This window comes from Sorghum bicolor, chromosome 6, assembly GCF_000003195.3.
Source record: "Sorghum bicolor cultivar BTx623 chromosome 6, Sorghum_bicolor_NCBIv3, whole genome shotgun sequence".
NCBI lineage: Eukaryota > Viridiplantae > Streptophyta > Magnoliopsida > Poales > Poaceae > Sorghum > Sorghum bicolor.
This window is the reverse complement of record NC_012875.2, coordinates 55,656,535-55,780,161: the sequence shown is the minus strand read 5'-3', so window position 1 is coordinate 55,780,161 and position 123,627 is coordinate 55,656,535. Positions and strand designations below refer to the sequence as shown.

At 41.5% G+C, this 123,627-nt stretch overlaps 11 protein-coding genes, 2 long non-coding RNA genes and 1 pseudogene across 23 annotated transcripts; 11 read left to right on the top strand and 3 right to left on the bottom strand.

The window, feature by feature from the left end:
- LOC8072309 (probable cation transporter HKT7) lies at positions 2,162-6,639 on the top strand. The gene is made up of 3 exons (XM_002448447.2): positions 2,162-3,499; positions 5,746-5,967; positions 6,146-6,639. Exons 1-3 carry the CDS (start codon positions 2,172-2,174, stop codon positions 6,342-6,344), a joined length of 1,749 nt encoding a protein of 582 aa, XP_002448492.2. The 5' UTR covers positions 2,162-2,171; the 3' UTR covers positions 6,345-6,639.
- On the top strand, positions 17,656-18,801 carry LOC110436111. Its single transcript, XR_002453783.1, has 2 exons — positions 17,656-18,113; positions 18,486-18,801. It is a non-coding gene; the product is annotated as an uncharacterized LOC110436111 (long non-coding RNA).
- Positions 18,258-25,018, bottom strand: LOC110436109. Of its 2 annotated transcripts, XR_002453782.1 has the most exons (4): positions 24,596-25,018; positions 23,158-23,203; positions 20,649-20,752; positions 18,258-18,737 (listed from the first exon to the last, which is right to left on the bottom strand). It is a non-coding gene; the product is annotated as an uncharacterized LOC110436109 (long non-coding RNA). The 2 variants fall into 2 exon arrangements; XR_002453781.1 differs by lacking the exon at positions 18,258-18,737 and having other exon boundaries at positions 18,823-20,752; positions 24,596-25,014.
- On the top strand, positions 26,806-30,214 carry LOC8072308. Of its 6 annotated transcripts, XM_021462744.1 has the most exons (13): positions 26,806-27,014; positions 27,294-27,400; positions 27,578-27,646; positions 27,720-27,833; positions 27,933-28,001; positions 28,109-28,165; positions 28,238-28,291; positions 28,538-28,702; positions 28,812-28,958; positions 29,056-29,142; positions 29,231-29,292; positions 29,372-29,511; positions 29,724-30,214. In XM_021462744.1, the coding sequence occupies exons 1-12, from the start codon at positions 26,879-26,881 to the stop codon at positions 29,484-29,486; spliced, it is 1,182 nt and encodes a 393-aa protein (XP_021318419.1). In that variant the 5' UTR covers positions 26,806-26,878; the 3' UTR covers positions 29,487-29,511; positions 29,724-30,214. The 6 variants fall into 6 exon arrangements, 5 of the variants coding, with proteins under 5 accessions (XP_021318419.1, XP_021318417.1, XP_021318418.1 ...); XM_021462742.1 differs by having other exon boundaries at positions 28,109-28,291; positions 28,824-28,958; XM_021462743.1 differs by having other exon boundaries at positions 28,109-28,291; positions 29,386-29,511.
- LOC8072307 lies at positions 33,125-37,278 on the top strand. Its single transcript, XM_002448445.2, has 11 exons — positions 33,125-33,429; positions 33,639-34,103; positions 34,880-34,978; positions 35,290-35,390; positions 35,475-35,546; positions 35,677-35,767; positions 35,851-35,931; positions 36,312-36,374; positions 36,478-36,600; positions 36,697-36,735; positions 36,831-37,278. Exons 2-11 carry the CDS (start codon positions 33,738-33,740, stop codon positions 36,957-36,959), a joined length of 1,164 nt encoding a protein of 387 aa, XP_002448490.1. The 5' UTR covers positions 33,125-33,429; positions 33,639-33,737; the 3' UTR covers positions 36,960-37,278.
- Positions 38,016-39,647, top strand: LOC8072306 (probable plastid-lipid-associated protein 8, chloroplastic). The gene is made up of 4 exons (XM_002448444.2): positions 38,016-38,247; positions 38,469-38,592; positions 38,869-39,045; positions 39,155-39,647. The coding sequence occupies exons 1-4, from the start codon at positions 38,068-38,070 to the stop codon at positions 39,340-39,342; spliced, it is 669 nt and encodes a 222-aa protein (XP_002448489.1). The 5' UTR covers positions 38,016-38,067; the 3' UTR covers positions 39,343-39,647.
- On the top strand, positions 39,776-42,281 carry LOC8063937 (putative RNA methyltransferase At5g10620). 4 transcript variants are annotated; one of them, XR_002454166.1, is made up of 8 exons: positions 39,776-40,037; positions 40,249-40,280; positions 40,481-40,623; positions 40,904-40,970; positions 41,098-41,175; positions 41,342-41,487; positions 41,637-41,750; positions 41,849-42,210. XR_002454166.1 is itself a non-coding variant. In XM_021463054.1 (7 exons), the coding sequence occupies exons 1-7, from the start codon at positions 39,944-39,946 to the stop codon at positions 41,674-41,676; spliced, it is 600 nt and encodes a 199-aa protein (XP_021318729.1). In that variant the 5' UTR covers positions 39,776-39,943; the 3' UTR covers positions 41,677-42,281. The 4 variants fall into 4 exon arrangements, 2 of the variants coding, with proteins under 2 accessions (XP_021318729.1, XP_021318730.1); XR_002454164.1 differs by having other exon boundaries at positions 41,826-42,210; XM_021463054.1 differs by having other exon boundaries at positions 41,637-42,281.
- LOC8072305 lies at positions 42,389-45,534 on the bottom strand. Its single transcript, XM_002447016.2, has 5 exons — positions 45,345-45,534; positions 44,858-45,057; positions 43,593-43,808; positions 43,330-43,472; positions 42,389-42,906 (listed from the first exon to the last, which is right to left on the bottom strand). Exons 2-5 carry the CDS (start codon positions 45,055-45,057, stop codon positions 42,719-42,721), a joined length of 747 nt encoding a protein of 248 aa, XP_002447061.1. The 5' UTR covers positions 45,345-45,534; the 3' UTR covers positions 42,389-42,718.
- Positions 45,530-49,070, top strand: LOC8072304. 2 transcript variants are annotated; one of them, XM_002448442.2, is made up of 3 exons: positions 45,530-46,101; positions 48,304-48,392; positions 48,687-49,070. In XM_002448442.2, exons 1-2 carry the CDS (start codon positions 45,660-45,662, stop codon positions 48,369-48,371), a joined length of 510 nt encoding a protein of 169 aa, XP_002448487.1. In that variant the 5' UTR covers positions 45,530-45,659; the 3' UTR covers positions 48,372-48,392; positions 48,687-49,070. The 2 variants fall into 2 exon arrangements, with proteins under 2 accessions (XP_002448487.1, XP_021318731.1); XM_021463056.1 differs by lacking the exon at positions 48,304-48,392 and having other exon boundaries at positions 45,612-46,101.
- LOC8072303 (uncharacterized membrane protein At1g16860) lies at positions 62,831-67,470 on the top strand. Its single transcript, XM_002448441.2, has 5 exons — positions 62,831-63,175; positions 64,921-65,940; positions 66,371-66,526; positions 66,636-66,847; positions 66,961-67,470. Exons 2-5 carry the CDS (start codon positions 65,056-65,058, stop codon positions 67,151-67,153), a joined length of 1,446 nt encoding a protein of 481 aa, XP_002448486.1. The 5' UTR covers positions 62,831-63,175; positions 64,921-65,055; the 3' UTR covers positions 67,154-67,470.
- Positions 70,007-80,854, top strand: LOC8072302 (putative DNA ligase 4). Its single transcript, XM_021463236.1, has 28 exons — positions 70,007-70,164; positions 70,251-70,625; positions 71,113-71,204; positions 71,273-71,358; positions 71,459-71,595; positions 72,104-72,178; positions 72,301-72,392; positions 72,548-72,619; positions 73,096-73,175; positions 73,258-73,295; positions 73,390-73,396; positions 73,626-73,781; positions 74,019-74,094; positions 74,203-74,327; positions 74,412-74,446; positions 74,643-74,701; positions 76,389-76,472; positions 76,619-76,711; positions 76,799-76,847; positions 76,994-77,081; positions 77,225-77,431; positions 77,533-77,658; positions 77,750-77,849; positions 77,928-78,033; positions 78,965-79,095; positions 79,178-79,336; positions 79,429-79,584; positions 79,678-80,854. The coding sequence occupies exons 2-28, from the start codon at positions 70,287-70,289 to the stop codon at positions 80,564-80,566; spliced, it is 3,657 nt and encodes a 1,218-aa protein (XP_021318911.1). The 5' UTR covers positions 70,007-70,164; positions 70,251-70,286; the 3' UTR covers positions 80,567-80,854.
- On the top strand, positions 83,068-88,860 carry LOC8072301 (mannosyl-oligosaccharide 1,2-alpha-mannosidase MNS1). The gene is made up of 14 exons (XM_002448439.2): positions 83,068-83,374; positions 84,257-84,304; positions 84,420-84,596; positions 84,706-84,818; positions 85,241-85,306; positions 85,493-85,664; positions 85,982-86,071; positions 86,862-86,986; positions 87,158-87,223; positions 87,324-87,432; positions 87,544-87,642; positions 87,802-87,882; positions 87,976-88,146; positions 88,232-88,860. The coding sequence occupies exons 1-14, from the start codon at positions 83,216-83,218 to the stop codon at positions 88,448-88,450; spliced, it is 1,695 nt and encodes a 564-aa protein (XP_002448484.1). The 5' UTR covers positions 83,068-83,215; the 3' UTR covers positions 88,451-88,860.
- LOC8072300 lies at positions 93,657-94,595 on the top strand. The gene is made up of 2 exons (XM_021463891.1): positions 93,657-93,774; positions 93,845-94,595. Exon 2 carries the CDS (start codon positions 93,862-93,864, stop codon positions 94,084-94,086), a length of 225 nt encoding a protein of 74 aa, XP_021319566.1. The 5' UTR covers positions 93,657-93,774; positions 93,845-93,861; the 3' UTR covers positions 94,087-94,595.
- Positions 117,857-119,942, bottom strand: LOC8072299 (annotated as a pseudogene).

The following is a 123,627-nucleotide window of genomic DNA, read 5'->3' as shown; positions in this document are numbered from 1 at the left end:
AGCGCTATATATCTTGTGTGATCATGATTTTGTTGCTAGAAATATATCTCTAAAATATAACTGTAAAGACCGTTTTGGGTCAAGTCACGACGACTTACATTTTGAAATGGGGAGTATACTATGACCACACGCTGGTTCGATTATTGCCAGCATAGTCTCCGAGGAGGTGATAAAAAAATATTTCGCACAATTCACATGCATGCATGGAGGCCGAACTATGAAACTTCTTGTTGAATGCCACGTGTCTGATAGGTCGAAGTGTAGCGCACGGCGATGAAATTAAAAACCAGTGGTAAAAATGAATGTGGATCTTATATAGTGAATACAGTTTGACCAGAACTACGCTTTCAGCCAGAGCTGTTTGTTGTAGTACCAGATTAATGGACGCCCTCACCTCATAGACAGAAGATATATACGTCCACATCATCTACTTACTCAACACTGTTACTGTGTATATTATTCAACGGAGTAGCAATTGGGCCTAGCTAATTTCATGATACTTCTTCAACACTGTTACTGTGTAAGAGTGACTGCCTTTTATATCCCGCAGTGACAAAAAACGATGGATGGAACGTGATCTATGGGTATACACATTACACAGTATGTCCTTTGCTTTGACCTTTTTTTTCACGAACATGCCTTCACAAGTATTTCATTAAGACAAAATATTTTGCTTTGATCCAAGATAGAGGCTGTATTTTGGTTCAGGTTCTACGGTCAAAAGCACAACGTTAACTAAATAGGTAAAACGAGAAGTAACTAATTTTGTGTAATATAATTTTTTAGCACCTTGGATTCCGCTTTTGACTGTTTTTCTAAATAAATAGAAATAAAGTGATGTTTTATTACTGCTTAAAAGGAATACTGAAATATGAATACTGAACGATACTGAATTTTGCTCAGTATAACAGTTCAGTGTAAACTAGTATTCTACACCTAGGGTGTAAAATAGTATTCTACACTATATATATATATATATATATATATATATATATATATATATATATATATATAGAGAGAGAGAGAGAGAGAGAGAGAGAGAGGATAAGCTTTATGATTATTTTTAAAAATAGTTTATAATTTGTAATAGCACAACATAACTCAAAACTACATTTTTTGCAGCTTATATCTCACATTAGTTTTTTCACAGCTCACAACTGAACCAAACAAATCCATAATAAGCCTAGTACAACATCAACATGGTTTTTAATATGGCACTTGACTATATCAATACCTATACAGAAATATATAACTCCAAACATGAAGACTTATATTACTAGAGTTTCATTTTTACTGTTTGGTGCAGCATGCATATTCTCATCTCACTCGTGGCTTCTAGAAGTCTTTTTTTTTCAAAAAAGGAGGGGGTGGGATAGTACAAGTGGGATGGTATTTTTCACTACCTATTCTAGTTCATCTCTCAGTTCTGAATTTGTTTATAGCAGGAAGACAAGTTAAAGCATTTTGCCAAATGACTTTCCATCCATACTTTTTCTTAGCAAAATAAGGAAAAATTCTCTCCAACAATTTGACATCTCAATTTTTCATTTTTTTACTTGACATATCCCTCTGTCTAGTGTGCAAATATGTGCGCGGGCTTCGTGCTTGACATCGGTCTTTCTCCTCATGCTTAGTGGGGCTCTTTGTTCGTTTAGCGGAGCTCTTCGTTTGGTTAGCGGATTTTTTGGGGTTTTTGGAAACGAATTTTGCCAAATTGTTGGAGATGAGATCTTTTTTTCCTCTCTATATTATTTTGGGAGTTGGCAAACAACAAGATTTGCAAAACGAATTTTGCCAAACGGTTGGAAATGCTCTTACCATCTTCTTCGTCCCCAAAATAAATACACTTCCAGAGCTCTTGGAGACTACCAGTGTTCCCATCAAAAGCTATTTGAGTCTCTAATGATTGCCCTTTAGAAATAGAGAAAGTACAAAAAAAAAACCCTACTAGGACTATGTGGACTATACCTAGAAGAAATGCACTTAATTTGGGAGGGAGTGAGTAGCCACATTGGTTGTCTTCATGGGCATTATAAAGAAACTGGAATAATGAGTTTATTTGCCACGTGTTGAAACTAGAAGCGAAGGTTCCGTTAATGTCCTCCTCATTACTTGTATATATACAGGTCCAGGTGTGTGTCGAAAGCACCCAAGGCACGCACAGAACGCGCATGCACATGCACATAGCTCGGCGAGTCCCACATAACAGCGCCGGCGCCACCACTACAATGGCCGGAGCGCATAAGTTCGCCGGGTTCCTGCAGCACCTGCGCCGGTGCTCGGCGGCGGTGCTCGACAGCGCAATGTCCCTCGTGTGCTCGGTCTCCAAGGCCTACGCGCACCACCAGGTGATGGAGCGCGTGGCGCGGTCGCGGCGCACGCTCCGGTGCAGCGCGGGCCAGGCGTGGCGCCGCGCCGCCGATGTCGCCGCGCGCCTCAACTCGCTCCTCGTCCACGTCGTCTACTTCGTCGCCATCTCCTGCGTCGGGTGGGGGCTCCTCGACGCGCTCAAGGTGCGGGCGCCCTCCGGCAGGAGACCCCGCGGCATCGACACGTTCTTCACCGCCGTGTCGGCCGCGACGGTGTCCAGCATGTCCGCCGTCGAGATGGAGGTGTTCTCCCACGGCCAGCTCCTGGTCCTCACGGCTCTCATGTTCGGCGGCGGCGAGGTGTTCCTGTCGCTCGTGGGCCTCGCCTCCAAATGGTCCAAGATGAGGAAGCAGATCATGAACAGATCACGGCGCGTCGAGAGCCACGACGACGACGATATCGAGCTCGAGACCACCACGGCCGCCGAGGCCGATTCCAGGTCGATAACTACTGCGGTCACCGAAGAGAACGACGACGACATCCCGGTAGACGCGAAGGTTCTGCGGCGCAATGCGGTGCGCTCGCTGTTCTTCATCGTCCTGGGCATTCTGCTGGTGGTGCACGTGGTGGGCGCCGTCGCCGTGGCGGCGTACGTCTACGCCGCGCCGGGCGCGAGGCAGACGCTGCGGCGCAAGGCCCTGAACGTGTGGACCTTCTCGGTGTTCACGACGGTGTCCACGTTCTCCAGCTGCGGGTTCATGCCGACGAACGAGAACATGATGGTGTTCAGCCGGGACGTGCCGCTGCAGCTGCTGCTCGTGCCGCAGGCGCTGGTGGGCAACACGCTGTTCCCGCCGCTGCTGGCCGCGTGCGTGTGGGCGGCGGCCGCGGCCACGCGGCGGGAGGAGATGGTGGAGATCGCCAGGAAGGGCAGGGAGGCGACGGGATACTACCACCTGCTACCCGCGCGGCGGTGCTGGATGCTCGCAGGGACGGTGGGCGGGCTCATCGCCGTGCAGGTGGCGCTGGTGTGCGGGATGGAGTGGGGCGGCGCGCTGCGGGGGATGAGCGCGGGGGAGAAGCTGTCCAACGCGCTGTTCCTCGCCGTGAACTCTCGGCACACCGGCGAGTCCACCCTCGACCTCTCCACGCTGGCGACGGCCATCCTCGTGCTCTTCGTCCTCATGATGTGAGTGTCTCCCTGACCGCCCCTCGATCGCCCACCTCTCTCTCTCTCTCCGTCGGCTTCTCGGCTCCGTGTGCATCGCAGTTCACGTTATGGATTTGGGATCGAGGCAGCGGTACACTATCATTGCCGATGCCTACCAGAATGGACCGTGGCTGTGTTTGGTTCACGGAGCCAACGACCTGTTTAGTTGGCTGAACATGATTTCAATTGGCCCGGCCTATGCATTGACCACGTCAAATTAAAGTCAAGCCAGGTGAAAACAAGGAAGGTGGGTGTTTTCCTTTACTCCCTCCGTTCTGTAACATAATGTGTCCGCCCTCACCTTACCTTCTAGTGTTTCTCTTCATCAATGTCAGACGTCCTAGCATCGTTGCCTTCTGCTCCTACCGCCCCCGACATTCGCATGGAATTCGCTAGAGGACCACAACCTTCTCGTCCCTATTCATCAGAGGACCACCGCCTCCCATGGCGTGTCGCGCGCCACGACCGTTGTCATCCTCCTTTTCCGCATGCACCACAGTGGCCACCATCCTTCTCCCCCTCCGCACACGCCATCCTCCTCCTCCTCGCGCGCCACGGCTGTTGCCGTCCTCCTCCTCCATCTGCGAGGGGTGCGCTCGTGGCTGACCTCCTCCTCTGTATACACAGGGCCGCTGCCATCAACTTTCTAAGCCCCCGTGCGATGCTTGTGGCTGACCTCCTCATCCTCCTCACACTAGGAGGAGATTTAGTGGCAGGGAACTCCATGAGTAGTGATTGAACTAAAATAATTAAGCTCACCTTCACATGAACAAGATGACTATATCCGAATTAACCGGTTCCCTAACTGGAAACGTATCTAGTGGAAACCACAGTATTTGTGAAAATCCGTGCAAACCACGGTAAAAAATGTTATCTAAATTCAAAAAAAAAACCACACACATAGATAATATGATGATACACAACCTAATAAAAAATCTTGTCTAACGGACAAGCACCGGCACAGAATTTTCAACTCATGAATCATTGCAGCTTTTTTATGAACAAGTGGTAGGCACTTAGGTTTCCGTCTTAGGTAGGTGATGGCACAATTTCTTATTCAAGGGCATGTGTTACCTCCTCGATTTGACCGATCTGCCAATAATAGAGCAAAATAATTTGAAAAATGGAAGACGCAACGAAACCTTTTTTTTCCCCCAAACACGGAAGCACCCAAAATTGGACCGGAAATGAAGAGCGGCCGGTGAGCTTCATGTAAGCACAAAGCAACATTCAAATTCAGTCGAGATCGACAACCAGAGAATCAAGAATTCAAGATGTGGATTGATAGTTTCCAGGTCAAAAAAGGCCCATGCTAGCTTCACAATTCACACGCTGCCTTCGTTAAGGGCGTCATGCGAGGACAATGAAATTGCCAGCTGAGGAGACATAAAAAAACGAAAAGTTCTTCCAACACTCTAGAGTTTTGGAGTGGGCCATTCGGTCAGAGACACTGTATCTGTGCGAGTTAGGCGAGGCGAGCTGTTTTTCTTTTCTTTTTCTTTTTTTTTTGGCGCTCTCTATCTGCCACGTCGTCAAATAGCTAGCTAGAAAAACATCGTTGGGGAGCACTAAGCTGCTTTCGAGAATATTTTGTGGCGTCCCAATTCCCAAGCAAGCCCAGGTGGTAGGAAGACCACCGTTTCTTTTAATTTCTCATGAAATGGAAGCCTACCATCTACGAATGACAGCATCCAACAGAACACAGACTCTTATCAGTTTTGTGGACCAGGGGTGCAGTACGATTGCTTTGGGTAGTTTTGTCCAAATTGGGCTCTTTGATTCCAAGCCAAGCCAAACACATCTTGGGTATCTAGTTTTGCAGACAGGCAAAGTAGCTAAAGAGCTCAGCTGACCTTGCCCGCAGACCAAGAGGATCCATATATATGGGGTCAAGAACACATGAGGACAAAATAGTTCACACAAAACTTTCTGAATTCTCTCATGTGGATACGAAATTGCATACATCTCCCTTCCAGATGCGGATGGACTCTATATATCCTGTCATGAGCAGTTACTGAAAATGAAGGCAGTTACAGAAAATCATGGCATCTAAAAACGGCCTTCAATTTGCGTAAAGCAATCTGACCAGCTGTTCCATCTGACGAAAAAAAACAAGTGCCGGCCGGCCATGTACTGTAACTTTGAGTAAAAACGGTAAATAGGAAGTAGTAATGTTTTGTTTGTCTAGTACTGTATTTCTCATCTCAAACCTGCTTTCTTCTTAGGTATCTTCCTCCATACACGACATGGTTTCCATTTGAAGAGAATTCCAAGAGGGGTCATCATTCCACGGAGAGCCAAGGAATAAGGCTGCTCAAGAGCACAGTCTTGTCACAACTCTCCTACTTGACCATCTTCGTCATCGCCATCTGCATCACCGAGAGGAGAAAGCTGAAAGAAGATCCCCTCAACTTCAACGTGCTCAGCATTGTTGTCGAAGTCGTCAGGTACAGCCTTACTCCGAGTAGTTCAAGGAGAGAAAAAAAAATCTCATGCATACAAAACAAATCGACAATATATATGTAAATGCACATGCCTGATGAACGAATTCACATTTGTATTCATATTTGTTGGAAGGTTTTGCTACCGTTAATCTGACATGTTTTATCTACGTTCTGCATGCAGTGCTTATGGAAATGTTGGCTTCTCAATGGGCTACAGCTGCAGCAGACAGATCAATCCAGATGGGCTCTGCACAGACAGATGGACTGGTTTTGCCGGGAGGTGGAGCGACTCCGGCAAACTCATACTCATTGCTGTGATGTTCTTTGGGAGGCTTAAGAAGTTCAGCATGAAAGGAGGCAAAGCCTGGAAACTTAGTTAGGTGCAGGTGCAGCAACAGATACACACATTGCAGGTGCCTGTGGGTATATATGTGTAGTCTGATGGGGAATCCATGAAAGCCGCCGCAAAACGAAAAGAGATGTCTTCTCTGTTCTCTTCTTGTTCGCCCCTTTTGTATGTATTCCTTTTCATGTACTGTAGAAGGGAACCTTCTACTTTGTCATCTGTGCACAGATGCACATGCAAGTGCTGGCAATTGTAGATTAGGTCAAAGAAAGCTAATCATGAAAAATCAAGATATATATGGTATTAGCCTGATTGTCTTCACAAGTGGAGATGGTTTTGTCACTGCAACAATAGTTTCTTGCAATTGCAATGTCTGGTAGCAGCAAATTTGCAAGCGAAAGCAACTGATGGTAGCCCGCGAAGTACACTTGACAGAAGTGAAGTGCTATGGGCCGGCCCGATATAAAACCCTCGCAGCGGGAGTGACGGAGCGGATGTTTGTTGCAGATTGGGCCAGGCTTGGGCTGTGAGTTAACGTTCTGGGCAACACAAGCTGGGCCTTGAGCCCATGCAGGCCGCTGACTTTGGACCGTTGTGTGAGCCCAGTAAAACTAGGAACAATGACAAAACCAAAGAGCACAATCCCCAACCAAATGGGAATGTCTTTTTTTTTTTCAAAATTTCTTTCTTTCGTATGCCATCTAATTCAAGTTCTTATCGTTTTGGACACGATAAAGATCAAAACTTGAGAAATATGAGTACCAAGCACAACCAAAATTTTCAACTTCTCCTAGTAATGTGGATTTCTCCTAGTGTTTTAGCATTCAAAATTTAGTACAAACTTTTCCTAGTAAATGTCTCCTAGCGGGGATTTCCTAGTGCTATGATTAGTGTTAGTGTTTTATTACTAATTAAAAACACTAGGAGAACTCCACCAATTTGGTAGTGAAGAAATCTGAAAACATTTTTTTTATCACACTCCTCGGCTCTAGTATACACTATTAGTTTTCAAAACCACATTAAAACTTTTTAGTATTTTGTTAATTCTTTTTTTTGTCTATTTAATTGAGAATAGGAAATCACTGTCAAAGCTATGTTCGGAAACCATGCATGTCGTTGTGCAAAACGACAAAAACTATGGAACTATACGTAGGGTAGGGAACCATAGCCACTTATGCAGAAAGCCGGTCGTCCATCATTGCAAAATACTGAAACTTAAAATGATGCGCACAAACACAATTGAAAAACATCTTCGTTGTGGACACGAAAACATGAGTAACCATGGATCGATGCTTGACATAGATGCCCAGGCCAAGCACTAGTTCGAAGATTGAAACATGGAAGTGACCCCGGGTCGTTCCATCAGTTCCTTTTTTATACAGTATCTGAAAAGGAGTAACATCAGCACCCAATGCAAATCATCGCCACTTGCTTTCCAGGCGCTCTACTAGTGCCTTGTTTAGATGCGAAAAGATTTTAGATTTCGCGCTACTGTAGTACTTCCGTTTGTTTGTAGCAAATATTGTCTAATCATGAATTAACTAGGATTAAAAGATTCATCTCTGCAATTAGTTTTTATTTTTATCTATATTTAATACTTCATGCATGTGTCAAAAGATTCGATGTGACAGAGAATCTTGAAAACTTTTTGGTTTTTGGTGAACTAAACAAGGCCTTGGTAGTTCTTTTCTAATGAGGTATTGGAATCTAGTACAAAGTTTAGTTATGTCATATCGAATATTTGAGTATCAATTAAAAGACCTAAACAGAACAACGAATTACATAAATCGTGATTAATTCACTAGACAAATTTATTAAACTTAATTAATCTATAATCAATACATGTTTATTGTAGCATCACATTCACTAATATTATAGACTAATTAGGCTTAGTAGATTTATCTTGTGAATTAGTCATTGCTTATACAACTAATTTTATAGTTAATTTATATTTTATTTATTTAAATATCTGATATGATAGGGACTAAAATTTAACCACTAATATACATATAGCAGCAACCGTACGTACGTACAACACGTACAGCAGGCTAGCATATAGAGTCGTGGTGCACTCGATGGTCCATGATCGAGATTAGATCCTAGCCAGCTTTGCATGTGCACCGTGCGCGTGATGGCTCTGGTCCGTCGTCCTTATCCTGCAGAAAAAAACACGACACGAGATCTACGGGAATCCGAAAAGAACAGCGTCAACGATTACGGCCCCAGCAGAGTTAGATGCCAAACACTGCACAGAGATGGATGGATTAATTAAACAAAACTTGAAACCCGACAAGGCCACGTCAACGAACTTTGCAATGCAATGCAGCAGAGAGAGATGGTCAGATGGAGATAATAATTTATTTAAATGTGTAAAAGAGCCGCGCTAGCTAGCTGGCGCACACAGCAATAGAATTTTGGAATGGAGAGAGGAATAACAGCGCCGCACGCAGCCTGATCGATCGCTCTATGATCTCTGCTGCCAAAAATAATAATAAAAAAAAAAAGAAAAGGAGCACCGTACCGGCTCTATAGCTAAGCTAGAATCATCCCCATCCGAGCACCGGCCGGCCGCGTATCTGACCAGTTTCATGCTTGACACTAGTTATCTTCATCTTTTTCAAAAAGGGAACCGGCAAGAGAGCCAGAAAGAAGCCTAAAAAGGCACTACAAACCATAAGTAAAGTCAAAAACTTTGCCACAAATAATTTTCTTGAGGCCCCGGTTAGGTCCTTGGAATTAAATTTATTGTAATAATTATAATTTATATACATATTATTAATTAAGCTACTATGGTTATATTTGAATATTATTGTCAGTTTTACAAAGAGATACTTATGTGTTACATTTTTACCGGACAAGTTGAAGAGTGTATTATAAGGTACAAAGTAGAACCATAAAATAGAGATTTATAGAATCAATTTTCAAGTCTCACCCTATGAATTTAAGGTATGTAGGCTTATATGTGAACTTTGAAAAGTGGTGGAATGTCAAATTTCAAGCCAAATAGCATAATTTATTAATTTAAGGTAGGCTTGTATGTGAGCTTTGAAAAATAGATGGTGGATTCAAGCCAAATAGCATAATTCATTAAGTAGATTTTAATTCCTCCAAATGAAAGATCAAACAACCCCTAAGAGCAACTTCAAAAGCTTGGCTATTCTTGTTGTGGAAGCTATTTTAGAATTTGCATAGCAAAAAGTAGGCTCCAACAGATGTGCTATCTGGTTTTGGTTTTGTAAAATAGAAAGTTGGCTATCCCTTGATTTTCGGTGGCCATATATAGTCAACCACTGACACTAGCTATCTAATTTTGTAAAATAGGAAGACTATTGTGGACTTCTTTTTTTTAAGAAGTTTTTATTTTAAAAAATGGCTAAACAATGAAATTTAACTATTAATTTTAGCCAAACTCTTGGAGTTGCTATAAGGGTTTAGCCACCAAAGGATATGGATATATATTTTTTTTTTGAGAGCAAGGCTTTGTCATAAATGGTTTTCTCGAGGGTTTGGCTGCCAAATATTTTCTCGAGGGCCGATGACCCCAAGGATATGTATAGAATATTTTTTTTGATAGGAAGGATATGTATAGAATAGAAAAATAGGAAAAAGACAAAAATAATCCTTTTATTTTACATGGGAGTCGAGCAACCAAAGGTTTTACGAAAAGCTCAATTACCACTACACCATAATAAAATCCTCTTGTGACAAAGTGGATGTTTTTATCCTTTTTGTATTAAATTTAGTGGATATTTTAATAAATATTAGAGGCCATAAACAATTTTAAGTGAAAAAAGTTTGCACTAAAAGTTTTAAATTTTGTCGAGTAGTACAACTTTTGTTTAGGTTGTATCTCAATCTAGGGATCATTTGAAAAAATTCAAAAAGAAATAAATTTCAGAACTTTGAGAATTTAGGGGGTGTTTGGCATAGCTCCTCACGAGAGGCTCCTTTAGAGGAGCTAGAACCGTTTTAGAGAAGCCACAATTTATGGTTTCGCCAAAACGGCTTCGACTCATCTGCTTTTTACTTAAAAACGGCTTTTTCAGAAAAACGTTTGACAGAGCTCCTCTAGATGAGCCAGAGCCGAAGCCGGAGACAAACCCTACCAGACTCTTAAAGCATAGTTTGTAAAGGCATCAAATATTTTCAAATGAAAAGTCATCGACTATAAAGTTGAATACTTTTTCAGGCTCTACAACTTTAATAGAAACTTAGCCTTCGTACGATATATGTTGCATGCTAAATTTAAAACTAACTAGACATCGTAAGCTTAGTGCCCATATGCATTCTCTAATGCATAACAACATAAAATTGTACCTTTTATTAGATTATTATACCAAGAAAAAATATATTTCATTTCACAAATATCCAAATAGAGCATTTGTGTCTATAAAATGCAGTGCCCACCTAACAATAATGCAATGAGTCCATTATATCCATGGTTAAGAGGAATAGCTTTAAACTGAATTTTTTTCCTTAGTGGCTACAACAATTTACTTGAAGGTTTGCACCTAAGGAAACTAGTGCTTCTTTGGCAGTTTCTAGTTACACCCAAGAAAAGGTTAATTGCCTTGACAGTTTCTAATAAACTCAACGAAAGATGAATTAATTTAGCGGTTTTTTATAGCACCCAATGAAATGAGGAAATATCTTGGCTGTTTGTAATGACACTGAAAGAAACATGGAATGACCCTGCCGGTTTGGATTATCACTCAAAGAAATGTGGCGAACTACGTGTCTTTGTATTTGTCATGTGTTGTTAGTTGAACATTTGAACTTATCACTTTATTAATATATATAATTTTCTCCGTTTGAACAAATGACTATGATATATTATTCTCTATAAATTGCTGCTGAAATTATGTATCAATTGCTACTGAAATATTGTATAACTTATTGTTTTCAGTGAATTCAGATATAGATGGGGTATAATATCCAAACTTAAACCTAAATTATGGGGTACCCTAAATTACAAATAGTGTTTTTCGGAGCTAATATCATGTATCAATTTTCATTACAAGACCTGAGAATATCGGATAACCCAAACGCCCAAATTCCTGGATACACCGGCAAAGGGGCAATCACCGGTGTTTGAGATGGTCCAGCTGGTGGCCGGAGTACATATATGCATTGATCGAGTCTCTTATTACTATTCAATCAGCATGAAAAGATGACCTTGTTGCTGTGACGTGCACACTGAACGGACGGACGAGGGGAAGACGTACCTGGTACACGCCAGTGGCCGGCCGGCAATTATTGGGTACGACGAAGAAGGCGCAAGATGGCAATGGAGGCATGCTTGTACTGGCGGGACTAGCGGCACGGCACTGATAGTACTACGTGTCATTTCGATCAGTCGTGCATGGTCACACGTTACAACCAGTCCGCAGCAGCTTACGTGTCGACGCTCCAGATCGAAGTACAGACATGGCCACATGAAGGCCACCAATGCAAGTCGTGCCTCTGCTTTAACACCAAGGGTCAACAGGCATCGCGTCCAAGGGTCACTGGTGTTGGGGATGGAATGGCACTAGCATAGAAAGAATCTATCCCTAAAGGGCAACAGAAATTGCCGACCTGGTGGTGCCAAAACAGGCATCTGTGCACAAGCACAACCGACACTCCCGGGCCCCTATCCCTGCGCGTCAGCCAGCCAATTAGCCAGGAAAAAGAAAATAAAGGGCAGACTGCACTGACAAACTAGCCAAATCTCTGAACTTGTTTAGTTCTTTTTTTACAAAATAGACAATATAGCACTTTCGTTTATATTTGATAAATTTTATTCAATCATAGACTAATTAGGTTCAAAACATTCGCCTTGCAAATTACATGTAAACTGTATAATTAGTTATTTTTTATCTATATTTAATGTTCCATGAATGTGCCATAAGATTCGATGCGATGAAGAATTCGAAAGATTTTACAATTTTTTTTTGAAAACTAAACAAGGCCTCTCTCTTTTTTGGGAGGACAAACTAGCCAGACCTTGAACCCCAAAGGAAGTTGTGATTAAATTCGTAACTGTTGTGTGTCCTTATTTAAGTTTGTATTTCAACTTAAATATAATCTCCCATTTCATTTACATAGACGAAAAAACTATGAAACTTGAGTCTGATTGACTAGCAATATCTCCATCTACTTTTCTAAAAGGGAGGAGGGAGAGGGGGGTTGTTCACTGAAAGAGCATTTAAGGCCCTCAAGTGGGTTTTAGTGTAGTGATGACTATGCAAATAAGAGATTAACGAGATTATAACATGTTATAAATAAGGTAGACCATGACATGAGTGGTGCGGTGCCAATGACGATGGTTTTACGGCTCTAAACTCAAAGTGTATGCCAACAAAAGTTTTGTAGGTCCAAAAACTCAAAATGAGAAGTGTGGGAGTGATGGATGACTGAGTAGTCATTAGTGGATGGAAGAGTGAGGTAGAGAGAGTGAGAGATAGAAGAAAGAATTTCTTGCTCTTTAATATTTGGTATAAATACATAAATGTTGCAGCACTAGAAGGGGAAAAACGGGTAAGAAGTAAGGTCACATCCTCATTTCGAACAAAAATCGGGGAGACAGCTCTCACAAAGAGTGATTCCGTTTGGCAACTACTAGCAGGGCTTGACAAAGAGAATTAAACACTATTGCGGAAATGATTCTATAGTCAGTCAAAATGGTTTTTAGTGGCAATTTATAAAATCGACACATTGTAAAGATATACTTTGCAGTGTCAGGCTTTCAACCGAACCTTAGAATACTTTTTCAAGGATGGTTGCGATAAGAAAATCATCTCTACCAATCCATTTCCAAAGGCGACTAGAAATCCATTTCCATGGTTGGTTCAATTAAGAAAATAGATGGTAGAAATCCATTTCCAAGGGAATTTGAGCAACAAAATTGTCTTTTGGAAAATAATTTTTAGGGCTAGTTGCTTTTATGAAAATGGTTTCTAGAAATAAATTTCCATGAGAGGTTGGCTTAATGCAATCGCCCTAGAGATGCTTGAGCAGCCACTCCTAAAGATTCATTGGAGGTTGTTAGCTTAAGATCCACTACTGGAAATCAGTTTTAGGGTTTGTTGGCTTAACATAACCGCTATTGAAATTTTGTTTGTAAGGTAATTTCTTTTCAATTTGAGCATCCTAGAAAATGTTTCTAATTTTTCATATTGTCTGCCATACTTGAAATCGTATCATGACAAAATATTTCACCATTTCACAGACAAATTATACAATGTTTCATGACAATTTATGCATGTATTAATGTACTAGTTAATAAAGTAAACATAATTGCAAACTATTAACAGTGTATTTCATGATGATAACAATGAGAAGAAAGTCATATTGCCCACGGTGAAGTCTATCATACTTAGAATCATGTGCATAATCAAATTTGAAATCATAGAAATAACCATTCTTGTGTTGATTACCTCGCGCATCAGAAACTTGCGAAAATCATCTTTTTCTTTTTCAATATCCTTTTGGGTGAGTCTAGGTGATCACATGACTGGCCCTAAAAATGCATTTAGGGGCGATTCACTTAAAGAAATTATCTCTGAACAAGTATTCATTTCTATGAAAAAATTCATAATTGAATTGCCTGTAAAAATTGATTTCTAGTGTTGGTTCACGAGCTCCAATGCTCGTCATCCTAGTTACAGGTGGCTTTTTATGTGAACCATCTCTATAAAAATTGGACTCATCTACAAAATAAGATATATGCAATAGTGATGAAATGGTGATTTGATTTTTAGCTTCGATCCTTTGTTTACTCATCATTAGTGATAGAAATTAAGGAGGATAGATTATGATGAAATTCTTGTTGTCTTTTTTGGTGTGTGGGTTTTGGAGTGAAAAAATGTATCATAAGTCATGATGAACTATGTAATGCATTTATCTTATTAGAGTGTGTAGTAGATCACTAGGCCTAACTCCATCGAAACCTACAATAAACCAAGACCTTGAACCTAACTCAATTCAAAAGATTAGTCTAGTGAGTAAGGATTACCCTAAACTTATATGTTGTGCTCCCCACCATCAATTTTTGATATAGGACTAAACCTAACAATCTCCACATTGAACCCACTCTTCACATCACCCCCTCGTGTAGTCCTGTGATCTCTGAAAGACGTTATCCAATTCCCAAGTCCAACTCTTCGTGTCACACCCAACTTGTGTGACCCTCTATAGATGTTAATGGGCTCTTTCATAACCATCTGACCCCAACATGCTATAGGTTTACCAACCATTTTTTATACCACTAGATAGAATACTTGTTATCAAAATACCAACAGATGGTGGAAACATAAATACCATAGAAGAAAATACGCGAACAAGGACAACATTTAGAGATGATGCTTTTCATGAGGTTCAACCATATGCCGACGTCCTTATAGCATGATTAAGAGCGCTTACCCCATAAATAGTAGCTATAGCAGCATATGAACACTCTCACATCCTTGTTATCACCCAAACCAGTCATCTTATGGTTGCAATAGAGGTCGCCTCATACTTATTGACCCATGGGTACATAGTTCTACTCAAACTATATCTAACCATGAATACAACTCAAGTCCTAACATAATTAAATTGTACACATATTTGACACACATCTAACATAACTTTCACTAAAGTACAATTCTTAAACAATTCTACCTTTCCCTAGGAATCAAGTGGGTGCAAGTTGGCCCTCTGAAGGTCATTCCCCTTCCCATCAAAACTTACACTCCCATGGTCCCAACCATCAAACAAATGAGGGATTTTAAAAACTCCCACCCTAATAACATGCATCCCTTCCCTTATAAGTGTTATGGTGACCAAAAAAATTGCAAAGGAAATTATTCTATCTTTGTTGTCATCTCAATACCACCATAGAAACCAAATCTTAGACAAACTAAAACATAATAATACCCGTACTATGGAGAATCAAGTCCGCTCACCTAGTTGAGGGTGTTTTGATCCAAGATCTAGAAACTAGACTTGTGTTTTGGTTGGCTAATCAGAGCTAAGTGGACTAATTGGTGCCCATTAGCTTTTGTTAGTTCATATTTGGCCAATTATCATAGAATGAGCTAATATTTTCAATACTAAGATCCAAACCCCTTGAATTCTTTTTATCTCACCCTTTCATGTTGCAGTAACCATAGCCCAACCACTATGTTGTATGAGTTGCTAGCTGTGCAAAAGAGCTAAATCCATTGCACATACAATACCGGGCAAGTTAAGCCAAGCAGACATATATTACCTTTTTTTTCATGAGCGAGGCAAAGCCCATATTTTATTAAGAGGCAAACACCTATTGCCTCACCCTTTCATCTAGCTAGGTACGGTTTATGTATTGCCTATATATATTAAGGCTTTGTTTAGTTCGCAAAAAGAAAGTTTTTGGATCTCACATCGGATATACCGGCATATATTTGAAGTATTAAACATATACTAATCAAAAACAAATTACATAGCTCGCCTGAAAACTGCAAGACAAATTATTAAGCTTAATTAATCCATCATTAGCATATGTTGGGTACTGTAGCAATTATGGCTAATCATGGACTAATTAGGCTTAAAAGATCCATCTCACGATTTACAACCAAATTGTGCAATTAGTTTTTTCGTCTATATTTAATGCTCTATGCATGTGTCGAAAGATTCGATGGGATGAATGAAAAGTTTTTGAGTGGGGAACTAAACAAGACCTAAGAGGCAAACACCTATGACTTCACCCTTTCATCTAGCTAGGTACAGTTTACTTATTACCTATATAGGGCCTATTTGGATCTACCAACTAAATTTTAGCTAGTTAAGGCCTTGTTTAGTTCCACCCAAAAATCAAAAACTTTTCAAGAGTCTCCATCACATTGAATCTTGCGACATATGCATGTAACATTAAATATAGATAAAAATAATAACTAATTGTATAATTTGTCTATAATTTACGAGACGAGTCTTTTGAGCTTAATTAGTCCATAATTGGACTAATTATTATTAAATACAAGTGAAAGTGCTACGGTACCTAAAAAAATTCACCCCAACAACTAAACAAGGCCTAGATTTATTTGGTTGCTAGGCAATCCAAATGACTCAGCTAAAAAGTTAGCTATTTCAACCCAGCTAAAGTTTAGTTGAGTCTACTACCTGAGGATCCAAATAACCTAGCTAAAGTTTGGATGGAAGAACTTTTAGCTGTTTTGAAACTTTAGCTAGCTAGACTTAGTTGGATGGATCCAAACAAGGCCTAGTAGTTGTTTGTTCTCTTTTGCTAGAAAGATCACCCTGCATGCGAGGTTGCATACCAATCACTTTTAGGCAGACCGGCTGGCAGCCTGGCACACACAATCCAGTGGAGATACGGAGGGCATCAAATCAGGGAAGGGTCCGTAGGGGACCCATATGCAAAAAGAAGATACTGCAAAAATATCCAATTTGCAAGGTGCTCCATGCATACCACCAGTAGTGGCTTTGATGATCCTTATATGGCAAGAATAATGGCCGAATAACGACGGCTGTTGACAGTGACAGCAGTATCACCGTTCCATTCCTCTATGGATTTTGTAGTCCCTCGTCAATCAACTTTCCGAGCTACACAATTCGATTCAAAATTTTTGATATGACACCATCTTACATGTTATACTTCATCCATTTCTTTATTTTATACATGACCATATAATTATGATTATTGAATATTGTTTTTACTAAAAATCTAATCCATATTAAGTTTACATCACAATAGTTCAAAATATTTAGCTAAATATTGATCAAATAATTATAAAATTTAATCTTGATATACATGTCCGTCTTACAAACTAAACATGTAAAATGTAAAAATAGGAAGTCCTTGTAGAGCAGTTCTATAGTAGCAACATGTTCTCTCTCTCTCTTTTTGACAAAGGACGAAGCTTTTATTAAAATCTCAAAAGCAATATGGTTGAGATGATACAAAACCTTAAAGAGCAACTTTCGTCCTTTGCCTAACACAAGACAGCTGAAATCTAACACAATCTAGTGATGTAAGAATTAATGGGGAGTCCCTTGTGCTTGTTCTAGATGACAAACTTGCTAGGACTCATCTAGAACAAGCACAAGGGATAATAGCTGAAAAAGTTTGGAGTTAGATAAAAGTAATACACACTTCTGGATCGGACAGGGTACATCTCAATTAAACAGGCACCGCACTAGCTACCGTCATATTCAGAACACTCCGGTCCTTGTCAAAAAAATAATAATATTCATAACACATGCCTGAGTCGTCCATGGGACCCACCAAAACAATTTAAAAATGAAAAATCACGTCCAGACCACCCAATTGGTGAGCCATCGTATCGCATCCCAAAATGGAAAGCCTTACGTTGAAACATTTGTAAGAAAGAATTCAATGTGTGCAGTGATCTCTATTATTCCAAATCCAACTTGTTCGTGCTGCCTATAAATGCATACCATACCGCACCCCATAGCAATACACACTTGCAGACTCCACACAAAAAAAGCAAAGAAAAAACCCACGATAGGTGGGAAGGGAGAGGAGAGGGAGCGCAAGGAAAGGGAGGAGTCCCTAGCTCTAGAACCAAAAATACCAGGGTGGCTAGCTTCTGCTGGATTGCCATGCGCTATGAGGTAGAGAACGGGATGCAGCCAAGGATGACTTGCCGGCTCCTCAAATTTGAAGCGTCGTCTAAGCTGCTGAGGCTTAATAAAAACTTAGTCGGCAAGTCTGTCCTTGGCTACACCTAGTTCTCTTCCTCTCGTGTATGGCCCTCAAGCACCGTCAAAAGAGCTCTAAGATCTGCATTCATATCAGCTCCATAAGGAAGTGTAAGGACAGGTATGCATGTAAGCCCTAAAATGTCTGCATCTCAAGCTAAACCGCCTCTAGTTGACATTTTTGGAGCTTTAGCTACATGCCTACATCTGCATGTATATTATCTGAATTCGGAAACATCTTGCTATTTCTTCTGCAATTTGGGTCTTTCAAAATAAACTTCTGCAATTGGAGATATATGAATATTTGTTACAAATATGCAGGGCTTGCATACAATACAAGCTCAACCTCGATCTGGCATCACACATTAAATTTTATATGTGCACTGTCAGACAATATTCTCGCTATTTTGTACCATTATTGCATGCTAATCTTTGGTGTTTGATGGAAAATAACTACTTACTTTGTATCGCCTGATGATGATACAAACGAAAGACCAAATAAAGTGAAGTACAACATGCACTTGCACGACAAGATTCCTCAAGGCTCCTCTGCTCAGCAACAGCAAATGTCATATATAGCATCCACAGTAGATTGTTGAAACAAAAGGAAGCATGTAGCATGCAGGACAGCATCGGGGCAGAAAGCGAGCATCAACCATGGAGTTGATGTGTACCATGTAGAGGAAGTGTTGCATTCCTTTATTCAAAAGGTTAAGCTTTCCTCGTGTAATCAGTAATTGTGGTCCTGCTTCATGTGAAAAAGATGCTTATGAATACCAAGAGATTGGCCGACCAAAGCCTAAAAACGAGATCTGACACATCATCACATTAGCATCTAACGGTGGCCTCAACATCATTAGGTCATATGATCATTCCTTTATATATTTCTAAAAGGACAATGGAAAGCAAGGCTTCATCTAAACTTCATCAAAATTCAAGATTTCCAGTGGTACTGGGTTAAAGTTACAGCCAATATAATGTATATACCTAAAACTTGTATCATATATAGTACGCTTCATTGTATAAATAAGTTTCAATCTGAAGCACACCCTCTATTACTGGCCCCAAAGCTGACTCAGATTTAAGAGATAACATATCCATGTCAAGATTGGTATCCAGTATCCACAGATCAGAGCTACAGTTATGGCCACAATCCCACAACAACTCTAGTGTCCTGGTCTAATGATAGGCATGGTATGGTACGTATTAACACTTGGTAGATTTCCATATATGCGTTTTTTTTCTTGGGACATTAGACAAGTTGATAGAGACTAATCTTGAGACAAGACATCAACGTTTGCATGCAATGGTACTGTATGGTGATTTCAATTAATTATATATCTATGTGAACTATGACAGTGTTATGAGAAAATATTTGCTAATAATGAAGCAGAAAAATATGGCAAGCTTAAGGTATGTATATATTGTATATAAAAGGATTAATTTCTAGCCTGTCATTGCAGTTTGGTACAATCAGTGACATAGATGGACCCCACATACACACCAACAGAAAATAAGGAATTGCAATTTTCTTTCAATGGCAAATAAAGACTTGTCTCTAAATACAAGCATTGCCCTGAACTTGTAACAGGACTCCCACCACTGTCTTGCGGGGCATTCAGTTACCCATCTAGTTGCCATTGTACAATCTAACTGACCCAGATATTGCGTCAACCACATTAACTATAGTACAAGTAGTGGAAACCGTTCCTTGTATATGACCTAGTAGACCTAATCTTTGAAAACCGTATCAATTCCTTATATAAAACAATTAGTAAAGTTAGAATCTTCCAAGATTAGAACAATGACTCAAAAACTCCAGAGAGGTTGCAGGCAGGGACAGCCAATGCCTGATCAATAATAATAGACCTTTGCAAATATAGGTGGTGGCAGTGACACACCAATCCTATTGCAACCTTTTCTTTTTCAAAACAAAGCATTTGTAAGTATCCTCAAAAAACTACCACTACTACCTTGCTGTTTGGATCAACCATAATTAAGCTCAATCCCTTCACATAGAATGAAAATCATTTCAGTGCATCAAAGGAGGCTCCAGTCCAGGAAAAGAAAGAAATGGGTTCAATACTTCAATCCCTGCCTATATATACATAGCTCTAAGTATGCCCAGGAATAGAGCTGCCAACGAATATATGGATCTGGTAAGTCAGCTTACTTGCTATCTTTTAAAAAGGGCTCACCCCGAGGTCTTCTGTCTCCGGTCCAGCTAGACAGTGCTAATAAATTTGGTATTATATTGTTACAGATGAAACCAAGTTATAGATTAAAAATTGCATCATCAAAAGTTGTACTGTATTCATATTGATAAAACATCCAGCTATAAAAAGTAGATCAGAACTATAAATATCATTGTCTAAATAGATAAATTAGGAGCAAGGGTGAGATATGTGTAAATATTTTTTCGAAAGATCAGATATGTGTAAATAAATAAACAGTGGTATTATGCTGATGGGGTGCATAATATTACATGTGTTCTGGTCGGGTCATGCACTCCCACAGGCATCAAAACATTTGACATAAATTACAACTGATAGCAGTGTAACATTATGTTGTAGTGGAATGACCATTCCATCTTAAGAAGGATTCTCTCTAATGTTATTAGGTCAAGATGCTCCCAGTCTCTCATTAGTAGACTTACCAAGGGCATCGTCTTTGTTGTCATGTTTTACTGAAGTTACATTGTACATAACAGATGTCTGAAGATCACACTATATTCTTTTAGAGAACAATCTCCAAAGATGACTGCAAAAGCACGAGGCAAAGGTTAACGATATTAGATTGCTGGACCTCAGAATAAATATGATGAATAATGCATATTTAAGCTCGAGTATTGTAATCAGGAATGAAGAAAAGGGATACAGTGCAGTTCAAGAGAAAGACTTGCTAATACGTAATAATTTTTAAGTTAAATCAAGTACTTTACAAGCATCAGAGAATTTGGAGAAATTAAATAAAATATAGTTTATTACAAGGCATCCTGCCCAAAACACCATAATATCTGCAATAATTGAAATAACTTCACATGAATTTAGATGGACTTCCAGGCTCAGAGATCAAATAATTACTGTCATTCTCCTGTTTGCTGTGTTCATGATTTCCATATAGTGACAGGCACTGGCACTGAGCACCAACATACAGATGCAAAACATAGTGATAAAAAACCTAGCGATGACTAGCAGATTGAAATGCCATGCCCAGTCTTAACTCTCTGTTTTTCCTTGAATACACAAAAGGGACTGCATGTCATTGTATTATGGTAATTGTAAGATAACATAAGACAATTCAGCAAGATATGTGCATGTACCCCTACTTTAGATCGTGTGGTTTGCCTCCATTAGCTTGGAATGCCACCCATGGCATACATCTGTGTCCTAGCATAAGATTGTATATATCATTTATCTGATATATTATTTATCTGTGTTTGTGATGCATCAATATATCTGCTCAGAACAGATCCTCATATGCCATGTTTGCCAACAACAAATAAAAGGGATAGAGCAAAGTTTTATAATACAATTGTGCAATAATTAATTGGTATGAGAAACATTAAATCAATAATGCATAACGTCAAAAAAGAACTTAATAATGCATATGTAACTAACAACTCAGAGCCATATGTAAGCTTGGAGCTCATCATAATTATCTTGGAAAACAAACCCATTGCAGTGAGAAAGTTTCATATAACCCATGACCAAAAGGCAGTGCTGACTCAGATCACACCAGATATTGTAAGGTAGCACGTGGGATGCAAAGCAATGCCAAAGCTGAAGATAATTTGTCAGAATGTTATTCCTACTGTAAAGAACATGTCACTGTGAATAAACCCTGCTATATGGCTAATTACAGTAGCAGGTGAAGACAAATTATTTGAACAAGAAAACATCAATATATAAGTATATACATGATTACTGTACAAAATTCTTGCCCTCCAAACAATAGTAGTGAGCTCCAAATGAAGGTCATTTTCTGAGTTCTAACAATAATTTTGTTATATATTTTAAGTTGGCTCTTGATTTATAGCTTTGCACTAGAAAGACTTTCAGATAAACATTGTTTTTCTTATAATCTTTTCTTGTACCTAGTACTTTTCGAAATACAATATTATCAAATGGTACTTTTATATTTATATTAGAGGGGGGGTACATTTTTTGTTTCGCCCCAGATCACAAAAATCTCAGGACCAGCATTGCCCATCTATATAAAGATGGGATTGTATATTTGTATCTCCTTTGGAAGAATGCTCTGTTCGGTGCTTGGTGGATTGAGGTTAATTCCCTTGTGGCTCATCCATTAAAATAGGGCTTGCACTCCTTGACAATTCTTGGTGTTTGGATGATATGAAAACATCGGAATGACTGATTCTTTAATGGAGCATCTCCTAACGTTCAGCATATTTTAATGCTTGCTACAGAAGAGGCACAGCAAGGGCTTGTTTGGCAGTGGCAGGGCAGAGACAAACTAGGACAGAAGGCGCTAGGCTAGACAAGTGGTGCCGGGTTGATTTGAAAATGGATTTGGTCTTAATTTTTAGGTTTATTTCTCTTAACCTGTTTGGTTTCCAGGAATTGGAAAGTAATCTCATAATAAAATAGGAAGCACTTTCTAGATATTGGTTTCAATTCATGGGATCCAAACAAGCCCTTAGGGACAATTTTAGATTTATATTTCTCTTAGGAATTCCAACGGCAAGGCTGGTGTTGCAGTACTGGCAGCACTGGTCCTTCCTCCAACCCTGTTAGTTGGTGCCAGGGGTATTTTGCAGCTTGGTGTGTTATCTAGGGTTAACTTATGGTGGGGTCATTTTATCCTGTAAATGGCGCAAACGTAACCCATTTTCCTAGGTGTGTGTTTTGTATTCTTATACTATTTTCTCCTAGTGCAATGACATGCAGCTCTCCTACGTGTTCGAGAAAAAAAAAATCTTCTTTGGATTAAGTACAAAATAGATCAAGATTTCCTATATCCCTGGCCCCTGCCCCTGTAGAGTTGTAGCGCAGCCGCCGATCATCAGCATAGTTTCGCTGTTTGGCTTCAGGGGTATCAAAGCATGCCCATGACAAAATAACAAATGGAAATTCACTTGAGATGACATATAGCAATAGTACCAAGGTTGCCTTGGAACTCACTCAAGGAAAAAATTGACTTACCTTAATCAGCAATTGGCACCTTGAGATGTTAATAGGCCATTTATCCCTGCAAAAACATTATAAATGGTAGCCTGGTACACATGAAAATTTGCTTCACATTCTGATTTATAAATCACACTCAAAAACTGGAAAATCTACAAGCGCGTTAAGGAATCCATAGAGATACACAGTCCAATAAATGCAGAAGATATGAATTGGTACACAAAAGTTGGATAAACTTTCTTCTAATATGTACAGTTGCTTATGCCAAACAAAAATTGAATCCTAGGAGTTCCTAACAAGACTATCATAATTCATAGGAACCATTACTGGTTTGTCCTGAGTTCCTGACAAAAAAAGATAAAAAATATAGAAACGCGCACACTATCCCCTCAAACCCAAAGCCACGTAAGAATAGTTGGTTATGAACTTATGATATATGAGTTATCAATGTAGCGTAATGGACACTAGTGTTCCAACTCAACCACTGAACTGACAACCCTAATGTACCTTACTCCTCCATGAACATCATCATCCATCTATAATTTGTTCTGATTCTCCTCCAAGATTCAATCACAAATCCAATGGAAAATGCATATGGTGTACAAATGGTGGTTGATAAATTAAAAGAAATGAGTTAGTTGCACTCCAGTCTCACTAACTTGAGGTAGGCCCTGTTTGGATGGTCTAAAGTAAGTTGCTAGCTACTAAAAAAACTCTAGTTTCCAAATAGGCTAGCTTAGTCTAGCTTATAACCCACTTTGAACTATTCAATCACACAGCTTATAAAAAGGCATTAGCTGGTTTCCTTCAGCCATTACAGATGGTAAAAAAGTTTAGCTGATCCAAATGAGGCCTAACTTGGTGACAAGTTTAGTGATCCAGTGTGCAATTTACACTAACAGATCCCAAAAATCAATCAGTTAAGAACTAAATTAATTAATAACATGGACGCTTTTATACTGTAAACGGGGGAGAGGATCCCCACCAGTCATTCATTCATTGATCTAGGTTCAAACAGAACCCATCAGTACTTGTGAAGGTTACATTGTTTTACATGATCTGTAGTTACATAGCCGAAGCAAAAATACAATCTTCTCCTATGTTCTTGTCCCGCTTCGGCAAACGATGTGCCCATAGCCTTGCATCAGTTTTGCAAGCCACCATTGTTTGCCCTGAGGTTTGCTTCTTCCCCTCTGAAGATCACACCATTCTTCCGCTTCCACAATTCCCAGCAACAAAGTGCAATTAATAACATGGATGTTACTCAAACTGACCAACGAAACCCAATTTGCAGCAAGCACGCATAAGGATTTTGTAACAGTGGTAAGACCTGGAGGGAGGAGACGGATCCTACGTTATGCGGCTTCTGTGCATCTAATTGGGCTTCTCCGACGATGGTGTAATCCTACCAGCAGTCCCGTGTGCGAGAGTAGGGCGAGTGCAAGACGAGACACACCTGGAGAAGCTCTACGTTCGCCGCTTCGCTTCTCACCGCCGGTTGCCAGTCCCTTCGCAGCTTGGGGCCTTGGATGACCGGATCGCGAGCGTCACCGCAGTCGACGCGCTCGGGCCCGGCGGCGGCTACAATCCCACGCGCGCTATGCGCGCTAGGCGGGGCGGCCAGCGGGGGCTTCCAGGAGGTTCGGGAGCGGTTTCTATGGCGTTGGCGCGGAAGGTACAGTGGCCGGAGCGAGTGGCGGGAGGAGAGAGGGAGACGGATTTGGGCGCATGGACGGCGGCGGCGCCGCGCCGGTTAAGCTGCGGCCTAATTGGGGCCTGGTCCTGATGTGTCCTGCCAATTATGCGTGAAACACCTTGAAAGTTTCTCTTTTTTCAGAAAAAAAAATATTGCTCACTGCTCCTGCTCTACGTGCTCCCGATTCTCGAAGTCGAATGACCCGAGTGGGAGTGGCCGAGTCCCATCGGTCGTATCCTTGTCCACGACGTGGCATGAGCTTTCGATGCCGCAAACGCCACGCGTGCGGAGCAACCTTACCACGTGTACGGCCGAGGACGAGGCAGACATGCAGTCGCCAAATACTAGCAGAAAGCACTTTGTATCCTCCGATAAATCTGCACGCTAGAGTAATAATGTTTATAATATAATGTATAATAAACATTATTATATTAATCATATAATATATTTTTATAGTAAATTTGTTTAGATATATAAATGTTACTAATATTTTTAGTAAAGTCAATGGTTATCTTTAAACTTGTTTTTATTATGTCATCTTAATTCCTAAAATCATAAATCCCTCGTTTAAGTCGTCGAATTTGTTTACTCATGTTATTTCGATCTCTAAATTCACAAATCAATTGTTTAGGTAATTAAACTTATTCAATAATGCTATTATGGTCTCTAAGCTCGTAAATCTCATGTTTAGATACTCGGTCTATATTCGGGTCTTAGAGCCAAGCATATGCTAATTACCAAAATAAATGATTAGCGAGTAGCATTTTAAGGACTGAGATGACATATTCAAATAAGTTTGAGTTTAGGATTATTATGACATCGACGAATAAGCTTGAGGATTTAAAACAGGATATTTGTAAGTTTAGGGATCGGCACAACTAAACAAGTTCGAAAATTGTCACTGAATTTAATCTATTATATAACTAGTTAGATGTAAATAGAAATTTTGATATTTGGAGAGGTATGTCGTACTACCTTCGTCCATAAAAGAAGGTAACTATGATATTCGTGATACTTAAAGTAGTTCAAATTTAACTGAGTTTATAATAAGTAATATTCGCATTTATATTTCAAATCGGTTTATCACCAAAATATATTTCATAGATAATTTAATGATATTTTTAATATTAAAGATGTTAGTATTTTTGGTAAAACGTTAATCAAACTTAAACACATTTGGTTCTCGAAAAACAAGAACTATATTTTTTCCCTGGACGGAGGGACATTTATTTTGGACAGAGGGAACGGTTGCATTACGAGATAAGACAAATTTTCTTACATTTAACTAAAAATATATTTCATAACAACTACTCTAATAATATTTATTTAGTCGTAAGTGTTATAATGTTTGTTTATTGTTCAAATTTTTGACATTTTAGGAGCGAGATTTTTTTTTATTTAAATGAGTGAGCATGGGAATTCAAGTACTCCCTCCGTTCCAAATTATAAATCATTCCAAGAATCTTGAAGAGTTAAAATATTTTCAAGTTTGACCAAAAATTAAGAGAGAAATGTAAAAATTTATGTCATAAAATAGGTACACTATAAAAATATAACTAACAAAGAATCTAATGATACTTGGTTGGTACAAAAAATGTTATTATTTTGCTATATGAGTTTGGTCAAATTTGAAAAAACTTTGACTCTATAAGATTTTTAGAATGACTTGTAATTTAGAATGAAGGCAGTACAACTTAGGCATTGTTTAGTTTCAAAAAAATTTGGAAAATCGACACTGTAGCACTTTCGTTTGTATTTGACAAATATTGTCTAATCATGGACTAACTAGGATCAAGATTCGTCTCATCAATTCTTATCAAACTGTACAATTAATTTTTCTTTTCGTCTATATTTAATACTCCATACATACGTCTAAAGATTCAATGTAACGGGGAATCTGAAAAATTTTGAAATTTTTTGGAACTAAACAATGCCTTACGCCTGCCGCTCCTGCAGGGTGTAGTATGCGAATACAAGTACAGCTCACGATTGCCACTCCTGCAGAGTGTTATCGGAAGAACAGTAGCAAAGAGGAACTGAGCGATGGATCTTCTTCCAATCGTTGCCACACTCCTCTGCCTATGCTTTGTTCGAGCCCAGTGCGATGCGGGATCAGCCTCTCCGTCGCCAGAGCATGAGCAGGAAAATCAGATGCTGAGATCGAAGGTCGCGTCCTTAGGTGAGTCTATACGTCTCCCCTCAATAGACCACCTTTCATGATGAATTTCCCGTTAGCCGCTATTGTCTTGCAGCATGTGTAGCCTGTTCAGATCTTTTTGTGTACATAAAGAGGCACCACTTTTAAACTTCGAATGCAAGCTAGAACTTGTTGTTCTTGATTCTTGTAAGAGCAGATCGATTGCACGTTGTTTCTTGTTAAATTCTATTAGCACTTCAAGGGATCCAACACTTAGCCTGATTCCTTATCGTTTGAAAGATTTAAGTTCTTTGGCTGCAGAGGATGAGATTAGCAGGAGGAAGGAGGAGACCTCGGAGCTGGAGAGCGTTGTCAGGGACAGGACCGCACAGATGGCAACATTGGTAGGCGACCTAGAACTTTTGCAGGTCAGAGGATATAAGACTTTGTCAGGCTGATGTAATTGAGACTATGGTCTGATTATCTGAACTCTCCTTCTTAGACTGAATCACGGAAACAGTCAATTGCTTCCAATATATGTACGTATTATAGTTTGTTTGTGAGCCTGTGTGTCTTGATCTTACTCGTTTACAATGTTGAATTAGAAATTGAACTTGGGTGATGACGAGTCTGTGATGAAGGCGAACACACATGATGGAATGCTTGAGAAGCAGGTAAAAGAAGCGTGTTTGGGATAATTGATGTTCCGAAAGAATTGGAAAGACACTGACTCATGAAGCAAAGCAGATTGAGAGGTTGGGCAACGATTTGGAAGACCAGATTAGGAAAGGTGAATCATTAGAAGCACGGGCTATTGAAGCTGAAAGAAGCTTGGAAGAATTCGGTCGCAAGTTGGAGCATGTAAGTACATTTACACACAGACGTACTGTGATATGCTGGGATATGATGTAGTGTTGGAATCTTCACAGAACTTATACCAGAATTTTTCACTTTTTTTAGGCTGAGAAAACTAATATTGATCAGAAGAAAAAGATTCAGGACCTCAGTGACAGACTTCAGTATGCAGAGGTTGGCACACGCAGAGACTTACACGCACTCTTGCACTATAGCATTGTTGGTCATGTGCTTCAGAGTCATAATAAAAACGTTTGCTTCATGTGATTTGATTTGGTCAGGACAAACTTTCAACATTGGAAAATGAAGCAAAATCGAAGGCAGAAGAGTTGGCAAAGGTTTTGGGAATTCTCCCGGTTTCACAAAGATTTAGTATTTTTTTTCTTCAAGGCAGTATGGCTTGTTTTCAGGTTCATGGCATGTGGCTTCCCCACTGGCTTTCAGTGCGTGTTTTACGCTACCAGGTCAGGCAGACTCATGCATCAAACTAGTGGGATTTCAGTAGCGTTCAACTTTTGTGCAGTTGTATTATGCATTTGCACTTTTGCAGGAACTAGCATCTTCCACTTTTTTGTTTATCAGTATTATCTGCTCGTTCATAGTATATGCTGCTATGCATAATCATGTTTTATGAATGCTGATAGAGCATATTTTACTCTTCACTTTTGGTCAATTTCCTGACTTGCAATATCTTTTGCCTCCTGATGAAGAAACTAGTTCCAGTGGCAAAAGACCATCTCGACGCACTCAGGAATACTACCGCGGCGTTGGCATCAGCAGTAGCTAACTGCACCTCCACAGCATACAGAGTCTGCAGGGATGTTATCCAAGCGTGTGCAGTGACGGCAGGAGGATTCGCAGATAACTATTGGCAGGTTCTGATATTGCATTACTGTCATCTTATCTTATATATTGTGTGGTTGCATTGCTGAACTCCCATTCTGGATCTGAACATTGCTGAACTGTTTCATTCATGAATCCAAGAGATTCTCCCAGCCATACCTCAGTCGCATCGTCGCAGCGTCTGAACCTCACCTGTCTAGAGCAAGCGTGGTTCTCGAACCTTACATGAGGCCCGCAACATCCGCGTGGAGAAGCCTCGTCTCGTTTACAAGCGAATACCATCATCAGGTACAGGCTCCTACTGGTTTCCTCTCTCGCCTGCATTGCCTATGTGTGTTTGGTTCAGAATTCAGGTGTCTCTGAACTCATCACAGGCGCCGTGCAGGTTCAGAACGGAGTGAAGCGCTTGCTTGAGGGCAATGAGCTGCTGACGCCTCTTTCAGTTTCAGCTGACAAGCTGGCATGGATCACGGTAAGTTCTCCTGTGGCGTATGTAATCACCGCTGCTGCACGCTCTGCTCTCCCAAACTCACTATCACTGGTGCGCCGCACACTTGCAGGCGCCCGCTCTGTTGGCGCTGCCGGTGTTGTCCATTTACAAGATCGTCTCAGCAATCGTCCGGTACCCAAGTAGCGTCTTGTTTTTTTTCTTGACAAAACAATATTGGCTTTGGCTGTGAGATTTCGTCACGGTCACGCAGTTGCGGCTCTGCAGTAGGAAAAATCAGGCGAGGAAGGACGGACTACAAAGACAGGCAGGCAGGAGCAGATCTCGTAGCAGCAAGCAGGAACGCAGAGTCGAGGGGTAGAGCCTAGAGGCGTCGCCACGACAAGGGCCTTGGTTAGTTTGGCAAAATTAGTTGGTTTCGAGTATTGTAACACTTTTATTTATATTTGATAAATATTATTTAATTATAAGCTGATTAGATTTAAAAGATTTGTCTCATAAATTATAGATAAACTGTGTAATTAGTTTTTGTTTTTGTCTATATTTAATATTTTATGTATGTGTTGTAAGATTCGATATAACTGAAAATTTTGAAAATTTTTTAGGTTGGAAAGGAGTCTCAAAAAATTACACGTACTGGCGGTCAGGTCAAACCTTGAACCCTTCCGTGACGGGCACATATCTCCTCGTCGTACCGTTAACGGAACCCGGAAGAATAGAACACGGTCGTGGACTCGTGGTGGGTCGATCGACGCGTTATCTGCCGACTCGAGACCCGTTCCCGTTTTGTCTTCAGAAGAAGTTCAGAACCTGCGAGCCAGAGGAGTGTCGTTCCTTGTGAAAAGCTGACGACGACGAACAGTGGAAGCTTCCTTCCTGGACTGCGCCGACCGCCGTCGAACGCGCAACAACAGCGTCCTCCGTGGCTGTGCATCCGGCAGCTGTGTGAGTCTGACAGATACACGTACTACGTGACAACGAAACTGTGTATGCGCATATTTGCATGTGGTTTTGTCTCTCCCTTTGACACGACGTATACAAAGTGTATATTTTTCTCTCTCTTTTATTATATGTATAAAAATAATGGTTCTGATGATCCGGCATCCTCGAATAGTCGAATGTCAACGACAAAACAGAAACACAAAAAAGAACTTGGCATATTCCATCCAGATATCCAAACCAGACCAACAGAAACACGGGCACACGGCGCCGGCGCATGTCCAGCTTTGCTTCCGCTGCTGCCCAGGGGCCAGGGGACCTGGTCACCCGAGTCGTGACTCGTCTCGCGCGCGCGGTGGAGGGAGGTGCTCGTCAGCTGGTGGTGGAAGCTGTTGTCATGTCAGGTTGGGAAAGAATGACGCGGCGCTCGGGTCGATCACGACGGGCACCGCCGCCGCACCGGTCGGTCGCCGAACGCCGAACCGACCTGTCCCTGTCAAATCGGCCGCACCGGCACACGCACGCTCGCTTATCGTCCACGCGACAAAATAGGTCTTGTTCACATCGAATCTTACGGCACATACATAGAACAATGAATATAAATAAAAAAGATAATTAATTGTACAGTTTATTTATAAATCACGAGACGAATCTTTTAAACCTAATTACTCTATGATTAGACAATATTTGTCAAATAAAAATGAAAGTGTTACAGTATCAAAATCTAAAAAAAATTAGATCTAAATAAGGCCTAGATGGAAGGTGGTGTAGCGGGACGTGGACGTGCGTGGGCATGTCATGTGGAAGCTGGTCGTGCCGGGTGATGGCGTGTCCTCCGTCCCGGGCGGCGGCCGGCGCGCGGTCCTTTCTGCCGGCGAGGGAAGCGCGTGAGGAAGCCTGTTGCTTCGCTGTTGGGATACCCAGGTTTGGTTGCTCAGAACGGATGGTGGTTTGATGTGTAGCGTCGCATCGCAACACTAGACGATCTTCAGAACAAGATACCCCCTCAAGACAGTACAACGTGTTCACAATTCTAAGCAAACGGCTTTGCGCGCGATATAGGTCTGAAAAATCTTGGGAAATGGACACTGTAGCACTTTCGTTTGTATTTAACAAATATTATCCAATCATGGACCAACTAGATTCAAAAGATTCGTCTCGTCAATTCCGAGTAAACTGTGCAATTAGTTTTTATTTTCGTCTATATTTAATACTCCATGCATGCGTCTAAAGATTCGATGTGACAGAGAATGTGAAAAATTTTGCAAAATTTTCAGGGAACTAAACAAGGCCTGAGTCCCTTCTTTTGCCACTCGATATGGCAGGTAGCATGCGACATCTAGTCGTTTCCTCGTCTTCCTTCGGTTGGCCGTCTCTTCATCTTTCCGTGGCCCGTGGGTGATTTCTATGGTCAGGCAATAATTTTTTTTTATACATAATAGCAAATTTAAAAGTCAATTCAGCACTTGCTGTCGAAGCGCTAACCAAACCACAAGGAGGATAAATACGACACAAAAGTGAAGCATCGAGGCTATGTGTCCAAAAGAAAGTTAGGACCTGTTTAATTCCCCATTCAAAATTTTTTTATCCATTTCATCAAGTCTTTGGACACATGCATCAAACATTAAATGTAGATAAAAAAAATAAAGTAATTATATAGTTTGGTTGAAAATAACGAGACGAATCTTTTAAGCCTAGTTAGTCTATGATTAGCATTAAGTGCTACAGTAACCCACATATGCTAATGATAGATTAATTATGCTTAATAGATTTGTCTTGCAGTTTCCAGACGAGCTATGTAATTTTTTTTATTAGTTTCTAAAAACCCCTCCCGACATTCTTCCGACACATTCGATGTGACACCCAAAAATTTTTCATCTCCAATCTAAACAGGGCCTACTTAGAATTTTGCATAGGCCACATTTTCTATTATCTCCAAATAGATTTGTTATATAACAATCTATTCAATAATTAATCTAACCATAAATATTATTAATCTCTCTTTTTATGTGATAAAGGAAGTAATATATTTATTTAAGAGCTATTTGGATACACTTTGGTTTGTAATAATTAGCTAAATGATCTAATAGTGATCCAAACAGGTTAGTATATGAGGTGGATTATTATAATCAAAACACCCAATTACAACCAAATAGGCCCTCTATAATCCACAACGGGACTTTTTTTTTAAAAAAAATCTTACTATGAGTATTTTTACTTAAATTAGGAATAATCTTGGAATTGAAACAATACAATTATTATAGTAGATTACAATAATCTTGTTTACAACATAGATTATAAAAAATCCAACTGTGATCCCCATTTTTTACGCTATATGTGTTCTCAAATCTAATCAATGGTGGTCTCAATCATTTCATTTAGAAGGTAACAATGGAGAAAAATATTTCTATCTTCTAATTACAAACGAGACTCAATTGATCAAGTAGCAATGGCCCATTAATAGCATGCCATTGTGGTGATTTTGTCAATACCTATTTCTAGGAGGTGTTCATAAGAGTGGGGTGTACATGTTCAAAGGGGTAAGTGCACATGTCGGTGCATATAAACGTCTATATACATACTATTTTTTTTAAAAAAATAAGAAGATCGGTATGAAAAAAAATTAAGAGATAGTTTGGTTCTCTTTATAATTACAAAAACGTTGAAGGACGTTGACAATCCTTAAAAATAGCAAAATAGCAATGGCGGAATAATCACAAAATCTTGAAATAGCGGTGGAATAAGCTTTAGAGGATGTTGGACGTACAATCACAAAATCTTGAAATAGCGGTGGAATAAGAACCATGACAAATTATAGTACAAAAAAAGATTAATGAAATACTAAACCTTAGAAGAAGAGAACGTTGGATGCTGCAAGCAGACATCCGGAAACAGGAGTGGAGGAACAATCGTCACAACCCGTTTATACCGTTGTTAAAAAAACAACTAAAATAAATAATAAAAAATATTGAACACGCATTGGCATTGCCAAATCAAAATTCCACAACGAAACGAGGGAAACGCAACAACACCTTTGGCGCGCCCTCTCTCGTGGTGTATCGAAACAAACAACCAAACCGCCTCGTCCCTTTCCTCGTGTCTCTCTCCTTTCCGTTTCCCTCGTCGCGGGCGCGGGTCACAGCCGCCGCGCCGGCCGCGTCCCCTTCCCAGAACCCCCAGGCACGTATAAAATCAATCTGTGCATTCGTCCTTGGCACGACTTGATTTCTGATTCCCTCTGCTGTTCTCCCTCCCCCCGCGCGCGGCCTTTTCTTTCTGCCAGCGACGACTTGGCGCGCGCCGCCGCAGCCGCAGCCGCCGCCGCCTGCCCAGGCCCTCGCCAGGTCTTCGCCGGCGACAAGCACCCACCAGGTATGCCTATCCCTCCTCGTCCCTCAATGATGCGCGGAACCGAGCACCCCACCCAAACCCTAATGTAAACTAGCATTCGTACTCGTGTAATCGGATCTGATTTAATTTAACTCGTGCATACTGACTGAATTTCCACCGTTAACATCGATTCCTATATGTAAAAATCACCGGGTGTATATGTGATCAACCAAACTGTTATACTATTGCAGACGGACGGACTTGTAGGAGCGAGAGGAAATTATCTGCCGGCCATATTTCACGGATACAGGTGGAGTCCGAGAGTAATGAGAGTTGTGAAGCTTGAATAGATGAAGCTGCATCAAGTTTGGCAGTTTGGCGTTAAGGACATGAAGGCCGTTCCACTTCCTCGCCCGAGGGCAGCTCCCAAACGACGAGCGTGGATACTTGGCGTTGCAACTTTTATCTTCATCGCACTAGCCTGGGCTTACCTGTATCCTCCCCCGCATTACACTTCTCCTGTGAGAGATTGGCTTCCTGGAAGGCTTCCTGCGGAGCCTGCCAGGGAATTGACTGATGAGGAGAGGGCCTCGCGTGTTGTTTTCAGACAGATCCTAACAACACCTGCTGTTCGATCCAAGAATTCAAAAATAGCTTTCATGTTCTTGACTCCGGGGACGCTGCCATTTGAAAGATTGTGGGAAAAATTCTTTGAGGTAAACATCCCCTGTTTTTTTCTGTTGGTAGATTCATGCATTTTATCATAGCTCTTGCAAAGTGAATGCGGTATTGTCTTCCATAATCGGTATTGGTCTATGCTATACACTAGGCTTTCAGGAGAACTACCTCCAAGATTCAAACATTAATGTTTGTAGTAGTATAACAGTTTGCTTTCAGTACAACTAGGCCTTGGCATGCTTGTATGTGTGCCTGATTGTTACTCATTTCCTTGTGGCATGTGTGTCTCTGTACAGCTGTGCTGCTTGTTGTGGGTGTAGGTTAATTCGTTTTGCTCTTTGTTCCCTGCACACAACCGGCTTTGTATCTCATATTTTTCTCCTATCTTAATACAATGATGCGTAACTCTCCTATGTGTTTGAGAAAAAAAAAATCAAATTTCATACTTCTATAGGAAGGATGTAAATTCTAGAATTTGACAATCATTCAAGATAACAAGTAAGATTGATCTTATGTTTCGATTAAAAAAATTTTGTTCTTATTTGAAGTCCTACATAACTACTATAGCCTGAAGCCACTCTTTGTATGATGTTGTAAGATCTTTATTGTGCAGACATTGCATTACTATTTAGGATCATTTATTGTAACTTCATTTTGTAACAGCTATAATTTAATGATATGTCCTGAGCATTTTGTTTAAAGGTACAATATGGGTATTGCCAAGGCCCGTTAATCTTTGAAGGAATCATAATCCATCGTGTGATAATCTTTAGCTCAAAGTCTGTTTCTCCATGACCTCTTGTTATTTCTGTAGGGCCATGAGGGAAGGTATACCATATATATTCATGCCTCAAGGGAGAAGCCAGAGCATGTCAGTCCCATATTTGTTGGTCGAGAGATACACAGTGAAAAGGTAATGCCCTAGTTCCACATGAAGAAGGAACTGAGCTCAGTTGGTGGGAGGTGGGGTACACACCCCCTATCCAAGTTCAAGTCCTCTTTGACTCAAATTTGTGTGCCTATTTCTTATTAACAGTGTCAACTAGTTCCTCCTAGGTCGGTCTCTTTGTTATACACATGAAGAGTTAGCTATGTGAAAAAAAACAGATTAATTCAGCCCTAGTTTTTGATAAAGTTTTTTCCTATGCTTTGTAGATTGATACTTGTAAGAACTCTTCAGAAGCTAAACGAGTGATAACCTGAATGATCTTATTCCCATTGCAGGTAACTTGGGGTAAAATTTCTATGGTTGATGCTGAGAGGAGGTTGCTGGCAAATGCTCTACAAGACATTGACAATCAGCATTTTGTTTTGCTATCTGATAGGTACATATCATGTTTTTGCTTTCATTCCATTTTATTTCACAATTTTTTCTTTCAGGTCTTTACTGTTTTTGTGTGTGTTTGCAGCTGTGTACCTTTGCACAATTTTGATTATGTATATGACTACCTGATGGGGGCAAATCTCAGTTTTATTGACTGGTAAGTTTGTTTCTTTATCTCCAATTCATCTCTAACTATAATTGGAGTCTACTTAATAGCTCTTGGTTCTACTTTTACATTGGATGATCTCGTTGATTTCTCATTGGTTCTATTTTGTTTTCTTGATCAGCTTTTATGATCCTGGACCACATGGAAATTTTAGATATTCACAGAATATGTTACCTGAGGTCACAGAGACTGATTTTAGGAAGGGTTCACAGGTAATCTTGCAATCATCTTTGCTTAATTATTTTTAATATGCGATCGTTCTGATGGAAGAGTTTGTTGACTTTAACTATTTCAGTGGTTCTCAGTCAAACGCCAACATGCATTGATGATTATTGCAGATAGTCTTTACTATACTAAGTTCAAGCTTCATTGCAGGGTGAGATTTTGTCTTTTATTTACTACTTTATTTATGCAGTATAGGATCAGAGCCAAATGTATGTTTGTCCTATTGCAGCGCAAAAAAAAAGAACATTTTAATTTTTTGAAATTGTGCTGAGTCAAACCACACCTATATTTTGGAATGGACAGAGTATACCGCAACCAATCTGCACTGACAATATTTTGGTCTAAAAGATAGATGTGGCCTTGTATTAGCCTGTATTCATTTTATTCTTTTTAAACTAATTTACAAATTACCGTTGATGGATTTATTTCACCTTTTTTTTCTTTGTTTTACCACATTGGACATCGTGATCAATGTATTCTCTGCTACATAACATGTGTCTATATCAATGTTTTTATTTGTTCTCCTTGCAGCCTGGGATGGAAGATGGTCGCAACTGCTATGCTGATGAACATTATTTGCCAACAGTATTCCATGTCAGTACACAAAGACCTTTCAGTTGCTGAAATTAATTTGTCATTTGTATAATGCCGCTGCAGCCCTGTTGACATTGCAAATTTGCATATCTGTATCAACCAGATGATGGACCCAGATGGAATTGCTAACTGGTCTGTAACCCATGTTGACTGGTCTGAAGGGAAGTGGCATCCGAAAGCTTACAGGGCAAAGGATGTCACTTTCGAGCTTCTGAAGAATATAACAGTATGTGTTAGCCTGCTCATCTTCTGTCTATTTTGCAGGTTGTTATTTGTCCATAGCATCCTTTTCTAACCTTTACCCTTTTGATCTGTGCTGCAGTCAATTGACATGAACCACCATGTCACTAGTGATAGCAAGGTACCTCCCTCCTTTCTCCCCTGTTTGTCTCCTAGTCCTAGTGATGGATAAAAAAATCACAAGTATGCTTAAATGTTTTTGCTGTTGCTCTGCAGAAAGTGGTTACAGAGAAACCCTGCCTATGGAATGGAGCAAAGAGACCATGCTACCTGTTTGCGAGGAAGTTCTACCCTGAATCCATAAATAATCTCTTGACCCTGTTTGCGAATTATACACTTATTTGAGCTTCTAGGGGCGGCTAGAGGCAACAGGGATACACAGGAAATCTTTTGTTATAGAAATCCTTGTACATTGGATAGCAACAGAATAGGAGATTAATTAACAGAATAGCAATTGGTGAGGAGAAGGCTTTCGCTGCAGCAACAGTGGCCTCGGATTTACCACGACAGGCCATTGCTACTCCTTTAGCCTCGTGTTACTTTCATAGTTTTTCCTCCCCACATTTTTAGCTGCGGCGTTTTACCATGTACATCAAGCTTATTTTGACAAAGGAATGGTCGTTAAATGGAAAATCTGATATCATGGTCTTATATTTGCTCTCAAGCTGTCGGGTCAAATTCAGTTGGCTTCCTTGTTCTCAGTTTTAGTTACTACTTACTAGAGGTCCCTAGTTTGTCTCCAGTTGTGCTAAGTTTTTTCTCCTAAGTGTGTTTGTGCATGTTGTTAGTAGAATCAGTGTTAGAGTGAGTGAAGCTGGTAGCTTGGTTTGGTTGTTTTCGATTGAGTTGTTTTTTAGAGTTGCCTCGTGCGCTAGAAGTCTTAGGGCCTGTTTAGCAGGGCTTCTCACGAGAAACTGTTTTTTTTATTAAAAAAATAAAGGAGTCAGAGTTGTTTTGACGACGATTGTCAAAACGGTTTCGTCTCCTCTGTTTTTTACTTAAAAAATGGCTTCTGCAAGAAAAAAAAAAGTTTGGCGAGACTTCTCTAGAGGAGTGGGAGCCACTGCCCAAACAGGCCCTTAGTACCCGGTTCTTCGTGCTTGAGTTATTGGGCGTTGTAGTGGCTAGTTTGTACTCGAAAAACTGTTCCGTGATCTTTTTTTTTTTGTTCTAATATAAAAATTGCTGCAAATCTTTTGCTGTCCTGTCTAAAACAACTCGGTTCCAACTGCCAAAGCGCAATTCAAAGGGATATCTATAATGCTATTCAGTGGGCAGAAGTGTCGTGTTTTTGCAAAAAAAAAAAAAAAAAAAAAAAAAAAACTGAAAGGAGGCAGGAAATCCCTCGCCCAGGAAATTTTGTTGTTTTTTTGTGGTTGAAAAAAAATAGAGAAGTGGAAATAGGTGAGGGACGAGTCCAGCTATCACTACACGAAGAGGACTAGAGCAGACGATGAAAATGTCCGCTTCCGCTGCGGCCGCCTCCCCCGCCCTCCGCTTCTCCTCCGCCACTCCACCACTAGCTCCTCTCCATCGACCGCCCCGCCGGCGGCTCCCGACCGTCCGGTGCTCCCTCGCCGCCGCCCCCGGTGTCCGGGCGCCACCGGAGCTCGTCGACTCCATCCTCTCCAAGGTTCCTGGCCCATTCCCAGATTCATTGCTTCTGCTTTTCTTCATTTCGTTTGTTGCTTCGTGGCCCATTCCCAGATTCATGGCTTCTGCTTTTCTTCAGTTCGTTTGTTGCGAGAAGCTTGGTTTCCTCAAAGGCTCAGATTCGTATAGATACATACTTGTCTGCGACTATATTGGAATGTTATTAAACGCGATGTCTCAGGCTCAGCTTGGTACCGACAGGTGAAGGGAACTGACCGTGGAGTGCTGCTGCCTCAAGAAGGTCACCAGGAAGTGGCTGATGTCGCGCTGCAGCTAGGGAAGTACTGCATAGACGACCCCGTCAAGTCCCCGCTTATATTTGGAGGTAAAAAAAAAATGCTTGGTGCCCAACCAATTGCATTTCTATGTGGTCTTGTGGCACTGTCAGACAACTAACACACTCTAAAAGAACCATCTAGCAATCGACCATATGCGAAGGTTGCCGGTTGCCGCTAATGAGAGCACAAGTTAACAAGCCATACGTACATCTGTTGCATTTATCATCTGATGCTGCCACTGCTATTACAGTGTTTAATCTTTTATTCCATGGTTGGTGCCATCCTCGATTAAGTCGCTTTGCATAATTCGTCCAATTGACCAGAATGGGAGGTCATGTACTGCTCGGTGCCAACCTCGCCAGGAGGGCTTTACCGGACGCCTCTGGGCCGCCTGATATTCAAAACTGATGAGATGATTCAGGTGGTGGAAGCACCTGACATAGTGAGGAACAAGGTGTCATTCTCCATCTTTGGCCTAGAGGGCGCAGTATCATTGAAAGGTAAACCGAGCGCTTTCTATAAGCCATTTTTTGTTTCATTTTTGGGGGGCACATGGAACAATTTGCTATCTGATTTTTATGTTATGTTCTTTCTGTGTTGGCCATGCAGGTAAGCTGAATGTGTTGGACAGTAAATGGATTCAGGTCATATTTGAAGCCCCGGAATTGAAGGTAGGCTCCTTGGGGTTCCAATACGGTGGCGAGAGTGAAGTCAAGCTGGAGATCACCTACGTCGACGAGAAGATCAGGCTAGGAAAAGGATCCAGAGGCTCGCTCTTCGTCTTCCTTAGACGATGATAAGAATGGCAGCATGTGTGTACTGGCATATGCTTTGAGTTGAGACCACAAGCACAAGGGATGGCACTGATGTGGTCGTCTGTACGATATTGTACGTATTCAGGGTTTTTACATGTAAAATTCAGGAGTAAATCTGGGCTGGTAGCTGCAGATTTAACCTGACGAACATTGTTGTGTAGTTTGTGGACGGCAGTCCATATTGCATGTAGTATTCATTGGTGTTGTATAAGATAATGTTTTGGATTCTGATACACCAGTTTGACGAACCAAATCAACACGACACGTTTGGACTACAGAGTAACAGAGATCCAAATTTTGTAGAACGAATTTGCAGGAAGCATCAGCTCGTGTCGGATCATAGAAAGAACTGGACGAGGTTGCAGGAGATTTCGTTGGCAGCCTAAAAGAAGCCGTTATAAATCTACGCTCTCCAGTGTCAGTACTGTGTAGTTTAAGCGCAGGAAAGACCCCTCTCGAGCAGACGCGCCTCTTTGCGGATAGGTCGCTCTTCTTCCTCGCTGACGGGTCGAGACGGCAGCGGAATCTGCCCCACGACCTCCCGTCACTCTTCCAGTCCCCCTCCCTCCCATCCGTCTCGGCGATGGCAGTCTTGGTGTGGCGGTGCAGATGCGGGCGCGGGCTCGAGCAATCCTTCAACAAGAATCGAGGCGCGTCCGCGTCCGCCCCTTCTCTTGGTAAGCCATCGAACCACTTCCCCCTCGGTCCTCGGTATGCCTCCATTTCTTTTTTATGCTTCTGAATTCTTAGCTCTTGGTATTCTCTATCTAAGGACTAAGTTATGTTAGTTACCTTTGTCTTTTCCACTGTTCAGTTCTTGAATATCCTTCTAACTCGCCGAGGATTCCGGTCTCTAACATTGATAATTCCTACTTTTTCTCCGTGCAGGCAAGAGATCCAAATACTCGGGACAATCTGTGGTAAGGAGTGCACGCATTGACCTTTTTCCTAGCTACATCGATTCATTTGGTTCATTTATCCTCAGAAAGGAAGTAACTCAATTATGGATATAATAAGACATAAGTGTGCAAAAAAGACTAATAACCTGTGTAGACTTATAATGGCCAAATGTTTTTTAATCGAGTTTCTGGTTCTGATGTCTGTGTTTCCATGTTTGCAGAAAGCAATGCCCATGCGTTTGTTAACGGTTGGAAAGAAGAGGTCTCGAGGGACACAGCTCCTTGTTGAAGAATACAAGGAGAAGCTCGGTTACTATTGCGATTTCGAGGACACACTTATCAGGTCCAACCCAAAACTTACAAGGTAATACTCTGTTTAAGTGATCCTTGACTTTGAAGACGGTAGTGGATGCATCGATACAGGCGATTCGCTGCAGGGTGCATATCAATGTGTGGCATCAACAATTCAGCATACAACATATTAGCATACTATGTTTTTGCGTATGGTACTATTTTCCTGAAATTGTTAGACTAGCTTTGACTGATGATTTTCACAAAACCTAAAAAGAGAAGTCAGAACAGGTACCATTAAATACCAGAGGTTCTTTCTTCATCGGTACTGTTTTCTGATGCTTTTTTTTCAGTGATGTAAAGGTGCAAGTTGAAGCAGAAGACACGGCTATGATGCAGCAACTCAAGTCTGACGATTTTGTATGTTTCAGTTAATCAGTTCCCTCTTGCTCTGTCTCAAATGTGCTCTGTTATTATTTTCTGTCCTTTCTTGTTACACAATGATTTATAAGTCGCTCTTGTCTCCTGATGTTTCCATGTATGTCAGGTGGTTGTGTTGGATGAAAATGGGAAGGATGTCATATCCGAGCAGATAGCTGATCTGATTGGGGATGCTGGCAACACAGTATGCTCTGGAACTTGGTCCATCATAGCTGAACTATTCTTTAATCATTGATTTTTGTGATCGTAACTTCTGTTACCTCAATTTTCTGTTTGAAGTTTGAACTCCTGAAAAAATCTAGGAATGACAAGATGTCTATGACGCGTCAATAATGTTTCATGTCTTGTAGGGATCATCAAGGCTCACATTTTGTATCGGTGGACCATATGGTCTTGGGGTACAAGTGCGACAGCGTGCAGATGCAACAATTAGGCTGTCCTCACTAGTTTTGAACCATCAAGTTGCTTTGATAGTTCTAATGGAGCAGCTCTACAGGTAAGCAATTAGCCTATCTGATGCCATTTCTGAACTTGAACACAGTTTCAGTGGAGCATACCCCTGTATGACTATATTGTCTATGGTTTGAGTCTGAGATTGGTTTCAACTGAGACCGGTCACTCATTAGGTATTGCCTTAATTTGCAGGGCATGGACTATAATAAAAGGACAGAAGTATCACCATTAGGTTATGTGCTATCATCATTCACTGCTGTTTGTAGGACTTAGGAAATTGAAGAGTCTGCATGCATGAATTTACAGGTTTAATGTTCAAGGACTCATTGTACTTTACAGTCATATAGAACCCCGAATTGCTCAAACTGGTTCATTTAATAGGTTCGTTGATTGATGACTGGCAGCTTCCAGCACACAGCATGGACACGGTAAATAAGATGAAATTCTGCTGGGTGCTTTACTGGTTGCTGGGCGGCTATGGGCGGCTGCGTGCTTCAAGCTGTAAGCAAGATAGACCTCGTGCAGCCTTTACCAAGCAATATAAGCTCAGCAACTGAAGTTCTGCAAAAAAGAACGGCACACCTGGACATTCTGCCATAACTCAAAAGATTAGTTCCTCTTTTATTGTGAACATTCGCAAGGAACTCAGAAAGTGAGAAAAGAAAATGAGCATAGAGAATAGGGATTTTTTTTTAATCAAATTATGATGTAATACTAAAGACAGCATATCACCATCCTTCGAACAGATGCAGTTCTTTGTGCTGAATGTTTGTTTTCGCACTTATATTGGGTTGGTTCATCGACGAGCAACTGAGGAAGACCGACAAAATCAACCAAGAAAAATATTAATTGCTGTATTTCATTGACATGAATTTTCCGCTCTGCTGGTACTCTTAAGTACAAAGGGAGCATTCCTTCTGGATGTGACATTATAGATCAAAGGATTCAGTACTGAAAAACTCTCTCATCCTTCATGTTTCAGACATTTTACAACAGGGACTGATACTGTATTCAGGTGCAAAGCATCCCATAGTTCTGCGACGCAAATCATAGTTCATTTGATTAGGTGTCAGCTACTCTTTACATATGAGCTGCAAGTATTGCTGGAAGCAGGACGGGATTGGTTCAAGAAGTCTTTGAACATGAAACAAAACAATATTAACAACAAAGATGCATTCAGTTGCATAAACGGAAATCTTTCGGCTGCTTCATATAATTATTTCCCCTATATCACCATAACTATATCACTGCTTTCCACAGTGACAAGAAGAGGCCTAGTCATTGTGCTGAAAACCAGGAAGAAGCGATGCAACAAACCCTACAACAACCAGCTGGACCTCTTTCAAGACACCTCCAAGCCAATTGCGCTGATTTCCTTCTACCTCTGCCTCTTGCGGATTCTCGTTACCAGCTGCAGCATCTTGTTCATGATTCTCAGCAGCTTGGTCAGGGTTTGCAGGCCCTGCAAGATTTTCCACAACAACAGAAGCAATTACTCATTAGATACTAGCAAACTCATGCATTAACACTTGGAAAAAAAAGAAATATGAATCATTATTGGTACTTGCAGTCAAATCAAAAGCAAAAAACCTGTCTGTTAAAGCATGAAACACCAGTCCATCAAAACAGGAATCAATATGAGACATTAGACAGCTATAACATGTCTCATTTGTTGGTGCTAATCGTGTCCATTTACAATTTATTTTCATGCAAGGGCTACTGCTGTTTATATGAACCTCCCATTGAAGAACAGATGGTAGTGAAAAGGAAGGTTACAATATTATGGTGAGATTATAATATACTAAAAAGTGAAATTGGTGTTGCAATATGATGAACAATCATGCATAGAGCACAAACAAAACAGAGAACAGTATATGGAAGCTACCATTGGGCTGCTCATTGCCATCATTCTGGGCAGGCAGAGGAGCACGGTTCTCGGCCCGAGCAGGAGCCTGTGGTGGACGAGCAGCTGCACCTCCCGCCCGCTGAAGCCATCTTACAAAAGGTGTAATAGCTCCAGTTTGATATCTGCAGGAAAAAGAACCACGAGGTTATCTAGCAGCACCATATATAGGCTATACAAGTAATGAAGAGTAAACTGTGAAATAGCATTAAGTATTTTGGAGATGATTTGAGCAAAGTACTCACAAGTAAATCAATGAGGCAAACAGTATGAGAAGAAACAGCCTTTGTTTCGAGCCTTCCTGACTAAAGAGAAACACCACTGCGGCTAGTTTGATGATCAGGGCCAAGTCAAGCTGAAAAGCAAAGTGAAACCTCCTCACAACAACTTGTCTTTGAGGTCCATTTTGCTGCCTAGCATCCTGTACATTCTCTTCACCAGCAGGACCACCGACACTTTCCCTTCAAGCACAAAAGAGCAGATATAAGTAAGCAATTGGACAGTTCAAAACTTCATAATGCTTAGAACTGGTCTCAAGTATCCCCACTCCCCAATGATCAAACCAGAATAAAATGGAATGTCATAGCCCACAGTACCAAACTACATCTGGCTTTTCATCATTCTTGCAACAAAAGTTGTTTCTTTTTTAAACTGCTCAAAATCTGTAACCAAGTTTTACATGTCAGCTGTAGTTCCATTCTATCTTCCAACATGGCAGCATAAAAAACAGCACTTGGGCAACATTCAAGTAAAAGTTAAAGGTGTTTGTGTTGTGGTATTCTCAATCAAATTAGTCATTACTAACTAGTCAGTTATAGCAAGTGCCTGCTGTCATAACGATGGAAATTGTATTATTATTTCAGGACTGAAGTAAACATCATTATATGTTCTGTTTTGCCTTCCTCCTGTTCTACAAGTTACAACATCCCTAGATAAATAAGAGAGATAGCTGAAGTTATTCAGATGATTTTGACCCCCTAAATACAATAGTGAGAGTTTTTTTTTCTTCTAAATATCGAGTTGCTGAGTTAATCAGTAATGAACTTTCCTTCATGAGTAGATTAGGTGCATGTCAAATAATTCATGGAAACAGTTACAATAGTGAAAGTTGATTCACTGTTTTTTAGATACCCGAGATTGCCGCTAGCTCATAACAGATCCTAAAAGGTATGTATAAAGTATAATTCAAATGAAGATCTAAGGATATCGTCTGTATACTGCTGCTTCTGAGCATGCTTTTACTCAGAAAATTTCTACCAAGGCCCAACGAAAAAAACCACCTGGACCTCAACATATCTACTATATGAACCCCTGATCACACTAGTTCCGTACAGCCACCCAAATGTGCCCAAAGTTTTGAACAGTACAATTCTATGACTGCATATATCACTTGCATCAAGTGACCCATGATGATTACTGCAATGGCATGCGAGCAGATCTCACCAATTCAATTATGGCACAAAAGAGGCAGCTGTAGCAGATTGTTCAGTACCAAAAGGTAATAACTTACGTTGGGATCTTGTAAGTGAGAGGAATGAGTGTGGTTGGAGCAAAGCACCCCATTCCCATCGCCGCCGCTAATTGGTTCTGTTGTATGGCATATATCCCTGGACCTTGAGCCTGATCATCCCCGGCTTGCTGGGGGAATGCCCCGGTAAGGTAGACAGGGTACACCATCGGAGAAGCAGCAGGATCGTTTTGCGCGGCCATCTGGATTATCATCACGAGCAACAACAGCACTATTATCATCACCATCAGGAGGCAGCAGAGATTAGAGAAGATTCTTAAAAGGAACACAAGATGCTAGTGGCCTGGAAAGGGGCGGACCTAGTAAGGGACATTGGTGTACAACCCAATAATTTTTGCAAAAAAAAAAAAACGAAGCTAGCGTACATGCATAGGCAATTTGATCAGATCCGGATACAATTAGCCAAATAGCTCAAGTTAGGGTTCGGGTTCTCGGTTTCGCAGGAATGGAAGAGTAAGAATCCGCATACCTGGTGGGTGCGGGTGCTATTCCCCGACGAAGGACGCACCGATGACCTCCCGAAGGACCGACGAAGGCCTGGGGGCGCCGGCGGTTTGACTGGCTGCCGCACGCGAGAGGGAGACAGGGAGAGCGCCCGCGGTGCAATTTGCAAGGCAGAAGAAAAAGCAGGGGGTGAACTGCAACTTCTGAAGTCCGGGTGTTTTTCTTCTTTTTTAATTTGACCCTTTTAGCTTCCCCGGCCTTCGACTTCCCCTCTCGCGGCCCCTCTCGACTCTTCCATCAGCGCCCATCGAAATCGTTCGACCGCCCCGCTCCGGCATCCATGGCTCGTCTGCTCGCGGCGCGAGCCCTTACGCTGGCCCGCCCCTCGGCGGCGCCATCCGCCCTCCGCTTCTGCCTCTGCCGCTCCCGTGCGCTGTCGGACAAGGTGGACTTCGTCGAGATCGACCTATCCGAGGAGTCCCCTTCCTCTTCATCCGGAGGGGGAGACGCGGGCGACTCCGCCACGGGTCAGGCGAAGATGGGGTCGCGGCGCCTGGAGGACGCCATCCATGGGGTGCTCGTGCGCCGGGCGGCGCCTGAATGGCTCCCCTTCGTGCCGGGGGCATCCTACTGGGTCCCGCCGTTGCCGCGGCCGCTCGGGGTGGCGAACCTCCTCGGCGCGGCATTATACACCTCGAGGGGCGAGGCGGCGATGACGGAGGAGGAGGCGTTGAGCTTCACTACCGTGCGGGGTTGGCCATCTGCGGCGTACTTTGTGGGAGGTGAGGTGGATTAAGCAAAGCATTTCATTGGGGTTGCGAAATGATGATGTGTTAGGGTTGCATATTTTTGATTTGTCACTGAATCATAGGAGGTTCGGTACTCTTGTGTGGGGGGAGTTTGGAAGTTGTGCTTGATATTCTTTGCTCTTTTATCTTTACATGGCTAGCTAAATGCATTGTTTATATTGGATTGATGTGTAAGTTAGAAACATACTAACTTCAGGTTCACATTGGACGTATAGTTGGTTCGTTTTAATTTTGTATGGATGGTTATCGGTGTTTCAGAAATGGAGCCTGTCAAATGCAAGTGTTGTTCCCAACATTTATGTTCCATGCTATGAGTTCTTACCATTTCGACATGCGATGTAATAAGTCTATAATTTTTTGGTACGTTGTTTGCACGGATGAAGTTGAAATGTTTTAAGTTGATGTAAAGGAGTATGTTCTCTGTCTTAACTTCACCTGCTGGTGAAACCTGTGTCTGTTGATAACTTAATGTGAGTCCAAACCGCTCTCAAAAAAAATGCGAGTCCAAACCTGTACTGCAAAGCAATGTGCCTTTGGGCAATCTAGCTAGATCTTGTAACTATGGAGGTTGGAGGGTTATGTGCTCCATAACAGGTTCTTAGAATTTTGATATATTATTTTGTAAATGATGACTCCCAACCATGTGAGATAGCACAACTTCATAGGCTCAGTGTATATATGTGATTGCTTTGAGCCTTTGATGAATTGTTATGAGCGTTGTTGGCGTATAAGTTTGTCAAAATAGCGATCCCAAATGGCATCGGAACTCAAATGGTAGGATTGCAAATCATAGGATCATAACTAACAGAATCACAAAATCATAGATTGTACCGAATAAAATCATCAGCCCGATCAACAAGATTGCAAAGTCATAAAATCAGACGATAGAATTGCATTTTTTTTATAACCATGCCGCTTGTCATATCAATCCTGATGAAATTTGCATGGACGTTGGTTATCTATCTATTTCACTCAGAATATATGGCATTCCTTAAGGTCTTTGGTAATGACATGTAGTTCTGAGATTGAAAAGCCACTATTTTTGTGTTGTCTATGGCCTAGTTTCTGAGATATAGCAAGGCTGAAATAACAGCTACGTATCACTTACCATGTTGGCATTTCTGTTTGTATGTTATTCCGTTTCTTATGTTGTTATCTTACAATTATTCCCTCCCCTACCTGTTAAGTTGAAAACTTCTTTGCTATTTTTATACATGATACCATAGTTCTGTAGTTGGCTATGCTTTCCGTACAGAATTAATTTATGTTTGCCCTCAGTTCCTCACAAATTTCTGTGAACCATCCAATTATGCATTAAAGTAATTCTTTAGATGTGCCATTATAGCAGAATCATTCCGGGAATTGAAAGCATTATAAATAAGGCACATACTGTTGTTTCCAGCACTTGTTGATTCAGTAAAAAATCTGGCCATGTTGCACTAAACTGCTAGCATGAACATTCATCTTCGTATTTCTCTTATTGCTTTAGATAATTTTGATGTTTGCTGGTTGCTGTGTTTAAATGATTGAAGAAAAAAATAGTTGGCGTCTAGCTTGATGGTGGATATTTTATAAACGACGTTTAGATATTTAGTTGATTATTTTGTGCATGGTCAAAATTTCACAAATGCACAGGTGATCAGAGTTTTTGGTCTCCTTAGGCAACAAAGTGTCCAGGGCAAGAAATGTTTTGGTAAAGCAGGTCACAATTTCAGTAGTATGTGCGGTGAGTTGAAACAATGTTTCATTGTCTTGGTGGTTAGTTCATGTTGCAAGTGGAATTAGGTTGGGTAGTGAGTTCATGCTGCATATAAGGCCTGGGATTGGGCTATAGTTCGCCAATGGTTTTGTTTGTCAGCAGTTGGCAGTTGTTTGGCTGTATCTAACGAGTATCAAGTCTTGTATCTGGTTATCTGTCATTTGAAAAAAAAAAAACTATATTCTTTTGGCTTGTCGAGTGCAGGCTTCTAAGCTTATCCTGATTATTTAAGCTGGATAAAACAAAACCTTCCTTTTCTTTCAGTTTGGATATCAGGAGTCAGGACTTTTGGTTCTGCACTGAGACCACCATGATATTTCTTATTCTAGAATTTGATTTATTGACATTTTGCTCTCTTGCTATGCTGTTGTCATTGTCTGTTACTTGTTAGTCTAAATAGTTAATGTTGTTTAAAGGGAAATTCCCGCCGCCAGTGAAGAAATCATGGAAAGATGCTACTAAAACTGATGATGATGAAAGCTAATCCTATAATGCTTCACCTGGGGTAAGTTGATTCACTTTCATCAAGGAAGCATTTTATGCTCACGTTATTCTGTATCCTAGGGCTAAATTTCAGGCCAAGCCATTGCTACCATACTTAAATCTGTCCCAAAACACTTGGCCCTCAACTCAGTATATCTATATGCCTACAGCGTCAAGAGTTAGAGATTTTTTAGCTAACATTCTGAAGTGGCTCCCTGTTATAAAAAGAACATTCTGAAATGGTAGTTGAGATGCACCAATAACCATATATGAATATTTGTCTCTAATCTAGGGTCTCACTGTTTTTGTTGTGTAGGCTCCTACTGAAGAGGCAGCTCGGGGTTGTGAAGTTCCTCTGATGATTGTAGATATAGACAACTAGGGAGCCCTGCAATAATGAAACCCCCCAAGCATCTTTGGATGGTGTGGTACTGTGGTCAGAGCTGGTAAAATGACACTGGTTCGATATTATGTATTTGGCAGAACCTGGTGCACTAGCACTGGGACATGTTGGGTGTATGGTCCACGGAAGCCGTGGCGCTTGATGTAATAGTGTTTGTACCATGTTTTTCGTTTTGAATAAAAGCATGCGCTAGGCTGAACACTTGTGGCACATGACAGCTCTTGGTGTGTAACCACAGTTTTGGCTGGGGGTCTTCCTAGTTCCAACTAAGGCGTGTGCTAAGAAAAGTTCCAGCTATATCACTGATCTTCAAGTGTTTCTGGTCTTCTGTGGTGGTGGTTCTCCCCTCTAAACCTGACAATGGTTTGGGTTAAAACCGGGTTTTTTGATGTGGTTTTACTTTTGGGCTGTATTGGTTTGGATTGAAACAGGCTGAAAAGTCTGTTGGGCCAGTTTGGTTTGGGCCCTATTAAAATGGGCTGAACTGGTTTGGCTGTAAATAATAGAGTTTACAATGATTTTTTATTCTATCTATTTATTTTTTGCTTTTGTTTATGGCTAAATATAAACAATAGCATGAGGTGTCGGTGAAATGGTGGGTTGGAAATATATTTTAATGGGTCTAGCGTATAAGTGGTTTGGTTTGGTGTGGATGATTGAAGTCATGGTCTAATTTGGTTTGGATTTGACTTTCACATATATATATATATATATATATATATATATATATATATATATATATGTTTTGGATTGGTGTGGGTTTGGTTTGGATCTCAACCCACTGTCAGGTTTACTCCCCTCTCTTATTTTGAGGGTGTTTCTAGTGTTGGACTTGCATGTTGTTGGGGGGTTGGATACAATGGTCAGACAGAGTGGCTGCTTGAAGTTTCATGCAGCTCCATGTTCTCAGGAGCAATTTGTTACACCTGGTGTAACCAAGTAAGCAACCAAATGAAATCGTCAGGACTCAGGAGGTATAATCTCAAAAAAAAAAAAGGACTCAGGAGGTATCGTATACACTTTGAGTGTGTTTGGTTGGGTGGCTAACTCTGGCCTTGGCTTCCTAGAGCTAAATTTTGTTGAGAGAAAGGATTTGATTCATCAGTTACGGTTCGCGGGAACTAGTCAGCTGAAGTACTGCAGACACAAGTCAGGTGGGCCGAGCTGGCCACCTGCAACTGCAATATCTGGAAGTTTGGCCGGTGTCATCCACGGCGTCCGCAGATCACCGCCAGCCTGCGCTAAAAGCCCACAGAGGTCGCTGCTCTGCACCATTCGACCTTACGTTTGGATACAGTGACACACAGGCCAGGTTCAGCTTCGCCTTTAGTCGTAGCTCCAGCCTTTGTACTGAAATTCTGATTTCTCATCAGGGTTCAAAAATGATGGCACACGCACAATGTAGCGATCCCAAAATTTTAAATTGTAAGTCGTTTTGACTTCAAAACTTGGAATTGAGGGGGGCTACTAATCTGGATCTGATCTTCTGAATGTGTACCGAGCTTCTGCACTAGCACTACACCTATAATCAATCCAGAGTTATATAGCCCTTCTGGGCCTGCTATATTTGCCTTGAAAGAAATGCCATATTTGGTGGCTGCAGCACGGGCCTGCCGGCTGCTGCTCCAATACTCGACCGAATATTTGCTCGTACTGAAACTACAAGTAAAATTCCTTTTGAGATTGAGAGTGATCCTTCAACTAATCGATCGAGAATGTGAGTCACTTACTCGCCGACCGGTACCAGGTGTAAACGTCGCGGTTGGTGCAATGCCGGTCGGCGTTGAAATCCGAGTGTATTGCTGCCCTGCCGACTTTAGGAATCTCAGGACGATGTAAGGCTCCTCTTTATCTTCACACATGTAAACATGTTTTTTTTTGCTCTCTTTGGTTTTTAATAATAAAAAAGCTGTCGTTGTTATTGTTCATTGCATTCTCGACGACTCCTCCTGTGACGATGATGATGACTTGTTGACCGTACATTGTTATATATGCCACAGGAGATTGGTTAGTTACATGCATCAATCAACCCGGCCATCCCAGCAGCATCTCATTTTCACCTATATAGGTAGCTATAGTGCATGCGTGAGTGACTGAGTGAGCTACTGGGCTAGGAAACTGCTGCTGCCATGTTCCCTTGCAGCGTCGCCGTCCTCGCTTTCCTCTTTAGTTGTTGCTTCAATCATGGAGCTAGGGAGCCCATCGTTTTTGAACCGTTTCAAATGCGAAATGGTTGTTATCAAAATAATAATAACAATAATTGCGAAATGGCGAAAGATCTGGAAAAGAAGCTCATGCATGGTACCTGAAAGCCAAAGAGTTCGATGGGTGGACCCTCCAGTTCCAGTAGCATGAGCAAATCGACCACGAACGGCCGTAGTTTGGTCCTTTATTAGAGTAGTCCTCGCTAGTTTCTCCCAGGCATTGTGGTTTGTTTGGTGACTTTGGTCGTCCAATGTTTGGTTTCTGTCATCATTTTTGTCAAGGCTGGAAGGAAAACTGAGAGACATATCGCCCCTGCTGCCTAGGCTACTATGATCACATATAATCACACCCCCTAGCTTAGCTAGAAAGTTTAAAAGAACTTCAACCCCACAGCATGCAGCAGCGCCACCTAGCTAGCTTTGCGCTGGTGTTTTTTCTCGTTTGTCCTTGTAGGTGGACTGATGACTGATCGCCCCACAATAATCCACAACTAATGTCCTTATTAGAGTAATCTATAGTACTGATGTCAGTATTGTGTCTTCAGTGTTCAGAGCAGAGCTTCACATCCCCCAATAGGTTCACATTTGCCACGGGTGTACAGCTACCCTTCCATTTTCTACTTGGAGTTGGAGCCCAGTGAGAGACTTGCAAGGCGACTTGCAAATAATTGGTAGCTAGAGCTCACACTAGCTACAAAATCTGAAGGTTTGGATACATGCGCTGCACTAGACACTAGTGGCAGTACATATATATACTTGGCGAGAACTGAGGAGACCCTTTTCCAACGCATGCAGTAGCCTAGGTAGCCTGCATTATATTTGGACAAATAATGTAGGAGTATGTATGTAACCCAGGCGCGGCGGCGTCTAAACTTGTGTCTTATCTGTCTCCTGCTGCATGCAAATCTTTTTCAACGGGTCGCATCGCCTGCATGTGCCGGAGTCCCCTGTTGTATCGTTTTGTAGGATAGGATGGCAGAGCCAGCCAATCAATTCAATATTGCACCTGGCATAGCGTAGCATAGCTGTTCCCGCGGAGCTTTCCTCTCCTTTCTCTCCTCCCTACCTACCTTCCGACAACAGTTTTTGATGATTTTATATCACCTCTTCTTTTCTTTTCTTTTTTTCTTTTTCTTTTTCCCAAGTAGTAGTATCTTCTCAAAAGAAAAGAAATGACCCCATCCCTAGCCACATTCTGAATTTTTAAAACAGAACACAGTAAAGATCTCTTCTCTCTACAAAAACATGTTAGTCTGAACATATCCCTGGAGATGTCTGCTGAAGCCTGAAGGCTAGCATTTGAGCATGCATCACCAGCCATGGTTAGTTGGCGCCCCTCTCATCTGTCCTCTTCCTGAGGTAGCCATCAAATTATTTGACGATGCGGCATCACCGCATGTGCCCTCTCCCTGTTCTCGCGCTCCGTTTCTAGCCTCGAGATAGAATAGCACCGCGACCGCGAGTGAAAAAGTGAAACCTGCATCCGCACCTGCACCTGCATCTGCGTGCGTGCATGTAGCCTTTTTACAGCGACGAGATGGCCGATTTCCCAAGTTTCTCCTTGTCCCGGCTATGAGCTTGTCACTCACAGTGAGTGAGCGAGTAAGGCCCTGTTTAGTTCACCTATAAACCAAAAAATTTCCAAGATTCTCCGTCACATCGAATCTCGAGACACATGTATGAAGTATTAAATATAGACGAAAACAAAAACTAATTATACAGTGTAAATCACGAGATGAATCTTTTGAGACTAGTTAGTCCATAATTGAATAATATTTGTCAAATAAAAATAAAAATGCTACAGTAGCGAAATTCAAAATTTTTTCGGAACTAAACAAGGCCTAAGTGAGTGAGTGAGCGAGTGACAGTACATTTGAGTTGTCTCTGGTGCTGCCTGTGTGTTTGTGGCAAATTCGTGACAGTACAATTGAGGTTATTGAGGCAAATTCGTGGATGAACGCCGACCTGGTCTTTCCAGAGCCTTGCCGATACCCTTCTGAAGTTCTGAATCGTCAGCCAGTTTCACATGCTCTCCTTTTTTTTCTTTTTGGTATTGGGGATGCACTTACGACATGTACAAACGAACAGTTGAGTAGTACGTGGTGATTAGTAACCGTTGTATATAGGGGTGATTTTTTTTTCTAAAAGACTTAGCCCTGCTCTGTGTCATAAACTGGTTGGTGGTTGCCTAGCTTTTGGGGAAGAAAACCTACCATTAATTAAAATATTTATAAATGGTGTTTCAGTCGTAGCTAGGGTGATGATCAGCATCAGTAGATATTGTAATTTACTCATCGTCGGTGCATGATTGAATATTGTTGGACTATGGAAAACGTGTGATTCCTCTGCACAACTGCCGGCCCACAAACACAAGTAGCAGTACTAATAATAATATACGAATAATTTTAAGGTGAATAGTCATAGGTAATAATAATGAACACGCTCATTCATCGACTCATGAAACTACAAGGTCATTGGTGCTCTTTCGTTATTTTTCGGTTTCCAATTTGACTTCAGTCTCCCGTTAGCATTGATTTATTGTGGCCTCGCTCTGTCCGTCCTGTTGCAAGAGGCCTTACATTAGTACTCTCTCCATCCCAAATTATAAGTCATTCCAAAAATCTTAGATAGTCAAATTTTTCTAAGTTTGACCAAATTTATATGATAAAATAATTATTATTATTATTATGATACCAACTAAGTATCATTAGATTCTTCTTTAATTATATTTTCATAATATACTCACTTTACGTTACAAATCTTAGTATTTTTCTCTATAAGTTTGGTCAAACATGAAAATATTTTGACTCTCCAGGATTCTTGAATGACTTATGATTTGGGATGGAGGGAGTATAAAAATATATACAGCTAGGCAAAAAATGAAAACAAAATTGATCTGATAGATGAAGAATTTGATTTTTGTTTAAACTGAAGGATGTTCGCCGTTGCTAGTTCTATTCTGAATCCGAATAAATATCGTACTCGTACGTTTATTTTGGCAGAGAAGGTACAATGCTCACATCATCCCAATCACTAACTAATGCCGTGGAGTTGATCACATTAACCAGTCCACTACTACTACTTAATTAGTTGCATTCTTTCTTTTTCTAGATAAGAAAAAAAAAGGTAACCAGCTCTGTCGACAAAAAGCTCAAAGCAACATTCTTATATGCCTAATTGTAACGCAGACGTAGTACACTTTTGTGTACTGATCAATCAACATGAATCCATGCACCAGGTCCTCATGTCACCTGTTTATAGTACAAAGTACCCTCTTTCCTAGCTAGTTTATTTACATCCTTAATAAGAAACTTCTTCTTTTTTGCGAAAATAAGGAGCTTTTCTTTGAGTTGGAACTAGTGACCTAACCCTCTTCAATTTTCTGGCTAGTTTATATACGTATGTTTAGCTCAATCAAACCAGATGTAATATATTTTACTTTGCTTTATTAATTGACCACCCCACAGTGGATGGAGCTATTAGCTAGCCTCGGATTCAGCCTAATTAACCGGCCGGCTGCCGGCCGTTGCGTGTTCAGTACCAGCCTACTAGCCGGACAGGACGTGCATGGTACAAGGACGTGTTGGGCAGGCAGGCAGGCAGGCGTGCGTGCGTGCTACAGCGCACACGTACACTATTGGGTGTGTACAAAAGTACTCGGCCACGATACAACGGCCCATCCATCCATGATCCGTCGACGACGAACCGTGCAACGCATGGTGCGCGCACACAGTTACGTGCTGTACTGACGTGCATGTGCCATGTCGTCGACCAACCACGCCGAGCTTACGTGTGCGTATACTGTATACGAGGTGGTCTCGCTCTCTGCTGCTCTCTCTCCATTATTATCTTCTTCTTCTTCTATGGGCCACGCGTGCAGCAGCATGCAGCTTCACATGTGCTGATCGATCTCGATCACAAAAGACGAACTTACTGTGTCTTGATATATAAACTATAAATAGATTGCATGGAGGTCTATAATGTTTTTCTTTGTGTGTGTGTTTCAAATGACATCTGCATTTGGTAGACATGGTTGACAGCATGCAGTGGATGCAATTTCATGCAAGGACATGTTACTCCCTCTGTTTTCAACACACATGGTACCATTATTGATTTTTCTTGTCCTCAAAATTTTACCAACACTATATATATTTATGTGGTTACTTAGCTAAATAAAGTGAAAAGAGTACCCATGGCCACTAGTTAGATATGTCATCAAATGTAATTTAAGTGTGGGTGTGCTTGCATGTTCTATTAGAGCAGCTTCAGTGTCATATCTGAACAATTGAAGCAGATCATCATAGTGCAGACATCGATTTTTAGGCCCCGTACTGAATAAATAAAGAACATCACTTTGAGTAGAGGATCTTTGTTCTTTGTTTTCGTTTGTTTGGTTCTTGGCTGTGGCCGTGGTGGGCAACCTGGTTTCCCGGGCTTTGCTTCCTTGTAGTTAGTGTTCTCTAATTTCTCTTAATGAAATACGTGCTATGTGCACGTTCGCGAAAGAAAAAGTATGTAGGTCTAGGTATTTGTAGGTCTAAGACACGCCTCATCTGATATTTTAATTCACCGGAAACTAAATGTCTTTGAAGTCTAATTTTAGATTATGACACCATGATTCACATGTTGCAGTGTGCATTGTTCGTCTTTAGCTAGCCACGCTTCGTTTTTACTCTACATTGGAGTTGCTCTTAAGTTGTAGAAGGATGGTTTATTCATATGGAAATAGATTCCATTACTTAATCCGAACCTGACAAAATGTAGCAATGAATGGAGATACAAAAGCGACATATGAATTGGCACATACGTGAAGGATCCATACCACATTTGTCTTAGCTAAACTTGCAAAGAGACCCCTATGAAAATAAAAATTATAGCAAAGCCCTTTGGGGTCTCCATGCTTTCCAGCAGCACCGACAAACCGTTGTCAATATCCAACACCATCGCCAGCACTAAAAAACCAAGGAAGGCACCATTTCTTGAATGCTTCGAAGAGCTATAGTCAGCCCTACCCACAGAGGCAAAAAGGAAAACTATTAGGATCCATCACGCGGGGATGCGTCCATAGGCCTCCTTAGCCAATGATCTAAATTTGCCTCAAGGAGGCAACATAAGACCCAAGATCCACATATCTCATTGTTCCTAGACCCACACAACTACTCTTCCATATGCGCATAGCTAGGCTACCACCATTATGAGCAGCCAAAGCACGTGACAGTAGTAGATTCCTATACAAGAGCAACAATAAATTGATACCTCAACCGAGGCACTAGACTATAGAAACTAAACCCTCATAGATCCTTCACCAGTGCTAGAGTAAGCACCACCGAGATAGGGACAGGATCGGAGGGACTTATTCCATGGTGTTGTCGATGACGATACCACCTCACCATTACCACCCGGGCACACTAGCCTAGATAAACTAGGACCTATTATAATCTACACCCACCAAGCGGAGAAGCACGAATCCCCTACACATTTGAGGCCAAAGCAGCTACTAGAGGCAAAGAGGAGCGGTGTTCTCACTAGTGGGAGCACGCTCATCTTGGTTCGCTGCCGGTGAGGCTTTGAGAGAGGAGTTGGATATGATGACCACCAACACAAGTAGTTACCCTGTGTGGTGTGACTTACAACGATGAGTCGAGAATAGGGTGGAGCACAATTGGTCACCAACTTCACCACATAGAAAGATGAATTTCTAGGAAGAAGCAGGAGGCGAAGTTACATTCTAAACATATTATACTGGTCATTCCCTCACAATCAATTTCTGGGAGGACAGTCTATTAAAACTTGTTTTAGTGATTAGGCAAACACGGGGAGCCGATCGAGCAATTGCGTACGTATAGCTGGCGTACAACGCGTATACCTGCCTGCATCCACTAACTCATGTGTGCATGCAGTGAGTGACCGGGCCACACCTGTCACCTGTGGTAGCTATATGGTCTACCAGATGCGAGATGCATGCATGACAGCGTGAAAAGCAGGTTAGGAGCTCTGGCAATCACGTTAGCATATTCCGAGGTTTTAGCCCAGATTTGTTCCAACTGCGGGAGTAGCTAGCATATCTCATCGTATCGACATGTTTTGCTCATCCTCATCCGATCCACGGGCGTGCTGTCAGACAGTAGTAAAGTATAGCCTCGCTACACGCAAGATCTCTGCAGAGGGTGAGGTTTCTCAAAAGATAATTAAGGAGATCAAAACTAAGCTGGAACGTACGGGTGGTGGCACTTTTGTCGTGTGTATACTTATCGGTTTTGCACGTTTATCGTGGCTAGCTGGAATCATGAGCAGTGTATTTTACGTACGACGTGCCAGCACGCTAATCAGTACACTGACTAAGCCGTCGTGCCGCCATTTATATATGTACACACATAACAGTGTGCGTTTTTCTACGCTGTTTTATTTTCTCCTTTTGAATAAATTAAACCAGCAGCAAAAGAAAAGGAGACTAGATCACGGCAATAATAATGATCGAGAGTACTAGTAGACATGTTGTTAATTTGGTTCACACTTCACACACCTAACAACCAGGGCACTCTTCTAATTTAAGCTATTTAAGTGTGGAGAAGAAAACGGGTTTTCTGCAAAGTTAGGCAAAGGACATTGAGATGGAAACTAAATATATTTGGATGTAATAAAATAGGAAACTGTACATATATATGTCCTGCTAGCTCATGTTCTCTTTATGGTTTATCTGCAAAGCACAAATTAAAGCAAAAGAGAGGAGGACGGCTATTATTATGAGAGCGATGGAGCTCAGTACAAACACAGTACTGAAACACAACATTTGCAAAAGCAGCTAGCTAGATGGCCTCGATCACATCAAGCATGCATGAGACCGGCCTTTGATGATTGAATCCACCATGGGTGCATGCAATGCTTAGCGTGATGTTCTGGAGTGTGTGTGTTGTGTGACATGCATCTGATCTTTTTGAGTCCTTGAAACGAACACAGGTCACTTGTCTTGATGAAGAAGCCAGAGAGACGACGACGATGCTCTGCAAAATCTCTCATCCTAGGTACTAGCTAGTATATCCTTTTTCCCATATAATAATGCCTAGCTCTAGCTGGAGTATATATATCCATATGTTCTTTTTGCATGCATTTCACGTACAATGTCTGTGTTGTATGCGGGGGATGGATTGGGTGAAGGGGAGATGATGCCAAATTAGGTGGCACCAACCAGGCCAGGCCATGCTAGCTCATGCTCATGCTCATGCATGAGGGCTAAGGGGGAGGAGGTTGCCGCTGGACCCCTCACACACATGCATGCATATGCACCCCTACCATGTGGACTTCATTCAACCCTCCAACAGTTCTAGTCCAATATACGTACGTGGCAGTTTGGAGCTTCATCTACACTTCTTCTTCTTCTACCACTACCTCCATTGCATCTTCTCCCATTGCAAATAAATCCCTGTCTCTCAGCCAAAAAAAAAAAGAGTATGTCGAACGGTTCCATTATTAACTGCTCCTCTAATAAGTTCTTCTAACTGAGTTCTGTTTCTGATGATGAAACAGGGAGAGAACGACCCATTATTAAGCCTGTATTGCAGAAGAACCAAAACAACGGTGCAGAGACTACAGAGAGACAGAACAAATAGAAGCAATATACGATATGATCGAACAGAGATCGAGGAGCCGGTAGACAAGTCAGAAGGACATGCATGATTGCCTGCCATGCCCGTTGTCGCGCTCAGCTCGCAAGAGCTAGCTAGCGGCTAGATTAATTTGTGCATGCAGCTGGGTCGTTGCATGCATGGGATGGGATCGATCCATTCGCGCGTTGGAGCTGCGCTGCATGCGGCTGCAATCACGCATCATACCCGGTCTCGATCGATCTCCGTCGCATCTCATCCGATCCATCACCAAACGGACAACAGGCAGATCACTGCAGGACGCGCGCGCCCGGCCGCGCCTGATGCGTCGTCTCGGCGGCGGCGGGCGCCGCGCCGGCCGACGGATCGGAGCGAGAACCGCGACGACGACCGTTGGCTAATCATGCGGCCGCTGCAACTTGTTGCCTGCTACTGCTACGGCTGCTGGCCCGACGGATCGTCCGTTCAGTTCGCAGCGGCGCGCCTCACGCGTAGATGCATCCATCGACCGATCGCCCGCGTGCGGACCGTGGGCGAAAGAGACAGCACCACGGCACCACTGCACCCTGCGAGCGTGAGAGTGCCCGTGGCGGGGTAAGGGTGACGAACTGACGATAGAAATCGATGTGAACCTGCATGCGATGCGACGTCTCTTCCCTGCAAATTTCCACGCACCAACGGACGCATGCATGCTTCGATTGCAACCTACTCAAGGGCCGGCAGAGCGTAATCCGTCAGGCATCATATCATCAGGCTTACTCCTGTCTGTATGCAGTGTAGTGGTACGACCTCAAAACGGTTCCTTGTAAGCGATTACCGATTAATTGCTGCTGTCGTCGTCGTCGCAACCAACGGCTGCATTTTAAATCGGTTGCTGTTCAACTTGCTGTACGTGGAGGTATCGATCGATCGATCTGTAGTGTCCTACTCCTTCTGTAGATAGACTGTAGTACGTGGGTCAGCTACCTCGATCGGGCCACTGGATGGAGCCATGCATGGAGGCATGCATGTGCACGGTAGCTAGCTAGCTCTGTACCTGAATTACCAAGATCCTTCGGGTAATGGAGCTGGTTAATCTGCATTTCTTTTGCGATGGCGTAGGAAGAGGGTGAAAACGACCTGGTAATAATAATGAAAGAACACGGGGGCCGGGGAGCCGGGAAGGAACGAAAAGGATGGGAGCGCAGCCCCTCTCCACTCCACTGGCTTAGCATCACTAGCAGTGGCCACACTACTAGGCGCGCGATCGCAGCAGAACAACAGGCACGCAATAGGCCGGCACACAGCGAATAAGAAAACTGCAGCACGCTCCATCGCAATCATCTCGTTAATGGCCAGTGCCACCTACTCAACTGACACTGCCACAATTACATGCAGCACGGAGAGCGACCACTAATAATAATTTTCCAGATTTAAACAAAACTTTGATTTTGAGTTAGTACCCCCCAAAAAAAACAGCACTCTCTGCGTATATACTGAAGCGTACAGATTGGTACATAGTTTTGAGCTGTATGTTGAGTCTGACGCATGGCTTAGAGCTTTGTAGGTCTTAATTTTTCTTTTTTTTTTATTATATTGTAATCTATATCTATATCTATATCTATATCTATATCTATATCTATATCTATATCTATATCTATATTTTTTTGCTATATCTATATCTATCTTTATAATCCTATAAACCCTACCAGTTATTCTATGTCGACATGCAAATAGTGTACCTCAGTAGTCCACTATCATATGTATTTGATTGTCATCATTAGTATACCACGCTATCCACTACCATTGATTTATAATAGTTTATTTCCTCGTACAAGTATTTAGTCTAATTTCATTCTAATTCATCCACAATTACCACAACCATCTGGTATGCTTCTACTTTGTATAATGGTTCTGGTAAAAGGCACAATTTTATTTTTTAAATAAAGATTTCTTAATTAAAAAAATCATAGTTTTAGTTTATGCGCTAATTACATGTGCTTTCCCAATTCATATGCCAGCTAATTATACTATAGTTGTTATGAAATTTCTTTAAATTTATATATAACCTAGCATCCATAGTTTTTTTAGCTCTTTGCATTGTTGGCCTTTTTGAACTTTTCTATTTATATATAAGGGCAAACGTGTATAATGCCTCCTTGAACTTTGAGGTCACCCCAAATATGGAAAGGTCTCTCTTTGTTGTATATGAGCCCATTAACTGCATTAAGCTAGGTTCAATGCTGAAGTAAAAAATCTCCCTAGCTCCCTCTTTGTTCCCGTGAATCCACAACTTCCATTTTCCCCCTATCATCTATTGAGTTCTCTCATCATCGTTACTGTCAAATGGTTGGACTCCTTTTAGGCCTTAAAGAACACACTCTTATGGATGGCATAAGGCAAGAGCATAGAACCCATGGTGTCATGGGAGATCCTCTTCCTCGCATCCATCACTTCTCTGTCGGCGCTAGAGCCTTCACCTCCTCCTCCTTGTCGTTCACCTCCTATAGCACTAGGGTTTGATACTCCTTCCCTCGGCGACGCCTCCTCCTTCCCTCTCCCACACATGTAACTAACTTTTGGTGGTTCTAGTTGGTGCTAATGCAAGCCTCTCGCTAGCTTTTATTTGGGTCTAGACGATGATACCTTCAATGACAACTCCTTCACATCATGTATGCCTTCACATGCAGTGGCTCCATTCACATGTTGATAGAGCTAAGTTACCTATTCCTCGAGGTTAAGTCTTTAGCTTAAGGTTAGTTGTATGGTTTGTTCACTAAGGTTGCCCTAGGAATACTAACGCCCTCCACAACATACTATCTAAAACAATTGGGGCATTGCGATGGCAGAGTTGCAGCATGAGAAAAGTAGAGGATCAAATAAGTAATCTAAAACACCTAGACCCACATAAAGTAAAAAAAATGTTCTCATTCTCTCACATAGTTCTCATTGCATAAACAAAAAAAACTATTACCCTCCTTCCATTTTTCATATTTGCATAGGCAACACCAACTCAATCTCTTTCTTTCTGACAAGACCTTGCTTCTTCCTCTAGAACTTGTTTCGCATGAGGTAGATGTAGTGACTACCATTCATCACCCCATGCCCCGGTATGCCTAGAGGATTAGAGCTCGGTGGATGTGGTTCTGCTACATTTGTAGAAGGCGATTACACCGGCTAATGATGACAATGAGGATACCAGTGGCGAAAGGTCGTGTCTGGATTCACACTTGAGTTTGGAGGCTGATGACGCTAATGTGGATACCAATGATGAAAGTTTGCGCCTGGATTCACGCTGAGTATAAGGCCGATGATGCCAATGACGACACCAACGATGATAGGGCATGTCTAGATTCATGCTGAGTGCGGAGGATGGCCTTGCTGAGGATGCAAGGACGTGCTCTGAGTATGGAGGTTGCGGGTGCTAAGGATACCGTTGGTGGTTGAGGACGAGCGTGAAAAGGAGTAATAGAAACATTTTTTTTATTGATTAGGCACCATTGCAAGAATTTATGTTGCTCTAGGTTTTCCTAACATCACATGAAATTAATATCGCCAGCCGCAATAGGGAAGAGCAATGATGAAACCATCTCCTTTTTCTTTAGACATCACTTGGCACAAATGGGAAAACCTTATTGCGTGAGCATGCACCCGCGATGGGCGTCAACGCACTAACATGTGTTGATGCGAGATTGGAGGCCGACACAACATGCGACAAACAACACTTCTTCCTCTAGTTCCAATTCGGGGAGGAAGGTCTCTGACCTTAGAAGAAGGAAGGGGGGCGGGCCAGTGGCCCGATAGTGGAGGCGGTTCGAACGACGACGAGCGACGTGGTGGGGGCGCCGCCGAGTGGGCAAGAGAAGACAACTGAGGTCAGGTTAGCAGTGGAGGTGGCCAAATGCAACAACGGCGGGTGGTGGGCGGTGAGGTTGCCGATGGCGACAGTTAGTGAGAGAGATAGTCAATTGAGATTATGGAAGGGCGAAAAAAAATGATAGAGTGGGCGAGAAAAAAACTATATATTGTAATAATAACAGGCACGTGTACGTCAGTTAAGATAGTCATCTTTTTCCCACGCCCTGGGTGACCTAAGGACCAGGACCCCGTGGGCTCGTGCAGTAAGCCAAGAAAGTTAAGGGCATCATAGTCATTTTCTTCCCCCCGACATTAGCGGGCAGTAAACAGAGTGTTACGGTAATGGCGGCACCATTATGAGAGGGAAGGAGAGAGAATATCATGAGGAGAGAGAAGGGAGAGATAGAGAGAGGGATTGACTGTTGTAACGGACAGAGAAGCTGAAAGGTGGTGTGCTCCCTCCCACCACCCCCACTCCACCCTCTCTCTCTCTCTCATCCATCGTCTCCATTATTTTCTCTCTCCCCCGTCTCCACCTCCCTCCCCCCTTTATTCTCTCCCCCTCCCCAGCTCCTCCCTGTCTGCTTCCCTCCCCTGCTGTGGCACTGCGCCTGGCCGCTTGCCCTCTCCCCCTCACCTTCACCTCCCCCATCCCGCAACCGCACGAGCGTTCCCTCACCAAGAGGAGAAAAAAAGAGGGAGCGAAGGAGGCAAACCAGGCGGCGGGACAGCAACGCGACGTGCTTGCCATTCTCTCGAGGTACACATCAGATGTTTCTCCTCCCCCCTCTTCAACCCGCTCGCTCTTGTTCCGGAGATTTTCTTGGCCCCTTGGGGGAAGTGTTCTTGCATCGAGAGGTGGTCGCTTTAGCGGTTGTTAGGATCTGGGCGAGCGCCGGAGACCAATCTTCGGGGTGTGGCAATGCGGTTCGTGTGTTTTCGTTGTGTCGGTGGGGGCACTGGGGCGACAGCTCGGTGAGATTTCGAGAGATTCGTCCGTGCAAGGGCTTGGATCTACGCTCCGGCCACCTCCAGGCTTCGGTTCGCCGCCCACCAACCGAGCCTGAGAGTCCGCCATTCATTCAAACGCCCTCGACGGCGACCGCGCATCGGTTCAGATCCAGGCGTCCTTTCACCGGCAACTGCGCCTCCCATGCAGTTTTTTTGCCCGTTGTTGTTGTCCCCTCCCTGTACTCGGGTGTACTGGCAGTCCATGCGTTTTTTTTTATATAAAAGAATCTCTTTTGTTGATATGGACGCCATAGCTTTAGACCTCGTCACCTCGAATCCTAATCTCTCTGTGGGATAGAATGCGTTTTGTTGCGATTTTTTTTGCTGGTTGGCGTACTACTAATATCGGCTTAGTTTTCCAAAAAAATTTTGCGGGGTTCAATCGAACCTCCAGCTGACAGATCCTTTTCTGATTTTGCTTACCCAGCTGGCTGTTTTGCCTTGTTCATATTTGAGTTGGATGCTGAAAGGCATGCCAATCGATATTTGGAGAAGTAAATTATTATGTCGGCAAGTGTGAGTGCGAGTTCTTGCTGAAACTTTAAGCTTCACCTGAGATCTGACATTGTCGGTGCCAATTTGCTGTACATTTGAGGGCACGCTCTTGGGTAAATCATTGGAAAACATATTTCACTTTGCGTGGGACACGCACTTCTCCACGATGATGCCTTCGCCTGTCTCAAACCTTTGTGATTTTTATATATTCGCTTGGCTGTGCTGCTGTGGTGAGTGGCGGTATTTCAGGGGAGACAGTCTCCATAAATTCTGCACGTTGTGAGGGTTTGTCTTTAGCTTGATTTAGGGGCAAATGGGCCATTCCTTTATTCTGGTATAGGATTTAGCAGAACGTTGTTTTAACTGTCTAAACTTGTAATAGTGCTAATGCCGCGAAACGTTTTCCTCTGCATGTTTTGTTGCGTTGCCTTGAATCCCTGGTTAAATTTGTCTTTCAGAAATTATATTCATTTTTTTCTATTTCTAGATAACACATAATGACCCTTGATTGCCATATAATTGTTTCCTGCAATGTGGTGCTGTTGTTTTAGGCAAAATATAAGTTCATACGAAGTAGAAGTAGCTATTAATGGACCATTTTTTATTTTTGCGGCAATAGATGTAAGAAATGTGTGCGTCTGTTCTGTGAATTTGTATTGGACGTACCATATTTAGATGAGAGTTGGCACAGGTTCCAATTTCTCTGTCTTTCTTGGAAGTATTGAGATCAATCTGTGAATTTGTTGCCTCATGCTTTTGCTATGCGAGAAAGCTATCAATTTTATAATAAAAACCCACCATATGGTAGCTGGCGAATTATGACTTGTTAAGTAGTTTTCTTCTAGAGCCTTCATCTAAAATCCACATTTCATAATCTGCTTCATTGTTTGTGGGATTCCTACTTATCTATATGATATTTCTGGAAGATGATTTTTTTTCATGATTCCATAGTACCAGAAGTTCATCTGTAAAATTGTTTTATTCAATGTATACTTTCAGGAGCTCATGCAAGGTGTAAGTCTTACTGCAAGAAGGGCAGTTGTGCATGTTATTAAGACCCAAATATAGCCTCACTTGATTACACTGCACGGGGGGTTGAAAACTTGAGATACAGTTGATCTTCTGGTTAAGAGTATGGCTTCAAGGTTATCACATCAGCTGAGCAATGGCCTGTATGTTTCTGGTCGACCTGAGCAACCTAAGGAGAAGGCCCCAACCATTTGTTCCACTGCGATGCCATATACTGGGGGTGACATCAAGAAATCTGGAGAGCTGGGGAAGATGTTTGATCTTCATGTTGAGAAGTCAAGAAAATCTGGTCCTCTAGGAAATGCTCCTTCAAGAAATACTTCATTTGGCGGTGCTGCTTCCAACTCTGGACCCGTCTCCAATGCTGGTGGTCGTTCCAACTACTCTGGTTCTCTTTCATCTTCAGTTCCTGGTGCTGGCGGATCAGCCAGAGCAAAATCAAACTCCGGACCGCTCAATAAACATGGAGAGCCAACAAAGAGGTCATCTGGTCCCCAGTCTGGAGGAGTGACCCCAATGGCACGCCAGAACTCTGGCCCCCTTCCACCTGTGCTTCCGACAACTGGGCTTATCACATCTGGGCCTATCTCTTCAGGGCCACTTAACTCGTCTGGTGCTCCAAGGAAAGTATCTGGGCCACTTGATTCTGCTGCATCGATGAAAATGCGGGCTACTTCCTTTGCTCACAATCAAGCTGTTACTAATCTCAACACTGAAGATGGTTACTCAATTCAGGGAAGCTTTCCGAAGCCAATACTCTGGGCTGTGATTCTGCTCTTTGTGATGGGTTTCATAGCAGGTGGCTTCATTCTGGGTGCTGTTCACAATGCAATTTTGCTGATAGTTGTTGTGGTGATATTTGGTTTTGTTGCTGCACTTCTTATCTGGAATGCTTGCTGGGGTAGGAGAGGCGCAATTGGGTTTGTTAATCGCTATCCTGATGCTGATCTCAGGACTGCCAAAGATGGACAGTATGTAAAGGTTACAGGGGTATGTACAATGTTGACAAAAATGTTTGATCTGTTCTTATTTTCTTCCTTGAATCAGTTGATGTGTGGTGTCTTTATTCATCCTATATGTTCTCTTAGTTTTATTTCAAATAACACTATCCTGAAATGTGATTATTAAAGTTTTCATTTTCATTCTGCACCAGTCCTCTTAAAATCCTTGAATTTTGTCTATGACACATAGTTACCTTTTATTTAGCAATATTTCACCAGATTGTTGCATTTTGTTATTCCAGGTCAAAATGAGCATGGTATATGAAAAGCTTTTAATAACCACAGTTCAACAGCATAATTCTTTCTAAGTTAGGAGAAAACATTCACCCATAAAGATACCCTCAAAGCATGCTTCATTTCCAAACAACACTATTTCTCCTATAATTTAGAATTGCATTAATGACTGTTTGAATTCACAGGTGGTTACTTGTGGAAATTTCCCCCTCGAATCCTCGTTCCAAAGGGTTCCAAGATGTGTATACACTTCTACTAGCTTGTATGAGTACAGGGGTTGGGATTCCAAAGCTGCCAATACTGAGCATCGGCGTTTTACCTGGGGTTTACGCTCAATGGAGGTGAGTATTTTCATGACATGGAATAGTGAATATCTTGGCAACCCCAAAACTGCAGTTGTTGAACTTTAGCAGACCTTGATCTCTGATGTTTCTCCTGCATCAATGGCAGCGACATGCGGTTGATTTCTACATCTCAGATTTTCAGTCTGGGCTTCGAGCATTGGTGAAAACAGGATATGGTGCACGTGTGACCCCTTACGTCGATGAATCTGTTATAATTGACATCAATCCAGACAACAAGGATATGTCCCCTGATTTTTTGAGATGGCTAAGGGAGAGAAACCTTTCAAGCGATGATCGGACAATGCGCCTAAAAGAAGGGTACTCCTTTTACTATAAACTCTTTTCTTTTCTTCTGCCACAATGATATAGGACTATAGGAGTATAAAATAATATCTGCTAATGGTTACTTGCTACTTGATCTCTACCTGTAGATACATCAAGGAAGGTAGCACTGTGAGTGTGATGGGGGTTGTCCAAAGGAACGACAATGTTCTGATGATTGTTCCTCCATCAGAGCCCATCTCAACTGGTTGTCAGTGGACCAAGTGTGTTCTCCCAACCAACCTTGACGGGCTTGTTTTAAGATGCGAAGATACTTCGAACATTGATGTGATACCAGTTTAACTGGCGGTGGAAGAGTCGTTGCCAAAGAAAGTGCCTGTTAAATATTTGAATCTGTATTGTTTCATGGAATGCTAGTTGAGAGAAATGTGCAAATGTTGGGTGTGATTATGGCAGGTTGAGGGTGGTTGGTTAAGCAGGCCGTTGGATGTATAGTTCTTTTTTCTTTTAATTGTGTTTTGTCATTTCTTTTTCTTTTTAATTTTCAGCTGAGATCTGAAACTTGTGTAACCAGATGCCTCTTAATCTAAATCTGCGTGGCACTTAGATTGATTTGGTTTTGAAGTTAGAAGTTTGTTCTCTTTTGTGCTTTGTGTTAAGGCAATTAGTATTTCAGTATTTGAAAGCTAGCTACAAGTGATAGGACTTCAGATGTACATTTCCCCTTTCATTATGTTTTGCCATTTTTTCTTTTTAATTTCAACTGAGATCAGAAACTTGTGTATTGGGATGCCATTTAGTTTGATTCGTTTTTTAAAAGTTCTCTTTTGTCCTATGTGTTAAGGCAAGTAGTGCATTTTCCAGCATTTGAAAGCAAGTGATTCGCTGCAAGTCTTCAATTCTGAACCCCAGTATTTGCAACAGTAACTGTACTTGTTCTTCAACGATTCAAAATTGAACATGCATATTTTTAGGAGCATTCTGTTGTACTCCCTCCATTCCAAATTATAAGTTATTCTAAGAATCTTGGAGAGTCCAATCATTTTTAAGTTTGACTAAAAATATAAAGAGAAATATAAAGATTTATATCATAAAATAGGTATACTATGAAAATATAACTAACAAAGAATCTAATGATACTTGGTTGGTATAAAAAATGTTATTATTTTGTTATATAAATTTAGTCAAACTTGAAAAACTTTGACTCTCCAAGATTCTTAGAACGACTTATAATTTATAATGATACTTGGTTGGTACAAAAAAGTTATTATTTTGCTATATAAATTTAGTCAAACTTGAAAAACTTTGACTCTTCAAAATTCTTATAATGACTTATAATTTATAATTTGGGACGGAGGGAGTACTTCTATAGGCTTCAATCTGCCAGCAGCGTCTGAGTTTTCATGTCTACAAACGAAACGAAGACTTTCAAGATCTAACTGCTACATTCTTGTTCCTCTCAACCTATTTCCTTCCGCCCAAATGACTGAAATAAACAAAAGCAAGAGCACACGAAGAAATACTGACTGTACAGATGTTGAATCCTCAAGCAAAAGTATACCTATATGTATCTGAATATGTTTGAAGTATTGTGTAATTTAAAGAGACTTTCAACCGAGAATTGATATGGAATGGTGGCAGAGTGCTGAACTCGTTAGACCATGGACACACTTGCACGAGATAGATATTATGTAGAATTCATGAGATATGATCTTTCAAGATACAGCTTGCATGTGTAATGTGTTACTTGCTTGTTCATACGTTCAGATTTAATACTTTATCCATGGCACGTGTCACCATGTCACAAAACCAAACCTATAAATCTCAACAATAAATTGAACCATGACTATTTATTTACACTCTACTTCTCAATTCGTACAAAAATTAAATTACTTGTTTTCTATATTTTTAAAATTTCAAAATTAGCTAGATACTTATCATAATCATCATGATTCTTTTACGAAGAAAATCATCAAAGTTTATTACACCAAATAGGTATATTAAAAAAAATTCAATGATAAAACTAAGGATGGTTATTTGGTTGTAGATACCAGTGTTTTTTTATAAATATGATCAATTTAAAATAGTTTAACGATAGCTACAATGTCAAGATTTTAAAGACAATATAGAATAATATATAGATATATGGTTAAGTTTCTTCCGGACATGGATATCTATTTTTGTTGGTTAAATTCATAATCCTATACCCTACCCAATGGTGGGGCACAGGGCCAGGTGGAAAATGAATATTCTGGATCAAATTTCTAGCATAAAAGTAGGTTTTATGCATCCATGAAGTGGTGTATAGAAATTCCAAAAACATTTTAATCGCGTATAAATGTATTTTGAAATTCTTGTAAAACAACAATATGATATATAATGTTGAATGCATTTATGCTATACATTTTATATTTTTTCATTGTGATCCATTTTTAAAACACGTTCATACATCAAGTATAATGTTTTAGGAATTTCCAAGTTTTTTTGGGGATTTTTTTTTATTTTTTAGATCTAAATCAATTTTTTGAAACATCAAATTTTATGAGCTCTAAATATTGTATTTGAATTTGACACATCCCAATCTATCTTTAGTATTTTTTTTCAGTTTTTAAAAAAGCTTAAAGATAATTTGCGTGGTTAAAAACCTTATCAAATATTTATTGATTTTTAACTAGAAATATAAAACCATCTTCAAAATTACTGCAAACCATGAGAAGGAGGTAATTTTGAATGGTTTAAAAGTCTGTATAGAAGATAAAATATCTGATTTTATTTATCAATTTTTTACTAAAAATAAAACCATCATCGAAATCACTCCAAAATGATGAGAAAGTAATTTGAACGGTTTTGGAAGTTTGTATGGGAGATATGAGATAAAAATATCTGATTTTTAGAGTTTGAGGACAACATCAAACATCGAAATCACTCCAAAACGATGAGGAGAAGGTAATTCGAACGGTTTTGAAAGTTTGTATATGGGAGATAGGAGATAAAATATCTGTTTTTAGAGTTTGAGGACAACATCAAACTACGGTAGTTGGGAGAATATTTTATTTATTTATTTACACGAAAGTGGTCGTCATCGCAATCTGCCGATCTCATCCAGATCTGGCACTAGGCCTGCAAACCAGCCCAGTTGGCGTCCTTCAAATTGGCCCATCTAAATAATACAGGCCCAAATTGTTCTGTTGCTCTCTCTTGGTCTCCCAAGTGCCTCTTCGATCCTCGTCTCGTCGAACTCGAGCACGCAGCCGGCAGGCGGCCGGAGAGAGCGCCGGAGCCAGAGAAGCCAGCGGCCAGGGTATTCCGGGGAGGCGAGGGAGCGCGTGGGGGTAACAGATACGAGAAGTGAGGTGACTCCCATAAATCCTACTATTTCCCAAATATTCCTTTGTTTCGACACCTTTTCTCTTTCTGGAAAGGAAATTGTATTTTTCAGTTGGGAGACCCTCGCTCCCCTACCCCACCGCCGACAATGGCGGCGAAGGTGCGGTTCAGCCTCCTGGTGGCGATGTTCCAGGCCATGTCGGGCGACAAGAGTTCGGCGAAGAAGCGCAGCCGCCTGCGCGCGTTCCTCGACCGCGCCTACGTGCCCAGCGGCGGTAGGGATGACTATTTCAGCGCGCTCCGCCTCGTGCTCCCGGGGCTCGACCGCGAGCGCGGCACCTACGGGCTCAAGGAGGCCACCCTCGCTGCCGTGCTTGTCGACGCCCTTGGCATCGCCAAGGACTCTGCCGACGCCGTCCGGCTCACCAACTGGCGCCGCGGCGGGGGTTTCCGCAACGCCGGCAACTTCGGGCTTGTGGCCGCTGAGGTATTGTATACCGATGCTGGTAGCTCCTGAAATAGCACTTACATAGCCGACCTCAGATTCTCTGTAATTAACCCTCGCTATCTCGCCCTTGTCAGACAACAATATGAACTCTGTTCAGTTGCTAATTTGAACCTGTGAGTGTTAGTTCAACTTATATAGTTTTAATGTTGGATTCAACGTAGTATGTGTATGAATTCGGCAAACAGCATAAGCTCTAGCCATTGAGTATTGGTTCAGTTGCTAATTTGAGTTGTCCTTGGCATTTTGTCTCAGCATGTTCATATGCTCATGCTCAGCGAGTCAGCGTTTCTCACAGAGCAATCTTTGTGTTTGGTGCAAACAGCATAAGCTGTCTTGATCTTTATTTGGTTTCACATGATTGGATGGGTTTAGTATGTAATTCAAAAGTTTGGTTCAGTTCAAAATGATTATATCTAGATTGCTTGATTGATGTGCCATCTTAGTTGTTGCATTGGTTGCCACCCAGGTCCTGCAACGGAGGCAGGGTTTAACTTCTGGTGGATTGACGATAAAGGAGGTTAACGATGCACTTGATCGTCTAGCTGCAACTGAGAACAGGTAGCTAAGGCAGCTATTTGAATTTGTGTATGACAGAACTGTCAGGAGTTCTTTTTCATTCTTGATAGGTCCGAGAAGGCCTCAATACTTTCTAATCTGATCAAGAAAACCAATGCCGCTGAAATGAAGTGGCTTCTGATGATTATTCTTAAAGGTTTGATTCCTGTGCCCATTTCTTATTAGGTGAGCTTTTATGCTTTTGCTGCAATTGCAGTATTTTATTTGCTTTTGTTTTTTGGCATGCTTTGTTGTAGATTTGAAATTGGGGATAAGTGAGAAGAGCATATTTGAAGAATTTCATCCTGATGCCCAAGATTTGTTCAATGTCACCTGTGACTTGAAATTTGTCTGCGAGAAGCTCAATGATCGAAGCCAGAGGCATAAACGTCAGGTGATAGCTCTGAGCTCTTTTTATCGAACTTTTGCTTCCCACAACTTGACTCTTCATGTGCAACATTGTAACCCCTGAAATTTTTTATGTTGTCAAAAGCTTTTCTCACTCACTGTCTTTCGTAGTTTTGTGTGCTTGTTTTCTTGGTTGGGCTGAGCATTTGCATTTGTATAGACATGTACCACTCATAGAAAACACAGTAGTTTCATAACATTTTCTGATGACCCCTGTTACAGGGCGTCTTTACAGTTTGGAGGACCCTAGGCCAAACACGACACTACGGGCCCTATAGGTTTAGCATTTTTCCTTTGTAACATGATAAAGTATATACATGTCTAATATATGGAATCATCCCCCCCCCCTTCCACCCCCTTCTGTCATGGGCTCTAGGCCCAGAGCCAATCCTGCCATGTTATTACACTCTATCGCAGTTGTGGTACTCATAGATATGATTTATTTATTTATCTTGGGGATTCCATGTTTATACCTTTATGTGCTGTCTGACCAGGATATAGAAATTGGGAAGGCTGTTAGGCCTCAGCTAGCTATGAGAGTCCGTGATGCTTCAGCTGCTTGGAAGAAGGTGCCTGCCCCCACCCACCTGTTTCCTTCAGAAGATATATTCATTGCTAAGTGAAAGGCTGCTTTACACTTGTTCTACATTTCTTGAATTTGCTTGGTTATCATACCCCTCCCTTTCCCCAGCTTCATGGAAAACAAGTGGTTGCTGAGTGCAAATTCGATGGTGACCGTATTCAAATCCACAAAAACGGGGAAGAGATCCATTTCTTCTCTAGGTAACTGAATTGATTGCTACTACATATTTACTTCTTGCATACTGTTCTTGAACTACTGGTTTCTTTTTTTGTTTGTCGATTCTTTTTTATTTGCAGTATTGTTCACAGTTCAGATAGCTTCTGCTTGCTTCACTAACTTTATATGTGCATATCAGGAGCTTTCTTGATCACTCTGAATACACACATGGGATGTCAAATATTATTAAAGAAAATATCCTGGTTGACAGGTAAACTTTCTTTTTTTTTCTGCCAAAAAGATCACAAAGAGTGTTTGTACTTCTAGTGCCAATTAACCTGCATATCACAATATCCTAGCATTTTTCTTTTACTATGAACAACTATAGCTTATGCATTATTAAGACTTAAGATTTGCTTCAGAATTTTCATGGAAGAATATCTATCACACAACTATCTTGTTTGTCAAAGTCAAAAATTGAACTAAAGGAATGTATATTATATTTACTTCAATTTTAAGAATTAGGTATGATCTCCCCTACGGCTGTAGTTAGCTAGTTCTAGATGAGCTCAAGGTATTTAACTTGTTATGAGCTTATAAGAGTAAATCATGTCTTGTTTCCCACATTACAGGCCTCTTAGACAATATAAGCTTCCTTTTTGATATCTGTTGGTCCTTTTTGTAGTCCATTTACTGTGCAAACTTCCTTGGAACTCACTCTCATGCTAATTGATATTAATAACGCAGATGTATATTGGATGGAGAAATGCTTGTCTGGGACACTGTACTTAACCGTTTTGCTGAATTTGGTTCAAACCAGGAAATAGGTTTTTGATATTCCATTGAAAACCAGAAAGTTTTACTTCTCTGGGATGTTTTATAGTGGATTAATGTTATTCTTTTTTGCAGCTAAGGCTGCAAGGGAGGGATTGGAGACTGATCGACAGGTTGTTTTCACAAAACCTGTTTTTTTTTTTCTGTGTTTCGGAGTGATCCTTCTACAAAATTTCCTATCTAACTTAATTTACTCTGTGCTTGCAGTTGTGCTGTATCCTTCGTTTCTTTACTAGTTCCTGCATTCTACTTTTTGTCTTGATATTCTTAGCTATTTCTTTTTTTTTAAGGAAGACTCTTAGCTGCATTTGTTTGAATTTCCATTTTCTGTTTGTTTCAGTATCTGGATGTTCTGGAACTGTTTCCTAGCACATGTAGGCCAAATTTTATTTTTTTTTAATTTTCTTGTCTGTCATGTTTTTCTTGACACTAGCGATGCATAGATGTTGCTTTTGACATCCTTTATGCTGGAGACACCAGTGTTATCCACCAAAGTTTGACGGAGCGGCATCAAATTCTGCAGAAGGTTGTGAAACCATTAAAGGGTCATCTTGAGATTTTAATCCCAACAGGTGGTTTAAATGTTCGTCGCCCTTCAGGTAGCTGATGACAATTTTAAAATTGTATTTTTATTTTTCTCATGGATGCATTTGAGTTTACCCATTTCCAAAATACATGACATTGTACAATGGATTCTAGTAGTTTGATCTAGTATGCTGATAGGACTTCTTTTTCTGCATTTTTAATTTTGTTCAGAAGAGTCACATGTTATGTTCTATTATATATCTGTTGTATACCCATTACTTTGCAATACTAAACTTATTTGCAACCTGCAGATGAACCATGCTGGTCGATTATTGCACACAATGTTGAAGATGTTGAAAGATTCTTCAAAGAGACTATTGAGAACAGGTTTCTTTGAACCTTCTTAGATAATAGTCTTAGCAATCTTTTACGTTAAAAAAACATTTAATTTCATCCTTATGAATTATGATTCTTCGATTCATTAATTGTGGTTAGAGATGAGGGCATTATACTGAAGGACCTTGATTCCAAATGGGAACCTGGTGACCGAAATGGAAAGTGGCTTAAACTAAAGCCTGATTATATACATGCGGGTGCCGATCTGGATGTTATTATTATAGGTAAGCATCTTTCTCCATATGTGAAGAACAAATGATACTTTTTGAAACTGTTGATTGAGGGTATGTTGACACCTTTGTTGTTAGGGGGATACTATGGATCTGGACGTCGAGGACGAGAGGTGCACTAGACATTCTCATTTTTAAAATATGTATATACACATTTAGCTTACTATTTTAGTTTTAACATTAGGGTTAGCTGGGTGTGAATATTATAATGTCTTGCTAGTGCATAGTCTTGTACTCACTCTTAGGTTTATTCTTTTCAAGCTATTAAAAAGTAAAAACTGCTGATCATTGTTCTTAACTGATTTATAGGTTGCACAGTTTTTAGTTGGCCTTGCAGTCCCTTCAGATGATAATAGTTATCCCAAAAGGTAAGCAAAGTTTCTCCACCCACTGTATATTTCGTAGAGGCAATGGTAGATGAAGATCATAGTAAAAAGCAAAATGTGGTCATCCTAAAAATTCAACCATGGGAAGAAGATGCTTCCTGGCTTTGCATTAAATATCCTGGGTCCGTCCAGCCCTGTTGGGCGTCCTCTCAAGTCTCAGCTTGAGGCTTACCAACTGAGCTATTGCTTGGTTCTTAGATGTGGTTGCCTAATAATTAAATAATGTTGCAGTAGGATGGTTCTGTACTTTGATGAAGATTGGTGTGCATGAATACCTTTTGTGTCTTTCAGAATATTTTATATATATATTCTAATACTACTTATATGCATTGCATACCTGTGCTTGGCAAAACATAGAAAACACATGTCTGTTTTATTTATTGATGTGATGTTTCTTGTTTGAGGTTTTATATGGGAAGCATTTTGTTTTGTCATTCCATGATGTTTCCTCTTCCCCACAACGGTTGAGCTCAAATTTCATTACCAAAAGAGTTAGGTGGCTTGGGGGTGTCAGACTTGGAAAAATTTGGAAGAGCTTTGCGCCTACGTTGGCTGTGGCAGGAGTGGGTACATGACTCAAAACCTTGGATAGGGACGTCACTGCCATGCAATGACCTAGACCGTCTACTCTTCAATGCTTCAACCACAATCACAATTGGGAATGGCAACAAGGGACGGATCTGGCACCATAATTGGCTAGAGGGTCAGGCCCCAAGATACCTAGCACCCCACCTTTTTGAGCTGGTACGCCGTAAGAACAAGACTGTTCGCTAGGACTACAAAATGGCAGTTGGATCCGATCCCTCAGGCCACGAATCACTACTTCTATTCATATTCAAGAATTCGTGGCCCTTTGGATCAGGATTCAGGCGGTCCAGCTCACGCCCGATGTGCAAGACTCCATAGTTTGGAGATGGACAATATTCCACACGCTTGGCATATAGGATTCAGTTCAGAGGCTTGCATAACAGGTTCCATGCTGACCTCATTTGGAAAGCAAGGGCGGAAAATAAATGCAAGGTACATGCCTGGATACTATTGCATGACAAAATTCTCACGGCGGATAACCTGCAAAAAAGAGGGTGGCCACATCATGAGCACTGTGTCTTCTGCAATGGACCATTGGAGACAGGGCTGCACCTGTCCTTGCTATGCCCCTTCGCAAAGGCCGTATGGACCAAGGTGTTATCCTAGGAAAACATTGATGTCCAGCTGCCCCAACAAGATCCCCAAGGCCTAGCCAACTGGTGGGAGGATGTGGCGTGCATGATTCCGAAGCAAGAACGCAGAACGTTTAACGGAGTGCTCATCTACACTGTGTGGAACCTATGGAAGGAAAGGAACAGGAGGATTTTTGAAAATAAACACAAAACGGCAGAACAGGTCGCTTATCTAGCAAAGGAGGATATTATTCAGAGGCGTAGGGCCATATGTATTGTAGGGTAAAAACAAGTGCGTGATCTGTGGCGTTTGTGTTTTGGCCCTATGACCGGTGCTAATGGGCACTGAACGTGCCGCTGTTGTACATAAAACTCTGTTTTCTTCTTAATTGAGCGGCAGAGCTCCTGCCTTTATTTTCCAAAAAAAAAATCATTACCAAGTCAATGAGACAACCATATACTCTGTGATGTTTCTTACTTGTTTTCTGTCCTTGTGTACTCTTTTCAAGGTTTCTTTCATTTTGCCGTGTCGGTACTGGCCTCTCTGATGAAGAGCGTGATGCTCTTGTCACCAAACTGAAGCCTTATTTCAGGTATTCAGCTTTGATTCTTATGTTTCATATTTATTGGTCAGTATTTTGTGTAACCATGTTTAGTTGAAGCTTAACAACATATTTATTACACTTAAAGGCACTGAAGTACCTTCACAATCTGTCATATTGTGCTATTTTTTGAACAGGAAAAACGAGTACCCGAAAAAACCACCAAAATTTTATGAAGTTACAAATAACTCAAAGGAGAGGCCAGATGTTTGGATCGAGAGCCCTGATAAGTAAGTTTTTTAGTTCTTTGATTGAGTCAATCATTTTCATAGATACAGGAAGCACATGATATGCTAAGTCACTAATTACATTTTCAGGTCAGTCATAATATCTGTAACAAGTGACATTCGTACAATCAAGTCCGAGGTACCTGATTTAAAAAATCAAACACTTCTATGTCCTGCAGTTCAGTCTTTAAAAGCATTATACTTGGGACCAATTTCTCTTGTGCAATCAGCTGGTGTATTTTCTCTTCTAACTAACTTTTAACAAGTTCTTTCAACCTTTTGCAGGTATTTGCTTCTCCATACTGTTTGAGGTTCCCCCGTATTCAGAGAGTGAGATATGACAAGCCATGGCATGAGTGCCTTGATGTGCAGGGTAATTTGTGTTGCTTTTACTTAATATTTTGTGTTTGTAACCTTAGTTCTTTTAGTAGCTTACAATAAGCTACATCCCTCCTGATGCCTTAATCTAGATTATGTCTCAAGGATGAATTCTCTATAACATGCTGATCATTGCAGCATTTGTGGACATTGTGCATTCAAGTAATGGTACAACACAAAGGGTGGCAGATGATAACAGCCTGAAGAATGATGACACGAATCGCTCAAGAACAAACAAAAAAGTGGAGAAGAAGAAGTGTGTCTCAGTCATCCCTTCACATCTCATGAAGACTGATGTATCAGGTCTTAAGGGAGAAACCCTGATATTTGCCAACATGATTTTCTGTATCCTTTCCTGTGTTATTCTTTGCTAGCTGCACTTATTTTTACAAGACAAAAGTTCAGAAAATTGTGTAAAGTAGGAGATTATTCCTTATCTTATTTAGATTTTGTCAACATTCCATCATCTTATAATCTCGAATATTTTCATAAACTAGTTGTGGAAAATGGGGGATCTTTCTCCATGAATCTGAATGACTCTGTTACGCACTGCATAGCTGCGGAGAAGAAAGGTATTTACCTTTGTTCTAGGAGTTCCTTTTCCTTTGATAATGGGATATTGAATACATATAGTTTGACGTATATTTGTGTGTTAACTTTCAGGTATCAAATATCAGGCAGCTTTACGGCAGGGAAGGATCATTCACTATGAGTGGATATTAGATTGTTGTAAGGAAAAACATCTTCTTCGTTTGCAACCTAGGTTTGGCCCTTTGACTTAACCCACATTTACCTCATAACTTATTTTGCAAAATATTCTAATGCAATTTTCATTGTACAGGTATATACTATTTCTTGCTGATTTTGCCAGGCACAAATTTCCTGAAGAGATTGATTCATATGCTGACTATTACTACTGGGACATTGAAATTGCTGACCTCAAGCAGGTACAGTATTTGGTCCTGTATGCAGTATATCCTTTTATCACTACAAAATAAAATAACACTTTATTGCACAGGACAATATAACAGTAATTCAAAATTGAAGATGTAACACTGTGGGCTGAATTAGTGTAACTAAGTAACCATGCATTCAGCCAGTTAGTAGAAGCTGCATATGATACAACACTGAACCCTAATTGTTACTTGTAGTTTATATAAGCTAGATTATATTTTACAAAAGGTCTTGGTGGGTGCCAAAGGTTTGGCACAACTGACCAATGTAGGGGCTTATAGCTTGTGTGCGATATGGTTGGCCGATTTATTTTTGGAATGTGGCACGTAAGTAATTAAGTTTGAACTGATAGGGTTCATGTGTTATTTCTTAATGCAATGATTCACAGCTCTCCTATGTATTTGAGGGTGCATCCCTCACTAATGATGTGATTTGCTTCCCATAAGGGTCTCCAATCCTCTTTAGTTTCATTGTCAGTACTCAGTACTACTTTTCCAAAATATGGTCACACTTTGGAAAACAAGTGCTAGTAGTTGAACTAAAGAGGTCGAGGAGACCCTTAGGGGCACCCATTTGCACCCCAGCTCAACTATACATAAATCATATAGGAGTAAAGGATTTCACCTCTTCTAATTTTCTCTTCCTAAATATGGTCCATCAGAAACTGGTCAATGTCGGGTCTACGATGGGAATATGATATTTTTCCACAGCCTTCTGTTGTTTGTAACTTTTCTCTGGCATCCTAAGTTTGTTATTATTTTGTCACAGTGCATTTTTGTACTTAGAAGCATGTCTTTGGTAGAATGGCGATGCAAGAGATGTTCCTGACTGTACTTGAAATTTTGACCTCTTTTTTGGGCATTCTACAAGGACAAATTCACAATGAACCATTTTGATATTTGCTTGTAATTTTTCATGCGCCAGATTTTCAGCAACATCGACAAAGTTGCTGGTGATTCAAACATGGTTAATCAGTACAAAAAGAAGCATTGCATAGATGAGAGATTCTGTTTCTTCCAGGGTTGCTGTGTCTACTTGCATAATGCACCCTTAGTGTAAGCTTCATTTATTGTCAAGTAGTGTCATCTTTCACATGATACATCTCCTCATTTATTTTTCCACCTTTTGTTCCTGGAGGAATGCGGACTACAATGTAATATCTGATCTTGCGCTGAAGAGGGTGAAGCAGGATCTAACAATGCATGGTGGTCAAGTCTGCAGCAGCATTGCTCCAGCTACTCATTTGGTTGTAGTTTCGGTTTTACAGGCCTATAACTTTGATAACCTGTACAAGAGGTACTGATTTATTGCTTTGGATTTCTTTTGTGACTTTTGTGAGAGAAGGGCAAATGGAAACATTTATTGTAATCCATTGGTTGTTTATGCAGCTTCCCTCCTGCTGAAAGACGTTATCTGCATGACAAACGATTACATGTTGTCAGTAATAAGTGGTTGGAAGATTCAGTTGAGAAACAAATGAAGCTCTCTGAAACTGCTTACAGCCTTAAACCAGATACACTAGAAGAACTAGAAATTGAAAGGAGGTAACTGGTGATTGCCCATAACGACACTTTTAATATTAAAAAAAATTACATTTGGTTGTTGTCAATCTTCTGTCTGTTTCTAATTTGTTTCAGTGAGGAAAATGTTCAGCCTCCGGATCATAAGCTTGAGGAACACAGGGAAGTTGAAAGATCTCATGCGAAAAATGTACCAAGGAAAAGGACCAGGCCAACCAGTTCAAGAACTGCAAGGGCTGCTCCTAGACCAGTCCGGCGAATGAGGCCTAGAAGAGGAAACCAGAAAGCAAAAATAGGTGATGATGTTGAATCTGAAGAAAGTGGCCCCAGCGAATGTCAAGATGATCAAAATTTGGACACAGATGATACCTCTAAGATTGAAGAAGGTATTACCAGCAAAAAGAAAGGACTCCCTCCACCTGCTTCTAAACCAGCCCGGAGAACAAGGGCTGCCAGAGGAAATCAGCATACAAAGATAGACGATGGCGGATCTGAAGAAAGCGGGCCTTGTGAAACAGGGCAAGATGATCAGAAGTTGGACACAGATTACATCTCTAATATGGAAGTTGATAACAGTGATAAAGACTGTGGACCACCGCCTGGTGCTCAGCTTTTCACATTGGGGGAGCAAGAGGCCAAAGGTGTCAAATTGAACACCGTGGAAGAGAAACCAGACAGTCCTTTCCAAAGAACAACTGCTGCTGAAGCGATGAGTAGTGCGCCTGGTGACAAGATAGAACAAATGGCTGATCCATTGCACGCCATGCTTCTGGATATGTTGCCACTCCTGGGCAAGAAAGGGACAGAAGATGCAAGTAGGGCACCCTTGCCGAAAGCTGAGAAGGATCCACCTGCAGGAGGAAGTTCCACATCCAATTCTGAGATTCTGGCGCCAGATGCTGGTACATCCGGGGTTCCAGCCCCAGACCCGAATGCAGCTCCTCCCCCGAAGAAGAAAAAAGTGAGTTACAAAGATGTCGCTAGTGAACTTCTGAAAGATTGGTGAGAGAGCTTGGTCAGTGAACTTCTGAAAAAAGTGAGTTACACTTTTACTCCCGTAGTCGTTATCATGTAAATACAACGCCATGTAAGTAACCATGTTTGTAGCGTCACCTTGACTGTTTGTCTTGTTCTCAGAAGTTCACTAGCTTTGCCTGGTGACTTGTTGAGAATGACTCTTAAGCCTAGCAACACTGATGTTGAGTTGGACCAATATGCATGCGGAATCCAAGGATTTTACACGCATTTTGTATTATATTGCATTGAAGTGGAAGTGGAAGCCTGTGGTCTGCTCTGCAATTGGTTTTGCATCTTTCAGCCATTGTTGTCGCTTTTGCTGTATACGAGAACGTAATCAGAGCCGAAGCCGAAGCAGGAAGCTCTCGGTTTGGCGGCCCGGCGTCGTTGCACGGCTGATGGATGTGCCGCGATGGGTGCGTGCACCGCGGTTCCTCCCGTACGTGCGATGCGGGGTCCCGGTCCCGGTACGTGTGCGGTTGGCGTGGTGTCGTGTGGTCGTGCACTGTGCCGTGCCGGACGGAGTCGGTTCACCACCAAACCGGCGTGTGGTCTGCGACGGATGGGAGAAGGCGAGAAGGAGAGCAGGTCAGGTAGAAGGGCGGAGGAACATGGCGTGTTGTCTTTGGTCTAAAAGACTACTACAAGTAAATGAAGGTCTTGTTTAGTTCTAAAAAATTTACAAAATAGACACTGTAGTACTTACGTTTGTATTTGATAAATATTGTCCAATCATGAGCTAACTAGGCTCAAAAGATTCGTCTCGTAAATTACAGATAAATTGTGCAACTAGTTATTTTTTTTATCTATATTTAATGTTCCATTATGCTGTAAATTATTCGTTAATTTAACTTTTACGAGATATATCTAGGTATATAATTTAAAAGCTATATACCTAGAAAAGTAAAAAAAAACGAAGCGGGCTACCGGGGTACATGAACGCCACGCGCCCGTGCCGGCGGCCGGCGCGCTGCGTCCAGCCGAGCAAACTTGCAGCATCTCGCGTTGGGCAAAGAAATTCGGCCGCCGGACACCATAATGTGACAATGGTATAATGGTTTGGGTGCGGCAGCACTTTGTTGCTTGCTTTTGGTTCTCTTTCTCTCGGGCTGTTGACTTGAGGCCGAAGTCGACCTCGACCCGAGGTCCGTCCAAACGCAAAAGCCCCACGGCGATGTGTTCCATCCGACAAGCTCGTTGCACCTGATCCTTCTTACCACATGGGACATGGCCTCCAGTCCCCACTTCGTAGCACGCTAGCACTGTAAAAGCATATGCCACTGTATGTTTACATTTCTTTTGAAAATAACAGGACGGGCAAACACCTACTGAATGAATAGATATATGTATTATTAGAAAAAAATGCGTTCAAACAAAGAAAAAGGAAGGTAGTTTCACAAAAAAAAAGGAATCTAGCCCGTGGGTTATAACAGGAAATAACTTCTGTTTTACACGAGAATGTTTACATGATAAATGAGAAGTGAATAGGTACATTGTGTTCCATATGTTACATGTAAAATTTTCAGCCATAAATTTTCAATTATATTTAGTGTTCTCTACGCGATCATGGTGACGAAGATGGACGAATTTAATGCATTCCTAAAACGAGTACTGTCCATTATTATCAAAGCGTTACTAGAGCAACGTCAAAATATTAGGCCAGTTCTAATGAGGTGTTATAAAATTGTCGTTTACATTTAATAAGTTGCCACGTATGCACGCTTGATGACATGATAACATTTTTCAAAAAAAAAGATGTACCATTGATTCAGCTATCAACCCTAGATGACTCATAGAATTAAAGGTACGCTCGGACGTGAGGATCAATTCCATTTTTCACGTTAAACACCAGATCCGTGCCATTTTTTTTTTGATTCGTTTCTGAGGAGAAATAGCGGGAACCGTTTCGCGAGTTTTGCCTACGCTAGTGAAACGACTGGAATCTAGTTTCGCACGATTCGTTTACGAGCCTCTCTCCACTGCACTTAACGCTTGTATGTTTCAATTAATTATTAATTATTTTAAAGTGCAAAAAACAGTTGTATTAAGTTTTCCTACACCCACAAAAGTTCTAACATTTTTTGAAGCATACTTTTATTTATATATTTTTTAATAGAAAAACAATTTTATATATGGATTAGAATCTAGTTTAACAACCAAATATTTTCAAAATTATTCGGATTTATCATCTAGAGTTTTTGGCGAGAATCGAGAACTCTACCAAATGCACCCTAAACGGATACCCATTGAGAGCGATTGTTCTCCATGCTTCATTGCAGTTTTATATTATTGTAAATAATGCTATGAAACTACCTCAGGAGTTAAACATGTGCACAAAAAAGTAGTAACGTTTTTCTCATGAAATTAATAATCATCGGTTCCTTCACGCTTTTTTTATTTTTTCAAAACAAGGAAAAATAATTATTATTACTAGTATAATATACTCCGTACTTGTTACTGACAAGGTTCAACCGGATATTTACAGGTAGGCCCTCCTGCCGATGACCACGGCCGAAACAGAAGCACACAAACACATTCGACGTGGGGACGCCCGAGCGCACGCGCGAATCGCCGCGGACCTCGCCGGAGGCGGCGACGAGCTTGGATCCCGGCGATCTAGTCGCCGGAGGCGGTTCCGATGGCTCGGCGGTCGTCTTCCTCGTCGTCGGGGGCCTGGCGGTACCTGAACCCGGCGTACTACCTCAAGCGGCCCAAGCGCCTGGCGCTCCTCTTCTTCGTCTTCGTCGCGGCCACCTTCGCCTTCTGGGACCGCCAGTCGCTCGTCAGCGAGTACGAGGTGCGCCCCTCTCGCCCCGCGGGAGCTCCCCTGATCCGGGTTGGAGAGTTTAGTGACCGGGATCTGATTACTTCCTGTCGCGTTCTCTGCTTTGCATTTCGATTTGTCGCCATGCTGATTTGTAGCTGGATCTGGTTTGTCGAGAACATGTGGTTATCCGTGGATCTTACTGCGTCAGTTTATAAGGACTAGAAATGGTTGGGATAGTCTACTGTGTTTGTGTAGTGGGGGATTATTATGTTCAGGATTTAACTGATTTTGATTCGGATATTGTAATATGTGACTCAGTCGCTCCTTGCAAACAGAGATGCGAATTAATGGTGAAATTGTATATAGTTGAACACTAAAACTCTCTATATTTATTTAACTGTAAGTTCGTGTAGCTTCGGCTTTGACTGTAATTGGCGATGAGGTTTGGGTCTCCTTTGATTAGCAGGAAATGTACGGATGTATTGAAAATTTTGATCATCTTCTGTGTCTCCCAAGTTGTATGTTGAAGGTGGCGAGTGTGAACCATTTCTTTGTATGTTATGGCTTATGGAATTATAAAGGGCGTAGAGAACTGTAGATTCTGAGTTCTGAGTCACTGGGTCACTGCCATTGTGAAGCTTGTATATCTTATTACCTTCGTACCTTCCTTGTTTTTCTTATCTTGGTTTATGAGATACATTCATCTTTATTAATGCTGTAACTTTGATTGTATCGAGTATGGACCTGATTTGCTTCTTTGTTCTGATTGGGAAATGGTGATATGTACACACACACAGACCCCTTTGCTTCATTTATATCAAGATAGTTCTTAGTTTATCTTGAATCTGATGTGTATACTTTGAGTTGTCCTGATTGTTTCTGATATTAAGCTTCTTCTCCCCCTATTTTCAGTCTGAGATTTCCCGATTAGAAGATGATATAAATCGGTTGCATGACCAGGTAATACAACCAAACTTTTCTTTGAAGTGCCATGCTGGCTTAGTAACCCCTATTCCAGAATCTGTTTCTTGAAAAAACTATTCATACTTCAATTGTTCCGATGTCTTTTCAACAGCTAAGAAAGGCTGGAGTTCATCTGGATGAAAATCCAGTAGTAAGCAACAGGAATTCCAGAAAAGATCTTGTAGAAATTGATCCTGTCAATAATGAAAGGCGGGAAAAAGTTAAAGAGGCAATGCTCCATGCTTGGAATTCTTATGTGAAGTATGCCTGGGGAATGGATGAGCTTCAGGTTTGTTTAGTCAGTAGTAATTCTGATCTGCAGTTGGTTTCACTTTTCCTAACTGATTCTAGTTCTAAAATGCCTTTCTGTCTTTTGCTTTGCTCACCTCGATTCCCAGCCACAATCGAAGAATGGTATCAATAGCTTCGGTGGTCTTGGAGCAACCCTTGTTGACTCACTTGATACGCTGTATATAATGGGCCTGAAAGATGAATTTGAGAAAGCTAGAGAGTGAGTTTTATTTATTTTTTCATCATGTAGAGTTGTAGACCTTTATTCCCTTGCTCTTTCCTTTGGCTAGTAATATTGAGTTAGCAGTCTACTTGTTGTAATATTCAGTTCAATAGACTAGGCCCAGTGCCCCCTGTATTTTTATCATGAATTTATAAAGCAAGATTATTGGGGCACTTACATGCAAAATTCATGACCGTATCTCCTTGACCCCTTATTATAGAGGATTATACAATCTCTTTTTTACTTCACATTTCTTCATGATTCTATCATTTTCATCTGTTCCATATTATAAAATGACATTTATTTTGTATGCTTTTATATTGCTATTTTTGCATGGTAATACTCCTTGGAATTATTTCAGTGCTTTATTCTGATTTTATGCTGCACACCCAATCTGACTAATGCCTATGTCATAACAGCTGGGTGGCGGAGTCATTAGACTTTGACAAGGATTATGATGCAAGTGTTTTTGAAACGACCATAAGGTTGCATTATAAGGTTTACCTTTATTATAGTATTTATTTATCTCCTCATCTTATTTGTTTCTTGCAGATATTTGGCTGCAAAGGCCAATGTTTTCTGGATACACCATCATTATGATCCCTATAGCAAACATAACTACAGCTAGGTTGTCTAATTTTTATTTTATTTTTCTGTTTGTTTATATTCAGGGTTGTTGGAGGTCTGCTTAGTGCATACGATCTATCTGGTGATAAAGTATTTCTTGAGAAGGCTAAAGATATTACAGATCGACTATTACCTGCTTGGGATACAACATCTGGCATCCCCTATAATAGGATAAACCTAGCTCATGGACGAGCCCATAATCCTGGATGGACCAATGTAGGTCACTGGTATTCTTTATTTCAACTGAGTAACCACTTGTATTTAAATCCCTTCCTAAAGTACTGTAGTTCACAAGTAGGTGTACTGATAGTAACCTTATTCAAATCATCCCATGCCGTTTTTTTGTCTTTCAAACATTCATTATTCAGTTTGTAATTTGAGGCTTTGATTTCTATCTCATCGCATAGAACTGAATAACTGATAACTGTACCGCTCGTGATTCTTAGCTGTTTTTAATACATTTTTAACCTGATTATTTTCTTTCTAACTCAGAAAACAATGAATAAATTCCATATGCTTTGTTCCTTTTGCAGGGTGACAGTATCCTTGCAGATTCTGGTACCGAGCAACTTGAATTCATAGCTCTGTCACAGAGGACTGGGGATCCCAAATACCAGCAGAAGGTGCTGCTACTTTTCACTCATTTTCAGATGTCCCTCCAGTTCTATGCTATTAGATGAGCAAATTTAGAGTGAAACCTCAGTGTGAAACATAGCTGTCATTCTTGTACCATATTGTTTCCTTTCCACCATACTTGTTTTTAAGGGAGAGAGCCGAGGCCTTGTTTAGTTCCGAAAAGTGAAAACTTTTCGGTACTGTAGCACTTTCGTTTGTTTGTGACAAATATTATCTAATCATGGACTAACTAGAATCAAAAGATTCGTCTCGTGATTTACAGCTAAACTGTGTAATTAGTTTTTGTTTTTGTCTATATTTAATGTTTCATGCATGTGCCACAAGATTCGATGTGACGGAGAATCTTGAAAACTTTTTGGTTTTCAGGGTGAACTAAACAAGGCCCGAGTGTTTTTTGTTGGATGACAAATCCCATTTGATCCAACCAATTTTGGTGATGTCTACCTGTTTTTACTCACGTATGTGAGCTGAAACATGCAGAATTATTTTGTTCTGGAAAACCCTGAAGAATGTAGTTTTCTCATTCTGATAGTGTTTAAATGAAACATGTGAATCTTGAGCCAAATCATGGGATTTTTAAAGTAAGTTAGGGTTGGTAGAATGTCTTGTCAATGCCTGGCAATATGCATTAGGCTGCTAGTTTTACTAGTATTTTTACTAGTAAAATTCCCTATTCATGTTTGACATTTAAATCCTGTCTTGATGTCTTTCTTGGTTTAGTTGTTTTTATTGTTGGGCACTTGGGCTCTTATTTGAGTTGCTACAATCTAATTTTAGGCGGAGAACGTCATCACACAGCTTCAGAAGATATATCCCAGTGATGGTTTGCTTCCTATCTACATAAATCCTCATTCTGGGACAGCATCATACTCAACTATCACATTTGGTGCTATGGGAGATAGGTAATGTCATTGTCTTCTGACCAAATATTTTCTTCCTGTTTTTTTGGCACTTCGCTCTTGTAGATTTTGTGCTCTCCTATTGGATCATTGCTAATTTTTGTGCTGTGGACCTTAGTTGCTATTGTCTCCAGAAAATTTCAAAAATAAAACTAACTGTCATTTTCTGTTCAGCTTCTACGAATATTTGCTCAAGGTCTGGGTCCAGGGGAATAAAACTGAGCATGTAAAACACTACAGGTTTGGGACTATTGTCAGCTTGGTTTCACAATGTTAACTACGCATTGCAATTTATTCAATTCAACGTGGATAACAATTTCATTCATGTTTTTCCATTCAGACAAATGTGGGAGACATCAATGGAAGGTCTATTAAGTTTAACCAAGAAAACTACACCATCTAATTACTACTACATTTGTGAAAAGAATGGTGGCTCGTTATCTGACAAGGTAATGTATCCCCATTCAGTTGATTGTTAATTGTTGTTGGCAGGCTGCTTGCTGAAGCTTATCCCCCATTCTTCTCTAAAGTTCTGATAGTTCTGCCTGTGACTAACACAGATGGATGAACTTGCTTGCTTTGCTCCTGGTATGCTGGCATTAGGAGCCTCTGGTTATGGACCAGAAAAATCAGAGCAAATTATGAATCTTGCAAAAGAGGTAAATCCTTGTGGTAATCCTCCTTTTTATGGAGATTTCAAGTCTTTTTTTTCGGAAAGAGATTTCAAGTCTTTGTTTGATACACTTGAGAATTAATATGATTTTCTTTCTGTTTGTTCGTATAACTTCTTTTTCTTCTTCTTTGCATTCATGTCATAGCTTGCTAGGACCTGCTATAATTTCTACCAAACCACTCCCACGAAGTTGGCTGGAGAAAATTATTTTTTCCATACTGGACAGGTAGTATGCCAACCCTTTATTTTTTCCTCTTTCAGTAATAAAAATCATGTACCAAACCATCAATTCTGAATGTTATTTTCCTACTGACCATAGGACATGAGTGTGGGCACATCGTGGAACATCTTGAGACCGGAGACTGTTGAATCACTTATGTACCTGTGGCGCTTGACGGGGAATAAAACATACCAAGATTGGGGGTGGGACATATTCCAGGCATTTGAGAAGAACTCCCGCATAGAATCTGGATATGTGGGACTGAGAGATGTAGGTTTCCTCATGACTTCCGTTGTTGAATTTCTGGTGAATAGCATTTTTCTGACACAAGTATTGTTGGAACATTTGTCTTCAGGTGAACACTGGTGAAAAAGATAACATGATGCAGAGCTTCTTCCTGGCAGAGACGCTCAAGTACCTCTACCTACTTTTCTCCCCTCCATCAGTCATATCCTTCGACGAGTGGGTTTTCAATACTGAAGCTCACCCATTGAGAATTGTTCCAGTAAATGATAACAAAGGCATTGGAACGCCGGTCCGACCATTCGGGAGAAAACAGGGAAAGCCTGAGTAACCTTTGGATATAGAGCAGTGGATTTTTGAATCCGCCGTCTGATTCTGACCTCCCTGATGAAGATGTGTTCTGACACGAGGGAACTTTCTGCCTGAAACAGTAAGGGTTAGAAATCACGGCAATAGATTTCTTAGAGCAAAAATCATAGGTAGAGCATGATGCTATATGCGGGGCAGTGACCTCCGTGGATATGATCGGAGGTCAAGAGCCCCATAGAAGCTTTTATCTTCGGACTTGCTTACGCACCTGAGGTGCGTTGTTGATGTGTAGCATACATCTAACTCACTGTCCATATGTTGTTGCTTTCCTGGGGCCTCTGCGGAGCTGTATTGTCATTATGTGCCCCCTAGTTATTACTTTTTTCAGATATGATTTATATAAAAAGGTTGTTTGTGGTTTTCCTTCAGTAAGTACTTCGTTCTCCTCTGGAGTCCTTTACTACTTGTCTACTTCCTGTGGTTAATACTTGGCGAGCCATTAACATGTTAATTGTGTAAACTCTGCTGTCGTTCTGGTCTCTTCCAGTGTTCATGTCATTTGTAAGTTGGGGTTGGGGAGTGGTATATATACACTGTTACAAAAGGGTACGAGCATCCTACGGTCCTACTTGGTGAAAGATGGGTACTGCTGTAGATCAAGGCGTTATCGTGTTCTCTTTTTGGAAATGACGGTGACCAGGTCTTGGAGCGAGTTCACTTCAAAGTAGTCGCTCCGACGAGCACGAAGGAATGTCAAAAGGCCCATTTGACCTTTACCAACTTTCACCGAGTCTGATTTGCCTCAACCAATAAAAAAACTGGGTTTTAACCTTCTTCAACATTTGGAACCGTTCGAATTTGCTCCATGGTTTTAAAACCGTAAACGGTTTTAGCTAATGTGGTGGCATGTTAGCCACGAGACAGATAAATCAAACCACGCGGATAGTTTGGGGTCAAGCAAACTTTATCATAAGATTACAAAAATTTTCCTTTTCAAAAAAGTTATCCAAATACTTTTCTAAAAATATGAACGCATGTGTTGCTTGTACACGCGTGCAGGCACACCCATTCCTGTGAGTACAGAACTTGATGTTGACAGTTCACGATTTTTGGTTAAACTTTTTTTACATCATTCTCTTGTGTGACTGTGTCCATTTTGTGCTAATAATTCAAATCTGACCGATGATCTTTCTAATTGATCTTGGACTATAATAACATAGTCTGATGATCTTTCTGCAGGCTCGGAGCCATATGGCGTCCTAGAACGGTTGATGTGGCCTCATATATTGGTTTAAACCAATTTTAAAATCGTTTAGGTAGAGAATTCGGGCGGTTTCTTTTTTTTTTTTTAGAATCTCGAGCGTTTTCAATTGATAGAGCAATTTCTGGAACCGAACTTGGAGGATAATTGGGAGCCCAAATAGACTTTTCCGGTAGGATAGGACACGTGATCGACACGGATGACCGGGCATGAAGCATGGTCAGGGCCTTGAATGGGTGCAGGCGGGCGGCAGGCAGGCAGGCCCAAACCTCCTGGTACAGCAGCCACAAGTTCCCCCGGCGTCCGGTCCTTTTGGCCCACCGCTGCCTATGGCCGGAGGCCCAAGTCGGCTAAAAAGCCCGGAAGTTATTACATCCCGCGGATCTGTCCCGGCCCGGGCCCTTATAAAACGAAAAGGAAACAATCACCACCAGTGCCGACCTCAACGACAGGCAAAGCTTCTAGTGGATTTTTCCAGGTAGAAGCGCTAAATTAACAGCCATGCGCTGCCTCTGTATGGCTTAAAAGGAAAGAGAGAGCTCTGAGAGAATTTCTGTTTAGGTATGAACCCAAATTTCTGTTTCTAATCTAAGAACTCCTCCGTCGTCGTACACTGTTCTTCTTCTTCTTCCCCAAGCTATTTGCCAATTCTTCCTTTCCCAACTGCTATCGCTCATAGTACCTACCTACGTGCCTTGAAATCACTAAATCATCCACCGGATTTGGATGTTTGTGACACAATGCGCTTGTGCTGTGACGAATGCAGCGTCATGCATGGTACTAATAATCAGACCTTGGTTGGCCGTGTTGGGCTTGGGGGTCTGTAGGTAGGTTGGACGACTTGCAATTCCACAGTTCTTCTCGATGGAGCCAAGTCACGTTAGACGATACGACAACAACCCGATCGATCGATCGATCGAGTGCTGCCTGGGTGATCGATCGAGGACTGGCGAGCGATTCACGGTCCCCTAGCCCTCCGATCCCTGGGTCTCTGTCCGCCGCTGATTAATTTTCTTCTGGTTCGGCAGCGATCGTACAAGTCCTCGATCGAGGCTGTCACGGGTGGAGCAAGGAGAGAATGCACGCCAGCTCACGATATCCGTGTCCTCTTTCTTTTTTTCCGTCCATGGTATATCCCCCTCTGAATCTACCACGGCGCGCGAGATATCTTGTTTGTTTTCCTTCGCGTTTTCATCTCCCGTCACATTCAGGATTTTAGGTATACAAGAAAGCTGACGAGTCGCTGTGCGTGTGTACGTATGGTAACTCAAGTTGGCAGCAGCAGTATCAATGCGAAGATCAGGTCCGGCAAAAACGGCGTGTGCTTGGTATCATTTCACTAATTAATCGCGGCTACGATGCTGGTAGGAGTATATCCTAACGCCACCGGCTTGTCCAGGAACTCTACGGGTTTTCTGTTCCTGGCTTTCATTCGTCTCTCAATTAAGTTAGGTGCCGTGCGTACGTCGTGCGACCTTTTCTGATCGAGAGGCGATCGTCGTCGTCATCATGAATGCCTAGCCCTAGTCGTGTCTCATCAGTTAAATTACTTGCTTGAGCTTAGTTTATGAGTTATTCAGTGTTTTTCTGGTGATTTTTATTTCACCTTTCACTCTTTCAGTTGTTAATTAGCTTGCAATAACGTACTAGTACTACGGAGTAACGGCCACGCCCATCGGCAAGTGCCCCCTCGCGCCGCAACGGCAAGATCTGCGTCGGGTGGGGTGGGTGGGTGCCCGACTGTGCCCGTGCTGCTGCTGCTGCTGCCGCCGTTGCGGCGGCGGTCCCCTCGACTGGACAGCAGGCCGATCCGATCCCGGCCCATCCGCGTCGGCTTGCCGTGATGCCATGACGCCCGGCGGCCGGACGACGGTTTTCCGCGGTCGCCATCAGGACCGTACCGGCCGGCCGGCCACCGTGCGTTGCACGTATTTAGGCCTTGTTTAGTTTAAAAAATTTTGCAAAATAAGAATAGTAGCACTTTCGTTTGTATTTGACAAATATTGTCCAATCACGAACTAACTAGGCTCAAAAGATTCGTCTCGTCAATTTCGACTAAACTGTGCAATTAGTTTTTATTTTCGTCTATATTTAATACTTCATGCATGCGTCTAAAGATTTGATGTGACGAAAAATCTAAAAAAATTTGCAAAATTTTTTGGAAACTAAACAAGACCTAATCACACCCATCTAACTTCGCTCACCTCGTCGATCGGTCACTTCTCAGATTGATGAACGGACGATGAGGGTGTAACGTGTGCGTGTATATATAGCTCTGGAAAGTCTAAATGCAGTTTACTACAGTAGTAATCACGACATCAAATGCAAGTGAAACAGTCTCAACACACACACACCCCGGCAGGATTGACGTGACGACGTCCATAAATCATACGCCTCCCCATCCCATGCGTTCACACAAATTAAGAAAAGGCCACAATATATACTTTTCGTAGAGAGAGAGAGAGAAGCCACAATGAGAAAACCGTGAGCGCGTCTTATCTTATGGAAAAAAGAGCTAAGGCCTTGTTTAGTTCCAAAATTTTTTGGGAAATCGACACCATAGCACTTTCGTTTATATTTGACAAATAGTATCCAATCATACACTAACTAGGCTCAAAAGATTCGTCTCGTCAATTCCGACTAAACTGTGCAATTAGTTTTTATTTTCGTCTATATTTAATACTACATGCAAGCGTCTAGAGATTCGATGTGACGGAGAATTAAAAAATTTTGCAAATTTTTTTGAAAACTAAACAAGGCCTAACATTGCACATGGATCGTCGGAGCACTTGTACTGTTACGCTAGCTGTCAATTGTTTAACAGGAGTAGGAAAACAAGCCTTGCTAATATAATGTCGTTATCAGGCATACCTTAATTAGGCATGGTGTGCACGTCTATATTGGATTCCATCAGGAAAAGCTTCAAAAGTTACACGGAGTATGCTCCTCCGTTTTCTTTGTTTAGGCGCGAAGAGCAACTTTACAGATCCAAGAAAATGAATGACGCTAAGCAGTGACCACTTTATGACCGATTTATGCATGCAGCAACGTTTCATTGCCACGGTGAAATAAGGTCTTGTTTAGTTAATAAAATTTTTAAAGATTGTTCGTCACATCGAATCTTGGGGCATATATATGAAGTATTAAATATAAATAAAAAACTACTAATTACACAATTTGCTTCTAATTAATTTGATAGACGAATCTTTTAAGCCTAGTTAGTCTATAATTGGACAGATAATTGTTAAATACAAACGAAAAGTGTTAAAATAACTAAATCCAAATTTTTTCGCGAACTAAACAAACCCTTAGCCCATTGCATCCCACGTCGCATGCAAAGATTCAAATGCTAGAACGTTTCAGACTGCATAGTAGGATGACGAAAAAATTTCCCAGACGCCTATGTAGGGTGACGAATCCGTCGGCTAACACAAAAGACTGTTAATTTAAACAAATTGCTGAGAAAACCGTGTCAAATCAGAAAGCCTACTAGTCCTTATAAATTTCTGTACAATGCATGCAGAACATCATACATACTACTAGTACATATAACCTTATACTGTTACATACATACCGAATCAACGGTTTGCATTGGTTTAGCAAAAGATATTTAGCAGCCTAATAAACGTACGGCCCCATCAAGCACGCCAAACTTTTCCCAAACGTACGTAGGTACGGATATACTGTATCACAAGCGCTGCCGCTGCATCAAACACGTAACCAAAATTCGGTTATTAGTAGTAGCTGGATCAAACACGCAGATTGGATTGCCGGAAACGGAAAGACGTTTCCCCCGACGCGTTGAAAAACGGAGGCAACGAAACCCAAACAGGGTCGTCTCCACGGTCCACGGCGTCGTGTGCCATTCTTCTCCACTCGTTGCATTGCACTGCACCACCAGGCGAGAAAATCCCAATCGAGTGCGTGTGCGTCCAGCAACGAGCGCGCGCGCGGTTGCGCTGCGCCCTCGAGCCTCGGCCTCTCTATATATACCCGCCAACCCGGGCGCCCCGGCCGCTGCCGCCAGAAATCCCAGTTCCCCCATATCTATCGACACTCAACCCTCGATCCTCCAGGCCAGCCAGGTACCCTTCTTCTTCTTCTTCTTCTTCTTCTTCTTCTTCTTGCAGCTAATTAACAGAAGCGCGCGCGCAGGAAGGGAGAAGGGGGAAATGGCGGCGGCGATGGGCGCGGTGCGGGTGCTGTGCGGCGCGGAGAAGGAGCGGGTGGTGGGAACGCACAAGGCGCCCGGGGCGTGCCCACGCTGCGGCAGCGCCGTGGTGGCCGTGGACGTGGAGAGCGAGCGGCGGATCCTGGGCCTGCCGCTGTGCCTCAAGAGCAAGCGCAAGTACTCCTGCACCAGGTGCTTCCGCCGCCTCGTCACCCTCTACAGCTAGCTGAGCTGAGGAACAAGCTAAGCTAGCAGCGGCTGATCCATTCATTGGTGGTCGATGAAGATCAAGCTCCGATGGCTCGGCTCAATCGATCGACCTTAGCTCATGTGACCGGGAGAAGTTAGTAGCTAGTAATTAGCTTCAGCTTCAGCTTCAGCTTCTTGATTAAGGCTAACCATCTTTCAAGCCGTGATGGATGATGTGTATTGTGTTCTTCTAGCTGCTTGGAATAACTAATTAGAATGTCTCCCGCCGGCACAACCGGCAGTCACCAGAGGGCTAGAGGTGGCTGCAGGCAACGAGCGAGTGTGGAACAGCACGAGATGCTGTCGTCGCCATCTCTGCTTGGAATGTAAATTACAGTACCTAAGTACAGCTTTCGAAAGTTTCTCACAACAAGGTTGCCGTAGTAGTGAGGTGCTCGCTCAGCTTGGAATGCATGCATGAGATGATCCAGGCTTTGTGCAATTGTGGGATGAATGATGAAAATGCAATATGCTGAATTCGGAATATTCGTCGAGTCTCAATCGGGGCAACTTCCTTTCGCCGCTGTAGACTGAGATGACTGCCGCAGTGACTTTTTTCGCTTTAAGCTGGGCTGGGTCCCCATAGGCAACCTCTGCAGTTGGCTGTTGCCGGCCGCTGATGCTGCTTTGTGCTCTGGCCTCCAGCTCCCGGCTCGACCCACAGCACCACACCATGCAGCGACGGAAGCAGAGCTGCTTTCTGGATGCTGACTGGCCGGTTTATACTTTTGTTTGTGTCGATGATCCACGGTTGAAAATCGCCCCATCATCCAGTCCGGTAAATACCTTCCTCGGCTGCGTTAAATTACTTGCAGGGATCATCAGGGAGGGGTTTGTTTGTGGCTGCTGGGATGCACACGGACGGCGTGCATGACCTGGGCACCTGGCCGATCGCCCGCCGCCTATAGGCAAGCACAAGGCGCAAGCACCGCAATCAATCCTGCCGACCGGCCGTCACCTGTGTGCGCCTTCAATTTTTGCGCGTCAGAAAAAATGAACCCGACGAGCTTTCGAATCCCCAACAAGCTGTCAGTATGTTTTGGTCACCCGCCTGTCAGTATATTTTAGGCCTTGTTAACGAATCTTCAGACACAGTATATATATATAGAGTATTAAATATAAATTAAAAAATAATTAATTATATAATTTGTCTAAAAATTACGAGACAAAATTTTTGAACCTAATTAATGTATAATTAAATAAAAATTATCAAACACAAACAACATGTTACAATAGATAAATTTAAAAAAAATTACCAACTAAACAAGACCTTAACTCTGCACCTACAAGCTTCAGCCTTGGAGTCTGGAGAGCATGAAATGATCATGCACGCCATCCAGCTGCTGAATGCACGTGGGTTGACCGGCCTGAGAAGTTTCCATGCGCATGCGCGCACGAGTCTTTGACGCACGGGAATGCCGCCACAAGATATGATACTGTACTGTGTGGAAGAACGACCATTAAAGCGTGTCTTCCATAGGAAAAAGGACCTCGAAAACTACAGCCTTGAAATGACAGGACACATCAAAAACTAAACTTTTTAAAATATGTCACTAAATACATATAAAAACAAAAACTAATTAATTATATAGTTTGTCCGCTAATTATGAGACGAATCTTTTAAGTCTAGTTACTCCATAATTGAATAATATTTGTTAAATAAAAACGAAATACTATAGTGTTAAATTTTTTTTAAAAAAATTAAGCAACAGGTGCAGTGAACCCGTGCGTGCGTGACTGCAGCAGACTCTTTACCTATACGAGCAGTGGAGATGATGAGCGGCTAAGAAACTTATCCTGATTGAGTGATCGCCTGATCGGACATTATATACGAGAGGATGATGTTTCAGATGTCAGAACTCGCAAGCAACTGCGGCTGCTATTTTTTGTCCAGTTTGCAAGTTCCCATCACGGTAACTCTCTCTCACGAGAAATAGAGACGGGAAGGTGCAGTCACGCAGCAGATACAAAAGCAGGCCGAGTTTCAAAAGGCCAAGTGACCGGCGTGGATGTCATGGATTGGATATATATGTGCAGTGAGAGCAACTCTTGAGCTAGCCCTGATAAGTGATACGCGGCCGACGGGTTTTCTCCACCAAGTCTAGATGCGACCAGACTTCTCACACAACAGCGCACCACACACCGTTAGTCCATTCACTTGTCTTATTAGTCGTATCTTTTTTTTGTTGGTCAATAGTATTTTTTTTATAATAAATCAGCTAATAATAATTTCAGCTATAGTTTTACAGACTAGCGAGCATATAATTATTAAGCCCACGTACTTATCACACACAGTAGTAGGAAATCAAGAGGGAAAAAGGTTGGCTTCACCGGTCTCTCCAAGTCAAGTGGGCAGTATTTGCACCTAGCTGGACGGTGAAACAGCGGCCAAGCGTTGCGGTGCATGCGCGTACTACTTTTTTACGAGACGAGTCGCCGGTCAGAGGCGTCCGTGTAACAGTATGTGTACTGGTGTGGCTTTACTACAGTTCTCCCGAAGACGTCACGCGTGACCTTCGGTACACGTACGTTTTTCGCCGTGTCAGTGTCACGTACAGTCCGTGCAGCCGAAGTCCGAGACAGGGACCACCTGATTTTGATTTGCTTTCTACCGTGCCAGATGGAAACCACTACTACACAATGAGGTATTGTTCGATGCTCAAAATGGTCAAAAACCTCGGCCTTTTTGCGTCCCGGGGTTAAAGACCCCTTTAACACCGGTTCGTAACACGAACCGGTGCTAAAGGATCCTGCCCCACGGCTACTGACAGGTGTTGTTGGGGCAGAGACCCTTTAGCACCGGTCAGAGCCACGTGCCGAAGCAAACCCTTTAGCACCGGTTTTTGCCCTGAACCGGTGCTAAAGTTTCGGTTTATAGACCGGCTCCGTCCTCCCCTCTGCCCATTTTAAACCGAGAGCACCATTGTTGTTCTTGGAGCTTCTTCTTGCTTGTTCTTCATTTGTTCTTCATCTCCAACGTTCATCGTTGATCTTCTTCGACTCCGTCATCGTCTCTTCGTGCTTGGAGGTGACTAACTTTTGTCTTTCTTGTCTTTTCATGTTGTTTTTGGCTTGTGATGTTCGCATTATTTTTAGCTCAAATCCACGTTGTTATTTTGAATCATTCACATGAAGTAGTATCCATATATATATATATATATATATATATATATATATATATATATATATATATATATATATATATATATATATATATATATATATATATATATATATATCATATTTTATGGTTGACCTAGTATTAATGTAGTTTGCAAGAATGAATTATAGTATATTTTTATGATCTTAGAAAGTAGGATAGTTCAAATTAATTGGTTTGTTAATATCACTTGATTTATTTTTATTACTACATCCATTGTATCATACATGTTTACTAGTAAATGTGGAATTTATAATTGTTTAAAAATTGAGAATGGATAGTAGATGGCAACCGTGACCGGGTCTTCGGTCTCTCAACGGGTTCAAAAGCGATACCGTCCGGAACTCCCTCTCATTACTTGTGGCAAGTGTGGGCAGAAGATTTTAATGGAGTACAAAGTGTCGAAAGAGGGAGTAAACAAGGGTCGTATATTCTACAAGTGTCCAGATCGTAATGTGAGTTATTTTCAGACATTTTCTTATATATGTGCATATTTTTTTATATTAAACTTTTGATTCTCTCTTTTAATTTCAGTGGGACGGTACCGGCGGATGTACAGGTTGGTACTGGGAGGAAGAATACATTGAACACATTAAGAAATCTTTTGCACAGGTGGTTGAGGCTGAAGGTGGTGAGGCAGTGAGCCGACGAAAGGAGTTCAATGATGTTGATCAAGCGAATGATCTATCTATTATAGTTGGGATCGGACGCGAACTAATTATGTTGCTTAAGTGCATTTTAGTTTTGGTTTTTTTAGTGCTAGTTGCGATTGTATTTGTTTTAGCCAAGCTTTCCTAAATTAATCAACTATGTATCTTAGACATGTTGTGCAATAAGATGAGAAACTATATGTGTGCATTTTTTCATAATATATATGTTATATTTAATGCAGATGGTAACACGTAATTGGATGTATAATGCCGATCGGCGCTCCGAAGAGTTCATTAATGGCGTGCACTATTTCTTAAGTGTGGCCGAGTCAAATAAGAGGGACGGTTTCATGTGTTGTCCATGTGCCGTGTGCAAGAATTTGACGGAATATTCTAACTCAAGAACTCTTCATTCACACTTATTAAAGTCAGGTTTCGTACCAAACTACATTTGTTGGACCAAACATGGAGAAAGCGGGATTATAATGGATGAAGGTGAAGAAGAAGAAGAAGAATTGGACCATGCCAATATTATTGCTCCGTACGGTGGCTTCAATGATGTTGCAATGGGGGGAGATAATGAAGAAGAGGTGGCGGCAGAAGATGATCGGGGCAATGATGCTTTTGGTGATGCCATCCGTGATGCACAAAGAGAATGTGAAAGTGATAAAGAGAAAGCCAAGTTCAAGCGCATGCTAGAGGACCACAGGAAATCGCTATATCCCACCGCTGAAGAGGGGCAAAAAAAGCTGGGTACCACACTAGAATTGCTGCAATGGAAGGCAAAGAATGGTACATGTGACAAGGCATTTGGGCAGTTATTGAAGATCATAAAAAAGATGCTTCCGAAAGACAACGAATTGCCCACCACTACGTATGAAGCAAAACAGGTTGTCTGTCCTTTGGGATTAGAAATCCAGAAGATACACGCATGTCCTAATGACTGCATCCTCTAACGTGGGGAGGAATACGAGAATTTGGATGCATGTCCAGTATGTAAGGCATCACGGTATAAGATTAGACGAGATGATCCTAGCGATGTTGAGGGTGAAGAACGTCATAGGAAGAAAATTCCAGCCAAGGTTATGTGGTATGCTCCTATAATACCACGATTAAAACGTCTGTTCAGAAATAAGGACAATGCAAAGTTGTTGCGATGGCATAAAGAAGACCGTAAGATAGACAATATGCTGAGACACCCTGCCGATGGATCCCAGTGGAGAGCAATAGACAGAGAATTCCCAGATTTTGCAGATGATGCTAGAAACTTGCGGTTCGCCTTAAGTACAGATGGTATGAATCCTTTCGGTGAGCAGAGCAGTAGTCACAACACTTGTCCAGTTACTCTATGTATCTACAACCTTCCTCCATGGCTATGCATGAAGCGGAAGTTTATTATAATGCCGGTGCTTATCCAAGGACCGAAGCAACCTGGCAATGACATAGATGTCTACCTAAGGCCATTAGTTGAGGAACTTCAACTTTTATGGAGCAAACCAGGAGTTCGCGTGTGGGATGAGTACAAACAAGAGCACTTTGACCTGCGAGCATTGCTGTTTGTAACAATCAATGATTGGCCAGCTCTGAGTAATCTTTCAGGTCAGTCAAACAAGGGATATAATGCATGCACACATTGTTATGAAGACCTTGACTGTGTATTTTTGAAAAAATGTCGAAAGGTCGTGTACCTTGGCCACCGTCGGTTTCTTCCTGTGAACCACCCAGTACGAAAGAAAGGCAAGCATTTTAAAGGCAAGGCAGACCACCGGACCAAACCTCTCAATCGAACCGGGGATGATGTATTCGAAATGGTTAAGGATATAAAAGTGGTATTTAGAAAGGGACGAGGCAGCGAACCTATTCCCAAGGATGCTAAGGGACACGTACCCATGTGGAAGAAGAAATCCATATTTTGGGAGCTACCTTACTGGAATGTCCTAGAAGTCCGCAACCGATCGACGTGATGCACCTGACAAAGAATCTTTATGTGAACTTGCTCGGATTCATGGGTGTCTACGGGAAGTCTAAGGATTCACTTGAAGCACGACAAGACTTGCAGCGCATGAAAGAACGAGACAACCTGCATCCAGAAAAGACAGATGATGGACGTCATTACTTAAGCCCTGCTAGCTACACTCTGAGCAAAGAAGAGAAGGAAAGCATGTTTGAATGTCTTAGCAGCATCAAGGTCCCATCTGGATTCTCCTCCAACATCAAGGGAATAATTAATGTGCCAGAGAAGAAATTCCTGAACTTGAAGTCCCATGACTGTCACGTTCTAATGACGCAATTGCTGCCGGTCGTTTTAAGAGGAATTCTACCTCCACACGTACGTCTAGCCACCGTAAAGCTATGTGCATTCCTCAATGCAATTTCTCAGAAGGCAATCAATCCAGAGCAACTAGCTACTCTGTAGAATGATGTCGTTCAATGTCTCGTCAGCTTTGAGTTGGTGTTCCCTCCATCCTTCTTCGATATCATGACACACCTTCTAGTTCATCTGGTCAAAGAGATTCGTATTCTCGGTCCTGTGTTCCTACACAACATGTTCCCCTTCGAGAGATTCATGGGTGTCCTAAAGAAATATGTCCATAGTCGTTCCCGTCCAGAAGGAAGCATTGCCAAGGGCTATGGAACAGAGGAGGTCATAGAGTTCTGTGTTGACTTTATTCCAGACCTTGACCCAATTGGCATTCCTGAATCTCGACACGAGGGCAGACTCAGCGGAAAGGGAACACTTGGGAAGAAAACATATATTGGTACGGGAGACGATTACTTCAATAAAGCACACTACACAGTTCTCCAGAACTCCTCATTGGTGGAACCATATGTTGAGGTACACAAAGATTTCCTACGGTCCCAGTGGCCCGGGAAGAATGAAGCTTGGATAATGCGTCAGCACATGGAAACTTTTGGCGATTGGTTGCGCAAAAAATGTCAAGGTGATGAAAACATTGATGAGCAGCTTTATTTGTTGGCCAGGCAACCATCATGGCATGTCCTCACATACAAAGGGTACGAGATAAATGGTAACACATTTTACACAGTTGGCCAAGATAAAAGGAGCACCAACCAAAATAGTGGTGTACGCGTGAATGCCACGGATCCAAATGGGAACAGACAAACATATTATGGACGCATAGAAGACATATGGGAACTAGTCTATGCAGCTAATTTTAAAGTTCCTTTGTTCCGGTGCCAATGGGTGAAGATGACCGGAGGTGGGGTAACAGTCGACAAGGAGTATGGGATGACAACCGTGGACCTTAACAATTGTGCGTTCAAATACGAACCATTCGTCCTTGCTGCAGACGTGAGTCAGGTGTTCTATGTCAAAGATATGTCTACGAAACCAAAGAGAGGAAAAAATGATGACCACTCAATCATCAATGAGCCAAAGCGCCACATTGTCCTTTCTGGGAAAATAAACATTGTCAGAATTGAGGACAAGTCAGACATGTCAGGCGATTACGAAAGGGATGATCGAATTTCTCCCTTCACAGTTAACAAAGACCCAAGCATTCTGTTAAACAATGAGGATACTCCATGGTTACGGCAGGATCATAACCAAGGGTCATACGTCAAGAAGAAGTTCACTGTTGTGTCGGCTTGACTTTGTATGAAACTATATTTGAGAATTGTGAATTTTTATGTGTGTAACAAACTTTGTATTCATGACTTTGTATTCATGACTTTTCCAATTGTTAGAGATCATCAAATGCAAAAATTGTTATGACTATATGTGTCAATTGTGGATTTTCAACTACACCTTCCCAAAACTTTGTCAAATGCAAAAATGGTCTATATATGAAATGTAGATTTTGATGAGTGGAACAATATTGGTATTCATGACTTTTCCATTCGAGACCATCTAGGGTTCCGAAACCGCTGCGTGGCTATGAGTTCTATGAAAATTCAAAATTCAGTGGTTCAAACTTTTCCAAATGAAAAGTTGACCATTAGACAAAATGTAGAACTTGATGAGTGTAGCAAACTTTGTATTCATGACTTTTCCATTTGGGACAATCGAGGGTTCGGTCAAAGGGTGTGTTTGTAAAAACCAATGCTTTGACTTTGGTCAAACTTGGTCAAATAGCCCATTTGATGACTTCAAATGAAAAAAGTTTGAATACAAAGTTGTTAGAGATCATCAAGATCTACATTTTATATATTGTCCATTTTTCCATTTGGATAATTTTGAGCCAATCCTAATTACATTTCTATAAAATCCAAGACGGGTTTTGGTCAAACTTGGTCAAATGACAAACTAAATTACTTCAAATGAAAATATTTTGAATACCAAGTTGTTAGATATCTTCAAGATCTAAACTTTTTATATACACAACTTTTCCATTTGAGAAAGTCTAAGTTAACAATACCCACCAATTCTTGAATCTCACACAAACTATATGAAACTATATGTGTCAATTGTGGATTTTCAACTACACATTCCCAAAACTTTGTCAAATGCAAAAATAGTCTATATATGAAATGTAGATTTTGATGAGTGGAACAATATTGGTATTCATGACTTTTCCATTCGAGACCATCTAGGGTTCCGAAACCGCTGCGTGGCTATGAGTTCTATGAAAATTCAAAATTCAGTGGTTCAAACTTTTCCAAATGAAAAGTTGACCATTAGACAAAATGTAGAACTTGATGAGTGTAGCAAACTTTGTATTCATGACTTTTCCATTTGGGACAATCTAGGGTTCGGTCAAAGGGTGTGTTCATCAAGATATATATTTTTATATGATTTTTTATTTGATGAAAACTATACCCAACTAGCATTCCTATAATAAATAACAAAAATAAAAAGTTTTACGTCAGTATGATGTGAAAATAAATTTCCAGTTGATTTGATATAGTTTTTGTAAATTTATTGGAATAATATATTTTTGCATTAACAAAATACTAAACATTTCTTACAAAATCATTGCAAATTATAAAAATACAATAAGATATTTATGTTTTAAAATTTTTATGTGTACATTAAAACAAATTACAATATATGTCACTGTTTAAAAAATATTATGCAAAATATTTAATTTACTATACAATTTATAATATAAACCGTATATATAAACAATTGAAAAACCCTAAACTAAAAAACAGGGCCTTTAGAACCGGCCCATAGTGGGAACCGGTGCTAAAGGGTCCTGAAAATATTTCAGGAGCCCGCCCTAGCGCGCGCTGGACCCTTTAGCACCGGTCCGTGGCTGCAACCGGTGCTAAAGGGTCTCTTTAGCACCGGCTGGTAACACGAGCCGGTGTTAAAGGGTGACCCTTTAGCACCGGCTCGTGTTACCAGCCAGTGTTAAAGACCCTTTAGCACCGGTTCCAGCCACGGACCGGTGTTAAAGGATCCGCCCCTATATATGCGCAGAAGCCCTGGATCTGAACAGTTCCTTCGTCTTCGTCGAGCCGAGCCCTTCGTCTTCGCCGCCGCCGTTCGTTCGTCGAGCAGAGCGACGCCGCCGCCGTCCACCACCGTCTCCAGCGCCGCCGTCGACCACCGTCTCCTAATTAAACCGACCCCACGTATACACTGCGCGCGCCGCCGTCCGGCCCCACGTATACACTGCACGCGACACTCTCTCTCTCCTAATTAAACCGAGATCATCACTGCATGCGCAGTGTGTGTGTATATATATATATATATTTATGAATTTTAGTATATTATTCTAGTCTATTACTTGGCTTAATATATTCTAGTAGTGTTTACCTACCAAATTTATTCTAGGAGTGTTTTGTATATATTATTGTTTGTACTATATTATTCTAGTATTGTTTTTTAGTATATTATTCTAGTGTATTACTTGGCTTAAAAGATTCTAGTATTAATTTTTAGAGCACTCCATTCTAGCTAGTATACATGTGTAGTGTTTTGAATTGTTATAAATTATAGTATATTTGTAGTATATTAATATTATTCTTGTATTATTTTGTAGTATTATATTTTAGTATATACTTTATGAATTCTAGTCTATTACTTGGCTTAATATATTCCAATAGTGTTTACCCACCAAATTCTAGTCTAGTAGGGTTTTGTATATATTATTGTTTGTACTATATATTATTCTAGTATTGTTTTTTATTCTAATGTATTACTTGGCTTAAAATATCCTAGTATTATTTTTAGAGCACTCCAACACTTTCATTTGTAGTAATATTAGTGTATTTCTTATCTTATATAGAATATATATATATATATGTATGGTTGCAGACATAGAAATGGCTGACCGTCCTCATGATGATCCTGATTATATGGAAGATGCCATTCAAAATATGATCGACGACGGTAGTTAGTACTTTGTTGATTACCACGACATCATGCAAGGCAATCCTACTGAGCAACAAGAGGGCAATGCCCCTGAGCAACAAGAGGGCAATGCCCCTGAGCAACAACTTGTCGTGCAACAAGAAGAAAATACTGGCGAGGTATGTAAATGTAAACATATATAATTAATGCATCTCTTACATTAGGTTTTAGACTTATTACTTGGTTATTAATTTAATATTTTTGTTTCTATATCTACGTGTAGCCTTCTGGATCGACCTCTACGGAGAGAAGCGTACCTCCACGAGGGCCAAAGAAGTCGTTGGAGGGCCGCTATGTAATCTCTGAGTCTGAGATAGCTACAGGCAGACCACTTGGTGAGCATGCAAATAAATATGTTAGTCACTGTGGATATCTTGTGAGAGATCAAATACCGATAAGTGCTCGTGAATGGAGAGAGAAGCGAGGTGCTCCTGAGATCAGTTTTGTCTCTGATCGTGACAAGGAGTTAGTTTGGAAAGCCGTCACAGACGTTTTCACCTTCGACACCAACAATGAAGAGTTGAAGGTGCGAATTTATGACTGGACTATGAAGAAGATGGCAGTACTCTTCCAGAATTGGAAGAAGTCTTTGTACAATAAATATGTCAAGAAAAACGAGACTCCAAATTTCAACCTCGAGCAATATGTAAAGGTGAGGGCCTTCTGGGATGACTTTGTGCAGTACAAAACATCACAAGAGGGCGAGGAACGAGCCAATAGAAACAAAGAAAATGCCAGTAAAAAGACATACCACCATCATATGGGATCAGGTGGTTATAAGAGTGTTGTTTCCAAGTGGGACCGAATGGAACAGGAGATGCTTGCTAGTGGGGTCACACCCGAGACAATAGCAAAGAATTGGAGCGAGCGCTCCAAGCATTGGTTCTACGGTCATGGGGGAAGCGTGGTCCCAGACACCGGGGCGCTAGTTTGGGGCCAAGAAATCTCTAGAGCAGCAGAGAGACTAGTCCGTGCACGAGAGGCGGTTCAGTCTGGTGAGTTCAGGCCTAACAGGGATTAGGATGAACTCACCTATGCGCTTGAAAATCCTGAGCACGGTGGGCGTACGAGAGGCTATGGGGCAGTTCCGTGGCTGCAATCATTCCAAGCCAATCAAGATACCTACAAAAGCCGCCAGAGAAAGAAGGATGAGGAGGCAGAGCGGATCCGCCGCCTGGAAGCTTTTGTTCTGCAGTCACAAGAGCGCGAGAAAGCTCGTGAAGAATGGATGCAGGCAGAGATTCAAAGGCAAATGCAAGCAGCACTTAGTCAAATGACGAAAGGGCAAGGTACATCACAGCTTGAGGTCAATGTTAGCCCCCCAGGCCAGTTGAAAAGCAGCTGCGCATCCATAGAAGTACCAACCATTCAGGATGACACGAAGCTACACTTCTCCGTGGATGATGTCACAGAGGCTTTTACTACCTGTGAGCTGCCTGTACCAGATGGGAATGCCACCAAAAAGGTGGCTATCGCTGTTGTCAACCCTATCGACCGAACGAGAACTCCAAGAATCCATAATCGACCAGTACCTGGTGGATATGCTAGCGTCTCGGTTGATAACGTTGAGAAAGGTTGTGGCAATGTGCCACTAGACATAGAAGGGGGAGACGGAGAGAAGACCTTAGGTGAAGCTGAGAAGGCATTTATTTGTTGGCGCAAGCGCTTCATAATTATTTCTCAGCATAGGTTTGTGTGTGATTTTACTTCTTATATTATTTATTATGTATTGATATTAAAAAAAAGTTTGCTCACAAAACTTGTAATTGTTTTCTTTGCAGGGACGCCTCCAACCTAAGTCCAGTTCTCTCCCCAGCGCATCATAGTGCTGCGGGCGGTGACAATGCTGAATCTCCTCCAACACCTGCGGTGGCCACACCAACCCCGCCACCGCCTCCACCACGGTCTCCACCTCCTCCACCGAGGTCTCCAACTCCTCCACCGAGGTCTCCAACTCCTCCACTGCGTTCTCCAACGCCAAAAAGATCGGCCCCACCACCTCCACCGCATGCACCGCCCTCTCCAAAGAGTGCACGGTCGGTCCCCTTGCCTCCAAAGCGAGGTAGTAAGAAGCGGTCCGCCCAAGAAGGACCGAATCATCGGTCCCACCTCCAAAGAAGGCTGCCTCAGCAAAGAGAGCTAAGACGCCAGAAAAATTACCTTACGAAAAGAGTGAAGAGGAGGTAATTGCTACATCCAAAGCTGAGGTCCAACAATTTTTTGATAAAATAAAGGAGGATAGGAAAAAACGGCTTAACCCAGAAAAGCGGTATTTTTATGTGAAGCCATCGGAACTGAGGCAGAAGGTGGCGGACCATCAAAAGAAGCAACGCGAAGCTCAGAAAAAGCCAGCACTTTCGGACTATGAGCGGTCTCTGGTCAAGTCTTCACAGCCTACTAAGAAGAGAGTAGGAAAGGGGGTCCCACAGCTCGGAGAAGTATCAAAACCGGTGCCCCCTTTGATTGTGCCAAATCAATACGGCTCAAATGAAGACTTGATGCCAAAGAAATCCTTAGCGTTGTCTGAGCTAGACTCGCTTGAGCGTTACTTTGGACAGAGCGGTTTAAATATGGAAGAAATTGCCGCCATTCTTGGATGCCAAACATTTGAAAAAGCCGAGGTAGTTGATCAATGGAGGACAAGATATGAACCGGGCAGGAGTCTATTCGACCCTAAACGTTTACACGAGCTCGGCACACAAATGTTTGCAATAAACAAATGGTGCATTGAGGCGTCTAAAAGGAGAGAGAATTGGATTTCTGTTCGTATTAGACAACATCACTACTTCCGTGGAGATGACCTCATATACGTGCAGTTCGAAGAATTGCACCAATTATGCCACCTCGATGCTCTTGACAAATCTCTTGTCAGCTGCTTTTGTCTGTAAGTATTTTTTCTTTTTATTATACTTCTAACTTCTTTAATTACATGTATATAATCCTTACACACTTAGGATTTGTATGTATATATGCAGGCACCAAATGAGAGAGCTCAGAATGAGAAATGACAATAGTATTGGGTTCGTTGACCCTTATATTGTTTTCAAGGCTCCGCAGGCAGTGTGGACAGCAGATCATGAGATAGAAGTCTGCACCAATCTTATGAGGTTCTTTGTGAACCAAAAAGAAAAACAAAAAATACTCTTCCCCTTCAACTTCGAGTGAGTTATATAGTTATTAAGTGCATGCATATTTTATTTTACATTATAGAACTGACTATATATATATGTGTGTGTAAACAGCTTTTACTGGATACTCATGGTCATTGAAATTCCCAAGAACCGGTTGATAATCTTTGACTCAATGAGAAAACCACAAGAAAATTATCAACAAATGGTAAACATTATTCAAAGGTACGTAATGTCGATCTCAGCTACAAAAATATCATAATATGACTCTGTAATTATTAGTTCACGATCCACAATGGCTGTGTATAGGGTTTGGGAAAGATTCATTGACCGTGAACATCTCAGTGGATGTAAAGCGCCGCTTAACATAATACATCCACAAGTAAGTTCTACTAGCTAACAAACTTTCACTAACTTTTAGCCTTCTTATTGTCGTGGTCGTGAATATTTTTATATATATATCGTACAGTGGTGTTTAAGACAAGAAGGGGAGAACAATCTATGTGCATATTACGTGTGCAAATTCATGATGGCACAAATCAATCAAACACCCACAGAGACGCTCAGATTACGTTACATGTCTCTTTTCATTATTTATACCTTTTCATTATTGAATAACTTAGATAACTAATACCTTTTTTATTTATTTCAAATTAAAGACGGAATGGCTGAGGGAAAAGGTCCTACAACAAGACCGAATCAAAGCTATCCAAGAGACGATAGCAGGATTTCTCCGCGACCAAGTGATCAATCCAAACGGCGAGTTTCACTTCAACGACAACGAAACTCTTATTCCAAACAACGATGATCATTTGTATCGTTTGTAGACATTGGGAGAAAAACTCTATGTATATATGTGTTACGAATTTTGTACATATAAAACTATATATATAAAGCTTTTTACATATCTATTTAATTTTTGATGTGGTCTATTCATTTTATTATAGGCAAAGCTTAATTATTAAGCTAAGCCTATAATTTTCATTTATATATGCTTAGTATGCGTGTAATATAAATATATTATTGTATTAGCAAAACATGTATTGAAAAACCTATTATTATATAGGGGAGCTTTAGCCCCGGTTGCCAGAACCGGGACTAAAGGGTGAGCCTTTAGCCCCGGAAGGGCAGCACCGGCTCGGGAACCGGGGCAACAGGCCCTTTCCGACCGGTGCTAATGTCCGATCATGCAGCAGTGAACCAACCCACCAGTCCACGCAGCGCCCACGCTACAGTATGTACACCCGTGTGGCGTAGTATGGGTGTACTCCTCCTCCGTTCCGTTTGGGTCCCCTCGGTCGATCTCCTCCAACCTTGAACGATCGCCCGGTGATCCGCACACGTACATACGGCTGGCTGGCGTAGTATATCGATGACGACGCTCGCCGGCCGGACGGCGGTTATACTCGCAGACGAACATTAATAATCGTGGTGGGAGGACGTCACAGCATGCATGCATGCATTCGGAGAGAAAAATACATATTGCGCGCGGAGCTCATGCACAGCGCGACCACGGGGGGACGCCGGATGCACATGGACGCACGCGCGGCGGCCGGCAGCTAGCATGTGCCCATATACAGATATTATCATATACTCTACGATGATATAATAAAGTCGAGAATAAACGTTCACATAAATTTATTTTGAGAGGAAATCTCTCCTCGCCAAAAGTGTGAGCGCGCTGCCGATCGATTAATGTTGGTTGTTCGATCGAGAATATGAATACTGGTTGTTGGAGCGCTAATGGCCTGCTAGGATGTTTCATTCCATTGCGTGGTGAAATGGGCAAATTCGCACTTGATTTGTTTATTGACAAAATTTAGAATAGTAAGGCTAAGCTACTCGCAAAAAAAAACGAAGAAGAATAGTAGGCGGCTCAACAAAATTAAATTGGGACAGGTAGGAATATGCATGCATATATGGATAAGCTAAGGTGGGCACGTTTTGTCGCCTCTCATGTGAGTGACGACCAGAGTTTATATATTTATCGCAAGCGGCGTGCAAGACTATACAAAAGCGAGTTTTCAATGTTTCCTAAGAAATGAAGAAATAAAAATGGAACGTGTGCACGTTGTTGTTAGGGCAATGTGCCAATGTGGACGTCCTAATAAAGTAGTGAATCGCATGTTTTTTATTTTTTTTTTAAAAAAAATATACACAAGATACATATGCACCTTTCACAGATCGAGTCAAGGCAGATGTTATAACCATATCCATTCATATGAATTATCCATGTCACAAGGAATGCCAATCTTCGTCACATGGAACATCGCTTGAATTTCTAAACCTAGGGATCTAGGCTAACGCTAAACTAAGTACATGTCATTAGTAAACTATCGGTGAATGAAATAAGTAACAAATAGGATCATTAATGTAGTAACAAATGGGAAGAAGAAGAAAGAAGAAGACAAGGTATGAACGATAACGCTCAAACGTTGTGGTTTCTAAGGCTATATATATATATATTAAGGGTGACCCTATATATACTAGTATAATACCCGTGCTAACGCTACGGTTTTACTTTAAGAAAGCTCATAAAAAACAAGCAAATGACAAATTTGGGTTTTATTTTAGGGAAGCTCATTGAGATAAGCAAATCATGATTTTTTTTGTCCATAGTTCAACTCTTACCCAATTGTAACGGAGCATTTATACAATCTGGAAAACACTTTTGCATAAGAAGGTATAATAAAGTTATTTGTCACATTAACCATCTATTTTACATTTTGTCTAAGTCCTTAAGCATACCTTTGAGATCTGTAGGTAAGCTTTCAAAACATTCATTTGCACGACTCTTCGAAATGTCCGCAAAAAATTCCACTCAGTGAAGTTGATAGCTGTGCATGGCAGAAAATAAGATAGGTTATTAATTTCCTATGCAGTGCATGGAATATACATAGAAATATTGTAAGCTTATATAGTGTTGATCTGTGGCAATCTTACGCCATCCCATATCTTCGTGAAATGGTATACAAGGAAGCTTCTCAATTTCCTATAGAAGAGCATATGTTTATTTGTTGTACATAAACCAATTAACTAAAAAAATAAAAAACTAAAAGATATATCATGTGTTGTTACACTCCTAATAATTTTTGTCAGTGCCAATTAACATATAAAAAGTACAGACATTTTGAATTTCATTGCTTGCATAGTCGCATTCACAAGATGCATCGTCTCATCTTGCATGTTCTGTAGATAACAGAAGCGAGGTACTCCCTCCGACCCATAAATAATTGTATTTCTTTGACTTTTATGATTCATGTTTGACCGTTTGTCTTTTTCAAAAAATTGTAATAAATATTCTTTATTTTTTCGTGACTTACTTTATTGTTAGATATATTTTACAATGATTTATTCATTTTATTATTTTAAAAAAATTAAATAAAACGAATGGTCAAATATGAATCGTAGTAGTCAAAGAAACATATTTATTTATGGGACGGAGGGAGTATAGATTTAGAAGCAATTGCCCACTGCCGTGTCGTGCCACCCGTGGGCCGTGCCAAAAGGCCCATGGCCGCATGCCCATATATACCAAGAACAAGTTGAGCACAACTACCAAAATATAGTATATGGTAGTAGAATACTTCAGTTGCTATACAGTAGACAGCCACGCGAAGGACAGGCGTCGGGGTAGGCGGGCCAACGCAGTGGCTAAGCGGCACAGGCGGGATGAACACCGGCGTTGGTGGAGGCAGCTAGGCGAGGGATGGGTGTCTGGGTTGGCAGCCTGTAGCTAGGCGGGGCAACCGCCGTTTGTTCGCCGGACTTGGCAGGGCTCGCGGTGGCCTTCCCGTGAACGGTGCCTCGTTCTGGTCACTGCGATCACCGTTGTTCGCGGGTCCCTCGAGGAACCCGCCAGCGAATCGCCGGACTCGGCAAGGGGAGGCCGCAGATGTGCGCCAGACTCGGCAACGGGAGGCTGTGGATGCGCACCGGACTCGGCAGGGCTGGATGTTGCCTTTGTGTGAATGGTGTCGCAGCCTGGTCACCACGACCATCGTCGTTCTCGGGTTTCTTAGGAACCTCACCAGCTGATCGTCGGAATAAAAAACGGGAGGCAAACGACCGTGCGTCAACGGGAGATGGCAGGCCATGGGTTTATTTTTTGATTCGTTGTTGATTCCTTTATTTTTTCACGGTGACTATTTCTTTCCATTTTTTTTGTTCTGTGTGTTTTTCTTCTGTTTCGAACACTGGTCGCCGAGGAGGTGCCGAGGGTGTGAAGCGAGGGCGTGAGGGGTGATGGTGTGAGAAGCGTGGCATCAAACTTTTTCTGTCAACCATCGGATATGAGGTAGGTGCTTTATTAGCCATTGATTTTAATGAAAACGAATTCTTGTGTACATTTTTTTAGGTACATAATGGTTGAAGGCTCTCAGCATGGGACACTTTCCTTGGTGGACATAAAATAATTCTAATTGGTGCATTATAGTAGAGAAGATATAGACTTTGTTGGTTTTGTGTGGAAGCGAACAATTGAGACACCATTTACAACACGGTAGAGGCAACAGGAGCATTAACTAATGCGGAGAGGTTCGTGTCGATGGTAAAATTTTGGATAGCAGCTAGGTCAGGAGAGTTCGGCCTAGGGTGCAAAAGACGTCACTAGAGAACATGAAGACAAGACATAGGCTAGCAGAAAGGTAACGAAGACATATGTAAAGATTTTTTCTAGATGATAGTTGGATGGATAACAAAAACCCGGAAGTTGCCCGCCAATTGTTATTAAATGAGTCATCACCCTTTTGTCACCTCTTTTCACCAATAATATTATTTTATGAGACCATATGATGATATCTACAAATAGTATATGTAATCTATGTTTGAAAAAAGATTACCCTACAATTCTATATTGGAGCAACCTAGAAAGTACAAGGAACATACTGTACCTTAGTAATGCTACTCACCAAACACAACTAGAATGTTATCCATTTCGAGTACAATTTTGTACTTGCAGGTGACCGTGACTTAACTATAAACAGGCATGTCCTTCAAAAACATATGTACTGCACGCTGTGTGTTAAATGTGTAGCTCGAGACCTTAGTTATACCACTAAATACTACATTTGTCTCTTAAAGTTGCAATTTCTAGAGTTGTCATAAGTCAATATTTTAAAATTTTGACCAAATTTATATAAAAAAATACTAAGATTTATAATACCAAATTAATACCATTAGATTTATCATATAATATATTTTTATAAGATATTTATTTTATGTTATAGATATTAATACTTTTTTTATAAAGTTAGTCAAAGTTAAAAAAAAATCAACTGAGACTGATTCATATTATAAGAGTTGAAGCTTTCAGGGATAAAGTATTCATAAGGCCATCCTCAATGGGAGTTTCATGACACAGTTTCCAACACATCAATATTTTGGAAAACAGTACATAGAAGTTTCATAGGGATGAAACTCGAGATGAAACTCTCTCTACTCTCATAAAACTCTTATCATCTCTCTTCATTAATATAGCGCCACATCAGTATATTTAATGTGCATAAAACTCTAATGAAACCCTCCTCGGCATTTCGTCAACCGCCTTAATTTTAATTTTAATAATAAAATAAAAACACCAAAAGCACGCGGCATATGGGCCTACCGCCTACTAGTTCCAAAAAATTTTGCAAAACACGTACTGTAGCACTTTCGTTTGTTTGTGACAAATATTGTCCAATCATGGATTAACTAGGTTCAAAAGATTCATCTCATCAATTCCGACCAAACTATGTAATTAGTTTTTATTTTCGTCTATATTTAATACTCCATGCATGCGTCTAAAGATTCGATGTGACAGAGATCTGAAAAAATTTGCAAAATTTTTTGGAAACTAAACAAGCCCTCGGCCACGCCGCGCCCGCACGCCATGCCATCCAGCGCCAAGTAGAAAACCCAATCCAGCGCCTCCACCTGTGCAAAATCAGGCAGCAGCAGCAGACAGGAGCGAGCACGCGCTTGCTTTGCTCTGCGCGCTCTTGTCCGCTATTATATGCAGAGGCAGATCGAGCCCACCCCCACAGGCCACCACCACCGGATAAACCCGTCGTCGTCTTCTTCCTCCCTCCTCTTCTGACTCTTGGGTGGGAGCAACAAAGAAAGAAAGGAAAGAAATGGCGGCGATGGGCGCGGTGCGGGTGCTGTGCGGCGCGGAGAAGGAGCGGGTGGTGGGCACGCACAAGGCGCCCGGGGCGTGCCCGCGCTGCGGCGGCGCCGTGGTGGCCGTCGACGTGGAGACCGAGCGCCGCATCCTCGGCCTGCCGCTGTGCGTCAAGAGCAAGCGCAAGTTCTCCTGCACCAAGTGCCTCCGCCGCCTCGTGACCCTCTACGGCTAGCTAGGCTAGCTAGCTCTGCTAGTAAGATTCGTCTCCATGGCGCGGTCGCCGGCGGCGGCGGGCCACTGAGGAATCGGCCGGCCGGAAGCTCGATCTCCGTCGACCGATCGACCTGGAAGATGCAAGGTACTGTAGGGAGTAGCTAAGCTATTGCTTCGATATTGATGAGCCGAAGACTAATGTAGTGTGTTGTTTTAGCCGGTAGGACTCGCTAATCAGTGATTGTAGCTGATTGTAAATGGTAGCAGTAGTAGCAATAATAACTGTACTTGCAGACAGTCAGCAGACAGCAGACGAGGACATCAGTCCGTAGGCACGTGGACTTCACTTGATGCCGCGGCACTCTCTCATTCGTGCTGGGATATGTAAATTGCGAATCTGTAAACTCTGTTAACTTTTGTAAAGCTAAGGGTTGCAGAGCGATCGACTTTTGAACCCGGAATGACTCTTGAATACACAGCACTCTTCTGAATCTGAACCAACAAATAAAACCGCCGGTTACTAGATTGCTTTTCTTCATGCTGGCCTCAACTCAAGATGGGAGTGGGACCGCACGGTAACTCAAGATGGATAGATCGACGCCTACTACAGGAGGAGTTAGAGTTAGTATTCGTATTGCCAGTTGCTCTCACTTCGGGAGTCAATTTGTGTATGGATTATTCCTGTGCGCCCAAGATATAGTAGTAATTAGCTGTGCATGATCTTCTGCTTTAGCATGCAGCAGTTTATTGGAGGGCGGTATATATGCCTCAACTGGCATCTCGAACGATTATACTGCTACCATTTCCAAACAGAAATATAAAACAGCGATTGTACTTGGAAGAAGCGGATCGGAAAAGGAATGAAAGGGAGGCGGAAACCCGCAAGGCCATTGGAGCAGACAAAGCGCGCGCGCCTGCCTCCACACACGTACACCCGCCGCCGCCTTCAAACGAACATGTGTGGCTGGATTCGGGTTGTTTTTCCTCAACTCCTCATGGTGTCAAAGACAAGACGATCCTCGCTGCTTTGCAGCCTGCATGCAGATCGATGCATTGCATGAAGCAGCCAACAAATCTGAACGTTGCACCAAAATTTGAACGTTGCACGCACGCACGTGCGCGATGAGAGCTGTCCTGACAAATCTGTATGCACGCAGCCGCCGACCCACCACAGGACGTGCATCATGTGCATGCAATCGAGGACGCAGTCTGAAGTCTGAACTGAAATGACAGGTGCAGTGAACCAGCGGCGGCCGGCGGCCGGCGGCCGGCACACCTCTTCTCCTTTTGACCTTTTCCCCGTCGTTTCAAAGAAACAACCTGCATGCATGCAGTTTTCGTCGACGCTGTACTATGACCATTCCAACCCAGATGAGATGATCAGGTGCACAACTTATCATGGTTGACCCCGTTACGGCAGATATGTCGATCAGCAGTCACGAGGTAGTAGTACGCGCGCGCGTCGGACTGCTGCTACATGTCCAGCTTTGGGACTTTCTTCCATACCAAGGCCTTGTTTAGTTCGTAAAAAATTTTGTAAAATTTTTCAGATTTTCCGTCACATCAAATCTTTAGACGTATGCATGGAGTATCAAATATAGATGAAAATAAAAACTAATTTTACAGTTTAGTCGGAATTGACGAGACGAATCTTCCGAGCCTAGTTAGTTCATGATTGGATAAAATTTATCAAATACAAACGAAAGTGCTACTATTCCTATTTTACAAAAAAAATTTAGAACTAAACAAGGCCCAATATATGATCGAGCCTAAAACTGAAAGCAACCACCGGAGGAAGTGCCGGCCGATTTGTTTTACATCCTGCTGCGGGCGCAAATATGAGATTTTGCTAATATCGACCGTCGTTCCTGATCGTGCCTGGCTCTGCACGTACGTCAACACTCTTATTAATTATTAGTGCGACTAATTAACTTATGCTACCTAAAAAAACCAACACCTGCTTCTGGAATTAGGGATGAAAACGGATCGGATCGGTGCGGATAATGCCTTTCTCATATCCTAATCCGCTTTTCTTTGTCGGATTCGGTGCGGAGCGGATAATACACGGATGTGGATGTGGATACGGTTTTTTTTGGTAGTCGGAACTGGTACGGATATGGAGCGGAAACGGATCGGAGACGGATTTTAATAGTCGAGTTACATGTGCATACATAAAGAATTATATGCTTGTGAAGAATTTATTTAGTACAGAACAAGAATAGACAATAGATAATAATCTTGCATTGCATTCCATGTTGCTGCTCTCACACTAATAATTAACACTTAACATGATATCTTCATCAAAAAATAATAAGTTATTAGCCAATAAATAATAGCATCTAGCAAATTTCTTAATTTAAAAATTAGAACATTAAACAACCACATCATAAAATAAAAATCCTCAACTAACAAACTTTTTAAAATCCTAAATTCTTTTGTCTTGGAAGAGAAACCTTCGGATATTCTATTTTAAACATCGGATAATCCGCATAAAATTTGCGGATAATCCATATCCGCCGGATTTTACCTATTCCATATCCTACACCGTATCCGCAGATTATCGGATTCGGATTATCCATATCCGCACGGATGTTAAAAGTTCTTCTCCATATCCTCAAAATTTGGATTCGGATCGGATTGGTTCGGAGAATTATCCACACCACTTTCACCCCTATCTGGAATCTTCATAAGGGGAGCAAATAAAACGTGCGTCGCACCGCCTCTCTTCGTGCACAGCTTAACATTTATTTTCATTTTTCAAAAAACAAAGTATAATTAATGTTTCAGGCAGGCACGAGGCAGCTTGAACAGGAAATGAGCAACTTGAATGGTACACGAACGTGAGAGTTGACCTGGGCCTTGTTTATTTCAAAAAAATTTTGGAAAATCGATACCGTAGTACTTTTGTTTGTATTTGATAAATATTGTCCAATCATGCACTAACTAGGCTCAAAAGATTTGTCTCGTCAATTTCGCTAAAACTGTACAATTAGTTTTTATTTTCGTCTATATTTAAATACTCTATGCATACGTCTAAAGATTCGATGTGACGGGAAATCTAAAAAATTTTACTAAATTTTTTAAAACTAAACAATACCCTGAGATAAATAAAGTACCTAACGCCCGACAGCAGGCCGGCATCAACCTGGAACTGAATCGTGTCGTGCTTGCTCACTGCGGTAACGGAACAAGCAAAGATATGGTACTCCCTGCGGTGCGGCTGAATATACACCTACTTCTCGAAAAAGGAAAACTGCGTGCGTTCGCACAATAAATCAGACATGCCATAGTTTATCATGCAAACGAAAAAAACATTCTGTGCGTGGTTCTGTGAACCAGCCATTGCTTGCAGCCGGCGGACTTTTTGTTTACATCTTTTTTTTTTCAGAGAGAAACTACAGGCAGGGGCAGTTTTCCATCGGAAACCTGATGCAACAAATTAATCGAGATGATCGTCTGCATACATATATATTCAGATTTAAAAAAAATGGCATCCACGCGACCATGACCTTAGAATGTTTACAGATGCTTTAGGACTCGCAAGGTGCTGCTGCTACTACTTGGTACTATGCAAACACAATACTTTAAGGTACTCCCTCCGTTCCTGAAAGAATCAATTCCTAGAATCCGTGCCAGTCAAATTTTTTAAAGTTTGACTAACTTTATAGAAAAAAATAACAACATCTATAATATAAAATACACATTATATGAAAATATATTCTATGATGAATCTAATAATACTAATTTGATACTATAAATCTTAGCATTTTTTTCTAGAAATTTGGTTAAAGTTTAAAAAGTTTGACTTAGGACAACTCTAGAAATTGACTGTTTCGTGGACGGAGGGAGTATTCTCAATAGGAGAACACCACGACGACGACGAGGACTCGCAAGGTGACAGCCTATGAGCCACTTGTCCGTGGTGTGGCCGTGTGCACCACGGACCGTGGTGCAGGGTTTATATAATTCTCTGTATAATCCTAAACGCATTGTGTTTGCAAGGAATTGGGTTATAAGCGAACGAGTGCTACAAGACAGTTTAAAATACAATCAAGATTAATCATGGGTTCAATAACAATTGTAATTGCCTACATACTTGTAAATACCAGATCAGATTCGCGCTTCCGAAAGGCGTCCCATCTTGGACAGATGTAAAAGCCAGGATCAGAAATGCATTAAATATAATCCCAAACCTCCGGATAAATGATCAGATTTCTTCCATGTACATCTAGTTCCAAACATCAAAACTGCATGCATATTCATCCACGATCAAACTTCCTAAATGTAAAAATAAAGGATAGCACAGAAAGTCTTCTCCGAACACAGGGTACTATCAATGAGCTTGACCATGAACCTAATTCATCCTTTTGATTAGCTCATTGATGTAGTTCTCACGGTTATAGGCATCACCACCCTCCACATACTGGTTCCACTTCTTCAGGCCTCCCAGTGGCGCCTTCAGCTTGAATGGCCACAGGAAGTTGTTCGCCTCCTTGAAGTGTGGGCCGACAGTCATGATCTCATGAACAAGATCCTCAATGCAGATGATGTTGTGCTTGCCCAAGCCCTGATAGAACAAAGGTTGAAGATCATTATGTAAATTGTCAAATACAAACAAATCACACGAATCAGGTGCAGATTTCCCAGATATAAACCTCCTCAATGACTTGGTTGTTGGACAGAGGGATCCTCTGCTTGTTTAGCTTTCCATAGCCCCTCTTGTAGATCAACTCCCTGACACTCTTCAAGTTCGGGTACCTAAACAAGATTTACCACTTTAGTAAGGTCAATAAAAGATGAGGGGCCACCAAGCTAAGATAAAGGAACTAACTCCACTCAGTCTGCTTCAAGTTTTTTCCCAAGTTTTATCTATATTAGTATTGTTTAAAGGAAACTAATTGAATATACATGCATCACTGTGCATCTTCTCTTCATCAAAAGCAACTCTGATAAAAGAACAGAATGTAGAATTTCAGAGCCTTGGTTGCGCTTGTAATCTAAAGTCCATATTTAGTAATGTAACAAACTATTTTTTGTAAAGAAAATTACTGAAAGATATATCAAAATTGGCAGCAAGACAAGAATTAAATCAGTAAATAAAATATACCCATATGCAACATAGGGCTCAACCCTACGAAGCATGTTAATAGTAGCCTTGTTGACCTTCAGGAACACACCGTTGAAGATCTGAAAAAAAATGTTCAGTCTAACGATATAACAAATAAGCAAAATTCAACTAGCAGAAATGCAATTGTAACAACAGATATTGGTGAACACACCTGCCTCAAACGCAGAAGCTGCAAGATCTTCCTGGTCTTAAGGTGCATGGCATTGATACTGTAGTTTCAACATCAACAGAATTAGAAACAAGCAAGAGCATACAAACTCCTCCATATGATACGGACATAAGAATATGTGTCTCACCCACGGATGCGGACCACGAATAGCAGGTTTGCCTCAGGAGTGACATAGAAACCACCCTTCAAAAGGGCCTCACGCTTAAGCTGCACCAGTTCCTTCTCCTGCTCACCAAATATCCACATTAAGCAAACAAATAACACCTCGGTTCTCTATTTCATCAAGAAAGCATCTTAATATGGCAATGATCCTTAATGCTATACGAAATCAGAACCATCTACTGATAAAATCATCATATGGCTTTTATACTACTTACAGTGGCACACAATGCACAACAATATTCTAGATTGCTTACAGTTGTAACAAGAGTACTGGTCCATAGAAATGATTCTAAATTGCTTGGGCTAGAACATCTCGCAACAAAAGCATTAATCAGCATGCGTTCCAAATGCACTAAGCAATATAGCAATTTGTTGTACGGTAAGCAGAGCAGCTAACCAGTCCTACTACTGCTGCCCTTGTAAACCATGGGTAGTCACATTCGCATAACTCGCTCCGGATAAACGTGGGGTCTTGGAGACATGGACCAATACAATCAGAACCAGATTCAACAGGCCATTAGGATGAAAATAACACGCCATACGCAAAGCACTACCACCCACCGCGCACGAATAGTCCACAGACAGGTTAGATCGATCGGGATCAAGCGATCTCACCTGGGCATCGTACTCCTCAGCGTACTGCTTGGCGCGGGTGAAGATGAGCTTGCGGCTCTCGATGGACTTCTTCTTCTTCTCGGCCAGGGCCTTCTCCTTCTTCTCGGCGGCCCACTACTCCTCGCGCTTCTGCTTGCGGAGCACCGACTCCGGCACCGCCACCTTCGCCGCCTCGGACGACATCTGCCACGGTCACGGCCCAACCAACCAGTAGTCCTCAGCCACAGATTGAAACGCGCAGCGAACAACGAGAGCAGCAACAACGTGCGGCGTGGTGGCTCACCTTACCTCGACAAGCTGCGGAGGAGAGGGGGGTCGCGGGGAGGGCGGAGGTGCACGAACGCGGCGGCGGGAGTGGGAAGGGCTGGTTACGTAGGAGGGGTTTGGTTGCTAGGGTTTGTGGTAGTGATCGGACGGTTGGGAACGGTTCGAGACGAGAGCGTGTGATGGTTGCCTGTTGGCATGGGCGGAGCCGGCGGGTAGTTCACCACCCTGGATTTTTAGACCAAAACTTTTTAGTACTCAGCAAGCCCATGAGAAATTAGCCTACCTGCTTCCCATTCTTCCTCTCGCAGAGCAAAGCGCAGGCACCCGACCCCCTTCCTCCCGACACCGACGCGAGCTTCCAGCGTGAGCGGCCGAGCGCCGGCGTCCGGCCTCTGGCGACCGCACCCCTCGCCGGCCGCCCCCGACCATACCACCCCACGAGGTCCGCCGCGCGAGGTGACGCGTGATGGAGGTGGAGGCCGGCACCGAGGCGCTGGCCCTCGTGGCCGTGGGTGCGCGTTGCGGCACCTTGTTGGACAAGTGCTTTTCTCGACAGCCCGCTGCCCCGCTCGCTTCAGTCGGTTTTCTCTTATAAACAATAAATACTTTCTGTTATATTTTACCAGCCAAGTGAACAAGACGCAAATACAAAAAAAATACTATAATAACCAAATTAAAAAATAAAACTAAATAAGACCTTAGTTTCTAAATTTTTTCAAGATTTTCTATAACATTGAATCTTTAGACACATACATAAAACATTAAATATATACAAAAGAAAATAACTAATTATAGAGTTTGACTATAATTTGCGAGACAAACTTTTTTACTCTATTTAGTCTATAATTAAATAATAATTATCAAATACAGATATAAATGGTACAGTAGCTAATGCCAATCGTGATCTAAAAAAAGTAGTTAATGCCAAAAAAATTTCTCAACTAAACAAGACCTAAGGCAGAGAGAATATGTACGGAGAAAAAAAGGGGAGAAGAAAAAAATAGAAAGGCAATACACATTTTATTGTTTTTTAACTAGTGAATCTAAAGCTCGAAACAACTAATAAGTCATGGCTAAAAATTCTATTCGTTGGTTTACTGTGAGACAAAAATACTACTGAATAACCGATAGATTAATAGCTGAAAATATTGTTCGCTAATTTGTTGTGAGAGAAAATATTGTTGAATAATTAATAGACTCGACAAATAGTGTCAAGCAAACAAGCTATCTGAGTCAGAGAAGTTACGGCTGAAGTTACTTTAACCGGAACTAAAACTCCAACAAACAAACTCTGAAATGAAAAAAAAGGAAGGACCACCTCCAGTTCCGGACATATTTATGTATTTTTTATAAACTTTAAAATGTGTTATCACAATTTGGTTAACGCAATTTGATTAACTTATAGCTACGTATAATACTTTTTTTTTGGACATGTGAACTTGTGAAGAGGATATAGTGGGCCGTAAAAATTGTTTGGAAATCGCTACGTTGTAGTGCCGGAGCGGCCCAGCTACCCGACGCTGGACCTGGACAAGCATACACTGCGCGGGTGTCAAATGGACTAGCCATCGTATGTGGGCCGTTTTATTTCTGAGCCTTTTCTCTTCGGAAAACTTGTGCTGGGCACAGACTATGGTTGCATCGCCCCGAAATAAGGTCCACCAAGGACCATTTTCCACTTTTGTCGGAAAAAATACATCGTATGCATATCACACTTGTAAACGTACTCAAGTCGATGATTGCCCTAGCTTTATTCTAAACCTCTTGGTGCACGATGTAACTATTTTATCTATTCAATAACATTTTACTTTTGGCTAAAAAAAACACGCATGCCCGCTGCCATACAAACACCTTCAACAAGACTAATACAGTAATAACTATGCAGATACACAAAGCCACGATAAATACGTCTATAACATTGTTGGCGGGCAAGTCACATATATCACAATAAAAAAGACACTATTAAGGGCATGTTCTATACGCATAGCTAATTACTAGATGAGTTAAAAATTAGTTTAAATTAGCTAGAGTTGGCTAGTTAGTTGATTAATAACTAGTCAGAGTATTTATTAAAAATTAGTTCATCTATTAGCCTTCTTATTTAGATGCACTAGAGTTTATTTGAGCTAAGATTAGCAAACTAGCAGTTAGCTTAGGGTATCCGAACATACTCTAAATTTTGGAATAAATTCAGAAGAAAAAACAATGGCCCGTGTCGTCGATCACAAGAACTAATCAAAGTTTGCAAAGAAGACGCTGGTTTCATGGAGAAACTATTGCGAACGAATAGAAGTGATCCACTCTCCAAATTTTCTTGCTCTCTAAAATTTTTTATAAAATAAATACTGTAGCACTTCATTAAATTTAATAAATATTATTTAATTTTAGATTAACTAAGTTTAAAAAATTTATCACGCAAATTACGAATAAAATGTGCAATTAATTATTATTATTATTATTATATTTAATGTTTTATATATGTATTTTAAGATTAAATGTAATGGAGAATTTTAAAGTTTTTATAATTTTTTTTTGAAGTAAACAAGAGCTAAACTATGGCCCTGTTTAGTTTCCCACCCAAAATTTTTTTCACCATCCCATCGAATCTTTAGACACATGCATGGAACATTAAATGTAGATAAAAAAATAAACTAATTACACAGTTTAGTTGAGAATCGCGAGACGAATCTTTTAAGTCTAGTTACTCCATGATTAGCCTTAAGTGCTACAGTAACCCACATATGCTAATGACAAATTAATTATGCTTAATAAATTTGTCTTGAAGTTTCTTGACGAGTTATGTAATTTGTTTTTTATTAGTTTCTAAAAAACCCTCCCGACATTCTTCCGACATATTCGATGTGATAAAAAAAAATTTTCAATCTAGACTAGAGTAGCGAGCAGCGAAAGCAAGTCTACAAAAGTCAAAGAGATGGCAGAGAGATCTGTCTGAAACAGCGTCAGGTCAGGTATCTTGACCATGGTCAAGACGTCGCAAGCAGAGCACGGCCTTGTTTAGGCCTTGTTTAGTTCCGAAAAGTGAAAACTTTTCGGAACTGTAGCATTTTCGTTTGTTTGTGACAAATATTATCTAATCATAGACTAACTAGGATCAAAAGATTCGTCTCGTGATTTCCAGCTAAACTATGTAATTATTTTTTGTTAAATCACGAGACGAATCTTTTGATCCTAGTTAGTCCATGATTAGATAATATTTATCATAAACAAACGAAAATGCTACGGTACTAAAAACTTTTCACTTTTCGCAAGCCCACGGTGGCAGAGGCTGCCTGCCCTGGTCGGTCGTCGACTCGCCGGGTCTCCGCAGTCGGCAGTTCCCCACGGTGCCGAGACCACGTGCCCCCGCGATTCCTTCCAGCAACCGGCAGGCGGTCCGTGCGTCGACACGCAAGCCAAAGAAAAAAAAACGCTGGGCGGTGCACCCATCTGCACGCCACGTGATCTCTCGCTCGGGCCAGACTGCCACTGCTCTCGTCGGGTCCGGTCACCTCGACCCCTGTCCTGTTTTTTCGCTACTGCACGGCCGTCGGCCGGACCGCGTTCACTCGTTTATCGAAAGGACGCCCCTGAAAGGGTTCTC

Coding starts and splice junctions, on each gene's coding strand:
- LOC8072303 (XM_002448441.2), top strand. CDS start 65,056: ATGGCTTCAAGGTTATCACATCAGCTGAGCAATGGCCTGTATGTTTCT. Junction 65,941..66,370: donor AGTATGTAAAGGTTACAGGG/GTATGTACAATG, acceptor TTGAATTCACAG/GTGGTTACTTGTGGAAATTT. Junction 66,527..66,635: donor GGGGTTTACGCTCAATGGAG/GTGAGTATTTTC, acceptor CATCAATGGCAG/CGACATGCGGTTGATTTCTA.
- LOC8072308 (XM_021462740.1), top strand. CDS start 26,879: ATGGATCTTCTTCCAATCGTTGCCACACTCCTCTGCCTATGCTTTGTT. Junction 28,292..28,537: donor TGCGTGTTTTACGCTACCAG/GTCAGGCAGACT, acceptor CTCCTGATGAAG/AAACTAGTTCCAGTGGCAAA. Junction 28,959..29,055: donor CAAGCGAATACCATCATCAG/GTACAGGCTCCT, acceptor GGCGCCGTGCAG/GTTCAGAACGGAGTGAAGCG.
- LOC8072302 (XM_021463236.1), top strand. CDS start 70,287: ATGGCGGCGAAGGTGCGGTTCAGCCTCCTGGTGGCGATGTTCCAGGCC. Junction 72,620..73,095: donor GAAAATATCCTGGTTGACAG/GTAAACTTTCTT, acceptor TTAATAACGCAG/ATGTATATTGGATGGAGAAA. Junction 79,585..79,677: donor GAACTAGAAATTGAAAGGAG/GTAACTGGTGAT, acceptor AATTTGTTTCAG/TGAGGAAAATGTTCAGCCTC.
- LOC8072309 (XM_002448447.2), top strand. CDS start 2,172: ATGCACATGCACATAGCTCGGCGAGTCCCACATAACAGCGCCGGCGCC. Junction 3,500..5,745: donor GTGCTCTTCGTCCTCATGAT/GTGAGTGTCTCC, acceptor CTTTCTTCTTAG/GTATCTTCCTCCATACACGA. Junction 5,968..6,145: donor ATTGTTGTCGAAGTCGTCAG/GTACAGCCTTAC, acceptor TTCTGCATGCAG/TGCTTATGGAAATGTTGGCT.
- LOC8072305 (XM_002447016.2), bottom strand. CDS start 45,057: ATGGCCGCGCAAAACGATCCTGCTGCTTCTCCGATGGTGTACCCTGTC. Junction 43,809..44,857: donor CTCACTTACAAGATCCCAAC/GTAAGTTATTAC, acceptor TTGTGCTTGAAG/GGAAAGTGTCGGTGGTCCTG. Junction 42,907..43,329: donor TGGCAATGAGCAGCCCAATG/GTAGCTTCCATA, acceptor AAAATCTTGCAG/GGCCTGCAAACCCTGACCAA.
- LOC8072300 (XM_021463891.1), top strand. CDS start 93,862: ATGGCGGCGGCGATGGGCGCGGTGCGGGTGCTGTGCGGCGCGGAGAAG.
- LOC8072304 (XM_002448442.2), top strand. CDS start 45,660: ATGGCTCGTCTGCTCGCGGCGCGAGCCCTTACGCTGGCCCGCCCCTCG. Junction 46,102..48,303: donor TGCGGCGTACTTTGTGGGAG/GTGAGGTGGATT, acceptor TGTTGTTTAAAG/GGAAATTCCCGCCGCCAGTG.
- LOC8063937 (XM_021463054.1), top strand. CDS start 39,944: ATGGCAGTCTTGGTGTGGCGGTGCAGATGCGGGCGCGGGCTCGAGCAA. Junction 40,281..40,480: donor AATACTCGGGACAATCTGTG/GTAAGGAGTGCA, acceptor CCATGTTTGCAG/AAAGCAATGCCCATGCGTTT. Junction 40,971..41,097: donor AACTCAAGTCTGACGATTTT/GTATGTTTCAGT, acceptor CATGTATGTCAG/GTGGTTGTGTTGGATGAAAA.
- LOC8072307 (XM_002448445.2), top strand. CDS start 33,738: ATGAAGCTGCATCAAGTTTGGCAGTTTGGCGTTAAGGACATGAAGGCC. Junction 36,375..36,477: donor ATTTGCCAACAGTATTCCAT/GTCAGTACACAA, acceptor TGTATCAACCAG/ATGATGGACCCAGATGGAAT. Junction 36,736..36,830: donor ATGTCACTAGTGATAGCAAG/GTACCTCCCTCC, acceptor GTTGCTCTGCAG/AAAGTGGTTACAGAGAAACC.
- LOC8072306 (XM_002448444.2), top strand. CDS start 38,068: ATGAAAATGTCCGCTTCCGCTGCGGCCGCCTCCCCCGCCCTCCGCTTC. Junction 38,248..38,468: donor TCGACTCCATCCTCTCCAAG/GTTCCTGGCCCA, acceptor TGGTACCGACAG/GTGAAGGGAACTGACCGTGG. Junction 38,593..38,868: donor GTCCCCGCTTATATTTGGAG/GTAAAAAAAAAA, acceptor CCAATTGACCAG/AATGGGAGGTCATGTACTGC.
- LOC8072301 (XM_002448439.2), top strand. CDS start 83,216: ATGGCTCGGCGGTCGTCTTCCTCGTCGTCGGGGGCCTGGCGGTACCTG. Junction 85,665..85,981: donor ATAATCCTGGATGGACCAAT/GTAGGTCACTGG, acceptor TTCCTTTTGCAG/GGTGACAGTATCCTTGCAGA. Junction 87,883..87,975: donor ATTTTTTCCATACTGGACAG/GTAGTATGCCAA, acceptor TACTGACCATAG/GACATGAGTGTGGGCACATC.